At 46.0% G+C, this 144,179-nt stretch overlaps 3 protein-coding genes across 3 annotated transcripts; all 3 read right to left on the bottom strand.

The window, feature by feature from the left end:
- Positions 1–27,897: 27,897 nt before the first annotated feature.
- Positions 27,898–120,948, bottom strand: LOC122925464 (olfactory receptor 1468-like). The gene is made up of 4 exons (XM_044276821.1): positions 120,639–120,948; positions 57,595–57,783; positions 37,186–37,394; positions 27,898–28,833 (listed from the first exon to the last, which is right to left on the bottom strand). The coding sequence occupies exons 1-4, from the start codon at positions 120,946–120,948 to the stop codon at positions 27,898–27,900; spliced, it is 1,644 nt and encodes a 547-aa protein (XP_044132756.1).
- A 3,805-nt stretch (positions 120,949–124,753) lies between these two features.
- LOC122925463 lies at positions 124,754–127,036 on the bottom strand. The gene is made up of 3 exons (XM_044276819.1): positions 126,860–127,036; positions 125,131–126,103; positions 124,754–124,899 (listed from the first exon to the last, which is right to left on the bottom strand). The coding sequence occupies exons 1-3, from the start codon at positions 127,034–127,036 to the stop codon at positions 124,754–124,756; spliced, it is 1,296 nt and encodes a 431-aa protein (XP_044132754.1).
- A 5,172-nt stretch (positions 127,037–132,208) lies between these two features.
- On the bottom strand, positions 132,209–133,186 carry LOC122925462 (olfactory receptor 1468-like). Its single transcript, XM_044276818.1, has one exon. It carries the CDS (start codon positions 133,184–133,186, stop codon positions 132,209–132,211), a length of 978 nt encoding a protein of 325 aa, XP_044132753.1.
- Between the last annotated feature and the right edge of the window lie 10,993 nt (positions 133,187–144,179).

Genomic DNA, 144,179 nt, shown 5'->3' with positions numbered 1-144,179 from the left:
TTAACTCCTCCAAAGGACTTCACTTGATTAATCGATCGATCTGCAGCTGTGCATCATTGAGCTGCTGAAATTCAAATGCTCACTCACTGTTTTTAGGCTGCCCAGACCGTTTGTCAGTCACTTTTTTCTGGGGTGATCGGCGGCCATTTTGTGTCTTGTGCGGTGCTGCGACCAAGTGCATCCAAGCTGCGACCAAGTGCATTTAACCCTCAATGGTGTGGTTGTTTTTTGGCTAAAGCCTACATCAGGGTGAAGCTGTCACACCAAGTGCATTTAACCAGCAATAGTCTGTTCATTTTTTGGCCATATACTAAATCAGGGGCAAGCTGCGCCTGTCACCAAGTGCATTTAACCAGCAATAGTGTGGTTATTTTTTGGCCATATCCCAGTCTAATTCTGTCACTAAATCCATACCGGTCACCCAGCGCCTAAATACTAGGCCTCAAATTTATATCCCGCTAAATCTCTCGTTACCGCTGTCCTGTTGTGGCTGGGAAAGTTATTTAGTGTCCGTCAAAGCACATTTTTTGTTCTGGGTTGAAGTACAATTCCCAATTTAGCAATTTCATAATTTAGTGGTTTCTGCTATATCAGAGCTATTTGAAATCTATCCCTAAAAGGGTATATAATATTCAAGGTGCACATTGGGTCATTCAGAATAACTTCACACACACACGCTTCTGTGCATTTCCAAGTCTAATTCTGTCACTAAATCCATACCGGTCACCCAGCGCCTAAATACTAGGCCTCAAATTTATATCCCGCTGAATTTGAATACAATACATTGGGCCAAATAATATATTTGTTGTTGTGGTGAACCATAACAATGAGAAAAACATCTAGTAAGGGACGCGGACGTGGACATGGTCGTGGTGGTGTTAGTGGACCCTCTGGTGCTGGGAGAGGACGTGGCCGTTCTGCCACATCCACACGTCCTAGTGTACCAACTACCTCAGGTCCCAGTAGCCGCCAGAATTTACAGCGATATATGGTGGGGCCCAATGCCGTTCTAAGGATGGTAAGGCCTGAGCAGGTACAGGCATTAGTCAATTGGGTGGCCGACAGTGGATCCAGCACGTTCACATTATCTCCCACCCAGTCTTCTGCAGAAAGCGCACAGATGGCGCCTGAAAACCAACCCCATCAGTCTGTCACATCACCCCCATGCATACCAGGGAAACTGTCTCAGCCTCAAGTTATGCAGCAGTCTCTTATGCTGTTTGAAGACTCCGCTGGCAGGGTTTCCCAAGGGCATCCACCTAGCCCTTCCCCAGCGGTGAAAGACATAGAATGCACTGACGCACAACCACTTATGTTTCCTGATGATGAGGACATGGGAATACCACCTCAGCATGTCTCTGATGATGACGAAACACAGGTGCCAACTGCTGCGTCTTTCTGCAGTGTGCAGACTGAACAGGAGGTCAGGGATCAAGACTGGGTGGAAGACGATGCTGGGGATGATGAGGTCCTAGACCCCACATGGAATGAAGGTCGTGCCACTGACTTTCACAGTTCGGAGGAAGAGGCAGTGGTGAGACCGAGCCAACAGCGTAGCAAAAGAGGGAGCAGTGGGCAAAAGCAGAACACCCGCCGCCAAGAGACTCCGCCTGCTACTGACCGCCGCCATCTGGGACCGAGCACCCCAAAGGCAGCTTCAAGGAGTTCCCTGGCATGGCACTTCTTCAAACAATGTGCTGACGACAAGACCCGAGTGGTTTGCACGCTGTGCCATCAGAGCCTGAAGCGAGGCATTAACGTTCTGAACCTGAGCACAACCTGCATGACCAGGCACCTGCATGCAAAGCATGAACTGCAGTGGAGTAAACACCTTATAACCAAGGAAGTCACTCAGGCTCCCCCTGCTACCTCTTCTGCTGCTGCCGCCTCGGCCTATTCTGCTGCTGCCGCCTCGGCCTCTTCCTCCGCCTCTGGAGGAACGTTGGCACCTGCCGCCCAGCAAACAGGGGATGTACCACCAACACCACCACCACCACCTCCGTCACCAAGCGTCTCAACCATGTCACACGCCAGCGTTCAGCTCTCCATCTCACAAACATTTGATAGAAAGCGTAAATTCCCACCTAGCCACCCTCGATCCCTGGCCCTGAATGCCAGCATTTCTAAACTACTGGCCTATGAAATGCTGTCATTTAGGCTGGTGGACACAGACAGCTTCAAACAGCTCATGTCGCTTGCTGTCCCACAGTATGTTGTTCCCAGCCGGCACTACTTCTCCAAGAGAGCCGTGCCTTCCCTGCACAACCAAGTATCCGATAAAATCAAGTGTGCACTGCGCAACGCCATCTGTAGCAAGGTCCACCTAACCACAGATACGTGGACCAGTAAGCACGGCCAGGGACGCTATATCTCCCTAACTGCACACTGGGTAAATGTAGTGGCAGCTGGGCCCCAGGCGGAGAGCTGTTTGGCGCACGTCCTTCCGCCGCCAAGGATCGCAGGGCAACATTCTTTGCCTCCTGTTGCCACCTCCTCCTTCTCGGCTTCCTCCTCCTCTTCTTCCACCTGCTCATCCAGTCAGCCACACACCTTCACCACCAACTTCAGCACAGCCCGGGGTAAACGTCAGCAGGCCATTCTGAAACTCATATGTTTGGGGGACAGGCCCCACACCGCACAGGAGTTGTGGCGGGGTATTGAACAACAGACCGACGAGTGGTTGCTGCCGGTGAGCCTCAAGCCCGGCCTGGTGGTGTGTGATAATGGGCGAAATCTCGTTGCAGCTCTGGGACTAGCCAATTTGACGCACATCCCTTGCTTGGCGCATGTGCTGAATTTGGTGGTGCAGAAGTTCATTCACAACTACCCCGACATGTCAGAGCTGCTGCATAAAGTGCGGGCCGTCTGTTCGCGCTTCCGGCGTTCACATCCTGCTGCTGCTCGCCTGTCTGCGCTACAGCGTAACTTCGGCCTTCCCGCTCACCGCCTCATATGTGACGTGCCCACCAGGTGGAACTCCACCTTGCACATGCTGGACAGACTGTGCGAGCAGCAGCAGGCCATAGTGGAGTTTCAGCTGCAGCACGCACGGGTCAGTCGCACTACAGAACAGCACCACTTCACCACCAATGACTGGGCCTCCATGCGAGACCTGTGTGCCCTGTTGCGCTGTTTCGAGTACTCCACCAACATGGCCAGTGGCGATGACACCGTTATCAGCGTTACAATACCACTTCTATGTCTCCTTGAGAAAACACTTAGGGCGATGATGGAAGAGGAGGTGGCCCAGGAGGAGGAGGAGGAGGAGGAGGAAGAGGGGTCATTTTTAGCACTTTCAGGCCAGTCTCTTCGAAGTGACTCAGAGGGAGGTTTTTGGCAACAGCAGAGGCCAGGTACAAATGTGGCCAGCCAGGGCCCACTACTGGAGGACGAGGAGGACGAGGATGAGGAGGAGGTGGAGGAGGATGAGGATGAAGCATGGTCACAGCGGGGTGGCACCCAACGCAGCTCGGGTCCATCACTGGTGCGTGGCTGGGGGGAAAGGCAGGACGATGACGATACGCCTCCCACAGAGGACAGCTTGTCCTTACCCCTGGGCAGCCTGGCACACATGAGCGACTACATGCTGCAGTGCCTGCGCAACGACAGCAGAGTTGCCCACATTTTAACCTGTGCGGACTACTGGGTTGCCACCCTGCTGGATCCACGCTACAAAGACAATGTGCCCACCTTACTTCCTGCACTGGAGCGTGATAGGAAGATGCGCGAGTACAAGCGCACGTTGGTAGACGCGCTACTGAGAGCATTCCCAAATGTCACAGGGGAACAAGTGGAAGCCCAAGGCCAAGGCAGAGGAGGAGCAAGAGGTCGCCAAGGCAGCTGTGTCACGGCCAGCTCCTCTGAGGGCAGGGTTAGCATGGCAGAGATGTGGAAAACTTTTGTCAACACGCCACAGCTAACTGCACCACCACCTGATACGCAACGTGTTAGCAGGAGGCAACATTTCACTAACATGGTGGAACAGTACGTGTGCACACCCCTCCACGTACTGACTGATGGTTCGGCCCCATTCAACTTCTGGGTCTCTAAATTGTCCACGTGGCCAGAGCTAGCCTTTTATGCCTTGGAGGTGCTGGCCTGCCCGGCAGCCAGCGTTTTGTCTGAACGTGTATTCAGCACGGCAGGGGGCGTCATTACAGACAAACGCAGCCGCCTGTCTACAGCCAATGTGGACAAGCTGACGTTCATAAAAATGAACCAGGCATGGATCCCACAGGACCTGTCCGTCCCTTGTCCAGATTAGACATTAACTACCTCCCCATAACCATATATTATTGGACTCCAGGGCACTTCCTCATTCAATCCTATTTTTATTTTCATTTTACCATTATATTGCGAGGCTACCCAAAGTTGAATGAACCTCTCCTCTGCCTGTGTGCTAGGCCTAAATATATGCCAATGGACTGTTGCAGTGGTGGCTGACATGAAGCCTGATTCTCTGCTATGACATGCAGACTAATTCTCTGCTGACATGAAGCCAGATTGTCTGTTACGGGACCTCTCTCCTCTGCCTGGGTGCTGGGCCTAAATTTATGACAATGGACTGTTGAAGTGGTGGCTGACGTGAAGCCTGATTCTCTGCTATGACATGCAGACTGATTCTCTGCTGACATGAAGCCAGATTGTCTGTTACGGGACCTCTCTGCTCTGCCTGTGTGCTAGGCCTAAATATATGCCAATGGACTGTTGCAGTGGTGGGTGACGTGAAGCCTCATTCTCTGCTATGACATGCAGACTGATTCTCTGCTGACATGAAGCCAGATCGTCTGTTACGGGACCTCTCTGCTCTGCCTGTGTGCTAGGCCTAAATATATGCCAATGGACTGTTGCAGTGGTGGGTGACGTGAAGCCTCATTCTCTGCTATGACATGCAGACTGATTCTCTGCTGACATGAAGCCAGATTGTCTGTTACGGGACCTCTCTGCTCTGCCTGTGTGCTAGGCCTAAATATATGCCAATGGACTGTTGCAGTGGTGGGTGACGTGAAGCCTCATTCTCTGCTATGACATGCAGACTGATTCTCTGCTGTCATGAAGCCAGATTGTCTGTTACGGGACCTCTCTGCTCTGCCTGTGTGCTAGGCCTAAATATATGCCAATGGACTGTTGCAGTGGTGGGTGACGTGAAGCCTCATTCTCTGCTATGACATGCAGACTGATTCTCTGCTGTCATGAAGCCAGATTGTCTGTTACGGGACCTCTCTGCTCTGCCTGTGTGCTAGGCCTAAATATATGCCAATGGACTGTTGCAGTGGTGGGTGACGTGAAGCCTCATTCTCTGCTATGACATGCAGACTGATTCTCTGCTGACATGAAGCCAGATTGTCTGTTACGGGACCTCTCTCCTCTGCCTGTGTGCTAGGCCTAAATATATGCCAATGGACTGTTGCAGTGGTGGCTGACGTGAAGCCTCATTCTCTGCTATGACATGCAGACTAATTCTCTGCTGACATGAAGCCAGATTGTCTGTTACGGGACCTCTCTCCTCTGCCTGGGTGCTGGCCCTAAATTTATGACAATGGACTGTTGCAGTGGTGGCTGACGTGAAGCCTCATTCTCTGCTATGACATGCAGACTGATTCTCTGCTGACATGAAGCCAGATCCTCTGTTACGGGACCTCTCTCCTCTGCCTGGGTGCTGGGCCTAAATTTATGACAATGGACTGTTGCAGTGGTGGCTGACGTGAAGCCTGATTCTCTGCTATGACATGCAGACTGATTCTCTGCTGACATGAAGCCAGATCCTCTGTTACGGGACCTCTCTCCTCTGCCTGGGTGCTGGGCCTAAATTTATGAAAATGGACTCTTACAGTGGTGGGTGACGTGAAGCCTGATTCTCTGCTATGACATGAAGACTGATTCTCTGCTGACATGAAGCCAGATTGTCTGTTACGGGACCTCTCTCCTCTGCCTGGGTGCCGGGGCCTAAATATCTGAGAATGGACTGTTCCAGTGGTGGGTGACGGGAAGCCAGATTCTCTGCTATGGAACCTCTCTCCAATTGATTTTGGTTAATTTTTATTTATTCAATTCTTATTTTAATTAATTTCCCTATCCACATTTGTTTGCAGGGGATTTACCTACATGTTGCTGCCTTTTGCAGCCCTCTAGCCCTTTCCTGGGCTGTTTTACAGCCGTTTTAGTGCCGAAAAGTTCGGGTCCCCATTGACTTCAATGGGGTTCGGGTTCGGGACGAAGTTCGGATCGGGTTCGGATCCCGAACCCGAACATTTCCGGGATGTTCGGCCGAACTTCTCGAACCCGAACATCCAGGTGTTCGCTCAACTCTATTAATAAGCACTTCAGATTAAAGATTCTTTGCTATTCACTCCCTCACAGCAGCAGCATCCTCTCCCTACAATAGTAACAGCAGAGTGACGTGCAGCGCTAAGTGACTCCAGCTTATATAGAGGCTGGGTCACATGCTGCACTGGCCAATCACAGCCATGCCATTAGTAGGCATGGCTGTGATGGCTTCTAAGGGCACAAGAGTAAAACACTTGTTGATTGGCTGCTCTGCAGGCTTTCAAAAAGCGCCATTAAATAGGTGAACACCGAACTTGAACCCAAACTTTTACTGAATAGTTAGGGTTCGGTGTCCAAAAATTCTAAAGTTTGGTACGAACCAGAACTTTACAGTCCGGGTTCGCTCAACCCTAGTCAAAAGTCATAGCAGATACCCTTCTATAGGAAAAATATGTAAAAGTAAGGAAAAAAATATACTAGATATCACTTATATTTTTTCTTTCTCTGGCCCTGACACACAGAAGGTATTGCACAGATGACAGAAGTCACTGAAGACACCCTTATATAGGAAAAAGTCATAAAAGTATGGAAAAAGGAAAATATATTTCCTCTGCGTCTGGAGGAAAGAAGGTTTGTACACAAACATAGAAGAGGATTCTTTACCGGTAAGAGCAGTGAGACTATGGAGCTCTCTGCCTGAGGAGGTGGTGATGGTGAGTACAATAACGGAATTCAAGAGGGGCCTGGATGTATTTCTGGAGCGTAATAATATTACAGGCTATAGCTACTAGAGAGAGATTGTTGATCCAGGGAGGTATTCTGATTGCCTGATTGGAGTCGGGAAGGAATTTTTTATTCCCCTAAAGTGGGGAAAATTGGCTTCTACCTCACAGGTTTTTTTTTTTTTTTTTTTTTTACTTTCCTTCCTCTGGATCAACTTGCAGGATGACAGGCCGAACTGGATGGACAGATGTCTTTTTTCAGCCTTATGTACTATGTTACTTTTATATTTTCCATATCTGGCCCTGACACACAGAAGGTATTGCACAGATGTCACAAGTAGGGATGAGCGAACTCGAACTGTATAGTTCGGGTTCGTACCGAATTTTGGGGTGTCCGTGACACGGACCCGAACCCGGACATTTTCGTAAAAGTCCGGGTTCGGGTTCGGTGTTCGTCGCTTTCTTGGCGCTTTTGTGACGCTTTCTTGGCGCTTTTTGAAAGGCTGCAAAGCAGCCAATCAACAAGCGTCATACTACTTGCCCCAAGAGGCCATCACAGCCATGCCTACTATTGGCATGGCTGTGATTGGCCAGAGCACCATGTGACCCAGCCTCTATTTAAGCTGGAGTCACATAGCGCCGCCCGTCACTCTGCTCTGATTAGCGTAGGGAGAGGTTGCGGCTGCGACAGTAGGGCGAGATTAGGCAGATTAACTCCTCCAAAGGACTTGATTAACTGATCGATCTGCAGCTGTGGATCATTGAGCTGCTGATCCTCAATTGCTCACTGTTTTTAGGCTGCCCAGACCGTTTGTCAGTCACATTTTTCTGGGGTGATCGGCGGCCATTTTGTGTCTTGTGGTGCGCCAGCACAAGCTGCGACCAAGTGCATTTAACCCTCAATGGTGTGGTTGTTTTTTGGCTAAAGCCTACATCAGGGTGAAGCTGTCACACCAAGTGCATTTAACCAGCAATAGTCTGTTCATTTTTTGGCCATATACAAAATCAGGGGCAAGCTGCGCCTGTCACCAAGTGCATTTAACCCTCAATGGTGTGGTTGTTTTTTGGCTAAAGCCTACATCAGGGTGAAGCTGTCACACCAAGTGCATTTAACCAGCAATAGTCTGTTCATTTTTTGGCCATATACAAAATCAGGGGCAAGCTGCGCCTGTCACCAAGTGCATTTAACCCTCAATGGTGTGGTTGTTTTCTGGCAAAAGCCTACATCAGGGTGAAGCTGTCACACCAAGTGCATTTAACCAGCAATAGTCTGTTCATTTTTTGGCCATATACAAAATCAGGGGCAAGCTGCGCCTGTCACCAAGTGCATTTAACCCTCAATGGTGTGGTTGTTTTTTGGCTAAAGCCTACATCAGGGTGAAGCTGTCACACCAAGTGCATTTAACCAGCAATAGTCTGTTCATTTTTTGGCCATATACAAAATCAGGGGCAAGCTGCGCCTGTCACCAAGTGCATTTAACCCTCAATGGTGTGGTTGTTTTTTGGCTAAAGCCTACATCAGGGTGAAGCTGTCACACCAAGTGCATTTAACCAGCAATAGTCTGTTCATTTTTTGGCCATATACAAAATCAGGGGCAAGCTGCGCCTGTCACCAAGTGCATTTAACCCTCAATGGTGTGGTTGTTTTTTGGCTAAAGCCTACATCAGGGTGAAGCTGTCACACCAAGTGCATTTAACCAGCAATAGTCTGTTCATTTTTTGGCCATATACAAAATCAGGGGCAAGCTGCGCCTGTCACCAAGTGCATTTAACCCTCAATGGTGTGGTTGTTTTCTGGCTAAAGCCTACATCAGGGTGAAGCTGTCACACCAAGTGCATTTAACCAGCAATAGTCTGTTTATTTTTTGGCCATATACTACATCAGGGGCAAGCTGCGCCCGTCACCAAGTGCATTTAACCCTCAGTAGTGTGGTTGGTCAAGCTGTGACACCAAGTGCATTTAACCAGCAATAGTCTGTTCATTTTTTGGCCATATACTACATCAGGGGCAAGCTGCGCCCGTCACCAAGTGCATTTAACCAGCAATAGTGTGGTTATTTTTTGGCCATATCCCAGTCTAATTCTGTCACTAAATCCATACCGGTCACCCAGCGCCTAAATACTAGGCCTCAAATTTATATCCCGCTAAATCTCTCGTTACCGCTGTCCTGTTGTAGCTGGGAAAGTTATTTAGTGTCCGTCAAAGCACATTTTTTGTTCTGGGTTGAAGTACAATTCCCAATTTAGCAATTTCATAATTTAGTGGTTTCTGCTATATCAGAGCTATTTGAAATCTATCCCTAAAAGGGTATATAATATTCAAGGTGCACATTGGGTCATTCAGAATAACTTCACACACACCCGCTACTGTGTATTTTCAAGTCTAATTCTGTCACTAAACCCATACCTGTCACCCAGCGCCTAAATACTAGGCCTCAAATTTATATCCTGCTAAATCTCTCGTTACCGCTGTCCTGTTGTAGCTGGGAAAGTTATTTAGTGTCCGTCAAAGCACATTTTTTGTTCTGGGTTGAAGTACAATTCCCAATTTAGCAATTTCATAATTTAGTGGTTTCTGCTATATCAGAGCTATTTGAAATCTATCCCTAAAAGGGTATATAATATTCAAGGTGCACATTGGGTCATTCAGAATAACTTCACACACACCCGCTACTGTGTATTTTCAAGTCTAATTCTGTCACTAAACCCATACCTGTCACCCAGCGCCTAAATACTAGGCCTCAAATTTATATCCTGCTAAATCTCTCGTTACCGCTGTCCTGTTGTAGCTGGGAAAGTTATTTAGTGTCCGTCAAAGCACATTTTTTGTTCTGGGTTGAAATACAATTCCCAATTTAGCAATTTCATAATTTAGTGGTTTCTGCTATATCAGAGCTATTTGAAATCTATCCCTAAAAGGGTAGATCATATTGAAGGTGCACATAGGGTCATTCAGAATAACTTCACACACACCCGCTACTGTGTATTTCCAAGTCTAATTCTGTCACTAAACCCATACCTGTCACCCAGCGCCTAAATACTAGGCCTCAAATTTATATCCCGCTAAATCTCTCGTTACCGCTGTCCTGTTGTAGCTGGGAAAGTTATTTAGTGTCCGTCAAAGCACATTTTTTGTTCTGGGTTGAAGTACAATTCCCAATTTAGCAATTTCATAATTTAGTGGTTTCTGCTATATCAGAGCTATTTGAAATCTATCCCTAAAAGGGTATATAATATTCAAGGTGCACATTGGGTCATTCAGAATAACTTCACACACACCCGCTACTGTGTATTTCCAAGTCTAATTCTGTCACTAAACCCATACCTGTCATCCAGCGCCTAAATACTAGGCCTCAAATTTATATCCTGCTAAATCTCTCGTTACCGCTGTACTGTTGTTGCTTGGAAAGATATTTAGTGTCCGTCAAAGCACATTTTTTGTTCTGGGTTGAAGTACAATTCCCAATTTAGCAATTTCATAATTTAGTGGTTTCTGCTATATCAGAGCTATTTGAAATCTATCCCTAAAAGGGTATATAATATTCAAGGTGCACATTGGGTCATTCAGAATAACTTCACACACACCCGCTACTGTGTATTTTCAAGTCTAATTCTGTCACTAAACCCATACCTGTCACCCAGCGCCTAAATACTAGGCCTCAAATTTATATCCTGCTAAATCTCTCGTTACCGCTGTCCTGTTGTAGCTGGGAAAGTTATTTAGTGTCCGTCAAAGCACATTTTTTCTTCTGGGTTGAAATACAATTCCCAATTTAGCAATTTCATAATTTAGTGGTTTCTGCTATATCAGAGCTATTTGAAATCTATCCCTAAAAGGGTAGATCATATTGAAGGTGCACATAGGGTCATTCAGAATAACTTCACACACACCCGCTACTGTGTATTTCCAAGTCTAATTCTGTCACTAAACCCATACCTGTCACCCAGCGCCTAAATACTAGGCCTCAAATTTATATCCCGCTAAATCTCTCGTTACCGCTGTCCTGTTGTAGATGGGAAAGTTATTTAGTGTCCGTCAAAGCACATTTTTTGTTCTGGGTTGAAGTACAATTCCCAATTTAGCAATTTCATAATTTAGTGGTTTCTGCTATATCAGAGCTATTTGAAATCTATCCCTAAAAGGGTATATAATATTCAAGGTGCACATTGGGTCATTCAGAATAACTTCACACACACCCGCTACTGTGTATTTCCAAGTCTAATTCTGTCACTAAACCCATACCTGTCACCCAGCGCCTAAATACTAGGCCTCAAATTTATATCCTGCTAAATCTCTCGTTACCGCTGTACTGTTGTTGCTTGGAAAGATATTTAGTGTCCGTCAAAGCACATTTTTTGTTCTGGGTTGAAGTACAATTCCCAATTTAGCAATTTCATAATTTAGTGGTTTCTGCTATATCAGAGCTATTTGAAATCTATCCCTAAAAGGGTATATAATATTCAAGGTGCACATTGGGTCATTCAGAATAACTTCACACACACCCGCTACTGTGTATTTTCAAGTCTAATTCTGTCACTAAACCCATACCTGTCACCCAGCGCCTAAATACTAGGCCTCAAATTTATATCCTGCTAAATCTCTCGTTACCGCTGTACTGTTGTTGCTGGGCAAGATATTTAGTGTCCGTCAAAGCACATTTTTTGTTCTGGGTTGAAGTACAATTCCCAATTTAGCAATTTCATAATTTAGTGGTTTCTGCTATATCAGAGCTATTTGAAATCTATCCCTAAAAGGGTATATAATATTCCAAGTGCACATTGGGTCATTCAGAATAACTTCACACACACCCGCTACTGTGTATTTTCAAGTCTAATTCTGTCACTAAACCCATACCTGTCACCCAGCGCCTAAATACTAGGCCTCAAATTTATATCCTGCTAAATCTCTCGTTACCGCTGTCCTGTTGTAGCTGGGAAAGTTATTTAGTGTCCGTCAAAGCACATTTTTTGTTCTGGGTTGAAATACAATTCCCAATTTAGCAATTTCATAATTTAGTGGTTTCTGCTATATCAGAGCTATTTGAAATCTATCCCTAAAAGGGTAGATCATATTGAAGGTGCACATTGGGTCATTCAGAATAACTTCACACACACCCGCTACTGTGTATTTCCAAGTCTAATTCTGTCACTAAACCCATACCTGTCACCCAGCGCCTAAATACTAGGCCTCAAATTTATATCCCGCTAAATCTCTCGTTACCGCTGTCCTGTTGTAGCTGGGAAAGTTATTTAGTGTCCGTCAAAGCACATTTTTTGTTCTGGGTTGAAGTACAATTCCCAATTTAGCAATTTCATAATTTAGTGGTTTCTGCTATATCAGAGCTATTTGAAATCTATCCCTAAAAGGGTATATAATATTCAAGGTGCACATTGGGTCATTCAGAATAACTTCACACACACCCGCTACTGTGTATTTCCAAGTCTAATTCTGTCACTAAACCCATACCTGTCATCCAGCGCCTAAATACTAGGCCTCAAATTTATATCCTGCTAAATCTCTCGTTACCGCTGTACTGTTGTTGCTTGGAAAGATATTTAGTGTCCGTCAAAGCACATTTTTTGTTCTGGGTTGAAGTACAATTCCCAATTTAGCAATTTCATAATTTAGTGGTTTCTGCTATATCAGAGCTATTTGAAATCTATCCCTAAAAGGGTATATAATATTCAAGGTGCACATTGGGTCATTCAGAATAACTTCACACACACCCGCTACTGTGTATTTTCAAGTCTAATTCTGTCACTAAACCCATACCTGTCACCCAGCGCCTAAATACTAGGCCTCAAATTTATATCCTGCTAAATCTCTCGTTACCGCTGTACTGTTGTTGCTGGGCAAGATATTTAGTGTCCGTCAAAGCACATTTTTTCTTCTGGGTTGAAATACAATTCCCAATTTAGCAATTTCATAATTTAGTGGTTTCTGCTATATCAGAGCTATTTGAAATCTATCCCTAAAAGGGTAGATCATATTGAAGGTGCACATAGGGTCATTCAGAATAACTTCACACACACCCGCTACTGTGTATTTCCAAGTCTAATTCTGTCACTAAACCCATACCTGTCACCCAGCGCCTAAATACTAGGCCTCAAATTTATATCCCGCTAAATCTCTCGTTACCGCTGTCCTGTTGTAGCTGGGAAAGTTATTTAGTGTCCGTCAAAGCACATTTTTTGTTCTGGGTTGAAGTACAATTCCCAATTTAGCAATTTCATAATTTAGTGGTTTCTGCTATATCAGAGCTATTTGAAATCTATCCCTAAAAGGGTATATAATATTCAAGGTGCACATTGGGTCATTCAGAATAACTTCACACACACCCGCTACTGTGTATTTCCAAGTCTAATTCTGTCACTAAACCCATACCTGTCACCCAGCGCCTAAATACTAGGCCTCAAATTTATATCCTGCTAAATCTCTCGTTACCGCTGTACTGTTGTTGCTGGGCAAGATATTTAGTGTCCGTCAAAGCACATTTTTTGTTCTGGGTTGAAATACAATTCCCAATTTAGCAATTTCATAATTTAGTGGTTCCTGCTATATCAGAGCTATTTGAAATCTATCCCAAAAAGGGTATATAATATTCAAGGTGCACATAGGGTCATTCAGAATAACTTCACACACACGCTTCTGTGCATTTCCAAGTCTAATTCTGTCACTAAATCCATACCGGTCACCCAGCGCCTAAATACTAGGCCTCAAATTTATATCCCGCTGAATTTGAATACAATACATTGGGCCAAATAATATATTTGTTGTTGTGGTGAACCATAACAATGAGAAAAACATCTAGTAAGGGACGCGGACGTGGACATGGTCGTGGTGGTGTTAGTGGACCCTCTGGTGCTGGGAGAGGACGTGGCCGTTCTGCCACATCCACACGTCCTAGTGTACCAACTACCTCAGGTCCCAGTAGCCGCCAGAATTTACAGCGATATATGGTGGGGCCCAATGCCGTTCTAAGGATGGTAAGGCCTGAGCAGGTACAGGCATTAGTCAATTGGGTGGCCGACAGTGGATCCAGCACGTTCACATTATCTCCCACCCAGTCTTCTGCAGAAAGCGCACAGATGGCGCCTGAAAACCAACCCCATCAGTCTGTCACATCACCCCCATGCATACCAGGGAAACTGTCTCAGCCTCAAGTTATGCAGCAGTCTCTTATGCTGTTTGAAGACTCCGCTGGCAGGGTTTCCCAAGGGCATCCACCTAGCCCTTCCCCAGCGGTGAAAGACATAGAATGCACTGACGCACAACCACTTATGTTTCCTGATGATGAGGACATGGGAATACCACCTCAGCATGTCTCTGATGATGACGAAACACAGGTGCCAACTGCTGCGTCTTTCTGCAGTGTGCAGACTGAACAGGAGGTCAGGGATCAAGACTGGGTGGAAGACGATGCAGGGGACGATGAGGTCCTAGACCCCACATGGAATGAAGGTCGTGCCACTGACTTTCACAGTTCGGAGGAAGAGGCAGTGGTGAGACCGAGCCAACAGCGTAGCAAAAGAGGGAGCAGTGGGCAAAAGCAGAACACCCGCCGCCAAGAGACTCCGCCTGCTACTGACCGCCGCCATCTGGGACCGAGCACCCCAAAGGCAGCTTCAAGGAGTTCCCTGGCATGGCACTTCTTCAAACAATGTGCTGACGACAAGACCCGAGTGGTTTGCACGCTGTGCCATCAGAGCCTGAAGCGAGGCATTAACGTTCTGAACCTGAGCACAACCTGCATGACCAGGCACCTGCATGCAAAGCATGAACTGCAGTGGAGTAAACACCTTAAAACCAAGGAAGTCACTCAGGCTCCCCCTGCTACCTCTTCTGCTGCTGCCGCCTCGGCCTATTCTGCTGCTGCCGCCTCGGCCTCTTCCTCCGCCTCTGGAGGAACGTTGGCACCTGCCGCCCAGCAAACAGGGGATGTACCACCAACACCACCACCACCACCTCCGTCACCAAGCGTCTCAACCATGTCACACGCCAGCGTTCAGCTCTCCATCTCACAAACATTTGATAGAAAGCGTAAATTCCCACCTAGCCACCCTCGATCCCTGGCCCTGAATGCCAGCATTTCTAAACTACTGGCCTATGAAATGCTGTCATTTAGGCTGGTGGACACAGACAGCTTCAAACAGCTCATGTCGCTTGCTGTCCCACAGTATGTTGTTCCCAGCCGGCACTACTTCTCCAAGAGAGCCGTGCCTTCCCTGCACAACCAAGTATCCGATAAAATCAAGTGTGCACTGCGCAACGCCATCTGTAGCAAGGTCCACCTAACCACAGATACGTGGACCAGTAAGCACGGCCAGGGACGCTATATCTCCCTAACTGCACACTGGGTAAATGTAGTGGCAGCTGGGCCCCAGGCGGAGAGCTGTTTGGCGCACGTCCTTCCGCCGCCAAGGATCGCAGGGCAACATTCTTTGCCTCCTGTTGCCACCTCCTCCTTCTCGGCTTCCTCCTCCTCTTCTTCCACCTGCTCATCCAGTCAGCCACACACCTTCACCACCAACTTCAGCACAGCCCGGGGTAAACGTCAGCAGGCCATTCTGAAACTCATATGTTTGGGGGACAGGCCCCACACCGCACAGGAGTTGTGGCGGGGTATTGAACAACAGACCGACGAGTGGTTGCTGCCGGTGAGCCTCAAGCCCGGCCTGGTGGTGTGTGATAATGGGCGAAATCTCGTTGCAGCTCTGGGACTAGCCAATTTGACGCACATCCCTTGCTTGGCGCATGTGCTGAATTTGTTGGTGCAGAAGTTCATTCACAACTACCCCGACATGTCAGAGCTGCTGCATAAAGTGCGGGCCGTCTGTTCGCGCTTCCGGCGTTCACATCCTGCCGCTGCTCGCCTGTCTGCGCTACAGCGTAACTTCGGCCTTCCCGCTCACCGCCTCATATGCGACGTGCCCACCAGGTGGAACTCCACCTTGCACATGCTGGACAGACTGTGCGAGCAGCAGCAGGCCATAGTGGAGTTTCAGCTGCAGCACGCACGGGTCAGTCGCACTACAGAACAGCACCACTTCACCACCAATGACTGGGCCTCCATGCGAGACCTGTGTGCCCTGTTGCGCTGTTTCGAGTACTCCACCAACATGGCCAGTGGCGATGACACCGTTATCAGCGTTACAATACCACTTCTATGTCTCCTTGAGAAAACACTTAGGGCGATGATGGAAGAGGAGGTGGCCCAGGAGGAGGAGGAGGAGGAGGAGGAAGAGGGGTCATTTTTAGCACTTTCAGGCCAGTCTCTTCGAAGTGACTCAGAGGGAGGTTTTTGGAAACAGCAGAGGCCAGGTACAAATGTGGCCAGCCAGGGCCCACTACTGGAGGACGAGGAGGACGAGGATGAGGAGGAGGTGGAGGAGGATGAGGATGAAGCATGGTCACAGCGGGGTGGCACCCAACGCAGCTCGGGTCCATCACTGGTGCGTGGCTGGGGGGAAAGGCAGGACGATGACGATACGCCTCCCACAGAGGACAGCTTGTCCTTACCCCTGGGCAGCCTGGCACACATGAGCGACTACATGCTGCAGTGCCTGCGCAACGACAGCAGAGTTGCCCACATTTTAACCTGTGCGGACTACTGGGTTGCCACCCTGCTGGATCCACGCTACAAAGACAATGTGCCCACCTTACTTCCTGCACTGGAGCGTGATAGGAAGATGCGCGAGTACAAGCGCACGTTGGTAGACGCGCTACTGAGAGCATTCCCAAATGTCACAGGGGAACAAGTGGAAGCCCAAGGCCAAGGCAGAGGAGGAGCAAGAGGTCGCCAAGGCAGCTGTGTCACGGCCAGCTCCTCTGAGGGCAGGGTTAGCATGGCAGAGATGTGGAAAACTTTTGTCAACACGCCACAGCTAACTGCACCACCACCTGATACGCAACGTGTTAGCAGGAGGCAACATTTCACTAACATGGTGGAACAGTACGTGTGCACACCCCTCCACGTACTGACTGATGGTTCGGCCCCATTCAACTTCTGGGTCTCTAAATTGTCCACGTGGCCAGAGCTAGCCTTTTATGCCTTGGAGGTGCTGGCCTGCCCGGCAGCCAGCGTTTTGTCTGAACGTGTATTCAGCACGGCAGGGGGCGTCATTACAGACAAACGCAGCCGCCTGTCTACAGCCAATGTGGACAAGCTGACGTTCATAAAAATGAACCAGGCATGGATCCCACAGGACCTGTCCGTCCCTTGTCCAGATTAGACATTAACTACCTCCCCATAACCATATATTATTGGACTCCAGGGCACTTCCTCATTCAATCCTATTTTTATTTTCATTTTACCATTATATTGCGATGCTACCCAAAGTTGAATGAACCTCTCCTCTGCCTGTGTGCTAGGCCTAAATATATGCCAATGGACTGTTGCAGTGGTGGCTGACATGAAGCCTGATTCTCTGCTATGACATGCAGACTAATTCTCTGCTGACATGAAGCCAGATTGTCTGTTACGGGACCTCCCTCCTCTGCCTGGGTGCTGGGCCTAAATTTATGACAATGGACTGTTGCAGTGGTGGCTGACGTGAAGCCTGATTCTCTGCTATGACATGCAGACTGATTCTCTGCTGACATGAAGCCAGATCCTCTGTTACGGGACCTCTCTCCTCTGCCTGTGTGTGTGCTGGGCCTAAATATATGCCAATGGACTGTTGCAGTGGTGGCTGACGTGAAGCCTCATTCTCTGCTATGACATGCAGACTAATTCTCTGCTGACATGAAGACAGATTCTCTGTTACGGGACCTCCCTCCTCTGCCTGGGTGCTGGGCCTAAATATATGCCAATGGACTGTTGCAGTGGTGGGTGACGTGAAGCCTCATTCTCTGCTATGACATGCAGACTGATTCTCTGCTGTCATGAAGCCAGATTGTCTGTTACGGGACCTCTCTGCTCTGCCTGTGTGCTAGGCCTAAATATATGCCAATGGACTGTTGCAGTGGTGGGTGACGTGAAGCCTCATTCTCTGCTATGACATGCAGACTGATTCTCTGCTGTCATGAAGCCAGATTGTCTGTTACGGGACCTCTCTGCTCTGCCTGTGTGCTAGGCCTAAATATATGCCAATGGACTGTTGCAGTGGTGGGTGACGTGAAGCCTCATTCTCTGCTATGACATGCAGACTGATTCTCTGCTGACATGAAGCCAGATTGTCTGTTACGGGACCTCTCTCCTCTGCCTGTGTGCTAGGCCTAAATATATGCCAATGGACTGTTGCAGTGGTGGCTGACGTGAAGCCTCATTCTCTGCTATGACATGCAGACTAATTCTCTGCTGACATGAAGCCAGATTGTCTGTTACGGGACCTCTCTCCTCTGCCTGTGTGCTAGGCCTAAATATATGCCAATGGACTGTTGCAGTGGTGGCTGACGTGAAGCCTCATTCTCTGCTATGACATGCAGACTAATTCTCTGCTGACATGAAGCCAGATTGTCTGTTACGGGACCTCTCTCCTCTGCCTGGGTGCTGGGCCTAAATTTATGACAATGGACTGTTGCAGTGGTGGCTGACGTGAAGCCTCATTCTCTGCTATGACATGCAGACTGATTCTCTGCTGACATGAAGACAGATTCTCTGTTACGGGACCTCCCTCCTCTGCCTGGGTGCTGGGCCTAAATATATGCCAATGAACTGTTGCAGTGGTGGCTGACGTGAAGCCTCATTCTCTGCTATGACATGCAGACTAATTCTCTGCTGACATGAAGACAGATTCTCTGTTACGGGACCTCTCTCCTCTGCCTGGGTGCCGGGGCCTAAATATCTGAGAATGGACTGTTCCAGTGGTGGGTGACGGGAAGCCAGATTCTCTGCTATGGAACCTCTCTCCAATTGATTTTGGTTAATTTTTATTTATTTAATTTTTAATTTAATTCATTTCCCTATCCACATTTGTTTGCAGGGGATTTACCTACATGTTGCTGCCTTTTGCAGCCCTCTAGCTCTTTCCTGGGCTGTTTTACAGCCTTTTTAGTGCCGAAAAGTTCGGGTCCCCATTGACTTCAATGGGGTTCGGGTTCGGGACGAAGTTCGGATCGGGTTCGGATCCCGAACCCGAACATTTCCGGGATGTTCGGCCGAACTTCTCGAACCCGAACATCCAGGTGTTCGCTCAACTCTAGTCACAAGTCACTGCAGACACCCTGCTTAGAAAAAGTATGGAAAGTGTGGGGGAATTTTTTTTTATGGCTATATTATATTGCTGCCACCACACACAATAGTCCTTAAAAGGACTTTTGGGTCTTTAAAAAAAATTTCAACTAAAAAGATTGTAATCACACTCCCTACACTATATGTCCCTTCCTTAGTAGAGTTGATCGAACACCTGAATGTTCGGGTTCGAGAAGTTCGGCCGAACTTCCCGGAAATGTTCGGGTTCGGGATCCGAACCCGACCCGAACTTCGTCCCGAACCCGAACCCCATTGAAGTCAATGGGGACCCGAACTTTTCGGCACTAAAAAGGCTGTAAAACAGCCCAGGAAAGGGCTAGAGGGCTGCAAAAGGCAGAAAAATGTAGTTAAATCCCCTGCAAACAAATGTGGATAGGGAAATGAATAAAAATAAAAATAAAATAAATAAAAATTAACCAATATCAATTGGAGAGAGGTCCCATAGCAGAGAATCAGGCTTCATGTCACCCACCACTGGAACAGGCCACTGTCAGATATTTAGACCCCGGCTCCCAGACAGAGGTCCCATAACAGAGATTCAGGCTTCATGTCAGCAGAGAATCAGTCTTCATGTCATAGCAGAGAATCAGGCTTCACGTCAGCCAAAACTGGAACAGTCCATTGTCAAATATTTAGGCCCCGGACCCAGACAGAGGAGAGAGGTCCCATAGCAGAGATTCAGGCTTCATGTCATAGCAGAGAATCATGCTTCACGTCACCCAACACTGGAACAGGCCACTGTCAGATATTTTTAGGCCCGGCACCCAGACAGAGGAGAGGTTCATTCAACTTTGGGTTGCCCCGCAATATACATTGGCTGTAGACAGGCGGCTGCGTTTGTCCGTAATGACGCCCCCTGCAGTGCTGAATACACGTTCAGACAAAACGCTGGCCGCCGGGCAGGCCAGCACCTCCAAGACATAAAAGGCTAGCTCTGGCCACGTGGACAATTTGGAGACCCAGAAGTTGAATGGGGCCGAACCATCAGTCAGTACGTGGAGGGGTGTGCACACGTACTGTTCCACCACGTTAGTGAAATGTTGCCTCCTGCTAACACGTTCCGTATCAGGTGGTGGTGCAGTTAGCTGTGGCGTGTTGACAAAACTTTTCCACATCTCTGCCATGCTAACCCTGCCCTCAGAGGAGCTGGCCGTGACACAGCTGCGTTGGCGACCTCTTGCTCCTCCTCTGCCTTCGCCTTGGGCTTCCACTTGTTCCCCTGTGACATTTGGGAATGCTCTCAGTAGCGCGTCTACCAACGTGCGCTTGTACTCGCGCATCTTCCTATCACGCTCCACTGCAGGAAGTAAGGTGGGCACATTGTCTTTGTACCGTGGATCTAGCAGGGTGGCAACCCAGTAGTCCGCACAGGTTAAAATGTGGGCAACTCTGCTGTCGTTGCGCAGGCACTGCAGCATGTAGTCACTCATGTGTGCCAGGCTGCCCAGAGGTAAGGACAAGCTGTCCTCTGTGGGAGGCGTATCGTCATGCGTTTCTCCCCCCGCCACGCACCAGTGATGGGCCCGAGCTGCGTTGGGTGCCACCCCGTGGTGAACATGCTTCATCCTCATCCTCCCCCACCTCCTCCTCATCCTCCCCCACCTCGTCCTCCAGTAGTGGGCCCTGGCTGGCCACATTTGTGCCTGGCCTCTGCTGTTGCAAAAAAAACCCCTCTGAGTCACTTCGAAGAGACTGGCCTGAAAGTGCTAAAAATGACCCCTCTTCCTCCTCCTCCTCCTCCTCCTCCTCCTCCTGGGCCACCTCGAGTACTCGAAACAGCGCAACAGGGCACACAGGTCTCGCATGGAGGCCCAGTCATTGGTGGTGAAGTGGTGCTGTTCCGCAGTGCGACTGACCCGTGCGTGCTGCAGCTGAAACTCCACTATGGCCTGCTGCTGCTCGCACAGTCTGTCCAGCATGTGCAAGGTGGAGTTCCACCTGGTGGGCACGTCGCATATGAGGCGGTGATCGGGAAGTCCGAAGTTACGCTGTAGCGCAGACAGGCGAGCAGCGGCAGGATGTGAACGCCGGAAGCGCGAACAGACGGCCCGCACTTTATGCAGCAGCTCTGACATGTCTGGGTAGTTGTGAATGAACTTCTACACCACCAAATTCAGCACATGCGCCAGGCAAGGGATATGCGTCAAAACGGCTAGTCCCAGAGCTGCAACGAGATTTCGCCCATTATCGCACACCACCAGGCCGGGCTTGAGGCTCACCGGCAGCAACCACTCGTCGGTCTGTTGTTCTATACCCCGCCACAACTCCTGTGCGGTGTGGGGCCTGTCCCCCAAACATATGAGTTTCAGAATGGCCTGCTGACGTTTACCCCGGGCTGTGCTGAAGTTGGTGGTGAAGGTGTGTGGCTGACTGGATGAGCAGGTGGAAGAAGAGTAGGAGGAAGCCGAGTAGGAGGAGGAGGCAACAGGAGGCAAAGAATGTTGCCCTGCGATCCTTGGCGGCGGAAGGATGTGCGCCAAACAGCTCTCCGCCTGGGGCCCAGCCGCCACTACATCTACCCAGTGTGCAGTTAGGGAGATATAGCGTCCCTGGCCGTGCTTACTGGTCCACGTATCTGTGGTTAGGTGGACCTTGCTACAGATGGCGTTGCGCAGTGCACACTTGATTTTATCGGATACTTGGTTGTGCAGGGAAGGCACGGCTCTCTTGGAGAAGTAGTGCCTGCTGGGAACAACATACTGTGGGACAGCAAGTGACATGAGCTGTTTGAAGCTGTCTGTGTCCACCAGCCTGAATGACAGCATTTCATAGGCCAGTAGTTTAGAAATGCTGGCATTCAGGGCCAGGGATCGAGGGTGGCTAGGTGGGAATTTACGCTTTCTCTCAAATGTTTGTGAGATGGAGAGCTGAACGCTGCCGTGTGACATGGTTGAGATGCTTGGTGACGGAGGTGGTGGTGTTGGTGGTACATCCCCTGTTTGCTGGGCGGCAGGTGCCAACGTTCCTCCAGAGGCGGAGGAAGAGGCCGAGGCGGCAGCAGCAGAAGAGGCCGAGGCGGCAGCAGCAGAAGAGGTAGCAGGGGGAGCCTGAGTGAGTTCCTTGTTTTTAAGGTGTTTACTCCACTGCAGTTCATGCTTTGCATGCAGGTGCCTGGTCATGCAGGTTGTGCTAAGGTTCAGAACGTTAATGCCTCGCTTCAGGCTCTGATGGCACAGCGTGCAAACCACTCGGGTCTTGTCGTCAGCACATTGTTTGAAGAAGTCCCATGCCAGGGAACTCCTTGAAGCTGCCTTTGGGGTGCTCGGTCCCAGTTGGCGGCGGTCAGTAGCAGGCGGAGTCTCTTGGCGGCGGGTGTTCTGCTTTTGCCCACTGCTCCCTCTTTTGCTACGCTGTTGGCTTGGTCTCACCACTGCCTCTTCCTCCGAACTTTGAAAGTCAGTGGCACGATCTTCATTTCATGTGGGGTATAGGACCTCATCGTCCCCTGCATCGTCTTCCACCCAGTCTTCCTCCCTGACCTCCTGTTCAGTCTGCACACTGCAGAAAGACGCAGCAGTTGGCACCTGTCACGGCTGAGGATGGGGGAAAATCCTCAGCCGTGCGATGCCAGATGATGTTATGGCTGCTCGGCCAGGACAACAGGATTAGGGAGCAGGTCACCTCCTACAGCGTCCCTAACCTGACCCTAACTCCTACCTGCATGGGCCGACCTTAAAGGTAGGAGGACCCATGCGCAGGAACCTAGGAGCCCTCACTTACCCTCCGTCCGGTCCCTAGCTAGGAGTCAGGAGGAGTAGGTTGTCTTACCCTAGGCACGGAGGAGCAGGAGTCTCAATGGCCAAGCTGCTGGAAAATGGGGAACATAAACAGCTCTATGGATATGGCAGATGAACAAGGAGTTCCACCTACCTGCCACAGCCTTGCTGACTGGATCCCTGTGCTGGCAAGGAGAAGTTCAAAACGCATCCGCACACAGGGACCCAGATCCATAGCTGCACAAGATCACAAGGAAACATCAAGTAGACATCACACAACTGGACATAAACTTAAATGTGACATAATGGTTATGACCACAGCGGTGGCTCGCACTGGCAGGTAGAAAATACAGGAGGCTGCTCCAGCAAAGCATGGCTGAAGCAACCTCCAGACCTGGGAAAACAGTGAGGCTTTATAGGCCAAGAAGCCACACCCCACAGTCAGACACACCCAGTGACACCCACCCACTGGGAAGGGAGTTAACCCTTCCAGCACCAGAGAAGGGAAACACACATTAAAGGGAAAGTGTCCAACTCACTAGAACACACTGTGGCTGTTGCCGCTGGCAACGACATGGGTGGCAACCGTGTCCTGGGAGTCAGCCCAAAGGCCGGGACACTGCCACCACATGTATCACCAAACGTTGCCACGGGCAACCACAGTGCAGGAAAGGTGTCAGTGCACACCACACAATACACAGAGTGCACACAGACAAACAACAGGGCATACATACGCGCACACAAACTCCAAGGGAACCGCACACATACCTGTTGTCCGCGGCAACCGCACTTGAGGCAAACAACATCATGCCTCAAGCTGCGGTTGAAACAACAACCCAAACCGCGGGCAACTGTATGCGGCTCCCAAGGAGTCACGGCCATAACCGTGGCCTTGACACTCCCACCCCTCAAACCCCCCCCAAAAAAAAAAACAACAAGTGAGGGACTCACACAAGGGGATGGGAGAAGGGGACGTCCACTCTCAGACAAGGTTCCCAAAAAGTCGCTGTCAGCTGCATCCTCTCCCAGCACACAACTAAGCCAGTCCGACGAGGCCTACAGCCCGCACCAGCGACACAGGGGAGAGAACCACTGAGAGATGGACGAGAGGACTCTCCACTCACGTCCCCACTCCAGTCGCTGCCAGCAGACACTCCTAACCAGCACGCAGCCGGACCACCAACGGAGTGCTGCCAGCAGAAGACCAGAGATGGGAACATGGAGAGGGACGAGGGATCACCAACACGGAAGGTAAGGTGGCGGGGAATAAGCCACCAACCGTGCCGTTAACGGTGATCCCCCCGGAACGCTCTCCCTCCGGAGAACGCGCATGCAGGCCACAAGGGGATGGCACTGCATGCTGCACCCTCTTCCGAAGGTGTGCAAACCGCACACCAAACAAACACCACAAGTGCAAGATAAAATTCAGGGGACGCCAAGACAGAGCACGGTGAAGGGATGGCGGGGAAACGCCACTCACCGCACCGTCAGCGACGAAACCCCCACAACGCTCTCCCTCCGGAGAACGCGCATGTACCCCATCCGCAGATGGCGGTACATGCTTCACCCTCTTTCGAGGGAGGCCACGTGAGAAGCCTCTGTGGTCATACTGTCACGGCTGAGGATGGGGGAAAATCCTCAGCCGTGCGATGCCAGATGATGTGTCACGGCTGAGGATGGGGGAAAATCCTCAGCCGTGCGATGCCAGATGATGCTATGGCTGCTCGGCCAGGACAACAGGATTAGGGAGCAGGTCACCTCCTACAGCTCTCCTAACCTGACCCTAACTCCTACCTGCATGGGCCGACCTTAAAGGTAGGAGGACCCATGCGCAGGAACCTAGGAGCCCTCACTTACCCTCCGTCTGGTCCCTAGCTAGGAGTCAGGGTAAGACAACCTACTCCTCCTAGGCACGGAGGAGCAGGAGTCTCAATGGCCAAGCTGCTGGAAAAGGGGGAACATAAACAGCTCTATGGATATGGCAGGTGAACAAGGAGTTCCACCTACCTGCCACAGCCTTGCTGACTGGATCCCTGTGCTGGAAAGGAGAAGTTCAAAACGCATCCACATACAGGGACCCAGATCTATAGCTGCACAAGATCACAAGGAAACATCAAGTAGACATCACACAACTGGACATAAACTTAAATGTGACATAATGGTTATGACCACAGGGGTGGCTCGCACTGGCAGGTAGAAAATACAGGAGGCTGCTCCAGCAAAGCATGGCTGAAGCAACCTCCAGACCTGGGAAAACAGTGAGGCTTTATAGGCCAAGAAGCCACACCCCACAGTCAGACACACCCAGTGACACCCACCCACTGGGAAGGGAGTTAACCCTTCCAGCACCAGAGAAGGGAAACACACATTAAGGCCCCATGCACACTGCCGTGTTTCACAGCCGTGTGCGGGCCGTGGAACCGTGGCCTGGATCCCTCCTGAGAGCAGGAGCGCACGGCGTCACTGGTTGCTATGACGCCGTGCGCTCCCTGCTGCCGGCACAGTACAGTAATACACTGGTATAGATCTATACCAGTGTATTACTGTATTGCGGCGGCAGCAGGGAGCGCACGGCGTCATAGCAACCAGTGACGCCGTGCGCTCCTGCTCTCAGGAGGGATCCAGGCCGCGGTTCCACGGCCCGCACACGGCTGTGAAACACGGCAGTGTGCATGGGGCCTAAAGGGAAAGTGTCCAACTCACTAGAACACACTGTGGCTGTTGCCGCTGGCAACGACATGGGTGGCAACCGTGTCCTTGGAGTCAGCCCAAAGGCCGGGACACTGCCACCACATGTATCACCAAACGTTTCCATGGGCACCCACAGTGCAGGAAAGGTGTCAGTGCACACCACACAATACACAGAGTGCACACAGACAAACAACAGGGCATACATACACGCACACAAACTCCAAGGGAATCGCACACATACCTGTTGTCCGCGGCAACCGCACTTGAGGCAAACAACATCATGCCTCAAGCTGCGGTTGAAACAACCCAAACCGCGGGCAACTGTATGCGGCTCCCAAGGAGTCACGGCCATAACCGTGGCCGTGACAGCATCTGTGTTTCGTCATTATCAGAGACGTGCTGAGGTGGTATTCCCATGTCCTCATCATCAGGAAACATAAGTGGTTGTGCGTCAGTGCATTCTATGTCTTCCACCGCTGGGGAAGGGCTAGGTGGATGCCCTTGGGAAAGAGACTGCTGCATAACTTGAGGCTCAGACAGTTTCCCTGGTATGCATGGGGGTGATGTGACAGACTGATGGGCTTGGTTTTCAGGCGCCATCTGTGCGCTTTCTGCAGAAGACTGGGTGGGAGATAATGTGAACGTGCTGGATCCACTGTCGGCCACCCAATTGACTAATGCCTGTACCTGCTCAGGCCTTACCATCCTTAGAACGGCATTGGGCCCCACCAAATATCGCAGTAAATTCTGGCGGCTACTGGGACCTGAGGTAATTGGTTCACTAGGACGTGTGGCTGTGGCAGAACGGCCACGTCCTCTCCCAGCACCAGAGGGTCCACTAACACCACCACGACCATGTCCGCGTCCGCGTCCCTTACTAGATGTTTTCCTCATTGTTACTGTTCACCACAATAAGAAAAAAAATATTTGGCCCAATGTATTGAATTCAAATTCAGGCCTTTTTTTTACAGACACCTAACACTATCTGGCTATCTATTTAGATACCGTATTACACTAATACAGGCACAGCAGTAACGACAGATTTAGCTGAATATAAATTGTAGGCCTAGTATTTAGGCGCTGGGTGACAGGTATAGGTTTACGGACAGAATTCGACTTGGAAATGCACGGAAGCGTGTGTGTGAAGTTATTGAGAATGACCCTATCCGCACCTTCAATCTAATATACCCTTTTATGGATAGATTTAAAGTAGACCTGATACAGCAGAAACCACTAATTTAGGGAATTGCTAAGTTGGGAATTGTATTTCAACCCAGAACAAAAATATATCCTTTGCCAGACAGCAGACAGTATTACAATTGGCTAGCCACAGCTGAAACACCAGATTTAGGGTACTGCTATTTTGGCAATTGTATTTCACCCCTCAATAAAATAGCAAGCACAGCCAAGCCCCTGATGTAGGATATAGCAAAAAAATAACCACACTATTGATGGTTAAATTGACTTTGTGGCAGCTTGTGCTGGTGCACCACAAGACACAAAATGGCTGCCGATCACCCCAGAAAAAAGTGACATAAACGCTCTGGGCAGCCTAAAAACAGTGAGCAATTCAATAGCAGCAGTTCAATCATCCACAGCTGCAGATCGATCTCTGAATGAAGTCTTTGGGAGGAGTTAATCACTGCCTAATCTCGCCCTAACGTCGCAGCTGCAACCTCTCCCTACACTGATCAGAGCAGATTGACGTGCGGCGCTATGTGACTCCAGCTTAAATAGAGGCTGGGTCACATGGTGCTCTGGCCAATCACAGCCATGCCAATAGTAGGCATGGCTGTGATGGCCTCTTGGGGCAAGTAGTATGACGCTTGTTGATTGGCTGCTTTGCAGCCTTTCAAAAAGCGCCAAGAAAGCGACGAACACCGAACCCAAACTTTTACGAAAATGTTTGGGTTCGGGTCCGTGTCACGGACACCCCAAAATTCTCACTGACTAATAATGAGCCTAAAACACGCCTATTTAGCACCCGATCATGTGTTTCGGCCAGCCAATCAACGTAATGCCAGTAACCAACAAGGCTACGGCATTAAATTGATGGCATTACTTACCTGCACGTTTATTGGTTGTATAGCAGCCAAGACACCTGCGGGGAGGAGACTCGAGCATGGAGCTCGAGCACATGCAGTACTCAGACGAGTACCGCCATGTGCCGAGCATGCTCATTCAACACTAGTGTAAAATTTTCAGGCCAGTCAGAGCACTTTTGATTTGGGTAGAGTCAATTTGCACTCAAATCAAATTGGTTAAACAATTAAAATTTTTAGTGATTTGCTTGTCTCTAAATGTGTATTAATGTTTATTACGGGATATGAGTTTATGTAATGTTTGCTGTGCGGCTTTCTTAATGTCTTTATTCCTCAGACTGTATATAATGGGGTTAATAAATGGAGTAAATACAGTATACAGCAGAGAGAGGATCTTACTAGTGACCCAAGTTTGTTCTCTCTTAGGGAATACGTAAACACTTAATATAGTCCCGTAAAAAATGGAGACCACAATGAGGTGGGAGCTACAGGTGGAGAAGGCTTTCTGTCTACCAGTACTGGATGGGATCCTTAAGACTGATATAACAATGTAAATATAAGACACTACAATGATTGAGGTTGGAACCATTACAGTTGGAGCTCCTAAAACAAAAATCTCCAAGTGAACAGAGAAGGTGTCAGAACAGGACAGGTCTAGTAAGGGGACAAGGTCACAGAATATATGGTCGATGATATTTGACCCACAAAAGTTTAGTTTTGATGATGTTATGGTAGCAATGAATGAAATACCATTACCCATCAACCAACTAATAATGATTGCTGCAACAGAAAATCTATTTGTCATGATGGAGGTGTAACGGAGGGGATTACAGATGGCCACATATCTGTCATAAGACATCACAGCGAAAAGAAAACACTCTAATACTTCAGTGCAATCAAAAAAATAAAACTGAGTCATACAACCAATAAAACTGACGGTTCCTCCATTATTCAGTAGGATGTACAGCAGGTTGGGGACAATATTTGTGGATAATAAGATGTCACTGATGGACAGTTGTGAGATGAAGAAGTACATTGGGGTGTGGAGCTTCTTGGTGGTGGACACCAGGATGATGATCAGGAGGTTCTCACATATTGTGGCAACAAAAACAACAAGGAACAGAAGAAATAAAAGATTTCTCAAAAGTTGGCTGCCTTGAAATCCTAAGAGGAGAAACTCTGTGACCACAGTCAGATTTGTCTGCAAGTAGAATAAGAAATTAAAGGAAACATCTAATAACATTAATCCAGGCTGGGATTTTTTTTAAAAAATTTAAGACCAGATTATTAGACATAAGACTATGACATCCACTAGATATGGAATATGGTAGCCTAAATCTCTCAGCCTTAGGGCTCTTTCACACTTGCGTTCTTTTCTTCCGGCATAGAGTTCCGTCGTCGGGGCTCTATGCCGGAAGAATCCTGATCAGTTTTATCCTAATGCATTCTGAATGGAGTGAAATCTTTTCAGGATGCATCAGGATGTCTTCAGTTCCGGAACGGAACGTTTTTTGGCCGGAGAAAACACCGCAGCATGCTGCGCTTTTTGCTCCGGCCAAAAATCCTGAAGACTTGCAGCAAGGCCGGATCCGGAATTAATGCCCATTGAAAGGCATTGATCCGGATCCGGCCTTAAGCTAAACGTTGTTTCGGCGCATTGCCGGATCCGACGTTTAGCTTTTTCTCAATGGTTACCATGGCTGCCGGGACGCTAAAGTCCTGGCAGCCATGGTAAAGTGTAGCGGGGAGCAGCATACTTACCGTCCGTGCGGCTCCCGGGGCGCTCCAGAGTGACGTCAGGGCGCCCCACTCGCATGGATGACGTGATCGCATGGCACGTCATCCATGCGCATGGGGCGCTCTGACGTCACTCTGGAGCGCCCCGGGAGCCGCACGGATGGTAAGTATACTGCTCCCCCGCTCCCCACTACTACTATGGCAACCAGGACTTTAATAGCGTCCTGGGTGCCATAGTAACACTGAACGCATTTTGAAGACGGATCCGTCTTCAAATGCTTTCAGTACACTTGCGTTTTTCCGGATCCGGCGTGTAATTCCGGCAAGTGGAGTACACGCCGGATCCGGACAACGCAAGTGTGAAAGAGGCCTTACAAATGGAGATTTCTGAGATGATACCACATTAGGGCAAAGGCAGGAAGTGGTAATGCCGAGGCCAGTGATTGGCCACAGTGGTCACAACTGTCATTGTGGTTCTTTCTTTGCTATTTTATACCATTACCTGCCTTTGCCCACAGTTTGTTATGATCTTAGACAATATCTTTAAATTATTCTGAATCTGAACCTAACATTTGTATGATTGTTGTTTCTGTTCATTTTTCATGTGTGCGTGTCATGCAATATAACACTATGGCTTCTTTCACAAGAATTATATAGATTGTGTCTGGATCTGTTCAGGAAAAAAAAAAACTTTGGCTTTTAACAAAAGCGCAGTTTTGTCTGCGATTGCATTTAGTGTACTCTCAGTTTTGGTGTGTTTTTCACGCAAATTTCCACAGATGTTCGCGAACGGGCGAACCGCCATAGACTTCAATAGGCAGGCGAATTTTAAAACCCACAGGGACTCTTTCTGGCCACAATAGTGATGGAAAAGTTGTTTTAAGGGGACTAACACCTGGACTGTGGCATGCCGGAGGGGGATCCATGGCAAAACTCCCATGGAAAATTACATAGTTGACGCAGAGTGTGGTTAGTTGAATTTGCAAAGCGATTAATATAACCTGCATTTGTGTTCGGATCGGCTATCAGAAAGGTGTCCCTAACCTATCTAACCCTAACTTCAACAAGCAGTAGAATTGTGCCGTAACTGCTGCTGTAGGGCAGCCTAAAGGGGGCCACCCCTATATGAAGTGACTGTAAGATGGCGTGGGTGGGTGGGTGAAATCAGCTGAACCGTCGTCAGCCTAGGCCTACAGGAGCCTATAAATAGCCTAGTACCCAACCAGCCTGGCCTCACAGGTGCAAGTAAGTAGCCATGTAATCAGCCTCTCCTCTCACAAATACAGCAAAATACTAGTATTTTGCTTAACACTTGTGTTCGGATCGGCTATCAGAAAGGTGTCCCTAACCTATCTAACCCTAACTTCAACAAGCAGTAGAATTGTGCCGTAACTGCTGCTGTAGGGGAGCCTAAAGGGGCCAAAAAGCATAGACCTTATTTAGAGTAAATATATACATACCATTACGATACCCGCTTTGAACGCCGAAAACTCTACCCGATGAAGATGCGGAATGTACCGTACATATCAGCGACTTCTATCGTTGTTTTTGGAGGTAGCTAAAATTGATGTTTTGAAAGAGCGGTCGGTAGTCAGAAACGATTTACCCCTATGTTGACGAACATATGAACATATTACAAGAAGGTCTGAACCCGGGAGCTGCCGACTGAAATAACAATGGTGAATGTGATGGAAGACTTAATGAAGTCCAACCATTCGCTAAGGGCTCTGCTCGGACACCAACTATTGCTGGTAGCAAATACTACACCTATACTTATCCCCCCGGCCACTGCTTAAATTATTTCTTATTATTAATAAAGGACCCAAAAACTTAGAGGATGGCATATGCCGCTTAACTCTGATAATGGATCGGGACGTAATCGCCTGTAGTCGTGACAGGACTTATTAACCTGTAGTCGTGACAGGATTTCGTAATCGCCTGTAGTCGTGACAGGACTTATTAACTGCCAGGCGCGAGAGACCCTAATGGCGGGGCCAGGTGCCAGCGAGGGAAGAAACGTAAACCTGAAGGAAAGCAGCTATGTTCATTAGGAGAACGGTATCAGAGCGGTGCACTGACTGCCCCAGAGAAAATACTGAGTAACCATGATGTAGCAATGAAAAGGAAAATGCGGCCTTAAGTGGAAGCCGAAGTGATGTATGAACAGGTGGGTGAACGCAGCTTTGGATGTGAGTAGTGCCTAAAACATGGTATGGGCCCAGCTGTGAGCATGAAGAGCCCGGTATAACGCAGCTGTGAATGCAATCTGAAATGACAGGGTATCAATGTGATGCAACAGCAACACATGAACGCAGCTCTAGTGGTGAACAGAGTATAAATTGTAAATGCAGACACATGGACATAGCTTTGAAGGTAACGCCCCCACATAATGCTGCAGGTTTTTTTTTTATCTCAGGGATGGTCACCACAGCACCACCCAAAAAACACAAACGTGTATGAACATGAACCTTGGAGCAACGACAATAAGGCAACATATAATGAACCTATACCCCAGCCCAGAACCGCTGATACATGCGTGCCCATAACATACAGTTTATAGATAAACCACTCTTACCTACAGGAGCATCAGAACTCAAATGCGGGCGCCTCGATTGATCTGCATGGATCCCCACATAGAGACCCCTGGTATACATGCCCCAACTCCTTGAATGTTTGGCGTCGGCTACGGATGTGCCCCCACATGTTAAAAACACACATTTTTTATTTATTTTTTTCTAATAGAGGAAACCTGCGACCATACCTACACCAGGCGCCTGCTAGGCCAACAACTATATGCAATGACCCCCAACGAGCCCCTAGACAGCCGGGCATTCACTAGACCGTTAGCACCCCACTCTGCTTTGAACCAGAGTACTGCGCATCGCATGCCACCCTGTAGGCACCATGCCATCAAGTGCAATACCACAGCATTTATTTTTTATTTTATTTTTTTCCTCTTACCATTGATATAAAAACACAGCGTGCATGACTTGAACCAACTAACAACCCTCATTCAACCGTTTAGCGCCCGACTCTGCTACATCTCAGAGCGCTACATGTCGCGGACCGCAGCGTTGGTCCCGTGCAAACCACTCCGATCCTACCGTGAATACCAGCGCCCAGCCGTAAGGAGCCTCCACACCATGCTGCTGTATCCTAGAGCTGACTTACAGGTAGTGAAATCAGCTGAACCGTCGTCAGCCTAGGCCTACAGGAGCCTATAAATAGCCTAGTACCCAACCAGCCTGGCCTCACAGGTGCAAGTAAGTAGCCATGTAATCAGCCTCTCCTCTCACAAATACAGCAAAATACTAGTATTTTGCTTAACACTAATCGCATTGTGATTACAACTTAGATCTGAGTTCCTAATGGTTGTATTGCTAGAATTGACGAATATAACGGATATAGCACTATATTCTCAATCTTCGTTATATTCTAGCAATACAACCATTAGGAACCCAGCTCTAAGTTGAATTCGCATTGCGATTACAACTTAGGTCTGAGTTCATAATCGTTAATTTCTAACGATAATTTGTTTTCCCTTAGTCCTAACAGCAGCACAGATGGGGTTAACTGCCCCCCCGTGGACTGGTAGGACCGGCGGAATTTTTAATGAGCCCAAAGACCTAAACCAATAAAAGAACTCCAGCTCCCTTAAAGGGAGGGGTTCATCCCCCAGCCCACCGTGTATGTCACAAGAAAAAAAGTACTTTAGGTCGGGAAATTTGTGTGCTGCTGTTAGGACTAAGGGAAAACAAATTATCGTTAGAAATTAACGATTCCCTTACGTCCTACCAGCAGCACAGATGGGGAGATAGCAAGAAGAATCCCCTAGGGAGGGTCCTCATGCTCGGCAGAAGTAAGGACTGTCTGCCCAAAGGCCGAGAACTCAGATATCCTAGCATCGATCCTATAATGGGAGATGAAGGTAGACTCCGAGCTCCAGGAAGCTGCCTTGCAGATCAACTCTAGGGGGAAAAGATTTCTTTCCGTCACAGAGGTAGCTACGGCCCTTGTAGAATGGGTCCTCACAAACTCCGGAGGATCTAAGGCTTGGGAAATGAAGGCTTCCCTAATGGCTTCCTTAACCCAGCGACTAATGGTCGTCTTAGACGCTTTACGGCCTTTTGACTTACCGGCAAACAGGATAAAGAGATTTTCATCCATCCTGAACTCTTTGGATCTATCCACATAGATCTGAAGGCATCTAGCTATGTCCAGTGGATGTCGGACAGGAGCATCTGGGGAGGAGGCAGAGAGTAATACAGGAAGAGAGACTACCTGATTAATATTTTGAAAGGTAGAAACCTTAGGTCTAAAGTAAGGTAGAAATTTCAAAAGGACCCTATCTTGTAAAAACATGGTATAAGGGTATAACGCGGAGAAAGCTTGAAGCTCCGAAACTCTTTTGGCCGAAGTTATGGCCAGAAGAAAAACCATCTTAAGTGTTAAGAATTTAAAACTTGCCTCCTCCAAGGGTTCAAAGGGGGGAGATGCTAGCCCCCTAAGAACAACTGACAAATCCCATTGAGGAACGGGTCTCAGTATTGTAGGCTTCAATCTTTCCGCTCCTTTAAGGAAGCGCTTGATGAGCGGGTCCCGAGAATATGGTCTGTTAAGACAGGCCGAGATGGCAAATACTTGGACCTTCAGGGTAGAAGGGGAGAGACCTCTGTCTATCCCATCCTGAAGGAACTGTAGGATCGCTGCGAGGGGCGGATCTGCAAACGCCACCTGATTGGAGCTACACCAAGAGGTGAAGATCCTCATAATCCGGGAGTAGGCCTTTCTGGTAGACTCTGCTCTGGAATGCGATAATGTTCTCAGGACCGACTCAGAGAGCCCTTCTACTCTGGGAAAGGACTGGTCAACCTCCAGGCTGTCAGGTTGAATCTGTGCAGATCTGGGCAGAGATGAGTGTCCCACGACACCAGGGTCTGCTCCGGGGGGAGTCTCCAATATTGTCCCCGACTCATCTGAATGAGCTGGGTAAACCAGGATCTCCTGGGCCAAAACGGTATGATGGCTATTACCGAGGCCTGATCCTGACGGATTTTCATCAATACCCTCGGAATCATGGAAAAGGGAGGGAAGATGTACGCCAGCCTGAACCTCCACGGTATTGTCAGAGCATCTATCGCCAGGGGGTTGTCCTCCCTGTAAAGGGAACAGAACCTCTGTACCTTGGCGTTGAACTTGGTTGCCATGAGATCCACCTCTGGCATCCCCCACCTGAGGACTAATTGTTTGAAGATCTCCGGATGTAATGACCATTCCATGGTCGGTAGGCCGCGACTTAGGCGGTCCGCGATGACATTGAGGGAGCCTCTGATGTGAGTGGCGGATAGATGGGATAGGTTCAGCTCTGCCCACCGAAGAATTACCCCAATCTCTAAAAGAAGGGGTATGGATCTTGTGCCTCCCTGCTTGTTTATATAAAGCACGGCAGTCATATTGTCTGACTGGACTTTCACTGCTTTGCCCCGGATCCAAGGGGCGAAGTGAAGGAGGGCTAGCCGGATAGCACGCATCTCGCGGAGGTTTGAAGAAAGATGCCGCTCCTGAGGAGACCAGGATCCCCGAACTGGGGACCCGTCTAGATGAGCGCCCCAGCCTACAAGGGACGCGTCCGTGGTCAATATGAGCCAAGCTGGTTGGGTCATAGACTTCCCTTCTGGTAGATGGAACCACCATCTGAGGGAATTCCGGGTTTGGTTGGATAGGGAGCACAGGGAATCTAGCCCCTTGGGGCTGCCGTTCCATTTGCTTAAGACCTCCGATTGAAGAGGTCGGAGGTGCCATAAAGCCCAAGGGACTGCATCCGCAGCCGCTGACATGAGCCCCACCATCTTCATGAGGGTCCGTATGGAGACTCGTCGTGGTACATAAAGGAACCTTGCCAGGTCCTGAATCCGCATTCTTCTTTCCGGTGTCAACTGGAGGGACATCTGCAGAGAGTCGATTATGAATCCCAGATAATGGATAGAAGTCGAAGGGCTCACGTTCGACTTCGACCAGTTGACTATCCAGCCTAGGCGGAGCAGAAAAGAAATTGCGACATGAAGATGGTGGGAAAGTAGCGGGACTGAAGGGGCTAAAAGAAGCCAGTCGTCCAGGTAAGGGACAATGGTCAGACCTTGGAGTCTCAATGCTGCCACAACCGATACTACCACCTTGGTGAAGATCAGGGGGGCAGACGAGATTCCGAAAGGAAGGGCGGCAAACTGGAAATGTTTGCACACTCCTGATATCTGGACCGCGATCCTGAGAAACTTCCGGGAGGAAGGATGGATCGGGATGTGGAGGTAAGCATCTTTGAGGTCCAGAGTAGCCATCACATCCCCAGGATTGAGGAGGTGGCTGACTGACCTTATGGTTTCCATACGGAACCTGGTCCTCCTTATGAAACGATTGAGAAATCTCAAATCTATAATCATCCGAAGATCTCCTGTCTTTTTGGGTACCAGGAAAACTGGAGAATAAATCCCTAGACCCTTCTCCCCTGCCGGTACCTCCTCCAGGGCTCCCTTGGAAAGGTAGTCTTGGATATAGGCTTCCAAGACCCTTTGCCTGGTTGGCAAAAAACTGCGTGTGGCAATGAATCTTCCTGGGGGGGAAGAAATAAGGTCTATTAGATAGCCGACGGCTACTATATTTTGGACCCAGGGGTCCCGGATTTCCTGGGCCCATACGTGGCTGAAGTGGAGAAGACGCCCCCCCCACAGAAAGGTGGGGGAGGGGTACGGGAAAATCCAGAGGCGTAACGGCAGGGATAGCAGGGTTTATCCAAGAGCCTCTGAGAGGCCCATAGTCAGGAGGGCTTTGCCTCCCTGGTGGGTTTGCGGGAACGCCTAGAAAACTTTCTAGGCGGTCCCCCCCAATCCTTACGTCCCTGCTGTCCTGGTCGGCCTCCGCGGGCTTGTCTTCCCCTGCCTCGAAAGGGCTGTTGGGAAAGGCTCTTCCCCTTTTTGTCTGATAGACCCTCCATAATGGTGTCTAGCTCAGATCCGAATAGACGATTCGGTTCAAAGGGGAGCCCACAGAGGTTGTATTTGGACGCGTTATCCGCGTTCCACGGTTTGAGCCACAGAGGTCTCCTGGCGGCAGACACTAAAGCCATAGTCTTGGCCGCCAATTTTAATTGGAGTTGAGCTGTGTCACAGAGAAAATCCATGGCCAGGTTGACGGACTTAAAGGCAGCGAGGATATCATCCCGAGAGACACTCTGGTCAACATCCGTCTGGATCTGGTTCAGCTTGGTTCTGAGGAAGGAGGAGACCTCTGTGGCAGCAATAGAAGTCGAGGCCGAGGCTGCGGCCGCCGAGTAACCTCTTCTGAGGGTGCACTCTGCCCTCCTATCTAGGGGGTCCTGCAGGCTAGACCCATCATCTGCAGGGACCAGAGTGCGCCTGGACAACTTGGCAATCGCCATGTCCACCTTAGGAATGGAACCCCATGATTCCACTAAGGGTATAGCCATAGGAAACATTTGTTTGAACTTCCTGGTAAGGACTGGGCCTTTTTCTGGCTTTTTCCACTCCGTGCGCATCACAGAGAGAAGGGTCTCATCTGCCCTAAAGACCCGCTGGGTCCGGCAGGCGGGATCGGAAGACTCCCCTACGTCAACATCATGGTCCCCCGACCTGATGGACCTTAGAAGCTTCTGGGTCTTTTCCGGCGGAAAGAAGCCAGAAGTCGCTTCTTCCTCATCCGAGGAAGATGACCCCACAGAAAGGGGCATAGGCCTATCGGTGGGGGCGGGCACCTCCATAGGTATATGGGAGGGAACGGGTAGTCTCTCGTTAAGGAGACTTACGACCCCCTTGATGGAGTCGTCGACATAAGTCTTAGCCCACTGGTACATATCCTGCATTGAAGGCTCAGTAGCAGTGGCGGAACGACAGCTGTTACATCTGGAAAATGGGCAGCTGTCCTCAAGAGGCGTATTGCAATCATAGCAAGCCAGGTGTCTCCTCTTGGCGGCTAATTTCCGTGGCTGATCGGGCTCTGCAGGAGAGGCCATAGCTACAAGGAAACAAAAGGAGAGAAATTTTAACATCATAAAAAAATGGAAATAAAGAAAAAAAACCTCCAGATTAGCACGAACCAGAGGAGAGAGCAAAGATAGCTGTTAAAGCAAAAAAGACCGGTCTGAAGGCAATGTCTCACAAATGACAGGAGACTCTGGAGCTAGCTTGTTAAAGCAGCGCAGCCAGAGACCGACTGAGGGAATCAAGGAGCTTAAATAGGATAGCTCCGCCCAGGGGAGTGGTGAAGCTCAGGGCTTTAAAACCTCCCCCTGAAACAGCTATACAAAACAGCCTTCCCTTGTTAAAAAGGGGAAAAGAAGGCCTAAGCCTAAGTGAGAGTGTCCCCCCATCACCTATTCCCCCCTGCGCATAAGAAAAACAACAGCCGAACCCCGTTCGGCAGACGCCGGGGAAACCGGAAGTGACGTCGCGGCTAGGTCCGCGTCACTTCCGGTTATGGCGGCGCCCAGGCAAGCTTCGGAGCGCTGCCGGCTATCGCAGGGGAGAAGACGGAGGGACGAGCTGTGAGCAGGTGAAACCACACTGCAATGGGGCGCAAAAAAATAAGCGCATCCCCCATAGGGGACAAAGGAGACCTTCTCAGGTCACACTAACGTCCCAAAACACCCTGTCTAAAATAAATAAACCAGGGAGAAGACTCGCCAGTCCACCTGTCCAAAGGACAGAAAAAAACACGGTGGGCTGGGGGATGAACCCCTCCCTTTAAGGGAGCTGGAGTTCTTTTATTGGTTTAGGTCTTTGGGCTCATTAAAAATTCCGCCGGTCCTACCAGTCCACGGGGGGCAGTTAACCCCATCTGTGCTGCTGGTAGGACGTAAGGGAATAGTTGTATTGGTCGCACTGTCACGTGGTAAAGGGGGGCGGGGGTGTGACTCACTGCAGCCTGGTGAGCGGTGGGGCGCCGCAGCAGCTGCCCTGCAGGAGTCTCTGGTGCCGGGAGGAGGAGGTAGGTAGAGCGGCTCTGACTTTATAGACCAAATTATTTTAAAAATACCCCAATAATAATAAGTTAATAACCTAACCCCATTCATAAATTACTGTGGATTATTAAAGAGACGGACCCAGGCCAGGAGACATAAGGGGTTGGGTTGAACTGTGGGCTGGGGCCACCCGGCCACATTTACTAATCTTTGCTCAGGGGGGGCCTCATAAATATAGACCCACATGGTGTGGACTGGTCATTTTTACTAAGGAATATAGTTTAAACGTTTATGTGCAAAAGAGAAAATAAGAAGTCAGCTCCAATCAGATATCTGCACGTAGACCAAGACTCTGGGTCTATGCAGATATCTGATTGGAGCTGACTTAGTGACTTCTTTTTTTTTCTCTTTATTATGGCTTCGGGGGGGGGCAGGGGTGACACCATTTTCTACCGCACCGGGAGACACTAGCCATAGCAACGCCACTGTAACCATTAGTAACCCAGCAGCTCTAAGTTGAATTCGCAATGCGATTAATATAACCTGTATTAATTGCATTGCGATTACAACTTAGTCAAATTTGTGACACTGCAGCTTCAGAATGAATCTAAGATGGATGCTGTCCCTAAGATGGATGCTGTCCTTGCTATTTGATAGGAGGTGGGAGGGTCTGGGAGGGAGGGTATGCTGATTGGCTGGAATGTGTCTGCTGATTGTGAGGTACAGGGTCAAAGTTTTCTCAATGATGATGTATAGGGGGCGGACCGAACATCGCATATGTTCGCCCGCCGCGGCGAACGCGAACAAGCTATGTTCACCGGGAACTATTCGCCGGCGAATAGTTCGGGACATCTCTACCTGTCAGGTTTAATAAGTTGGATTTCTTGCCTTATAAATGGGGTTGGGACCATCAGTTGCGTTGTGGAGAAGTCAGGTGGATACACAGCTGATAGTCCTACTGAATAGACTGTTAGAATTTGTATTATGGCAAGAAAAAAGCAGCTAAGTAAAGAAAAACGAGTGGCCATCATTACTTTAAGAAACCAAGGTCAGTCAGTCCGAAAAATTGGGAAAACTTTGAAAGTGTCCCCAAGTGCAGTCACAAAAACCATCAAGCGCTACAAAGAAACTGGCTCACATACGGACCGCCCCAGGAAAAGAAGACCAAGAGTCACCTCTGCTGCGGAGGATAAGTTCATCTGAGTCGCCAGCCTCAGAAATCGCAGGTTAAAAGCAGCTCAGATTAGAGACCAGGTCAATGCCACACAGAGTTCTAGCAGCAGACACATCTCTAGAACAACTGTTAAGAGGAGACTGTGTGAATCAGGCCTTCATGGTAGAATATCTGCTAGGAAACCACTGCTAAGGACAGGCAACAAGCAGAAGAGACTTGTTTGGGCTAAAGAACACAAGGAATGGACATTAGACCAGTGGAAATCTGTGCTTTGGTCTGATGAGTCCAAATTTGAGATCTTTGGTTCCAACCACTGTGTCTTTGTGTGATGCAGAAAAGGTGAACGGATGGACTCTACATGCCTGGTTCCCACCGTGAAGCATGGAGGAGGAGGTGTGATGGTGTGGGGGTGCTTTGCAGGTGACACTGTTGGGGATTTATTCAAAATTGAAGGCATACTGAACCAGCAAGGCTACCACAGCATCTTGCAGCGGCATGCTATTCCATCCGGTTTGCGTTTAGTTGGACCATCATTTATTTTTCAACAGGACAATGACCCCAAACACACCTCCAGGCTGTGTAAGGGCTATTTGACTATGAAGGAGAGTGATGGGGTGCTGCGCCAGATGACCGGGCCTCCACAGTCACCGGACCTAAACCCAATCGAGATGGTTTGGAGTGAGCTGGACCGCAGAGTGAAGGCAAAAGGGCCAACAAATGCGAAGCATCTCTGGGAACTCCTTCAAGACTGTTGGAAGACCATTTCAGGTGACTACCTCTTGAAGCTCATCAAGAGAATGCCAAGAGTGTGCAAAGCAGTAATCAAAGCAAAAAGTGGCTACTTTGAAGAACCTAGAATATGACATATTTTCAGTTGTTTCATACTTCTTTGATAAGTATATAATTCCACATGTGTTAATTCATAGTTTAGATGCCTTCAGTGTGAATCTACAATTTTCATAGTCATGAAAATAAAGAAAACTCTTTGAATGAGAAGGTGTGTCCAAACTTACTACTGTTATTGGTCTGTACTGTATGTCCCTCTTTTAGAGAAAGTAGTCGTGATGCCAGTTGCATTAAAGCAACAAGGGCATGGAGTCCCCTTTATGTATGATAGTGTTGATACCCAGGGTTGGAATGCCACAGTGGTGTAAGTGGGCCTGTAATGTCTCTGTAGATGTTTTAAGCATGTGTCAGGGTGCTTCTACCTGGATACTCTTTAATCCCAGACGTGGTCATCCATTGCAGTGCAAAAGGGGTAGTTTACTTGGATGATGAAGAAATTATTGAGTCCAGACTTTGTATATAGTTCCAATACAGCTTTACCTAGGTAAACGGTAATCCAAACAATATACAGACTTGGTCTTGGTTTCCAGCAAGCTTTGGCATAAAGTTCTGGCAGGCAAACACTCTTAGCACTGCTATATTTGAACTCTTTCAGCTCTGCTATGTTGGCTGGCCTAAATAGGAACTTTTCCTTTAGCTTTCTGTTGTACGCTGCAACTTAGCTTTCTGCAGTCTGACTCTCACAGTAATCCTAGGAAAACTTATTCCTGGCTTCAAGCTTCCTTAGCTTGGCTTTTAGGCAATGCAACCCCAGGAGGGGACATGCATCTATGTAGAAACTTACAGGCAGGGCCTGTCCAAACAGGACGAGGCCTGCTTTCTTCCCCAGCAGGGGGCAAGCTAGAAACACAACCTTTCCCCTTGAGGGGTAGACTAGAACTCACTACTGTATATGGAGTGGTACAGGCACTCTATCACCTGAAGCTGCAGAGAGGTGTTTCTATAGGTCAATGTGGTGTTTGAATACAGTGTGCACTGAGACAATATATCATATAAAAATATATATTGATTTACAAACCGGATTCCAAAAGAGTTGGGACACTATACAAATCGTGAATAAAAACTGAATACAATGATGTGGAGGTGCCAACTTCTAATATTTTATTCAGAATAGAACATAAATCACGGAACAAAAGTTTAAACTGAGAAAATGTACAATTTTAAGGGAAAAATATGTTGAATCAGAATTTCATGGTGTCAACAAATCCCCAAAAAGTTGGGACAAGGCCATTTTCACCACTGTGTGGCATCTCCCCTTCTTCTTACAACACTCAACAGACATCTGGGGACCGAGGAGACCAGTTTCTCAAGTTTAGAAATAGGAATGCTCTCCCATTCTTGTCTAATACAGGCTTCTAACTGTTTAATCATCTTGGGCCTTCTTTGTTTCACCTTCCTCTTTATGATGCGCCAAATGTTCTCTATAGGTGAAAGATCTGGACTGCAGACTGGCCATTTCAGTACCCGGATCCTTCTCCTACGCAGCCATGATGTTGTGATTGATGCAGAATGTGGTCTGGCATTATCTTGTTGAAAAATGCAGGGTCTTCCCTGAAAGAAATGACGTCTGGATGGAAGCATATGTTGTTCTAGAACCTGAATATATTTTTGTGCATTGATGGTGCCTTTCCAGACATGCAAGCTGCCCATGCCACACGCACTCATGCAACCCCATACCATCAGAGATGCAGGCTTCTGAACTGAGCGTTGATAACAACTTGGGTTGTCCTTGTCCTCTTTGGTCCGGATGACATGGCGTCCCAGATTTCCAAAAAGAACTTCGAATCGTGACTCGTCTGACCACAGAACAGTCTTTCATTTTGTCACACTCCATTTTAAATGATCCCTGGCCCAGTGAAAACACCTGAGCTTGTGGATCTTGCTTGGAAATGGCTTCTTCTTTGCACTGTAGAGTTTCAGCTGGCAACGGCGGATGACACGGTGGATTGTGTTCACTGACAATGGTTTCTGGAAGTATTCCTGAGCCCATTCTGTGATTTCCTTTACAGTAGCATTCCTGTTTGTGGTGCAGTGTCGTTTAACGGCCCGGAGATCATGGGCATCCAGTATGGTTTTACCGCCTTGACCCTTACACACAGAGATTGTTCCAGATTCTCAGAATCTTCGGATGATGTTATGCACAGTTGATGATGATAGATGCAAAGTCTTTGCAATTTTTCGCTGGGTAACACCTTTCTGATATTGCTCCACTATCTTTATGCGCAACATTGTGGGAATTGGTGATCCTCTACCCATCTTGGCTTCTGAGAGACACTGCCACTCTGAGAAGCTCTTTTTATACCCAATCATGTTGCCAATTGACCTAATTAGTGCTCTTATTGCTACTTGTCCCAACTTTTTGGGGATTTGTTGACACCGTAAAATTTTGAATCAACGTATTTTTCCTTTAAAATGATACATTTACTCGGATTAAACGTTCGATCTGTCATCTACGTTCTATTACAAATAAGATATTGACATTTGCCATCTCCACATCATTGCATTCAGTTTTTATTCACGATTTGTAAGGTGTCCCAACTTTTTGGGAATCCGGTTTGTAGTTATTAGGACATCCAATTCACATGATTTCTGAAAATAGGTTAAAAAGTTAAAGAAAAAGAATATGATTAAAAGATTTGTTTAAAAAATAAAAAAATAGATAAAAATGAAAAAGTAAAAATGAAGAGTGGTCCAAAAATGGTAAAAGGTCTGATTAAATATAGTCTTGTGGGTATAGTTCATTCATATATACTATCCCGGTGGAGATCCCAAGTAAGAGTACCAGCTTTGAGAAGTTGGGTGGGTGCCGTTCTCTGGGTGTTTAACCTAGGTATGTCCCCTGTGATTCACTGTATTTCTCTGGATCTTTTTGTGGTTTGCGGGGAGCCTTTAAAGGGAACCTGTCACCAGTTTTATGGTGTCCTAACTAAAGGCAACATAAATTAGTGACTGATTCGCTTAGCAAAATGCTGGGTCACTTTCTATAATTGACCCAGTCAATCTGCCAACATCTTGTATTGAAAAGCTCCAGCTGATAATGATGAGTCATGAATATTCATGAGCTCCTGACTCTCCCCGCCCACCTGCTGCTGAGTGACAGTTTGTATCCATAGGAATCAGCAGCAGGTGGGCAGGGGAGTGGCTATAGCTCATCAGCATGCGGCAAGAGATTGGCTTGGAGTTTGCAACTGGCTCATCTGTGTGTTCTTTTGCTAACCATTGCTTGAGAAGAGGTAAGGAATTTGGTCAGGTGTTTGCTATTGTGCGTTTGCTAATGACCCTAGCTCATTGAGGTGTTACATTTGTTGCTGGGGGAGGAGCTTGTGAAGGAGTGTGTGTATATATAGAGACAGACTCATTAGCTGGCCTAATTCATTAGCTGCAAGTTCTACCTTCAAGTACTACATTAAGTACAGTGAAGAGATATTGCAGGAGATAGTCAGGAGGTAGGCTGGAAGGTGGAAACAATACAAAAAAAATGTAAGATTTGTTTGATTTAAATTGACAAATTTTTATTCTTTTTTTTTTCTTTCTCCTCTTTAAAATGGCAGACTTGGTTCAGTGCAGGAATTGTTGTGCATTTATTTCATGTTCCACTCTTTGGAGATTCGGATGCTGTCTGATCTGTAGACAGTTCTCCTTACTGCAGCAGGAAATATGCATTTTTGAAATCTGAGATATTTAAATTATCTGTTAAACAAACTCCAGCTAGGACTGCTGCAATGCCACTGCCACAGAGGACCCCCAGAAATGGCAGATGGGTTACTGTAGGTTCTGGAAGACTTAGAGTGGTGGATAGAAGACATGTCCCACAGTCGGTGATTCTCCATAATTCATTTTCAGCACTCTCAGAATGTAAGGACAACATGGATATGGACTCAAGCACAGAGGGTGAGAAACCATCGACTCCTATGCCTAATGTATGCAAGACTGCAGCCAAGGACAAAAAAGATAAAGTGAAGTCTCAAAGGAAGCAGCTGTTGCTGGGTGATTCAATCATAAGAAGTGTGGAGCTTAAAGAAAATGGTTTTGTGAGATGTCTCCCTGGGGCTACTGCTAGAAGAGATAGAAGACGTATTATTAATATTGTTAAGCAAGCAAAGCAGAAAGGGGACGTGGATGTTCTTGTCCATCTAGGGACAAATGACCTGGCTTGCAATGAAGTGTCAGAGGTGAAAAAATCTTTTATCACACTTGGTAATGACGTACAGGATTTTGCATCCACCATTTCATTTTCTGAAGTTCTGCCTGTGCATAATGTTCAGAATGATAGGCAGAGGGGCATAAAGGAGTTCAACATATGGCTTGGTAAATGGTGTCAAGAGCAAGGATTTGGCTTTGTTTCTCATAATAGCTCTACTTGGAATAGAAAGGAACTGTACAAAAAAGATGGTTTGCATCTTTCTCAAAGGAACAAATGTACTTAGTGAACAACTCCAAGAATTTGCGAAAGAGTATTTAAACTAGGAAGGGGGGGGGGCAAAAGAGTGAAAATAAAAGAGTCCAATTGCCCCCCGAAACAATGCCAGAACAGGTCAGAAGCACAGAGGGTAAGAAATGATAAGCTCCGAGTCCTCTCTACAAATGCTCGCAGTTTAGGTAAAAAAATCAATGAACTTGGGTCAATAATGGCATCTGAGAATGTAGATTTAGTGGCTGTTACGGAGACATGGTTTAATGAAAGAAATGACTGGGACATAACCATACCAGGGTACTCTTTATACAGAAGAGACAGAGAAGGCAAGAAAGGAGGAGGAGTGGCCCTGTATGTGAAAGATAGCATTAAATCTAACCTAATGCAAGTTGGTGAGGCCAACATAGAGTCAGTTTGGGTTACGTTGCAGTTTGCTAATCATGCAGTAACTCGTGTAGGTGTGATATATAGACCACCTGATCAAGTTCAAGAACTAGATGATCTACTAGTTGAAGAAATAGCTAAAATGACAATGAAAGAAGAAGTTATCATTATGGGAGATTTCAATCTTCCAGATATAAACTGGAAAACCAAAATAGCAAGTTCTACCAGGAGTACAGATATTCTAAATTCCCTACTGGGGTTATCCCTACAACAAATGGTTGAGGAGCCAACCCGGAGGGAGGCCATTTTGGATTTGATATTCACAAATGGGGATTCGGTATATGATGTCATTGCAGGCGAAACCTTGGGATCTAGTGATCACCAGTCAGTGTGGTTTAATATAAGAACTGTGAAAGAGTCCCACCACACAAAAACAAAAGTTTTAGATTTTAGAAAAACAGACTTTTCAAAAATGAAATTAGTCATAAATGAGTCCTTATCAGACTGGAACGGATTACATGGAGTCCAGGAGAAAGGGGACTACTTAAAAGGTGCATTATTGAAGGCAACAGAAAATTGCATTAGACTTGTCAGTAAAAGCAAAAAAAGGAAGAGACCACTGTGGTACTCAGCAGAAGTGGCCCAAATCATTAAAAATAAAAAGCTAGCATTTTGTAATTATAAAAAAACCCAGAGCAATGAAGATAAGGAAATCTACAAGATTAGGCAGAAAGAGGCCAAGCAAGTTATAAGAACTTCTAAAGCTCAGGCAGAAGAAAAACTAGCTCAGTCTATGAAAAAAGGGGATAAGACATTCTTCAGATATATAAATGAAAAAAGGAAATTAAAACAAGGAATAACTAAATTAAAAACAAAGGACGGAAGGTATGTAGAAGAGAATAAAGGGCTAGCCGACTGCCTTAATGAATACTTCTGTTCAGTTTTTACAAAAGAAAAAGAAGGAGAAGGACCTCCACTAGAAAGGATGACTATTAAATCGTTTGATGCATGTGTCTTTACAGAGGAAGATGTTCTAAGTTTGCTGTCTAAAGTGAAGACAAATAAGTCACAGGGGCCTGATGAGATACACCCAAAATTATTAAAAGAGCTTAGTGGTGAGCTGGCAAAACCGTTAACAGATTTATTTAACCAATCATTAGTAACAGGAGTCGTCCCGGAAGATTGGAAATTGGCAAATGTCGTGCCCATTCACAAGAAAGGTAGTAGGGAGGAATCGAGCAACTATAGACCAGTGAGTCTGACATCAATAGGAGGCAAATTAATGGAAACCCTATTAAAGGATAGGATTGTGGAACATCTAAAATCCCATGGATTTCAAGATGAAAAACAGCATGGGTTTACTTCAGGGAGATCATGTCAAACAAATCTTATAGATTTTTTTTACTGGGTGACTAAAATAATAGACGGTGGAGGTGCAGTAGACATCGCATATCTAGATTTTAGTAAGGCTTTTGACACTGTCCCACATAGAAGACTTATCAATAAACTGCAGTCATTGAGCATGGACTCCCATATTGTTGAGTGGATTAGGCAGTGGCTGAGTGACAGACAACAGAGGGTTGTAGTCAATGGAGAACATTCAAAACAAGGTCATGTTACCAGTGGGATTCCACAGGGATCTGTACTGGGACCAATTTTGTTTAATATCTTCATAAGTGATATTGCAAAAGGCCTCGATGGTAAGGTTTGTCTTTTTGCTGATGACACAAAGATATGTAACAGGGTTGATGTTCCTGGAGGGAAACGCCAAATGGAAAAGGATTTAGGAAAACTAGAAGAATGGTCAGAACTCTGGCAACTGAAATTTAATGTGGATAAGTGCAAGATAATGCACCTGGGGCGTAAAAACCCAAGGGCAGAATATAGAATATTTGACACAGTCCTGACCTCAGTATCTGAGGAAAGGGATTTAGGAGTAATTATTTCAGAAGACTTAAAGGTGGGAAGACAATGTAATAGAGCAGCACGAAATGCCAGCAGAATGCTTGGATGTATAGGGAGAGGTATAAGCAGTAGAAAGAGTGAAGTGCTTATGCCGCTGTACAGAACACTAGTGAGACCTCATCTGGAGTATTGTGCGCAGTACTGGAGGCCATATCTCCAGAAGGATATAGATATTCTAGAGAGAGTTCAGAGAAGAGCTACTAAACTAGTACATGGATTGCAGGATAAAACTTACCAGGAAAGGTTAAAAGACCTTAATATGTATAGCTTGGAAGAAAGAAGAGACCGAGGGAATATGATAGAAACTTTTAAATACATAAAGGGAATCAACTCGGTAAAGGAGGAGAGCATATTTAAAAGAAGAAAAACTACCACAAGAGGACACAGTTTTAAATTAGAGGGGCAAAGGTTTAAAAGTGATATAAGGAAGTATTACTTTACTGAGAGAGTAGTGGATGCATGGAATAGCCTTCCAAATGGTTCTTATCTGCCGACACATTCTATGTTTCTATGTTTCTATGGCATGCGGCATCTTTGTGTGTATATTATGAGGTAACCATCTGTCACACCAGTAAGTTAATACATCTAAGGCACTTTTTAGTAGTTAATGATTGTATAAATTTTGTTAGATTATAATCAAATATCCACATGACAGGTTCCCTTTAAGTATATAAAGGAAGTTTTTCACCTTATCTCGTAGTAACAGACGATTTACCGTATTCTCTGCTTCTCTTTCTCCCCCTGTGGGTTAGTGTGCTGTGGTGGCGTTGTTTGTCCCAGCCTGATGTGAGTATTGTGGCTTTCTTCCGGCGTCCCACCTGACCGGAGTGTGGCCGAACTTCTAAGCGCGCTGTTGGTGGATACCGCTTCTCCTCTAGTTAATGTGGTATGATGCGGTTTCTCGTAGGGATAATGCTGTAGGCCAGACGCGTTTCGAAGCTGGCTGCTTCTTCCTCAGTGGCTTAGCATTATCCCTGATATGGATATGTGTGTCTTTTTATATCCACCCTGGGGGTGTGGCCATGTTGATTGGGGTTGGCTAAAAAAGGTCGGCCGGATTCCCATATTGAATAGGTAGTGTTGGATAGGGATAGGGAGCATTAACATTTTTTATAGTGAAAAAAATAAATGCATGTGTGTTGTGTCAATTGTGTGTATTGTATCATTGATACAAATATCTTAGTGTAGAGTTCACCTTGGAGCTGGTACTCTTACTTGGGATCTCCACCGGGATAGTATACAGTTGCAAGAAAAAGTATGTGAACCCTTTTGGAATGATATGGATTTCTGCACAAATTTGTCATAAATGTGATCAGATCTTCATGTAAGTCACAACAATAGACAATCACAGTCTGCTTAAACTAATAACACACAAGATTTTAATGTTATCCTGTTTTTATTGAACACACCATGTAAACATTCAACGTGCAGGTGGAAAAAGTATGTGAACCCTTGGATTTAATAACTGGTTGAACCTCCTTTGGCAACAATAACTTCAACCAAACATTTCCAGTAGTTGCAGATCAGACATGCACAACAGTCAAGAGTAATTCTTGATCATTCCTCTTTACAGAACTGTTTCAGTTCAGCAATATTCTTGGGATGTCTGGTGTGAATCGCTTTCTTGAGGTCATGCCACAGCATCTCAATCAGGCTGAGGTCAGGACTCTGACTGAGCCACTCCAGAAGGCGTATTTTCTTCTGTTTTAGCCATTCTGTTGTTGATTTACTTCTATGCTTCAGCTGGTGGACAGATGGCCTTAAGTTCTCCTGCAAAATGTCTTGATAAACTTGGGAATTCATTTTTCCTTTGATGATACAAATGTAGCAGGGTTAGCGCTCCAGCTCTTAACTCAAATTTCTTAAATCATTGCGTTATCTTGAGACAAAAGTCATTAAAAAGCAATTGAAGGTGTTAGCTTAGATTAGATAACATAACTCAGAAAACAGGAGTGTTAACTCTACTCCATCCGTAACAATCCGTCCAGGCCCTGACACAGTAAAGCAACTCCAAACCATGATGCCCCCACCACCATACTTCAGAGTTGGGATGAGGTGCTGATGTTGGTGTGCTGTGCCTCTTTTTCACCACACATAGTGTTGTGTGTTTCTTCCAAACAACTCAACTTTGGTTTCATCTGTCCACAGAATATTTTGCCAGTACTTCTGTGGAACATCCAGGTGCTCTTGTGCAAACTGTAAATGTGCAGCAATGTTTTTTTGGGACAGCAGCAGTTTCCTCTGTGGTATCCTCCCATGAAATCCATTCTTGTTTAGTGTTTTACATATCGTAGATTCGCTAACAGGGATGTTGCATATGCCAGAGACTTTTGTAAGTCTTTAGCTGACACTCTAGGTGTTGGGATTCGAACCTGTGACCAGTAGAATGTTCGCGAACGGGGGAACCGGGTGAACCACCATTGACTTAAATAGGCAGGCGAATTTTAAAACCCACAGGGACTCTTTCTAGCCACAGTAGTGATGGAAAAGTTGTTTCAAGGGGACTAACACCTGGACTGTGGCATGCCGGAGGGGGATCCATGGCAAAACTCCCATGGAAAATTACATAGTTGACGCAGAGTTGGATTTTAATCCATAAAGGGCATAAATGAACTAACAATCCTAAAATATATTGAACAACGTGGTTTAAAACATCAAGTGTGTGTATACGGTATTAGCCTCTATCCTCCTCTCAAAGGCTTCGATCCTCCTCAGACCGCCTCCTCTGTAGGGTTAGACAATCGGAAAATAGTATAGTACCCTCTTAGTAGTTGGTATAAAAGGTTTTATTCTACTTACAAACGTTGGTAGACAATAGGCATATCACGAAAATAAAATCTGTAATGTTCCTGCCCGACCCGGGTTTCGCTCTCTGGCTTCCTCAGGGGCGACAACTGCGCATGTCCGCAGTGGGGCCCTTTAAATAGCCCAGCTTCCCAAGTTACGGGAGCCACCACTCGATCAGATACTTCAGTACAAATAATAATTTCCACATGGTTTTCAATCCATATAGTAAAATACTTCATTCCAAACAATAATATTCACATATATTAATAAAAAAATCCTCTCCTAATCAAAAACACCTTTTTTCCTATATTCCCCCTCTCGGGTTACCGCAGCTTCATGATATAAATAAACCTCCTTGGTCCTTTCTATTGAACTCTTTTATCTAGATCATGTCATATCCTCCGTTCTTTTCAGTTCCCTTTATATTCATACAGCCTTTATCCCAGATTTCTCAGGCAACCTCTCGAATCATAAACTTCTCACTTTTCCTATACCATACATGATGCAGTCACCTACTTACTTCACCGCCCACAATTGGTCCCGTCATCCAGGGAACTCTCAACCCCACCTCCCTCCCCTCATGGCGTCCACATCACATGGTTCAGCCGCCCAATGAGCAGCCACATCTCAACACATCTGTAAAGCGTCCTATCCTTGCCACCGTAGTCGTGGTAGGAGGAGGATTACAAACAAACAACCGGTCGCAGGACCGAAAATCCCTGTAGGGGTACTACTTTTTTTGAAATTTAAAAGGTATAACTTTATTAAATTATTTAAAACATGGTTACAAATAAACCATATCCCCACACACTTTAAAACTATCAAGTGATAGTGCTGAATATACTAGGTTGCTATTTGATACTTTGCCCCTCAACAATGTAACAAGGAGGGGAAAAGGAAGAAAATGGTGGAGGAGGGTGAGCGGTTGTAGCTCTACGTGTGCAGTTTCAATTCACAAAGCGGAGATGTATCCCTATTTTGGGAACAGTTTGACCTGGGCCCAGGTCATAAACTGTATATTCCTATCTCCAATTCACAAAACTCCTGTGTATCACTTTTCACTGCCACTATACTACGGCATTCACACACATCCAAGAGTGTTTACTCATGTTTATACCTCCATATACATTTATCCATGCACCTATTAGAGCACTAAACACCTTCCAAAAATAGAATGCGCCTAACACTAGTCCCCACCCGACATGTTTCGCCGTGATGCGGCTTTGTCAGGGGTTCCCGGTACTAGCTTCGGCGCGCTGATGAAACACTGACTTTATTAGCTAAGTCACAACCCCTGTTTGTCCGCGGTCAACATTCGCATTGGCCGCGGCTACAGAGGGGGGGCGTGACACCGGTGGAGAGTACATGGGCGCCTAGTGATGTCATCATAGCTGTGCATCCCCCGCCGTCTCCTCTTCCAAGCGCCTTCTAATTGCGTAACAGCGTGAGTCATGAGCCCGCCTCCTATATAACATAAACGTAGGAAGGGCCTCGCAGGGCTCACGTCAGCAAGTAAACAAAATAGAAAGCAAGTGATATCTTTTAGGCATGAATGAAGGGAGACAAACGGAGGAGAACTAGATTATATTCCTACTAGTTGTTAAGTCAAGTTTATTTATATATATATACAGTCATGTGAAAAAATTAGGACACCCTTTGAAAGCATGTGGTTTTTTGTAACATTTTTAATAAAAGGTTATTTCATCTCCGTTTCAACAATACAGAGAGATTAAAGTAATCCAACTAAACAAAGAAAACTGAAGAAAAGTCTTTTCAAGATCTTCTGTAAATGTCATTCTACAAAAATGCCTATTCTAACTGAGGAAAAAGATAGGACACCCTCACATGTATTCCCTCTTAAATTGGCTCAGATCTCACACAGGTATATCACACCAGGTGCACATAATTAGTAGATCGTTACTCTGCATGTTGAATGAGGCTTGCCCTATTTAAACCTCAGACATTTAGTTTGGTGTGCTCCTGACTGTTGAAGTGAGAGTGAGCACCATGGTGAGAGCAAAAGAGCTGTCAGAGGACTTCAGAAAAAAGATTGTAGCAGCCTATGAGTCTGGGAAGGGATTTAAAAAGATCTCAAAAGATTTTGAAATCAGCCATTCCACTGTCCGGAAGATAGTCTACAAGTGGAGGGCTTTCAAAACAACTGCCAACATGCCCAGGACTGGTCGCCCCAGCAAGTTCACCCCAAGAGCAGACCGCAAGATGCTAAAAGAGGTCTCCAAAAACCCTAAAGTGTCATCTCGAGAACTACAGCAGGCTCTGGCTACTGTTGATGTAGAAGTACATGCCTCTACAATCAGAAAGAGACTGTACAAGTTTAACTTGCATGGGAGGTGTGCAAGGAGGAAACCTTTGCTTTCCAAGAGAAACATCGAGGCCAGACTGACATTTGCCAGAGATAAAGTTGACAAAGACCAGGACTTCTGGAATAATGTTCTTTGGACAGATGAGTCCAAAATTGAATTATTTGGACACAACAGCAGAGGACATGTTTGGCGTAAACCAAACACAGCATTCCAAGAAAAGAACCTCATACCAACTGTGAAGCATGGAGGTGGAAGTGTCATGGTTTGGGGCTGCTTTGCTGCAGCAGGACCTGGTCAGCTCACCATCATAGAATCCACGATGAATTCTACTGTGTATCAGAAGGTGCTTGAAGAACATGTGAGACCATCAGTTAGAAAATTAAAGCTGAAGCGGAACTGGACCATGCAACATGACAATGACCCAAAACATACTAGTAAATCAACCAAAGATTGGCTGAAAAAGAAGAAATGGAGAGTCCTGGAATGGCCAAGTCAAAGTCCAGATTTGAATCCCATTGAGATGCTGTGGGGTGACTTGAAAAGGGCTGTACGTGCAAGAAACCCCTCAAACATCTCACAGCTGAAAAAGTTCTGCATTGAGGAGTGGGGTAAAATTTCCTCAGACCGATGTCGAAGACTGGTAGATGGCTACAAGAACCGTCTCACTGCAGTTATTTCAGCCAAAGGAGGTAACACTCGCTATTAGGGGCAAGGGTGTCCTATCTTTTTCCTCAGTTAGAATAGGCATTTTTGTAGAATGACATTTACAGAAGATCTTGAAAAGACTTTTCTTCAGTTTTCTTTGTTTAGTCGGATTACTTTAATCTCTCTGTATTGTTGAAACGGAGATGAAATAACCTTTTATTAAAAATGTTACAAAAAACCACATGCTTTCAAAGGGTGTCCTAATTTTTTCACATGACTGTATATATATAGGTAGCAAAAAAATGAGGCAGCACTCCGACATAAGGTGAAAGCAAACGTGGATCCTTTATTCCCCTCTGCAACGTTTCAACCGCTCATTGCGGTCTTTATCAAGCATGGTTTACAAGTGTCATACAGGGGTATACAGACGTGGACAAAATTGTTGGTACCCTTTGGTCAATGAAAGAAAAAGTCACAATGGTCACAGAAATAACTTTAATCTGACAAAAGTAATAATAAATTAAAATTCTATAAATGTTAACCAATGAAAGTCAGACATTGTTTTTCAACCATGCTTCAACAGAATTATGTAAAAAAATAAACTCATGAAACAGGCATGGACAAAAATGATGGTACCCCTAACTTAATATTTTGTTGCGCAACCTTTTGAGGCAATCACTGCAATCAAACGCTTCCTGTAACTGTCAATGAGACATCTGCACCTCTCAGCAGGTATTTTGGCCCACTCCTCATGAGCAAACTGCTCCAGTTGTGTCCGGTTTGAAGGGTGCCTTTTCCAGACTGCATGTTTCAGCTCCTTCCAAAGATGCTCAATAGGATTGAGGTCAGGGCTCATAGAAGGCCACTTTAGAATAGTCCAATTTTTTCCTCTTAGCCATTCTTGGGTGTTTTTAGCGGTGTGTTTTGGGTCATTGTCCTGTTGCAAGACCCATGACCTGCGACTGAGACCAAGCTTTCTGACACTGGCTAGTACATTTCTCTCTAGAATTCCTTGATAGTCTTGAGATTTCATTGTACCCTGCACAGATTCAAGACACCCTGTGCCAGACGCAGCAAAGCAGCCCCAGAACATAACAGAGCCTCCTCCATGTTTCACAGTAGGGACAGTGTTCTTTTCTTGATATGCTTCATTTTTTCGTCTGTGAACATACAGCTGATGTGCCTTGGCAAAAACTTCGATTTTTGTCTCATCTGTCCACAGGACATTCTCCCAGAAGCTTTGTGGCTTGTCAACATGTAGTTTGGCATATTCCAGTCTTGCTTTTTTATGATTCGTTTTCAACAATGGTGTCCTCCTTGGTCGTCTCCCATGTAGTCCACTTTGGCTCAAACAACGACGGATGGTGCGATCTGACACTGATGTTCCTTGAGCATGAAGTTCACCTTGAATCTCTTTAGAAGTCTTTCTAGGCTCTTTTGTTACCATTCGGATTATCCGTCTCTTAGATTTGTCATCAATTTTCCTCCTGCGGCCACGTCCAGGGAGGTTGGCTACAGTCCCATGGATCTTAAACTTATGAATAATATGTGCAACTGTACTCACAGGAACATCTAGTTGCTTGGAGATGGTCTTATAGCCTTTACCTTTAACATGCTTGTCTATAATTTTCTTTCTGATCTCTTGAGACAGCTCTTTCCTTTGCTTCCTCTGGTCCATGTCGAGTGTGGTACACACCATATCACCAAACAACACAGTGATTACCTGGAGCCATATATATAGGCCCAATGGCTGATTACAAGGTTGTAGACACCTGTGATGCTAATTAGTGGACACACCTTGAATTAACATGTCCCTTTGGTCACATTATGTTCTGTGTTTTCTAGGGGTACCATCATTTTTGTCCATGCCTGTTTCATGAGTTTATTTTTTTACATAATTCTGTTGAAGCATGGTTGAAAAACAATGTCTGACTTTCATTGGTTAACATTTATAGAATTTTAATTTATTATTACTTTTGTCAGATTAAAGTTATTTCTGTGACCATTGTGACTTTTTCTTTCATTGACCAAAGGGTACCAACAATTTTGTCCACGTCTGTATATACCCAAAATGCATTGTGGTAATATAAGTGGAAATTATTCAATTATATGAATATAAACATAGAAAAACAGCTCAATAAAACAAAAAATTATCACCGGAATAAAGCCAGCATCCCAGTAATACCATACAATTTGTACATATAGTGAAAAATATTAGTATACAAGATCCTATTGGTGCCATAGCATAAGTACTCTAAATAGAACTCATTATCTAAGTGGTACACCACATGTGTAATCGTGTCGATAATAATCATGGTTAAAAACATTAAGCAAACTCACACAACGGTAGATGACCACCGGCGCCAAAATCCGCGTCCTCATTAACCAACAGCGCATGTCCAATCACCTAGCAACGACCCCCAAACAGAACAAGTCAAACGGCGTCACGCAAGTCACGGGACAGATCACATGCTCAACCACATGACTATCGCAACACACGGATGACACGTCAGAGGGCGGCGTCAGACCACGTCACTGAGGAGGGGGAGCACCGAAAGTCAAGGTGAAAACGACGTCAGCTAACTGGCGTCGTTGCCACGGTGACCATCCGCACAAGCCCGCCCAGAAGACGCGTCAAAGCTAGGGAAGGAAATGCGCCAATGGAAAACACAGAGAGTAGGAGAAAACAAAGGGCACAATCCAATTAAATATTCCGATTAAGTAATCAGCAAAACAGAGATATATCCATATACAACTGTCCACATCAGAGCTGTGTCGACTATATATACTAGATTGCTGTGATGGCTAATCAAAAATAGAGTGGACGTGGTTCAGTGTATATCAGCACCATATAAGATCAATTTAAGATCGGTGCCATACAACTCAATATACTAGAGGAAAAGAGAAAAAGGAGGGAGGAGCCAACGGTTAACTCATTTCCATGATAATAACCAGAAGCTCATTCAGGGTAAGAGGTCAAGGACATATCAGTGCCCCGTACCCCAACACCCAATTACACCCCATAATCTCAAAGGGATAAACAAGAGAAAGACCACCACTACATGTATAGAGCCATCAACAGACAACCATTATAGTAATCATAGATATTTATTTTCATATATATCTCAGTTGTGTAATATCCAGTTATTGTGCCCCATGGATCCTCCCAATCATAAGATGACATAAACGGAGAACCGCAGGATTCCAGGACCGCAGTACATCAAAACCGCTGCCAAAGCATTGATAGAAGTAATCTAAAAGAGAAAACAAAGAGCGGTTTAAACAACTGTAAAACCAAAAATCATAGCAAATAGTGAGATAGATGACACTTATACATCTCACACATACACAGACACAATAAAAAAGAGAAAGAAACAGAGTCCATAGGCGAGCAACACATTATATCACACTCCACTTAAAATCAACGTTAAGACCAGTGGGTCTAAGAGTGTTGAGGCGATGGATCCATCTAAGCTCCCTCTGTTTGAGGGCCCTAATCCTATCACCACCCCTCCTGGACTGAGTGATCTGATCCAGAATCATAAATTTAAGGTCCTTCTCTTTATGATTAGCTTCAACAAAATGTTTGGGGACTGGCAGATCTTTTCTCTTACGTCTAATGGAGAAACGATGATTGTTGAGACGTGTCTTCATGTCACATGTGGTCTCCCCAACATATAGGAGACCACATGGACAGGAGAGCACATACACGACAAACGAACTGTCACATGTCAGATAATGACCAATAGTATAGGGGACACCTGTCTGAGGATGGGTAAACCTGTCACCCTTGGTCATGTAAGAACAATTTACACAACCAAGGCAAGGATAACTACCTTTTTTGCGTGATCCGATGTATGTTTGTGTCAACACTTTACTTGGAATATCAGCCCTGACCAGTTTATCACGAAAACTGGTGGGGCGTTTATATGAAAAAAGTGGGGGTACAGTAAACGCAGTGATATTAGGGAGATTGCTCTTGAGGATGGGCCAATGTTTGCGGACAATTTTAGCAATGCATCCACTCTGCTCAGAATAAGTGGATATAAATGGAATTCTCTCCACCTTACTTAGTTTCACCACTGGTGATTGATGTATACTTTTAATCTTATTGAGATGTTTATCAATGACCTGGGAGGGATAGCCTCGTGCCCTGAACTTCTGTGCCATTTGTGCATATCGTACAGGCAATTTATCAACATCCTGTACCACCCTCTTAACCCTAAGAAGTTGACTGTACGGCAATGAGTTGATAGTCGACCTGGGATGACAACTGCTATAGTGCAATAATGTATTGCAATCTGTAGGCTTAGTATAGATATCGGTCAATAGTTTATCTCCAACTACCGTAACAGTAGTGTCGAGAAATTGTACTTGGGTCTCAGAATAGACCAGGGTAAATTGAATGTCAGGATCCAATGCATTCAAGAAATTATGAAATGACTCCAGTGAAACTGGGTCACCATGCCAAATGAGGAAGACATCGTCTATGTATCGCCACCACCCCAGTACCTTACTGAAGTGGTGGGACACATAGACAAGGTCTTCCTCAAGGGCCGCCATGAAGACATTGGCGTAGGTGGGCGCCACATTAGACCCCATAGCGGTCCCTCTCAATTGCAGATAGAAACTATCCAGGAACAAAAAATAATTGTTCTTAAGGACCAGATCCAACAACTGGACAATGAAGACCTGACAATCACAAGAGTAGTTACCTCCAGATAATTGTCTCTGGACAGCAGATAAACCTCTTGCATGGTCGATGGAGGTATATAAACTGGTGACGTCAAAGGACGCCACCAGACATCCATCAGGTAGTTTGATATCGGAGATCTTGTCAAGAAAATCCCCAGTGTCCCTGATGTAGGATCTGGCACCGACTGCAAAGTGGCGAAGCAAACGATCTAAAAAAATAGAGATGTTAGAAAAAATGGATCCGGTTCCAGCAACAATGGGCCGGCCAGGTGGGTCTATCATAGATTTGTGTATCTTCGGTAACACATATATGACGGGTGTCCGTGGCTGCGGTATGATCAAAAAAGAATGAAGCTCATTGTCAATGATGCCCTGACACAATGCTGTATCAAGGACCCCCTTGATACAACGGGCAATATCAAATCTCGGATCACCCGTCAAGACCCTGTACACATTACCATCATTCAATTGTCTCCTAATCTCCTGTATATACTTAGGGGTGTCCATAACAACAACCGCACCCCCCTTGTCAGCAGGTTTCTTTTTTGTTATTTATATATATATATATATATATCCATGATTTTATATATATCCAGGTCAATTCTTTTTCTACCAGGCACTGAATCCTTTTGTAACTTATAAGGCACCACAAAGTTTTACCCTGCATTGATGTCACTATTAGACAAAATCCACCTATATTTGTTCTAGGGATGAGCGAACCCAAACTGTATAGTTCGGGTTCGTACCGAATTTTGGGGTGTCCGTGACACGGACCCGAACCCGGACATTTTCGTAAAAGTCCGGGTTCGGGTTCGGTGTTCGTCGCTTTCTTGGCGCTTTTTGAAAGGCTGCAAAGCAGCCAATCAACAAGCGTCATACTACTTGCCCCAAGAGGCCGTCACAGCCATGCCTACTATTGGCATGGCTGTGATTGGCCAGAGCACCATGTGACCCAGCCTCTATTTAAGCTGGAGTCACATAGCGCCGCCCGTCACTCTGCTCTGATTAGCGTAGGGAGAGGTTGCGGCTGCGACAGTAGGGCGAGATTAGGCTGATTAACTCCTCCAAAAGACTCCATCCAGTGATCGATCTGCAGCTGTGGATGATTGAGCTGCTGATACTCAATTGCTCACTGTTTTTAGGCTGCCCAGACCGTTTGTCAGTCACTTTTTTCTGGGGTGATCGGCGGCCATTTTGTGTCTTGTGGTGCGCCAGCACAAGCTGCGACCAAGTGCATTTAACCCTCAATGGTGTGGTTGTTTTTTGGCTAAAGCCTACATCAGGGTGAAGCTGTCACACCAAGTGCATTTAACCAGCAATAGTCTGTTTATTTTTTGGCCATATACTACATCAGGGGCAAGCTGCGCCTGTCACCAAGTGCATTTAACCCTCAATGGTGTGGTTGTTTTTTGGCTAAAGCCTACATCAGGGTGAAGCTGTCACACCAAGTGCATTTAACCAGCAATAGTCTGTTCATTTTTTGGCCATATGCTACATCAGGGGCAAGCTGCGCCTGTCACCAAGTGCATTTAACCCTCAGTAGTGTGGTTGGTCAAGCTGTCACACCAAGTGCATTTAACCAGCAATAGTGTGGTTATTTTTTGGCCATATCCCAGTCTAATTCTGTCAGTAAATCTATACCTGTCACCCAGCGCCTAAATACTAGGCCTCAAGTTTATATCCAGCTAAATCTGTCGTTACTGCTGTACTGTTGTGGCTGGGCAAGTTATTTAGTGTCCGTCAAAGCACATTTTTTGTTCTGGGTTGAAATCCAATTCCCAATTTAGCAATTTCCTAATTTAGTGGTTTCTGCTGTATCAGAGCTATTTGAAATCTATCCCTAAAAGGGTATATAATATTCAAGGTGCACATAGGGTCATTCAGAATAACTTCACACACACGCTACTGTGCATTTCCAAGTCTAATTCTGTCAGTAAACCTATACCTGTCACCCAGCGCCTAAATACTAGGCCTCAAATTTATATTCAGCTGAATTTGAATACAATACATTGGGCCAAATAATATTTTTGTTGTTGTGGTGAACGATAACAATGAGGAAAACATCTAGTAAGGGACGCGGACGTGGACATGGTCGTGGTGGTGTTAGTAGACCCTCTGGTGCTGGGAGAGGACGTGGCCGTTCTGCCACATCCACACGTCCTAGTGTACCAACTACCTCAGGTCCCAGTAGCCGCCAGAATTTACAGCGATATTTGGTGGGGCCCAATGCCGTTCTAAGGATGGTAAGGCCTGAGCAGGTACAGGCATTAGTCAATTGGGTGGCCGACAGTGGATCCAGCACGTTCACATTATCTCCCACCCAGTCTTCTGCAGAAAGCGCACAGATGGCGCCTGAAAACCAACCCCATCAGTCTGTCACAGCCTCAAGCCCGGCCTTTTGGTGTGCGATAATGGGCGAAATCTCGTTGCAGCTCTGGGACTAGCCGGTTTGACGCACATCCCTTGCTTGGCGCATGTGCTGAATTTGGTGGTGCAGAAGTTCATTCACAACTACCCCGATATGTCAGAGCTGCTGCATAAAGTGCGGGCCGTCTGTTCGCGCTTCCGGCGTTCACATCCTGCCGCTGCTCGCCTGTCTGCGCTACAGCGTAACTTCGGCCTTCCCGCTCACCGCCTCATATGCGACGTGCCCACCAGGTGGAACTCCACCTTGCACATGCTGGACAGACTGTGCGAGCAGCAGCAGGCCATAGTGGAGTTTCAGCTGCAGCACGCACGGGTCAGTCGCACTACGGAACAGCACCACTTCACCACCAATGACTGGGCCTCCATGCGAGACCTGTGTGCCCTGTTGCGCTGTTTCGAGTACTCCACCAACATGGCCAGTGGCGATGACGCCGTTATCAGCGTTACAATACCACTTCTATGTCTCCTTGAGAAAACACTTAGGGCGATGATGCAAGAGGAGGTGGCCCAGGAGAAGGAGGAGGAGGAAGAGGGGTCATTTTTAGCACTTTCAGGCCAGTCTCTTCGAAGTGACTCAGAGGGAGGTTTTTTGCAACAGCAGAGGCCAGGTACAAATGTGGCCAGCCAGGGCCCACTACTGGAGGACGAGGAGGACGAGGATGAGGAGGAGGTGGAAGAGGATAAGGATGAAGCATGGTCACAGCGGGGTGGCACCCAACGCAGCTCGGGCCCATCACTGATGCGTGGCTGGGGGGAAAGACAGGACGATGACGATACGCCTCCCACAGAGGACAGCTTGTCCTTACCCCTGGGCAGCCTGGCACACATGAGCGACTACATGCTGCAGTGCCTGCGCAACGACAGCAGAGTTGCCCACATTTTAACGTGTGCGGACTACTGGGTTGCCACCCTGCTGGATCCACGGTACAAAGACAATGTGCCCACCTTACTTCCTGCACTGGAGCGTGATAGGAAGATGCGCGAGTACAAGCGCACGTTGGTAGATGCGCTACTGAGAGCATTCCCAAATGTCACAGGGGAACAAGTGGAAGCCCAAGGCCAAGGCAGAGGAGGAGCAAGAGGTCGCCAAGGCAGCTGTGTCACGGCCAGCTCCTCTGAGGGCAGGGTTAGCATGGCAGAGATGTGGAAAAGTTTTGTCAACACGCCACAGCTAACTGCACCACCACCTGATACGCAACGTGTTAGCAGGAGGCAACATTTCACTAACATGGTGGAACAGTACGTGTGCACACCCCTCCACGTACTGACTGATGGTTCGGCCCCATTCAACTTCTGGGTCTCTAAATTGTCCACGTGGCCAGAGCTAGCCTTTTATGCCTTGGAGGTGCTGGCCTGCCCGGCGGCCAGCGTTTTGTCTAAACGTGTATTCAGCACGGCAGGGGGCGTCATTACAGACAAACGCAGCCGCCTGTCTACAGCCAATGTGGACAAGCTGACGTTCATAAAAATGAACCAGGCATGGATCCCACAGGACCTGTCCATCCCTTGTGCAGATTAGACATTAACTACCTCCCCTTAACCATATATTATTGTACTCCAGGGCACTTCCTCATTCAATCCTATTTTTATTTTCATTTTACCATTATATTGCGAGGCTACCCAAATTTGAATGAACCTCTCCTCTGCCTGGGTGCCGGGGCCTAAATATATGCCAATGGACTGTTCCAATGTTGGGTGACGTGAAGCCTGATTCTCTGCTATGACATGCAGACTAATTCTCTGCTGACATGAAGCCAGATCCTCTGTTATGGGACCTCTCTCCTCTGCCTGGGTGCTGGGCCTAAATATCTGACAATGGACTGTTGCAGTGGTGGCTGACGTGAAGCCTGATTCTCTGCTATGACATGCAGACTGATTCTCTGCTGACATGAAGCCAGATTGTCTGTTACGGGACCTCTCTCCTCTGCCTGGGTGCTGGGCCTAAATTTATGAAAATGGACTGTTGCAGTGGTGGGTGACGTGAAGCCTGATTCTCTGCTATGATATGAAGACTGATTCTCTGCTGACATGAAGCCAGATTGTCTGTTACGGGACCTCTCTCCTCTGCCTGGGTGCTGGGCCTAAATATCTGACAATGGACTGTTGCATTGGTGGCTGACGTGAAGCCTGATTCTCTGCTATGATATGAAGACTGATTCTCTGCTGACATGAAGCCAGATTGTCTGTTACGGGACCTCTCTCCTCTGCCTGGGTGCTGGGCCTAAATATCTGACAATGGACTGTTGCAGTGGTGGGTGACGTGAAGCCTGATTCTCTGCTATGATATGAAGACTGATTCTCTGCTGACATGAAGCCAGATTGTCTGTTATGGGACCTCCCTCCTCTGCCTGGGTGCTGGGCCTAAATATCTTACAATGGACTGTTGCATTGGTGGCTGACGTGAAGCCTGATTCTTTGCTATGATATGAAGCCTGATTCTCTGCTATGACATGCAGACTGATTCTCTGCTGATATGAAGACAGATTCTCTGTTACGGGACCTCTCTCCTCTGCTTGGGTGCCGGGGCCTAAATATCTGAGAATGGACTGTTCCAGTGATGGGTGACGTGAAGCCAGATTCTCTGCTATGGGAACTCTCTCCAATTGATTTTGGTTAATTTTTATTTATTTAATTTTTATTTTTATTCATTTCCATATCCACATTTGTTTGTAGGGGATTTACCTACATGTTGCTGCCTTTTGCAGCCCTCTAGCCCTTTCCTGGGCTGTTGTACAGCCTTTTTAGTGCCGAAAAGTTCGGGTCCCCATTGACTTCAATTGGGTTCGGGTTCGGGACGAAGTTCGGATCGGGTTCGGATCCCGAACCCGAACATTTTCGGTGAGTTCGGCCAAACTTCTCGAACCCGAATATCCAGGTGTCCGCTCAACTCTAATTTGTTCCTCATTTGTAGGGTATGAAATCATTATGAACCTATGACAAAAATGTACTTATTATTCACATGTATTCATCAAATTAATTTTGGCAGTGCTATGATTTTACAGGTTTGCTGTAATCTACAGCTAGCACAGGTGTCCAATATTTTTATAAGAAGGCAAAGTAGGAAAAACCTTCATTAAGTCCATATGGAGCCTTACTTAGTAATCTGTAGATCCATTTGGACTCTTCCTTTAAAAGCTTGAGGTCCAAATTGCCACGTCTGGGGCCCAATTTGACTTGGGATAGACCCCAAAACTTAAGAACGTCAATTCGACCATTATGGACATATGAAATATGTCTATATAGCGATGTGTCTTTTTTTGTGTTTATTGCACTAATGTGACCCGATATTTGTCTCCTTAATTCCTGAACTGTCTTGCCGACATATAACTTTGGGCATGTACATGAAGCTATATAGACTATTCCACTACTCTTACAGTTGAACCATTCTCTAATTTCGTATTCTCTTCCATCAACTGGGTTAGAGAATTTTTTTATTTTAGGTAAAAACCTACAAAAAGTGCAACCGCCACACGGGTAGGAACCTATCACCTTCGATTTTAAAGGGGTTGTCCGGGTTCAGAGCTGAACCTGGACATACCCTTATTTTCACCCCGGCAGCCCTCCTGAGCCTGGCATCGGAGCATCTCATGCTCCGATGCGCTCCCGTGCCCTGCGCTAGATCGCGCAGGGCACAGGCTCTTGTGTTTTCAATAACACACTGCCGGGCGGTAACTTCCGCCCAGCAGTGTGTTCGGTGACGTCACCGGCTCTGAGGGGCGGGCTTTAGCTCTGCCCTAGCCGTTTTACTGGCTAGGGCAGAGCCAAATCCCGCCCATCAGTGCCGGTGACGTCACCGGGCTGCCTGTCAGCCCCATAGAGAGCCCGGTATGTCACCGGAACTCAGAAAAATGCCTTTGCCCTGCGCGATTTAGCGCAGGGCAAAGGAGAGCATCGGAGCATGAACTGCTCCGATGCTCATGTCAGGGGGGCTGCCGGGGTGAAAATGGAGGGATGTCCAGGTTCAGCTCTGAACCTGGACAACCCCTTTAACTACATGTTATTTTCTTGTCCAATTTTAGGGAGAAAACTATGCACCAATTGGTCTTTTAAACTTGGTCCCCGTCTAAAAGTGACACTTGGATGAGGTGGTAGAACCCGGCGCAGGTCTGGATCACTGGTAAGTATTTTCCAGTATTTTCTCAAAATATTTGTCATCAGGTGATGGTGGCCGTCAAAGGTACCTATACAGCGGATGGTCTTGCTGTCCTGGGAGGTCACAGAGGGAGCATCCCCATCAAAGAGGAGGGTTTCCCTCCTCAGAGCCTTTGCTCGATTATAGGCCCTCTTAAGAGCCTTACGAGGGTAACCCCTATCACGGAACCGCCTATATAGGTCGTCTGCTTGAGTTTTAAACAGTTACTCCGTCGAACAGTTTCTTCTTCCAAACAGGGGGTGTTATTTAGCTAATAAAGTCTGTGTTTCCTCAGCGCGCCGACGTTAATACCCCGAACCCCTGACGAAGCCGCATCGCGGCGAAACATGTCGGGTGGGGACTAGTGTTAGGCGCATTCTATTTTAGGCAGCTGGTTAGTGCTCTAATAGGTGCATGGATAAATGTATATGGAGGTATAAACATGAGTAAACACTCTTGGATGTGTGTGAATGCCATAGTATAGTGGCAGTAAAAAGCGATACACAGGAGTTTTGTGAATTGGAGATAGGAATATACAGTTTATGACCTGGGCCCAGGTCAAACTGTTCCCAAAACAGGGATACATCTCTGTTCTGTGAATTGAAACTGCACACGTAGAGCTACAACCGCCCACCCTCCTCCACCCTTTTCTTCCTTTTCCCCTCCTTGTTACATTGTTGAGGGGCAAAGTATCAAATAGCAACCTAGTATATTCAGCACTATCACCTGATAGTTTTAAAGTGTGTGGGGATATGGTTTATTTGTAACCATGTTTTAAATAATTTAATAAAGTTATACCTTTTAAATTTCAAAAACGTAGTACCCCTACAGGGATTTTTGGTCCTGCGACCTGTTGTTTGTTTGTAATCCTCCTGCATCATTTCTGACTGTCGGTAATTTGGTAACATTTCCGCGACTTTCTGCTTTTACCGGGGGTCTAGTAGTGTGGCCACCCAGTACAGGTCGTTCTCCTTCATCCTTTTTATACGAGGGTCCCTCAACAGACATGACAGCATGAAAGACCCCATTTGCACAAGGTTGGATGCCGAGCTACTCATTTCCAGTTCCTCGTCCTCACTGATGTTATTGACGGTCTGTTCTTCCCCCCAGCCACGTACAAAACCAGGCACACACTGGCTTGCAACTGGGATTACCGTATTTTTCGCTTTATAAGACACACTTTTTTCCCCCCAAAAGTGGGGGGAAAATGGCCGTGCGTCTTATAAAGCGAATACTTCGCTGGCCGCTATGCTGCACAGCGCGGCCAGCGAAGTATCAGTGACAGTGTGGAGGGAGGAGGCGGGGCCCGGTGCAGTGACTCTACTCTAATACACCGGGCCCCGCAACTGTTAAACATTCAATCTGATCTATATCTAATAGTATATGCTCTGTACGGCTCTTACTGTAGTACCGTAAGTATAGCACAGACCGGCATCTCCCTCGGTCATGCGCCGCTTGCCGCACCTTCTTCCTCATGCGCCGTCTGCTCCAGCTCCCTCTGTCATGCGCCGCCTGCCCCAGCTCCCTCTGTCATGCGCCGCCTGCCTGTTCATTCATAAAGTGAGATAAGCAGGCAGGCGGCGCATGAGGAGGGAGCTGGGGCAGGCGGCACATGACAGAGGGAGCTGGAGCAGATGGCGCATGAGGAGGGAGCTGCGGCAGGTGGCGCATGACCGATGGAGATGCCGGTCTGCGCTATACTTACGGTACTACAGTAAGAGCTGTACAGAGCATATACTATTAGATATAGATCAGATTGAATGTTTAACAGTTGCGGGGCCCGGTGTATTAGAGTAGAGTCACTGCACCGGGCCCCGCCATGAGTGTCTCCGCCTCCTCCCTCCACACTGATGCATCTGATGGGGGATCTGTAGATGACACTTAGGGGGATCTGTGGATGACATAAGTGTCATCCACAGAGCCCCATAAGTGTTATCCACAGATCCCCCCTCAGTGGCATGCACAGATCCCCCCTCAGTGTCATGCACAGATCCCCCTCAGTGTCATGCACAGATCCCCCCTCAGTGTCATGCACAGATCCCCCCTCAGTGTAATGCACAGATCCCCCCTCAGTGTAATGCACAGATCCCCCCTCAGTGTAATCCACAGATCCCCCATAACAGTGCGTCATCCACAGATCCCCCATAACAGTGCGTCATCCACAGATCCCCCCATAACAGTGCGTCATCCACAGATCCCCCATAACAGTGCGTCATCCACAGATCCCCATAACAGTGTCATCCACAGATCCCCCCATAACAGTGCGTCATCCACAGATCCCCCCATAACAGTGTCATCCACAGATCCCCCATAACAGTGTCATCCACAGATCCCCCCATAACAGTGTGTCATCCCCAGATCCCCATAACAGTACATCATCCACAGACCACCTTTAGTTTAAAAGCTACCAAAAGAACACCTTTTGGTTCAAAATATTTTTTTCTTATTTTCCTCCTCAAAAACCTAGGTGCGTCTTATAAAGCGAAAAATACGGTATATCACAGAAAAATAATAAATTGAATTATTTTTTTATCTGCAAGGTATTTGTGAGTGACACCCTGTAACGGTATCAGTGGTGGCCTAGCCAGTGGCCACAGTACAGTCTGTGGGCCAGACACACACTGGCTTGCAACTGGGATTATATCACAGAAAAATAATACATTGAATTTTTTTTTTATCTGCAAGGTATTGTCTGTGACACCCTGTATGAATGGTGTGCACACAGTGCTGTCTGTGACTGAGCCTGCAGCCTCTCACACACGGGCAGCCAGTCAACTGCAATATAAATATATATATATATATATATAAAAAAAAAAAAAGCAGACTGATGTACCAGCCCTAAAAAGGGCTTTTTGGGGTGCTGTCAGGACGCTGTCCTTACAGCAGATGAGTCTGTGGACACAGAACACTGCCCTAGCTAACGCTTTCCCTATTAGATCAGCAGCTACACTCTCCCTCCTCTCACTAAGAAAGCAGCTACCGAATGAATCTAAAATGGATGCTGTACAGGAGGTGGGAGGGTCTGGGAGGGAGGGTCTGCTGCTGATTTGCTGGAATGTGTCTGCTGACTGTGAGGTATAGGGTCAAAGTTTGCTCAATGATGATGTATAGGGGGCGGACCGAACATCGCATATGTTCGCCCACCACGGCGAACGCGGCGAACAAGCCATGTTCGCCGTGAACTTTTCGCCGGCGAATAGTTCGGGACATCACTAGTGACCTGCCACATCCCAGGCGGTAGCCCTGCTTACTAGGCTACCATCCTCTCTGGACATTCCTCACTGAAGCCTATTATTTAACCTCAGTCTTGCCAAGCCTTGCTCATGACCCTTGATTCCCCACACCTGGTACTTCCCTATATAAGTCAAGCCCCTTGCACTCCAGCTTGCTTACGATATTGAGCTTCTGAGCCTTGATCAAGCTTCTTCTCATCTGCTGCTTTTGCTACTACCGTAAGTCCACTGCTGACCAGGAATTGACTACCAACTACTCTTCTGCTTGTCCCTACCTACTGAACTGCTACCACCGTTCCCGATCCGGATTGTCTGACCACGCTTACTGCCAACTGCCCTGACCCACCACCTGCCAACCGGCTACGCCTCTTCCAGACCTCCTGCACCTACTACCTGCCTGCGGTCCTTGCCACTGGGCTCCTACCTCCAGCCAGCTGTCCTCTGACTCAGGTGAGTCTGTAGGATTGTTACATAATAATCAGCCACACTATGGAGTCCGCAATGGCCATTCTGCGTAAGCAGGTCACTAAACTTCAAGAATTTTTTACTACATATCTGGAGAAATTTGCCCAACTCCAAGGTGTAGTCCAAAGCCAACAGAGGGAGATTATTGAACTTCAGAGGCAACTCCTGGACGTCCGCAGCGCGCCCGCAGACACCCGCATGCCACTCCCATCAAGATTCGGCAGCAACAGACGCGAGTATCGGGGGTTTCTAAACTAATGCCGCAATCAATTTTCAGATGTACCCGGCCCCCTTCACCACCGAGAAAAAGAAGGTGCTATTCATGGTCAATCTCCTGACAGATGAAGCATTAGCATAGGCATCACCATATGTGGAGACTAACAGTCAGCTCCTAGACGACTTAAACAACTTCATCACCGCCATAAGCCAAGTCTTCGATGACCCCAACCGCTGTGCGACAGCCGAGGCGCAACTACATAGTCTGCGGCAAGGGAGAAGCTCCGTCGCCGAATACACCGTCGAATTTCATCGTTGGGTCACAGACACTATCTGGAACCCGGCAGCACAGAGGAGCCAATTCCGGCGATGCCTGTCCGAATTAATAAAAGACGAACTGGCCAGAGTTGAGGCCCTGGACGATCTGGATGACTTCATTCAGTTATGCATCCGGATAGATCAAATACTCTCCGAGAGGAAGAAAGAAAGACTCTGGTCCTCGGACCACAGACCCACTTGCTCCTTCTCCTCAACCACCCAGCGCGACCCCCAGTCAGCAACTGAACCTATGAAGGTTGACGCACTACGTAGGTCACTATCCACAGCTGAGAAGGAGAGATGGCTGGCCGAAAACCTCTGCCTTTACTGTGGGGAGCCGGGTCATTTAGCCATCAAATGTCCTAATAAGATCTGAAAAACTATTGCCGTCACGGAACTAAAGGAGCAACCACAGACTCCAACCCCGCCAGCAGCCCCTGAAAATAACAACACGGCGGCTCATGGATCCCACTTTATTGTCCACATCCTCATCGACATTGAGGGGCGACAACTCCCCTGTTCAGCAATGTTAGACTCCGGGGCGGGAGGCAACTTCAAGGACCTAACCTTCGCCCGCGAAAAGAACATTCCACTGACAATCAAGGCAGCCCCCGTTGACCTGGAAACCGTTGACGGATCCCCACTCTCCTCGGGGCCGGCCACTCACGAGACCACCAAACTATAACTCCTCATAGAACCTGATCACCGCGAAAAGATCCACTTCTCGCTGATCGCCTCCCCGAAGTTCCCGGTGATCTTGGGCATCCCATGGTTGGCCACCCACAACCTCTTGGTAGACTGGGAAAACCGCTGCATACGGTTCCCGTCTGAGTTCTGCTCGCTAAATTGCTCCCACAAACCCGTCCTTCCACCCGAAGACACCACCATCTCAAAACTATCCGTCAAGGATCTGCTACCCCCTCAATACCGCGAGTTCCAGGATGTCTGCGACAAGAAAAACGCAGACAAGCTGCCACCACACCGACCCTACGACTGCCCTATAGAACTGTTGCCCGGGACCGAAATACCCTTTGGCAGCCTACCCCCTCTCAGAGCCTGAACTCAAGGCTCTGAAAGAGTACCTGGACGAGGACCTGAGGAACGGGTTCATCCGGCCCTCTACCACCCCCGCGGGAGCCCCCTTTTTCTTCGAGTACCTGGCCATGCCTTTCGGACTCTACAATGCTCCCGCCATCTTCCAGCACTTCATTAACGACGTCCTCAGGGACATGCTTGATCTGTTTGTAGTCATTTACCTGGACGACATCTTGATCTTCTCTGAAGACCTCGAGCAGCACCGCGGACACGTCCGCAGGGTACTGCAGAGACTCCAACAGAACTCTCTCTATATGAAACTAGAGAAATGCGAGTTTGAGCGAACCACCACTCAGTTCCTCGGATACATGGACCCGGGGAAGGTCCAAGCCGTGATGAACTGGCCCATTCTGAGAAACGAGAAGTAGATAAAATAGGAAAATTGACAGGCACTCTATATCTGATTTTAAAAGATATTTATTGTTGGATCTTATACAGAATTTTTATTTAATAATGATTTTAAAAAACTTTGAAGTGGTGTATTAAAAGAATTAGTATATGGAAGTGTGGGGGGCTTAATGTTTGTGTTATCACCCAATAGTGTGGTAAAGATGTGATGGAAAGTGATGTGGGTCTTGGGGGTATCGGGAGAAAAAATCCAGGGATGGTCGTGGAGGTGAAAGAAGTATGGTATATACATATAGAATAAAAAGGTCCAATAGTGTCCAAGGAGTAGGTGTCAACATGTCCTACGGTGTAGAACATGTCTAAGCCCGGGCACCACGTCAGTTTGAGGGTTTAGTGAGACTGCAGAGTGCACCTGTATTTGTTATTGTTTTGTTATATTGTTATATTGATTATGACATACGCACTTGTTACCTTGTGTGAGATGTCTATTGTGGTACTTGTGGTTCGCTGCGGGCATCCTCCACCGTATGCATTTTGCTGGGGATCGCCATTAGCAACGGGCCACAAGTGCAGGATTTGCTCCCCTGTATATATGCACGACTGCATGTGGGTTTGAGCACCTCCTGCTAATGCCACCCTGTCTTTTTAGTTTGTATATATAGATTCCTGGAGGTGTATAAACTCCAATTTAAATGTGCCTGTTTTCCATCTACAGGCCACATTTAGGTGCACCTGTGAGGCCTGGGCCATATCAGTCAGTCTTGAGTGGGACTCACAGACTCCTCCCTCCTCCCATTGCAAGCATGGTTACATGCTGGAGGTAACTGGTGAGCTGTTTGTGAGTCGGCCTCATGCTCCTGTAATTTGCCCACTGGCTCCTGGTATCGCCCATACGGCTCAGGTAGGAGAGTGTTAGGTCTCGGGCTACTTGAGAAACCTTGACGTGGTGCCCGGGCTTAGACATGTTCTACACCGTAGGACATGTTGACTAATCTCTCAATTTTAAAATCAGTTTGAGGGTTTAGTGAGACTGCAGAGTGCACCTGTATTTGTTATTGTTTTGTTATATTGTTATATTGATTATGACATACGCACTTGTTACCTTGTGTGAGATGTCTATTGTGGTACTTGTGGTTCGCTGCGGGCATCCTCCACCGTATGCATTTTGCTGGGGATCGCCATTAGCAACGGGCCACAAGTGCAGGATTTGCTCCCCTGTATATATGCACGACTGCATGTGGGTTTGAGCACCTCCTGCTAATGCCACCCTGTCTTTTTAGTTTGTATATATAGATTCCTGGAGGTGTATAAACTCCAATTTAAATGTGCCTGTTTTCCATCTACAGGCCACATTTAGGTGCACCTGTGAGGCCTGGGCCATATCAGTCAGTCTTGAGTGGGACTCACAGACTCCTCCCTCCTCCCATTGCAAGCATGGTTACATGCTGGAGGTAACTGGTGAGCTGTTTGTGAGTCGGCCTCATGCTCCTGTAATTTGCCCACTGGCTCCTGGTATCGCCCATACGGCTCAGGTAGGAGAGTGTTAGGTCTCGGGCTACTTGAGAAACCTTGACGTGGTGCCCGGGCTTAGACATGTTCTACACCGTAGGACATGTTGACTAATCTCTCAATTTTAAAATCAGTTTGAGGGTTTAGTGAGACTGCAGAGTGCACCTGTATTTGTTATTGTTTTGTTATATTGTTATATTGATTATGACATACGCACTTGTTACCTTGTGTGAGATGTCTATTGTGGTACTTGTGGTTCGCTGCGGGCATCCTCCACCGTATGCATTTTGCTGGGGATCGCCATTAGCAACGGGCCACAAGTGCAGGATTTGCTCCCCTGTATATATGCACGACTGCATGTGGGTTTGAGCACCTCCTGCTAATGCCACCCTGTCTTTTTAGTTTGTATATATAGATTCCTGGAGGTGTATAAACTCCAATTTAAATGTGCCTGTTTTCCATCTACAGGCCACATTTAGGTGCACCTGTGAGGCCTGGGCCATATCAGTCAGTCTTGAGTGGGACTCACAGACTCCTCCCTCCTCCCATTGCAAGCATGGTTACATGCTGGAGGTAACTGGTGAGCTGTTTGTGAGTCGGCCTCATGCTCCTGTAATTTGCCCACTGGCTCCTGGTATCGCCCATACGGCTCAGGTAGGAGAGTGTTAGGTCTCGGGCTACTTGAGAAACCTTGACGTGGTGCCCGGGCTTAGACATGTTCTACACCGTAGGACATGTTGACTAATCTCTCAATTTAAAAATCAGTTTGAGGGTTTAGTGAGACTGCAGAGTGCACCTGTATTTGTTATTGTTTTGTTATATTGTTATATTGATTATGACATACGCACTTGTTACCTTGTGTGAGATGTCTATTGAGGTACTTGTGGTTCGCTGCGGGCATCCTCCACCGTATGCATTTTGCTGGGGATCGCCATTAGCAACGGGCCACAAGTGCAGGATTTGCTCCCCTGTATATATGCACGACTGCATGTGGGTTTGAGCACCTCCTGCTAATGCCACCCTGTCTTCTTAGTTTGTATATATGGATTCCTGGAGGTGTATAAACTCCAATTTAAGTGTACCTGTTTTCCATCTACAGGCCACATTTAGGTGCACCTGTGAGGCCTGGGCCATATCAGTCAGTCTTGAGTGGGACTCACAGACTCCTCCCTCCTCCCATTGCAAGCATGGTTACATGCTGGAGGTAACTGGTGAGCTGTTTGTGAGTCGGCCTCATGCTCCTGTAATTTGCCCACTGGCTCCTGGTATCGCCCATACGGCTCAGGGAGAAGAGTGTTAGGTCTCGGGCTACTTGAGAAACCGTGACGTGGTGCCCGGGCTTAGACATGTTCTACACCGTAGGACATGTTGACTAATCTCTCAATTTTAAAATCAGTTTGAGGGTTTAGTGAGACTGCAGAGTGCACCTGTATTTGTTATTGTTTTGTTATATTGTTATATTGATTATGACATACGCACTTGTTACCTTGTGTGAGATGTCTATTGTGGTACTTGTGGTTCACTGCGGGCATCCTCCACCGTATGCATTTTGCTGGGGATCGCCATTAGCAACGGGCCACAAGTGCAGGATTTGCTCCCCTGTATATATGCACGACTGCATGTGGGTTTGAGCACCTCCTGCTAATGCCACCCTGTCTTTTTAGTTTGTATACAAGGAGTAGGTGTCCAGAAGAAAAAAGTTTAATTTTGTCTAGGAATGTCCAAAAAAAAATAATATATATATATATATATATATATATATATATATATCCAAAATTAGGAATGTCCAGTAATATATATAGGAATGTCCAAAGATATTATCCAAGGAATGTACAGCAAATATCCCAAAAATGTATATAAGGTGATTGTCCCGAAATATATAAGAATGGTAATGTGTATAAAATATTTAATTGAAAATTGGAGTAAAAATAAAAAAATATAAATATGGATAAGAAGATAAAAAACAAAGCTGATAAAGGATTTGTCCAGTATTGATAAAATCTTTGCAGGTATAAATGGCGAGCGTTAGTATAGGTGATACTTATTAGTGTTGATCACGAATATTCGAATTGCGAATTTTAATCGCGAATATCGGCACTTCGAGAATTCGCAAATATTTCGAATTTCGCTAAATATATTCGTAATTTCGAATAGTTGATTTTTTGCGAAAATACCAGTTCATGCGAATTTTTATGCGAAATTTGTATGCAAATTTTATGCGAATTTTCGCAATCAAGAAAATAATGCCTGGAGATCATGAATTCGCGAATTCTCGAATTTATGGCGAATATTCGCCAAAATATTTGCGAAATATTGCGAATTCGAATATTGCTTCTGCCGCTCATCACTAATACTTATCTGCCGTCAGGGGTTAAATTTTATTGCTGGTGGCGTCCCACACTGCAAATGATAGTACTCACCCTGCGGTCCGAGTTTGATACCTGTTTTGGTGGAACAGTAGTTGGTTTGATCTTCCCGATGGTTGGTTTTGTCCACACTGTATGTTGCGCGCTCTTTCCTGCTTGTTCGGCGTCTCACGTGATCAGACACGTGGTAGTAGGCCGTTCGGTTGCTGAGTTTTTGTTCGTATCTCAAACCTCGAAAATTCGTATACTTCGGAAATTCGTAAGCAGGTTTCTTATGTGGTTGCGATAATCCAGGGTCCTTTTAGCAAGGCATGGGTATTGGTGGGTAGTCGTAACATATAATGCCAAATTGCCATACGCGTTTCGAGGTTTTCCTACCTCTTCATCAGTGGCCATACTGGATTTATTTAGACTGCCCTCTTATATACCCACTTCTTTATTATCCCACCAAAAACCCGGCCTGTATTTTGCTAATTGGATTTAAGCAGGTTGCTTACTGATGTCTTTTTTTCATGCTTTGAAGAGAAGAAGTTGGTTCATATGTTTTATATATTTTCTTCTTCTTTTATGTTTTATTGTTGGTCTGTATTAATCTTATTTGAAGATGGTTTTCTGAAGGTATACAAAGATTCATTGGCTTTGCCAACATCTATCAGAAGTTTATCCGGAACTTCTCCAAGGTCATAGCACCAATCACCCAACTCACCAAGAAGGCAGTCCCCTTCTCCTGGACACCCGAGGCCCAGGAGGCCTTCACCAAGTTGAAACTCCTTTTCACTTCTGCTCCAATCCTAATCCACCCCAACCCCGAGCTGTCATTTGCAGTCGAAGTGGATGCATCAGACTCCGCTGTGGGGGCAGTTCTGTCACAACGGACAGGGGAGAAGATGCTACTACACCCGTGTGCATATTTCTCCTGCCAGATGTCCCCCTTCGAGAAGAACTATGAAATCGGGAACAAAGAACTACTGGCGATCAAGGATGCCTTCTCCGATTGGAGACACCTGCTGGAGGGAGCTACCAACCCCATAATCGTACTAACTGACCACCAGAATATCGAGTTCATCTGCAGCGCTAAGATACTCTCAGCCAGACAGGCTAGATGGAGCCTATTCTTTTCCTGCTTCAGCTTAACGCCCTCTCCAGAATATTTTCCGAGCCCTCACAGAGTAACAAGGGCCAAAACAACATCCTACCCGAGAGAAAGGTTGTAGGGGCCACCTACTCTAAAGAACTCCTGGGCACAATCAAAGAAGGATACAAAAATGACCCCTTCCTCGCCCACCCCACAAGGAATGTCAGCCTTACGTTTAAGAACGGTCATTGGTTTAATCAGGACCTACAACTATATGTACCAGAAATCGCACGGCTCGAAGCTGGCCGGCCATTTGGGCACTAAAAAGACCCAGGAGCTTTTCTCCCGCTCCTTCTGGTGGCCAACATACAAGGAGGACATCAAGAGGTACATCTCCTCGTGCATGGTCTGTGCCTGCAATAAGACTCCTCGTTCCTCTCCCGTGGGTCTGTTACAACCCCTCCCGATTCCCTCCAGCCCCTGGGGCTCGATCTCCATGGACTTTGTGGTAGACCTTCCTCCTTCAAAAGGGATGAACACCATCCTGGTCATGGTCGACCGGCTCACCAAGATGGCCCATTTCATCCCCAACAAAGGCCTACCCACCGCCAAACAGACGGCTGATCTTATTCTCAGAGAGGTCTTCAGGCTGCATGGGATCCCGGACGACGTGGTCTTCGACCAAGGCGTACAATTTGCCTCAAAGTTCTGGAATAACTTCTGCCTAGTGCTCGGGGTTAAAGTGAACCTGTCCTTCGCTTTTCACCCTCAGTCAAACGGGCAGACGGAGAGAACTAATCAGACACTAGAGCAGTGCCTATACTGTTTCAGCTCGCACCTGCAGGATGACTGGTTTGACCATCTCCCCACGGCCGAGTTCGCCTACAACAATGCTGAGCACAGCTCAACCAAGCACAGACCCTTCTTTGCTAACACAGGCTCGCGTTCGATGTTCATTCCCCACCTACCTGTCGTCTCCACCCTCCCAGCAGTGGCCGAATGCCTAACAACCCTACAGAAGGCACAAAAGAACATTATAGACAACCTCCAGCTCGCCCAGAGGCGCTTTAAACAGGGAACAGACAGACGCCGCAAACTCACCCCGAGCTTCCATGTGGGAGACAAGGTGTGGCTGTCCACCAGGAACCTCAGATTGAAGGTCCCCTCCAAAAAGTTGGCCCAAAGATACATGGGTCCGTTCCGGATCACCGCACTAATCAATGAGGTCATGTTCCGGCTCGACCTTCCGGACTCCATTAGGGTGCACCCTGTCTTCCATTGCTCCCTCCTCAAGCCATACGTGGAGAACACCTTCACAGGGCGCCACTCGCCCCCTCCACCACCCGTGAGGGTACAGGGTGAAGAAGAATACGCTGCCGCAAAGATCCTCGACTCCAGGATCCACCGGGGAAGACTACAATACCTAATTGGGTGGGAGGGCTACCCTCCTGAGGATAACTCCTGGGAGCCAGAAGAAAACATCCATACCCCAGACTGGTAAAAGAGTTCCAACAACGGCACCCCAGTAAGCCTGCCCATGCGGTGCTCGGAGGTCACCTTGGAACGGGGGGAGTACTGTCGGGATTCGAACCCGTGACCAGCCATATCCCAGGAGGTAGCCCTGCTAACTAGGCTACCGTCCGTCTCTGGATATTCCTCCCTGAAGCCTATTATTTAACCTCAGTCTTGCCAAGCCTTGCTCATCACCCTTGATTCCCCACACCTGGTACTTCCCTATATAAGTCCAGCCCCTTGCACTCAAGCTTGCTGATTATTGAGCTCCTGAGTAGGGATGAGCGAACTCGAACTGTATAGTTCGGGTTCGTACCGAATTTTGGGGTGTCCGTGACACGGACCCGAACCCGGACATTTTCGTAAAAGTCCGGGTTCGGGTTCGGTGTTCGTCGCTTTCTTCGCGCTTTTGTGACGCTTTCTTGGCGCTTTTTGAAAGGCTGCAAAGCAGCCAATCAACAAGCGTCATACTACTTGCCCCAAGAGGCCATCACAGCCATGCCTACTATTGGCATGGCTGTGATTGGCCAGAGCACCATGTGACCCAGCCTCTATTTAAGCTGGAGTCACATAGCGCCGCCCGTCACTCTGCTCTGATTAGCGTAGGGAGAGGTTGCGGCTGCGACAGTAGGGCGAGATTAGGCAGATTAACTCCTCCAAAGGACTTGATTAACTGATCGATCTGCAGCTGTGGATCATTGAGCTGCTGATCCTCAATTGCTCACTGTTTTTAGGCTGCACAGACCGTTTGTCAGTCACATTTTTCTGGGGTGATCGGCGGCCATTTTGTGTCTTGTGGTGCGCCAGCACAAGCTGCGACCAAGTGCATTTAACCCTCAATGGTGTGGTTGTTTTTTGGCTAAAGCCTACATCAGGGTGAAGCTGTCACACCAAGTGCATTTAACCAGCAATAGTCTGTTCATTTTTTGGCCATATACAAAATCAGGGGCAAGCTGCGCCTGTCACCAAGTGCATTTAACCCTCAATGGTGTGGTTGTTTTTTGGCTAAAGCCTACATCAGGGTGAAGCTGTCACACCAAGTGCATTTAACCAGCAATAGTCTGTTCATTTTTTGGCCATATACTAAATCAGGGGCAAGCTGCGCCTGTCACCAAGTGCATTTAACCCTCAATGGTGTGGTTGTTTTTTGGCTAAAGCCTACATCAGGGTGAAGCTGTCACACCAAGTGCATTTAACCAGCAATAGTCTGTTTATTTTTTGGCCATATCCCAGTCTAATTCTGTCACTAAATCCATACCGGTCACCCAGCGCCTAAATACTAGGCCTCAAATTTATATCCAGCTAAATCTGTCCCTAGTGCTGTAGCTGGGCGAGTTATTTAGTGTCCGTTCAAGCACATTTCTTGTTCTGGGTTGAAATACAATTCCCAATTTAGCAATTTCATAATTTAGTGGTTTCTGCTATATCAGAGCTATTTGAAATCTATCCCTAAAAGGGTATATAATATTCAAGGTGCACATAGGGTCATTCAGAATAACTTCACACACACGCTTCTGTGCATTTCCAAGTCTAATTCTGTCACTAAATCCATACCGGTCACCCAGCGCCTAAATACTAGGCCTCAAATTTATATCCAGCTAAATCTGTCCCTAGTGCTGTAGCTGGGCGAGTTATTTAGTGTCCGTTCAAGCACATTTCTTGTTCTGGGTTGAAATACAATTCCCAATTTAGCAATTTCATAATTTAGTGGTTTCTGCTATATCAGAGCTATTTGAAATCTATCCCTAAAAGGGTATATAATATTCAAGGTGCACATAGGGTCATTCAGAATAACTTCACACACCCGCTACTGTGCATTTCCAAATCTAATTCTGTCACTAAACCCATACCTGTCACCCAGCGCCTAAATACTAGGCCTCAAATTTATATCCTGCTAAATCTCTCGTTAACGCTGTCCTGTTGTGGCTGGGAAAGTTATTTAGTGTCCGTCAAAGCACATTTTTTGTTCTGGGTTGAAATACAATTCCCAATTTAGCAATTTCATAATTTAGTGGTTTCTGCTATATCAGAGCTATTTGAAATCTATCCCTAAAAGGGTATATAATATTCAAGGTGCACATTGGGTCATTCAGAATAACTTCACACACACACACGCTTCTGTGCATTTCCAAGTCTAATTCTGTCACTAAATCCATACCGGTCACCCAGCGCCTAAATACTAGGCCTCAAATTTATATCCCGCTGAATTTGAATACAATACATTGGGCCAAATAATATATTTGTTGTTGTGGTGAACCATAACAATGAGAAAAACATCTAGTAAGGGACGCGGACGTGGACATGGTCGTGGTGGTGTTAGTGGACCCTCTGGTGCTGGGAGAGGACGTGGCCGTTCTGCCACATCCACACGTCCTAGTGTACCAACTACCTCAGGTCCCAGTAGCCGCCAGAATTTACAGCGATATATGGTGGGGCCCAATGCCGTTCTAAGGATGGTAAGGCCTGAGCAGGTACAGGCATTAGTCAATTGGGTGGCCGACAGTGGATCCAGCACGTTCACATTATCTCCCACCCAGTCTTCTGCAGAAAGCGCACAGATGGCGCCTGAAAACCAACCCCATCAGTCTGTCACATCACCCCCATGCATACCAGGGAAACTGTCTCAGCCTCAAGTTATGCAGCAGTCTCTTATGCTGTTTGAAGACTCCGCTGGCAGGGTTTCCCAAGGGCATCCACCTAGCCCTTCCCCAGCGGTGAAAGACATAGAATGCACTGACGCACAACCACTTATGTTTCCTGATGATGAGGACATGGGAATACCACCTCAGCATGTCTCTGATGATGACGAAACACAGGTGCCAACTGCTGCGTCTTTCTGCAGTGTGCAGACTGAACAGGAGGTCAGGGATCAAGACTGGGTGGAAGACGATGCAGGGGACGATGAGGTCCTAGACCCCACATGGAATGAAGGTCGTGCCACTGACTTTCACAGTTCGGAGGAAGAGGCAGTGGTGAGACCGAGCCAACAGCGTAGCAAAAGAGGGAGCAGTGGGCAAAAGCAGAACACCCGCCGCCAAGAGACTCCGCCTGCTACTGACCGCCGCCATCTGGGACCGAGCACCCCAAAGGCAGCTTCAAGGAGTTCCCTGGCATGGCACTTCTTCAAACAATGTGCTGACGACAAGACCCGAGTGGTTTGCACGCTGTGCCATCAGAGCCTGAAGCGAGGCATTAACGTTCTGAACCTGAGCACAACCTGCATGACCAGGCACCTGCATGCAAAGCATGAACTGCAGTGGAGTAAACACCTTAAAACCAAGGAAGTCACTCAGGCTCCCCCTGCTACCTCTTCTGCTGCTGCCGCCTCGGCCTATTCTGCTGCTGCCGCCTCGGCCTCTTCCTCCGCCTCTGGAGGAACGTTGGCACCTGCCGCCCAGCAAACAGGGGATGTACCACCAACACCACCACCACCACCTCCGTCACCAAGCGTCTCAACCATGTCACACGCCAGCGTTCAGCTCTCCATCTCACAAACATTTGATAGAAAGCGTAAATTCCCACCTAGCCACCCTCGATCCCTGGCCCTGAATGCCAGCATTTCTAAACTACTGGCCTATGAAATGCTGTCATTTAGGCTGGTGGACACAGACAGCTTCAAACAGCTCATGTCGCTTGCTGTCCCACAGTATGTTGTTCCCAGCCGGCACTACTTCTCCAAGAGAGCCGTGCCTTCCCTGCACAACCAAGTATCCGATAAAATCAAGTGTGCACTGCGCAACGCCATCTGTGGCAAGGTCCACCTAACCACAGATACGTGGACCAGTAAGCACGGCCAGGGACGCTATATCTCCCTAACTGCACACTGGGTAAATGTAGTGGCAGCTGGGCCCCAGGCGGAGAGCTGTTTGGCGCACGTCCTTCCGCCGCCAAGGATCGCAGGGCAACATTCTTTGCCTCCTGTTGCCACCTCCTCCTTCTCGGCTTCCTCCTCCTCTTCTTCCACCTGCTCATCCAGTCAGCCACACACCTTCACCACCAACTTCAGCACAGCCCGGGGTAAACGTCAGCAGGCCATTCTGAAACTCATATGTTTGGGGGACAGGCCCCACACCGCACAGGAGTTGTGGCGGGGTATAGAACAACAGACCGACGAGTGGTTGCTGCCGGTGAGCCTCAAGCCCGGCCTGGTGGTGTGTGATAATGGGCGAAATCTCATTGCAGCTCTGGGACTAGCCAATTTGACGCACATCCCTTGCTTGGCGCATGTGCTGAATTTGGTGGTGCAGAAGTTCATTCACAACTACCCCGACATGTCAGAGCTGCTGCATAAAGTGCGGGCCGTCTGTTCGCGCTTCCGGCGTTCACATCCTGCTGCTGCTCGCCTGTCTGCGCTACAGCGTAACTTCGGCCTTCCCGCTCACCGCCTCATATGCGACGTGCCCACCAGGTGGAACTCCACCTTGCACATGCTGGACAGACTGTGCGAGCAGCAGCAGGCCATAGTGGAGTTTCAGCTGCAGCACGCACGGGTCAGTCGCACTACAGAACAGCACCACTTCACCACCAATGACTGGGCCTCCATGCGAGACCTGTGTGCCCTGTTGCGCTGTTTCGAGTACTCCACCAACATGGCCAGTGGCGATGACACCGTTATCAGCGTTACAATACCACTTCTATGTCTCCTTGAGAAAACACTTAGGGCGATGATGGAAGAGGAGGTGGCCCAGGAGGAGGAGGAGGAGGAGGAGGAAGAGGGGTCATTTTTAGCACTTTCAGGCCAGTCTCTTCGAAGTGACTCAGAGGGAGGTTTTTGGCAACAGCAGAGGCCAGGTACAAATGTGGCCAGCCAGGGCCCACTACTGGAGGACGAGGAGGACGAGGATGAGGAGGAGGTGGAGGAGGATGAGGATGAAGCATGGTCACAGCGGGGTGGCACCCAACGCAGCTCGGGTCCATCACTGGTGCGTGGCTGGGGGGAAAGGCAGGACGATGACGATACGCCTCCCACAGAGGACAGCTTGTCCTTATCCCTGGGCAGCCTGGCACACATGAGCGACTACATGCTGCAGTGCCTGCGCAACGACAGCAGAGTTGCCCACATTTTAACCTGTGCGGACTACTGGGTTGCCACCCTGCTGGATCCACGCTACAAAGACAATGTGCCCACCTTACTTCCTGCACTGGAGCGTGATAGGAAGATGCGCGAGTACAAGCGCACGTTGGTAGACGCGCTACTGAGAGCATTCCCAAATGTCACAGGGGAACAAGTGGAAGCCCAAGGCCAAGGCAGAGGAGGAGCAAGAGGTCGCCAAGGCAGCTGTGTCACGGCCAGCTCCTCTGAGGGCAGGGTTAGCATGGCAGAGATGTGGAAAAGTTTTGTCAACACGCCACAGCTAACTGCACCACCACCTGATACGCAACGTGTTAGCAGGAGGCAACATTTCACTAACATGGTGGAACAGTACGTGTGCACACCCCTCCACGTACTGACTGATGGTTCGGCCCCATTCAACTTCTGGGTCTCTAAATTGTCCACGTGGCCAGAGCTAGCCTTTTATGCCTTGGAGGTGCTGGCCTGCCCGGCAGCCAGCGTTTTGTCTGAACGTGTATTCAGCACGGCAGGGGGCGTCATTACAGACAAACGCAGCCGCCTGTCTACAGCCAATGTGGACAAGCTGACGTTCATAAAAATGAACCAGGCATGGATCCCACAGGACCTGTCCGTCCCTTGTCCAGATTAGACATTAACTACCTCCCCATAACCATATATTATTGGACTCCAGGGCACTTCCTCATTCAATCCTATTTTTATTTTCATTTTACCATTATATTGCGATGCTACCCAAAGTTGAATGAACCTCTCCTCTGCCTGTGTGCTAGGCCTAAATATATGCCAATGGACTGTTGCAGTGGTGGCTGACGTGAAGCCTCATTCTCTGCTATGACATGCAGACTAATTCTCTGCTGACATGAAGACAGATTCTCTGTTACGGGACCTCCCTCCTCTGCCTGGGTGCTGGGCCTAAATATATGCCAATGGACTGTTGCAGTGGTGGGTGACGTGAAGCCTCATTCTCTGCTATGACATGCAGACTAATTCTCTGCTGACATGAAGCCAGATTGTCTGTTACGGGACCTCTCTCCTCTGCCTGGGTGCTGGGCCTAAATATATGCCAATGGACTGTTGCAGTGGTGGCTGACGTGAAGCCTCATTCTCTGCTATGACATGCAGACTAATTCTCTGCTGACATGAAGACAGATTCTCTGTTACGGGACCTCTCTCCTCTGCCTGGGTGCAGGGCCTAAATATATGCCAATGGACTGTTGCAGTGGTGGGTGACGTGAAGCCTGATTCTCTGCTATGACATGCAGACTAATTCTCTGCTGACATGAAGACAGATTCTCTGTTACGGGACCTCTCTCCTCTGCCTGTGTGTGTGCTGGGCCTAAATATATGCCAATGGACTGTTGCAGTGGTGGCTGACGTGAAGCCTCATTCTCTGCTATGACATGCAGACTAATTCTCTGCTGACATGAAGACAGATTCTCTGTTACGGGACCTCCCTCCTCTGCCTGGGTGCTGGGCCTAAATATATGCCAATGGACTGTTGCAGTGGTGGCTGACGTGAAGCCTCATTCTCTGCTATGACATGCAGACTGATTCTCTGCTGACATGAAGCCAGATCGTCTGTTACGGGACCTCTCTGCTCTGCCTGTGTGCTAGGCCTAAATATATGCCAATGGACTGTTGCAGTGGTGGGTGACGTGAAGCCTCATTCTCTGCTATGACATGCAGACTGATTCTCTGCTGTCATGAAGCCAGATTGTCTGTTACGGGACCTCTCTGCTCTGCCTGTGTGCTAGGCCTAAATATATGCCAATGGACTGTTGCAGTGGTGGGTGACGTGAAGCCTCATTCTCTGCTATGACATGCAGACTAATTCTCTGCTGACATGAAGACAGATTCTCTGTTACGGGACCTCCCTCCTCTGCCTGGGTGCTGGGCCTAAATATATGCCAATGGACTGTTGCAGTGGTGGGTGACGTGAAGCCTCATTCTCTGCTATGACATGCAGACTGATTCTCTGCTGTCATGAAGCCAGATTGTCTGTTACGGGACCTCTCTGCTCTGCCTGTGTGCTAGGCCTAAATATATGCCAATGGACTGTTGCAGTGGTGGGTGACGTGAAGCCTCATTCTCTGCTATGACATGCAGACTAATTCTCTGCTGACATGAAGACAGATTCTCTGTTACGGGACCTCCCTCCTCTGCCTGGGTGCTGGGCCTAAATATATGCCAATGGACTGTTGCAGTGGTGGCTGACGTGAAGCCTCATTCTCTGCTATGACATGCAGACTAATTCTCTGCTGACATGAAGACAGATTCTCTGTTACGGGACCTCTCTCCTCTGCCTGGGTGCCGGGGCCTAAATATCTGAGAATGGACTGTTCCAGTGGTGGGTGACGGGAAGCCAGATTCTCTGCTATGGAACCTCTCTCCAATTGATTTTGGTTAATTTTTATTTATTTAATTTTTAATTTAATTCATTTCCCTATCCACATTTGTTTGCAGGGGATTTACCTACATGTTGCTGCCTTTTGCAGCCCTCTAGCTCTTTCCTGGGCTGTTTTACAGCCTTTTTAGTGCCGAAAAGTTCGGGTCCCCATTGACTTCAATGGGGTTCGGGTTCGGGACGAAGTTCGGATCGGGTTCGGATCCCGAACCCGAACATTTCCGGGATGTTCGGCCGAACTTCTCGAACCCGAACATCCAGGTGTTCGCTCAACTCTACTCCTGAGCCTTAATCAAGCTTCTCCTCATCTGCTGCTCTTGCTCCTACCATAAGTCCACTGCTGACCAGGAATTGACTACCGACTACTCTTCTGCTTGTCCCTACCTACTGAACTGCTACCACCGTTCCCGATCTGGATTGTCTGACCACGCTTACTGCCACCTGCCCTGACCCACCGCCTGCCAATCGACTACGCCTCTGCCAGACCTCCTGCACCTACTACCTGCCTGCGGTCCTTGCCACTAGGATCCTACCTCCAGCCAGCTGTCCTCTGACTCAGGTGAGCCTGTAGGATTGTTACACTAGGATTCTTTTTCACCTCACTGAGCAGTCTGCCCTGTGCCCTTGCAGTGATCTTTACTGGACGGCCACTCCTAGGGATAGTAGCAGCAGTGCTGAACTTTCTCCATTTATAGACAATTTGTCTTACCGTGGACTGATAAACAGTAAGGATTTTGGAGATAATTTTATAACTCTTTCCAGCTTTGTGCAAGTCAACAATTATTAAATGTAGGTCTTCTGAGAGCTATTTTGTGCGAGGCATCATTCACATCAGGCAATGCTTCTTGTGAAAACCAGTAATAACAGTCTGTTATTAGTTTAAGCAGACTGTGATTGTCTATTGTTGTGACTTAGATGAAGATCAGATCACATTTTATGACCAATTTGTGCAGAGATACATATCATTCCAAAGGGTTCACATACTTTTTCTTGCAACTGTATATGAATGAACTATACCCACAAGACTATATTTAATCAGACTTTTCAACATTTTTGGACCACTCTTCAGTTTTACTTTTTCACTTTTACTTTTTCATTTTTATCTATTTTTTCATTTTTAAACCAATCTTTTAATCATATTCTTTTTCTTTTACTTTTTAACCTATTTTAAGAAATCATGTGAATTGTATGTCCTAATAACTAAATAAAAATATATTTTATATGATCTATTGTCTCAGCGCACACTGTATTCAAACACCACATTGACCTATAAAAAAAACACCTCTCTGCAGCTTCAGGTAATAGTGCCTGTACCACTCCATATACTTACCTGATACATTATCTCAAAGGACTGTGGGGCAGTCCTGGCACAAGAGCACCTAGGTCCACTAGTTGTGTAGGGTGAGCCACCATCTACTATATTCACTAGAACTCACTACTCCAGCTAAAACTTCTCCCTCTCTAGAGAGGGGAAAATAATGGAAGAAGGGTTCCATTTTATATAATACAGTTCTGCCAGACATGCCGCTATCTTGTGGTAAACCAGGTAATTACATAAATATAAACAGTTTCACAGGAATAAATATGCACATTAGTCAGAGATGGAATAAAATACATTCTCATGACACAAGTTAGAACATTGGAGACAGTAGCAAGGTGCAAATAGTGGTAATGGCACTCTAGGTCATTACACAAGTCCCATACACTTCTAAGGGATTTGGGCTGCGTGAAATACGCAGAATATAGAACATGCTGAGATTTTCACATAACACAGAGATGATGCATGAAAAACATCGCTCATGTACACAGACCCATTAAAATGAAGGGGTGAGAATTCAATGGGGGTGCAATTCAATTCAAGCATTGCACCCATAAGGAAAACTTGTTCTTGTGAAAGGAGCCTATTTCTGTCTATTACATTACTTGTATCTGGCATTTTTAGTAGTTTTTCTATCTGCAATCTAAAAAAAAATTCAGAGCTGTTGGGTGGAGACTGTCTGCTCTTCATGGATGCCTCAGCACAGGACATGGATAAGCAGGTCACTCTGCAGCACACCTCAGAGGCCACATTAGTGATTAAGGGAAGTGCCCAGAGAAGTGAGCAGATTAGATGTTAAAGGGGTTCTCCCACAAAAAATATTTAACAGTTTTAAAACCAGCACCTGGATCTGAATACTTTTGTATTTGCATGTAATTAAAAATGTTGGGGCACATTTATTAAGAGCGGTGTTTTAGACGCCGGTCTTAATAAAGCCCTGCGGTGGATCTGCCTCAGTTATTCATACCATAGTCCTGGCGACTGACAAATAAAGTGGTCTCCTCAAAGGGCATGAGCAACCGGCAGGTGAAACTCATGAGCTGTCACTGGCTCACGTCGAAGTTACACAGAATAGTGCTCCTGTCCGCCTGCATAATCAAGAAATAAGTTTATGGCCTTTCTCTGCTCATATAGTAGGTCCAACATGTGTAGGGTGAAGTTCCAACGGGGAGAAACATTGCATATCAGGGGAACCAAGGATTAACAGATTAAATTATGTACACTCACCTAAAGAATTATTAGAAACACCTGTTCTATTTCTCATTAATGCGATTATCTAGTCAACCAATCACATGGCAGTTGCTTCAATGCATGTAGGGTTGTGGTCCTGGTCAAGACAATCTCCTGAACTCCAAACTGAATGTCAGAATGGGAAAGAAAGGTGATTTATTCAATTTTGAGCGTGGCATGGTTGTTGGTGCCAGATGGGCCGGTCAGAGTATTTCACAATCTGCTCAGTTACTGGGATTTTCACGCACAACCATTTCTAGGGTTTACAAAGAATGGTGTGAAAAGGGAAAAACATCCAGTATGCGGCAGTCCTGTGGGCGAAAATGCCTTGTTGATGCTAGAGGTCAGAGGAGAATAAGCCGACTGATTCAAGCTGATAGAAGAGCAACGTTGACTGAAATAACCACTCGTTACAACCGAGGTATGCAGCAAAGCATTTGTGAAGCCACAACACGCACAACCTTGAGGAGGATGGGCTACAACAGCAGAAGACCCCACCGGGTACCACTCATCTCCACTACAAAAAGGAAAAAGAGGCTACAAGTTGCACGAGCTCACCAAAATTGGACTGTTGAAGACTGGAAAAATGGTTTCTTGAACATGACAATGAGTTCAATGTACTAAAATGGCCCCCACAGTCACCAGATCTCAACCCAATAGAGCATCTTTGGGATGTGGTGGAACGGGAGCTTTGTGCCCTGGATGTGCATCCCTCAAATCTCCATCAACTGCAAGATGCTATCCTATCAACATTTCTAAAGAATGTTATCAGCACCTTGTTGAATCAATGCCACGTAGAATTAAGGCAGTTCTGAAGGCAAAAGGGGGTCCAACACCATATTAGTATGGTGTTCCTAATAATTCTATAGGTGAGTGTATAAAACACTGTTAACACCCTAAAAAAATAAATCTGTAGAATCTGACCACAGATTCACCCCAATAACACAAGAAAAGATTAATGAAATTACTGATGTATAAAAGAATGAAAACAACTTAAAATCTTTAGTAATAGATCACTTTTTAACCCCAATTAGTGCAGTATGGTGGTATAGAATTGCTCCTATTACCCCGGTTGTGCACTCTCCTATTGGTCCCTGATCTTTTCCAGCACTGTGAATAATGCCTCTCTATCCTTTCCCTACACTATGAATAATCTTTCCCTGAACTGCTCAATAGTAATGTTTGGTGAATAAAGTCTTTACTTATCACTGTCCCTAGTGCCTGTAACGTCTCTCCCTGCACTAAGTTCAATGTAAATTGTCGGTGACCGGGCATGAGGAGAATTTTTATAGGGCTGTGACATCACAAGGCAGTGTCGGACTGGGGTACCTAGGGCCCATCAGTAAAATTTATTTTGGGGGCCCACCGTACGGATACATTCAAATATAAAAAATTATCTAACAAGTTTTTTACATGAACATAAGCTAGTTGAGGTGCTGTACATTATATATATATATATATATATATATATATATGTATATATATATATATATATATATATATCTGTAGTGCAGTAAATCTAATGTAATATGTGCCACTTGTGCAGGGGGTGGGAGACTAGGGGCCCACCTTGCTCTGGGGCCCACCGGGGGATTCCCCTGTACCCCTGTGGGCCAGTCCGAGCCTGTCACAAGGGCTGGCTAGCTGCTCATTGGCTGTCTGCACTGCATTATGGGTGATCCCTCATTCCTGGACTTCTTTATTCCTCTATCTAAAACGTGCAACATACATTTTAGAAAAAAATATGATTTGTTACCACAAAGAGCGAGGGAATTCGATTTCCGGGCAATTATTCCTGAAATTCTGATCAAATTACACTTTGTCAACTTCGATTCACTCATCTCTAATAGTATACCCAGCTGTGTACTGATATGTGAGGTATGAGGTATAATAGATGCAGCGTGTACAGATATGCAGTATATACAGCAGTGTAATGAAACAAGGATAACTGGGCACTCTCAGGATATCTGGACCATTTGAAATTTATTGACATATAAAAGCACGAATAACTGTACGTGCTGACAGTGATAATATTAAAATATAAAATACCTATCTGCTAAACCATAAAACACAACATGCAGTAATACAATATGAAAAATGGAAAATGGTATACTAAAAATATAAAATACTAAAATTTGAGGAATAAAATTGAATATTCGATAATGTCTCGTATGAATATTTGTATCTGAAAGTCTCGTACTAAATGGTTGCGATAAACCAATGTCCTTTAACAATGTCCCTTTCGATATGTATCAGGGATATCCGAAAATAAGCCGCAATGCGCAATCAATGATAGCAATCATAGCTACTGAGGAAGGGGGTAATGTTAAACCCCGAAATGCGTCTAGCCTAGACAGGACCCCAAATCTTGGACCACTTGGGAAGCTGGAGATTTGACTGGAGAGTTGCAAAGAAAGAATCATCTGTCACACGAAGGGCATATTTGGAAAAGAACTTGCAAGGCCTAATTCCATGGTGAAGGCCTGACTGCATGTGCAAAACAATTGCCTGTGTGTGAGTTTATTACGAAATATTGGTCTGCAAACTCAGAGTACCATAACTTCATCTTTGTCGACTTATCAAGGGAGACGGTAAGACCGTTCGATTTCATCCAGCGATTATTATCCAGCTATTTAAAAACTGCACTAATATTCCAGTGGGACGCCGTGGTGGATGCTATTAGCGGGACGCCGCTTGAGTTTGTTCATTGATTGCGCATTCGGACTTTGCTTATTTTCGGATATCCCTGATACATATCGAAAGGGATGTTGTTAAAGGACATTGGTTTATCGCAACCATTTAGTACGAGACTTTCCCATACGAATATTCATACGAGACATTATCGAATATTCCATTTTATTCCTCGAATTTTAGTATTTTATATTTTTAGTATACCATTTTCCATTTGTCGTATTGTATTACTGCATGTTGTGTTTTATGGTTTAGCAGATAGGTATTTTATATTTTAATATTATCACTGTCAGCACGTACAGTTATTCATGCTATTATGTGTCAATAAATTTCAATTGGCCCAGATATCCTTGCTTCATTATATTTTTCTTTTTAGAGTGGACTGGGTGAGTCCACTCGACTGAGTGCACCTCTTGGGTCAATAGTCAGTCCAGTGCGTCACATTTACTCCTTTTTTCTATTTACAGCAGTGTACTGATACGTGAGGTATGAGTATAATATATGCAGTGTGTACAGACATACAGTATATAAAGCAGTGTACTGATATGGGAGGTATGAGGTATAATAGATGTAGTGTGTACAGATATCAGTATACCGCTGTATATACTATATATCTGTACACACTACATCTATTATACCTCGTACCTCACATATCAGTACACTGCTGTATAAACTACATATCTGTACACACTGCATGTATTATACCTCATACCTCCCATAACAGTACACTGCTGTATATACCATATATGTGGTGTGTACAGATATATTGTCTATACAGCAGTGTACTGATATGTGAGGTACGAGGTATAATAGATGCGGTGTGTACTGATATATAGTACAGCAGTGTACTGATATGTTAGGTAACAGGTAAAATAGATGCAATGTGTACAGATATGTGAATTCTGAGGTATAATACATGCAGAGTGTACGGATTAGAGATGAGCTAACCAGTCAAGATTAGTTTAGTGTCCGTTTCGCCGAATTTTAAAAGTTTGCTTTGGACCCAAATCAGTTGAGGCCAAACTAAAGTTGCTCCAATTGCCATGAAAGTTGGTATATAACCCCCTTTAGCCTCCTAGGACTTGGAGGTTTAGGAAAACTTGTTATTTTCCTCCCCCTCCCCAAGCTTTTGAATGTAATGACAGCAATAGTAAATAATTAGAGTTGAGCGAACACCTGGATGTTCGGGTTCCAGAAGTTCGGCCGAACTTTCCGGAAATGTTCGGGATCCGAACCCGACCCGAACTTCGTCCCGAACCCGAACCCCATTGAAGTCAATGGGGACCCGAATTTTTCGGCACTAAAAAGGCTGTAAAACAGCCCAGGAAAGAGCTAGAGGGCTGCAAAAGGCAGCAACATGTAGGTAAATCCCCTGCAAACAAATGTGGATAGGGAAATGAATAAAAATAAAATAAATAAAAATTAACCAATATCAATTGGAGAGAGGTCCCATAGCAGAGAATCTGGCTTCACGTCACCCACCACTGTAACAGTCCATTGTCAGATATTTAGGCCCAGGCACCCAGGCAGAGGAGAGAGGTCCCGTAACAGATAATCTGGCTTCATGTCAGCAGAGAATCAGTCTTCATGTCATAGCAGAGAATCAGGCTTCACGTCACCCAACACTGGAACAGTCCATTGTCAGATATTTAGGCCCAGGCACCCAGGCAGAGGAGAGAGGTCCCGTAACAGAGAATATGGCTTCATGTCAGCAGAAGATCAGTCTGCATGTCATAGCAGAGAATCAGGCTTCACGTCACCCACCACTGTAACAGTCCATTGTCATATATTTAGGCCCCGGCACCCAGGCAGAGGAGAGAGGTCCCATAACAGAGAATCTGGCTTCATGTCAGCAGAGAATCAGTTTGCATGTCATAGCAGAGAATCATGCTTTACGTCACCCAACACTGGAACAGTCCATTGTCAGATATTTAGGCCCAGGCACCCAGGCAGAGGAGAGAGGTCCCGTAACAGAGAATAAGTCTTCATGTCAGCAGAGAATCAGTCTTCATGTCATAGCAGAGAATCATGCTTCACGTCACCCAACATTGGAACAGTCCATTGTCATATATTTAGGCCCCGACACCCAGACAGAGGAGAGGTTCATTCAACTTTGGGTTGCCCCGCAATATAATGGTAAAATGAAAATAAAAATAGGATTGAATGAGGAAGTGCCCTGGAGTACAATAATATATGGTTAAGGGGAGGTAGTTAATGTCTAATCTGCACAAGGGATGGACAGGTCCTGTGGGATCCATGCCTGGTTCATTTTTATGAACGTCAGCTTGTCCACATTGGCTGTAGACAGGCGGCTGCGTATGTCTGTAATGACGCCCCCTGCCGTGCTGAATACACGTTCAGACAAAACGCTGGCCGCCGGGCAGGCCAGCACCTCCAAGGCATAAAAGGCTAGCTCTGGCCACGTGGACAATTTAGAGACCCAGAAGTTGAATGGGGCCGAACCATCAGTCAGTACGTGGAGGGGTGTGCACACGTACTGTTCCACTATGTTAGTGAAATGTTGCCTCCTGCTAACACGTTGCGTATCAGGTGGTGGTGCAGTTAGCTGTGGCGTGTTGACAAAACTTTTCCACATCTCTGCCATGCTAACCCTGCCCTCAGAGGAGCTGGCCGTGACACAGCTGCCTTGGTGACCTCTTGCTCCTCCTCTGCCTTGGCCTTGGGCTTCCACTTGTTCCCCTGTGACATTTGGGAATGCTCTCAGTAGCGCGTCTACCAACGTGCGCTTGTACTCGTGCATCTTCCTATCACGCTCCAGTGCAGGAAGTAAGGTGGGCACATTGTCTTTGTAGCGTGGATCCAGCAGGGTGGCAACCCAGTAGTCCGCACACGTTAAAATGTGGGCAACTCTGCTGTCGTTGTGCAGGCACTGCAGCATGTAGTCGCTCATGTGTGCCAGGCTGCCCAGAGGTAAGGACAAGCTGTCCTCTGTGGGAGGCGTATCGTCATCGTCCTGCGTTTCCCCCCAGCCACGCACCAGTGATGGGCCCGAGCTGCGTTGGGTTCCACCCCGCTGTGACCATGCTTCATCCTCATCCTCCTCCACCTCCTCCTCATCCTCGTCCTCCTCGTCCTCCAGTAGTGGGCCCTGGCTGGCCACATTTGTACCTGGCCTCTGCTGTTGCAAAAAACCTCCCTCTGAGTCACTTCGAAGAGACTGGCCTGAAAGTGCTAAAAATGACCCCTCTTCCTCCTCCTCCTCCTCCTCCTGGGCCACCTCCTCTTCCATCATCGCCCTAAGTGTTTTCTCAAGGAGACATAGAAGTGATATTGTAACGCTGATAACTGCGTCATCGCCACTGGCCATGTTGGTGGAGTACTCGAAACAGCGCAACAGGGCACACAGGTCTCGTATGGAGGCCCAGTCATTGGTGGTGAAGTGGTGCTGTTCTGTAGTGCGACTGACCCGTGCGTGCTGCAGCTGAAACTCCACTATGGCCTGCTGCTGCTCGCACAGTCTGTCCAGCATGTGCAAGGTGGAGTTCCACCTGGTGGGCACGTCGCATCTGAGGCGGTGAGCGGGAAGGCCGAAGTTACGCTGTAGCGCAGACAGGCGAGCAGCAGCAGGATGTGAACGCCGGAAGCGCGAACAGACGGCCCGCACTTTATGCAGCAGCTCTGACATGTCGGGGTAGTTGTGAATGAACTTCTGCACCACCAAATTCAGCACATGCGCCAGGCAAGGGATGTGCATTAAACCGGCTATTCCCAGAGCTGCAACGAGATTTCGCCCATTATCGCACACCACCAGGCCGGGCTTGAGGCTCACCGGCAGCAACCACTCGACGGTCTGTTGTTCTATACCCCGCCACAACTCCTGTGCGGTGTGGGGCCTGTACCCCAAACATATGAGTTTCAGAATGGCCTGCTGACGTTTACCCCGGGCTGTGCTGAAGTTGGAGGTGAAGGTGTGTGGCTGACTGGATGAGCAGGTGGAAGAAGAGGAGGAGGAAGCTGAGTAGGAGGAGGTGGCAACAGGAGGCAAAGAATGTTGCCCTGCGATCCTTGGCGGCGGAAGGACGTGCGCCAAACAGCTCTCCGCCTGGGGCCCAGCCGCCACTACATTTAACCCAGTGTGCAGTTAGGGAGATATAGCGTCCCTGGCCGTGCTTACTGGTCCACGTATCTGTAGTTAGGTGGACCTTGCCACAGATGGCGTTGCGCAGTGCACCCTTGATTTTATCGGATACTTGATTGTTCAGGGAAGGCACGGCTCTCTTGGAGAAGTAGTGCCGGCTGGGAACAACATACTGTGGGACAGCAAGCGACATGAGCTGTTTGAAGCTGCCTGTGTCCACCAGCCTAAATGACAGCATTTCATAGGCCAGTAGTTTAGAAATGCTGGCATTCAGGGCCAGGGATCGAGGGTGGCTAGGTGGGAATTTACGCTTTCTCTCAAATGTTTGTGAGATGGAGAGCTGAACGCTGCCATGTGACATGGTTGAGATGCTTGGTGACGCAGGTGCTGGTGTTGGTGGTACATCCCATGATTGCTGGGCGGCAGGTGCCAACGTTCCTCCAGAGGCGGAGGAAGAGGCCGAGGCGGCGGCAGCAGCAGAAGAGGCCGAGGCGGCAGCAGCAGAATAGGCCGAGGCGGCAGCAGCAGAAGAGGTAGCAGGGGGAGCCTGAGTGACTTCCTTGGTTTTAAGGTGTTTACTCCACTGCAGTTCATGCTTTGCATGCAGGTGCCTGGTCATGCAGGTTGTGCTAAGGTTCAGAACGTTAATGCCTCGCTTCAGGCTCTGATGGCACAGCATGCAAACCACTTGTGTCTTGTCGTCAGCACATTGTTTGAAGAAGTGCCATGCCAGGGAACTCCTTGAAGCTGCCTTTGGGGTGCTCGGTCCCAGATGGCGGCGGTCAGTAGCAGGCGGAGTCTCTTGGCGGCGGGTGTTCTGCTTTTGCCCACTGCTCCCTCTTTTGCTACGCTGTTGGCTCGGTCTCACCACTGCCTCTTCCTCCGAACTGTGAAAGTCAGTGGCACGACCTTCATTCCATGTGGGGTCTAGGACCTCATCGTCCCCTGCATCGTCTTCCACCCAGTCTTGATCCCTGACCTCCTGTTCAGTCTGCACACTGCAGAAAGACGCAGCAGTTGGCACCTGTGTTTCGTCATCATCAGAGACGTGCTGAGGTGGTATTCCCATGTCCTCATCATCAGGAAACATAAGTGGTTGTGCGTCAGTGCATTCTATGTCTTCCACCGCTGGGGAAGGGCTAGGTGGATGCCCTTGGGAAACCCTGCCAGCGGAGTCTTCAAACAGCATAAGAGACTGCTGCATAACTTGAGGCTCAGACAGTTTCCCTGGTATGCATGGGGGTGATGTGACAGACTGATGGGCTTGGTTTTCAGGCGCCATCTGTGCGCTTTCTGCAGAAGACTGGGTGGGAGATAATGTGAACATGCTGGATCCACTGTCGGCCACCCAATTGACTAATGCCTATACCTGCTCAGGCCTTACCATCCTTAGAACGGCATTGGGCCCCACCAAATATCGCTGTAAATTATGGTAGCTACTGGGACCTGAGGTAGTTGGTACACTAGGACATGTGGCTGTGGCAGAACGGCCACGTCCTCTCCCAGCACCAGAGGGTCCACTAACACCACCACGACCATGTCCGCGTCCCTTACTAGATGTTTTTCTCATTGTTACCGTTCATCACAATAAGAAAAATATGATTTGGCCCAATGTATTGAATTCAAATTCAGGCCTTTTTTTACAGACACCTAACACTATCTGGCTATCTATTTTAGGTACCGTATTACACTAATACAGGCACAGCAGTAACCACCGATTTAGCTGACTATAAATTTGAGGCCTATTATTTAGGCGCTGGATGACAGGTATACGTTTACAGACAGAATTAGACTTGGAATTGCACAGTAGCGTGTCTGTGAAGTTATTTAGAATGACTCTATCAAAACCTTGAATCTAATATACCCTTTTAATGAATAGATTTAAAGTAGCCCTGATACAGCAGAAAACACAAATTTAGGAAATTGCTAAGTTGGGAATTGTTTTTCAACCCTGAACAAAAATATATCCTTTGCCAGACAGCAGACAGTATTGCAATTGGCTGGCCACAGCTGAAACACCAGATTTAGTGTACTGCTATTTCGGCAATTGTATTTCACCCCTCAATAAAATAGCAAGCACAGCCAAGCCCCTGATGTAGGATATAGCCAAAAAATAACCACACTATTGATGGTTAAATGCACTTGGTGACAGCTTTCCCCTGATGTGGGATATAGCCAAAAAATAACCACACTATTGATGGTTAAATGCACTTGGTGACAGCTTGCCCCTGATGTAGGATATAGCCAAAAAAAAAAACACACTATTGATGGTTAAATGCACTTGGTGACAGCTTGACCCTGATGTAGGATATAGCCAAAAAATAACCACACTATTAATGGTTAAATGCACTTGGTGACAGCTTGCCCCATATGTAGGATATAGCCAAAAAATAACCACACTATTGATGGTTAAATGCACTTGGTGGCAGCTTGCCCCATATGTAGGATATAGCCAAAAAACAACCACACTATTGAGGATTAAATGCACTTGGTGACAGCTTGCCCCATATGTAGGATATAGCCAACAAATAACCACACTATTGATGGTTAAATGCACTTGGTGACAGCTTGACCCTGATGTAGGATATAGCCAAAAAACAACCACACTATTGAGGGTTAAATGCACTTGGTGACAGCTTGCCCCATATGTAGGATATAGCCAAAAAATAACCACACTATTGATGGTTAAATGTACTTGGTGGCAGCTTGTGCTGGCGCACCACAAGACACAAAATGGCCGCCGATCACCCCAGAAAAAAGTGAATAAAAAACGCTCTGGGCAGCCTAAAAACAGTGAGCAATTGAATAGCAGCAGTTCAATGATCCACAGCTGCAGATCGATCTCTGAATGAAGTCTTTTAAAGGAGTTAATCACTGCCTAATCTCGCCCTAACAGTCGCAGCTGCAACCTCTCCCTACACTGATCAGAGCAGAGTGACGTGCGGCGCTACGTGACTCCAGCTTAAATAGAGGCTGGGTCACATGCTGCACTGGCCAATCACAGCCATGCCAATAGTAGGCATGGCTGTGACGGCCTCTTGGGGCAAGTAGTATGACGCTTGTTGATTGGCTGCTTTGCAGCCTTTCAAAAAGCGCCAAGAAAGCGAGGAACCCCGAACCCGAACTTTTACTAAAATGTTCGGGTTCGGGTCCGTGTCACGGACACCCCAAAATTCGGTACGGACCCGAACTATACAGTTCAGGTTCGCTCATCCCTATAAATAATGTCTGAGTGACACTGACATACATAGCTGTGGGTACACGCACGGTTGGCGGCGTAAACATACAGGGGGATTTATAACAAATATTGGGGCACATTTATTAAGGAAAGAGTTTTTGGCGCCGGTCTCTACATGACTTTGGTGCATACACCAACGGTCTAAATGTAAGACATCTTCCAAAGTGTCTAAATGTAAGACAGCTTCCAAAGTGTCTGATGTAAGACAGCTTCCAAAGTGTCTGATGTAAGACAGCTTCCAAAGTGTGTAAATGTAAGACAGCTTCCAAAGTGTCTGATGTAAGACAGCTTCCAAAGTGTCTGATGTAAGACAGCTTCCAAAGTGTCTGATGTAAGACAGCTTCCAAAGTGTCTGATGTAAGACAGCTTCCAAAGTGTCTGATGTAAGACAGCTTCCAAAGTGTCTGATGTAAGACAGCTTCCAAAGTGTGTAAATGTAAGACAGCTTCCAAAGTGTGTAATGTAAGACAACTTCCAAAGCTGTAGAAAATGATAACTCAGACGGACCTGCTCCTTCCCCGTTCATGCTACGCCTCTTCTTATTTAGACCTGCCGTGATGGTGGAAATAACCTTTGTGTCTCAATCTGCAACAGATATTCATGCAGTTCTGGGGGTCCCCACCAGTCTGTATGAATTGTCCTGCAGTGATGACATGCCATGAGTGTGTGACTACTGCAGACAATTACTTTGTCTTCTGCTGAATATACAGGCATTAACGCTGAGGCCAGAGATCGGCTGCAGTCATCATATCTGTATGTATAGCACATCATTACTGACAATACTGGTGAGGACCACCAGAGCTGTGCCATGGAGGATTTACCAGGTAAGTGTCAGTTATTTTTCATGTTTTAGCATTTTCTCTACTTTTAGTACATTTTTCAAAGGCTGGCCAAACCCTTCACATTGCAATGTCCACAGTGAACCTTTCTCTCCATTTTCCTGGCTATAAGTCCTTGTCTTTGTGAAGTCTTCTTCTGCTGATGTGAAGAAGGAGTCTGTAGAACCTGAGGACACCTCATCAGTCACATTCTGCACATGATATTAGGAGTCTGCACTTCCATCCAGCAGTAATTCTTAGACCCCCTGCAGTTTATAATCTCTTCTCTACATTATACCCAGAAGAAGCTGCTGATCAGTGGAGATCTGCAGCCAGGAGCACACATAGAATACAGTTTATATATTGGGGGGACTTGGTTCTTCCTTTAAGCCATTTGTACACAATATGGAGCGCGGTTCATATTTTACAATAGACTTGATGAATAAACCAAGTGGATTTGGAAACAGGATGTCCTTATACAGTTAAGGAGAAGAAATGTATGGAAGCCTATGGTGAGATAGAAGATTTCATAGTATTTTATACAATGTTACTGAAGATGACAGCATCATATACACAAACCATGTTTATTAGTAATACTACTATTATTACTGCTACTAGCAATAGTACTCAAATGTACACTGATTCTGTACTTACAGCAGATGTTTCCTTGGAATTACTTTTCATCTTCACATTATTAATGCATTGATAAATAAAGAAATCCAGACCCTTCATAATGCAGAGATCTTGTGTGAGGAGATCAGGCACATGGTCATATATATACACACATACGGTAAAGGGAATGGAGCATGAAAAGTTTTCACCATGAGCTCATGTGTCTCCTGGGCTCCAGGAAACGTCTGATAATTAGTTGTCAAGAGATTAAACAGAGTTTCTTCAGTAAAAATGTTGAAGAAAGTAAAAGCTGCTGTAACTTTCTAATAGGTAAAATCTTGTAGACGGAAAAAGAAAGCAGGCCATACACATAATGACTAGTGATGAGCGGAACAAAGCATGTTCAGGTTCAACGGGTTCTCAACTTGACACTGAACCCCATTGAAGTCAATGGGAACCTGAACTTTGAGGCTGAAAAATGGCTGTAAAAAAAGTCATCGCCACAGGGCTGCAAAAGGATCGCAGAAATTTCCCAAAAGATTCAATTTGATCTGAATTTATTCAGTCGTTGTTGTGTTGATGTCATTGATTATTTTGCCCTTCCTCTGATCCGGTTGAGCATCCGCCTTCACTCTGTTAGTAATCCATCAGTATTGCTAAGGCCAAAAAAAAAAAAAAAAAGGAGTGGATGGAACCACTTCTGCTTTTGGCTTCCAAATCATGAGCATATCCTGATGCAAAATAGGGACTGTGTGATACAGGCCTTACAGCTGCTACATAGACAGGATCCGTTGTGTTTCTCATTTTTCCGTCCTTCTGACAGATCAGAAGAAGGACAAAATAAATAGTAATGTGATCAAGGCCAAACAGTGACACAGAGTGGGGAGGGTGGCAACAGCATGAGGAGTCAACACAGTGGCCCAGTTTGAGAATGGTGAGGATGGCAACTGCATGAGAAGTCAACATAGTGGTGCAGTTAAAGATTAGTGAGGGTGGCAAATGCAGGAGGAGTCTACATAGTGGTCAGTCACAGATTGATGAGGTGGCAAATGCATGAGGGGGTCAACATAGTTTCCCAGTGACAGAGTGGTGGGGGTGGCAAACACATGAGTAGTTAACACAGTGGCCCAGTCACAGGGTGGGGGGCAACAGCAGTGGAAGTAACAGCACAGTGGCCCAGTCACAGGGTGGCAGTAGAAGAACATGGCAGCAGAGGCCGCAGGTGTGTGGCATCAGGTGGGTGGTAGTATCAGCATACTGGCTGAAACAGGTGGCCAGAAGAAACAGGTCTCTTTTGATAAAGTTTAGATGTGGCACCCAGAATGATCTAGTCTGATGCATCAGGCACTGACGTGTGGAAATCCTGGCTGATGCACGCCTGATTCATCTTCACAAAGGTCAGTCTCCCCACAGTTTGGGTAAAAAGGGTTCTCCTTGGGGTAACTATGCCCCCAGCCACACTAAACACCCGCTCTGATGTCACACTACTGGGCAGGAAGGAAAGTTTGTCTAGGGCAAACTCGGCCAGTTACGGCCACAAATCAACTTAGGCTTAATAGTAATCCTTGGGATTTTAGAAGTCAGGTCGCAGGCTCCAGTCTAAGTATGCCATCACCTGCTGCTTGTGGGTGGTTTCTTCAGTAGGTGGGTGAAATAAACTGCCCATTAGAGACTCCAGACTTAAGTTGCTTCTGATGGAGCAGGTGCTGCTCCTGCCCCTGCCTTCGCACCCTCCTCCAGCAGCCATGACAGTGGAACGTGAGCACAGAGGATGGATAAAGGCACACATAGGCAGCAGCCAACTGAGTACATAGGATGTCTCGGTAGTAGCAATAGTCTAACATGGTGGAGAGCCAGTAGTCATCCCTCTGCCGAATGGTGATAATACTGCTGTCACTACGCAAGCAACTCAGTATGCATCTGGCCATTTGCGCAAGGGCCTCGGAGGGACTCCCTGCCTCCATCTCCACTCCATACTGCCATGGCCAGTCAGGGTCATTTGCCTGGTCTTCCTCTTCGCCCTCTAGCTCCTCCTGCTTCTCCTGCTCCTCTCTTGTCACTTGTGCAGAAAAAACACCAATTTCTGTATACATTGCTTGTGTGTGAATGTCCTCCTCCTCTTCCTGCAGTTCAGCCCCCAGAGGGCTCAGGTGGGCATGAGATGTAGGCACCTCATCCCCTGTCCCCTGTCCAGCCAGATTTATCAGCATATGCTCCAGAATGTTAAGGAGTGGAATTACGCCATTCATCCCATAGTCCTGGCAAATGACAAAGTGGCCTCCTCAAAGTGTCTGAGCAAACGGCAGATGTCATGCATGAGCTGCCACTGGTTAACGTCCAAGTTACATAGGGAAATGCTCCTGTCCAGCCACACCAGCAACTTGGCCAGCTGATGACACTGCCGCCTCTGCGTTCTTAAGCTCTGGGTCTTGCGGCAATGTCCTCCTCTGCTTCCTCATCCTCCACCTTGTCCTTAGCCTCCACTGCCGGCACAATTCGGAGTGCTAGTCCAGCATACTACCTGTGCAGAGCACAGCGGTGTCACGCTGTTCTGCACTTGATTTGCCTGGATGAACCGGGGAGGAACTTCTTTGCGTCCTTGAAGAGGAAATCAGATCCTGGCTGTCTCCTTGCCAACTTAATATCGGAACCATGGTTTCCGACAACGGGAAGAACATTGTGTTAGCAGTGCGCCCTGCATGGCACACGTCTTTAATCTGGTTGCAAAGCATTTCCTGAAGTCTTCCACCCAACTGCAAGACATCCTGAAAATGGCTAGGAAACTGTGCATGCACTTGAGCCACTGTTACACTGCAAAGCATGCCCTACTTAAGCTGCAAAGGCAGAATGGTGTTCCGCAACATCGCCTGTTTTGCAATGTTTCCACCCGTTGGAACGCCATCCCCCACATGTTGGACCAACAATTTGAGCAGAGGAAGGCCATTAATGATTTCTTGATGATGCAGGCAGACAGAAGCACTCCCCTATGTAACTTTGACATTAGCCAGTGGCAGCTCATGCGTTACACCTGCCGTTTGCTCAGGCGCTTTGAGGAGGCCACATTATTTGTCAGTCGCCAGGACTACGGGATGAACAAAGTAATTCCACTCCTTCACATCCTGGAGCAGATGCTGATTAGGGATGAGCGAACTCGAACTGTATAGTTCGGGTTCGTACCGAATTTTGGGGTGTCCGTGACACGGACCCGAACCCGGACATTTTCGTAAAAGTCCGGGTTCGGGTTCGGTGTTCGTCGCTTTCTTGGCGCTTTTGTGACGCTTTCTTGGCGCTTTTTGAAAGGCTGCAAAGCAGCCAATCAACAAGCGTCATACTACTTGCCCCAAGAGGCCATCACAGCCATGCCTACTATTGGCATGGCTGTGATTGGCCAGAGCACCATGTGACCCAGCCTCTATTTAAGCTGGAGTCACATAGCGCCGCCCGTCACTCTGCTCTGATTAGCGTAGGGAGAGGTTGCGGCTGCGACAGTAGGGCGAGATTAGGCAGATTAACTCCTCCAAAGGACTTGATTAACTGATCGATCTGCAGCTGTGGATCATTGAGCTGCTGATCCTCAATTGCTCACTGTTTTTAGGCTGCACAGACCGTTTGTCAGTCTCATTTTTCTGGGGTGATCGGCGGCCATTTTGTGTCTTGTGGTGCGCCAGCACAAGCTGCGACCAAGTGCATTTAACCCTCAATGGTGTGGTTGTTTTTTGGCTAAAGCCTACATCAGGGTGAAGCTGTCACACCAAGTGCATTTAACCAGCAATAGTCTGTTCATTTTTTGGCCATATACAAAATCAGGGGCAAGCTGCGCCTGTCACCAAGTGCATTTAACCCTCAATGGTGTGGTTGTTTTTTGGCTAAAGCCTACATCAGGGTGAAGCTGTGACACCAAGTGCATTTAACCAGCAATAGTCTGTTCATTTTTTGGCCATATACAAAATCAGGGGCAAGCTGCGCCTGTCACCAAGTGCATTTAACCCTCAATGGTGTGGTTGTTTTTTGGCTAAAGCCTACATCAGGGTGAAGCTGTCACACCAAGTGCATTTAACCAGCAATAGTCTGTTCATTTTTTGGCCATATACAAAATCAGGGGCAAGCTGCGCCTGTCACCAAGTGCATTTAACCCTCAATGGTGTGGTTGTTTTTTGGCTAAAGCCTACATCAGGGTGAAGCTGTCACACCAAGTGCATTTAACCAGCAATAGTCTGTTTATTTTTTGGCCATATCCCAGTCTAATTCTGTCACTAAATCCATACCGGTCACCCAGCGCCTAAATACTAGGCCTCAAATTTATATCCAGCTAAATCTGTCCCTAGTGCTGTAGCTGGGCGAGTTATTTAGTGTCCGTTCAAGCACATTTCTTGTTCTGGGTTGAAATACAATTCCCAATTTAGCAATTTCATAATTTAGTGGTTCCTGCTATATCAGAGCTATTTGAAATCTATCCCAAAAAGGGTATATAATATTGAAGGTGCACATTGGGTCATTCAGAATAACTTCACACACACCCGCTACTGTGTATTTCCAAGTCTAATTCTGTCACTAAACCCATACCTGTCACCCAGCGCCTAAATACTAGGCCTCAAATTTAAATCCCTCTAAATCTCTCGTTACCGCTGTACTGTTGTTGCTGGGCAAGATATTTAGTGTCCGTCAAAGCACATTTTTTGTTCTGGGTTGAAGTACAATTCCCAATTTAGCAATTTCATAATTTAGTGGTTCCTGCTATATCAGAGCTATTTGGAATCTATCCCTAAAAGGGTATATAATATTGAAGGTGCACATTGGGTCATTCAGAATAACTTCACACACACCCGCTACTGTGTATTTCCAAGTCTAATTCTGTCACTAAACCCATACCTGTCACCCAGCGCCTAAATACTAGGCCTCAAATTTAAATCCCTCTAAATCTCTCGTTACCGCTGTACTGTTGTTGCTGGGCAAGATATTTAGTGTCCGTCAAAGCACATTTTTTGTTCTGGGTTGAAGTACAATTCCCAATTTAGCAATTTCATAATTTAGTGGTTCCTGCTATATCAGAGCTATTTGGAATCTATCCCTAAAAGGGTATATAATATTGAAGGTGCACATTGGGTCATTCAGAATAACTTCACACACACCCGCTACTGTGTATTTCCAAGTCTAATTCTGTCACTAAACCCATACCTGTCACCCAGCGCCTAAATACTAGGCCTCAAATTTAAATCCCTCTAAATCTCTCGTTACCGCTGTACTGTTGTTGCTGGGCAAGATATTTAGTGTCCGTCAAAGCACATTTTTTGTTCTGGGTTGAAGTACAATTCCCAATTTAGCAATTTCATAATTTAGTGGTTTCTGCTATATCAGAGCTATTTGAAATCTATCCCTAAAAGGGTATATAATATTGAAGGTGCACATAGGGTCATTCAGAATAACTTCACACACACGCTTCTGTGCATTTCCAAGTCTAATTCTGTCACTAAATCCATACCGGTGACCCAGCGCCTAAATACTAGGCCTCAAATTTATATCCCGCTAAATCTCTCGTTACCGCTGTACTGTTGTTGCTGGGCAAGATATTTAGTGTCCGTCAAAGCACATTTTTTGTTCTGGGTTGAAGTACAATTCCCAATTTAGCAATTTCATAATTTAGTGGTTCCTGCTATATCAGAGCTATTTGGAATCTATCCCTAAAAGGGTATATAATATTGAAGGTGCACATTGGGTCATTCAGAATAACTTCACACACACCCGCTACTGTGTATTTCCAAGTCTAATTCTGTCACTAAACCCATACCTGTCACCCAGCGCCTAAATACTAGGCCTCAAATTTAAATCCCTCTAAATCTCTCGTTACCGCTGTACTGTTGTTGCTGGGCAAGATATTTAGTGTCCGTCAAAGCACATTTTTGTTCTGGGTTAAAGTACAATTCCCAATTTAGCAATTTCATAATTTAGTGGTTTCTGCTATATCAGAGCTATTTGAAATCTATCCCTAAAAGGGTATATAATATTGAAGGTGCACATAGGGTCATTCAGAATAACTTCACACACACGCTTCTGTGCATTTCCAAGTCTAATTCTGTCACTAAATCCATACCGGTGACCCAGCGCCTAAATACTAGGCCTCAAATTTATATCCCGCTAAATCTCTCGTTACCGCTGTACTGTTGTTGCTGGGCAAGATATTTAGTGTCCGTCAAAGCACATTTTTTGTTCTGGGTTGAAGTACAATTCCCAATTTAGCAATTTCATAATTTAGTGGTTCCTGCTATATCAGAGCTATTTGAAATCTATCCCAAAAAGGGTATATAATATTGAAGGTGCACATTGGGTCATTCAGAATAACTTCACACACACCCGCTACTGTGTATTTCCAAGTCTAATTCTGTCACTAAACCCATACCTGTCACCCAGCGCCTAAATACTAGGCCTCAAATTTAAATCCCTCTAAATCTCTCGTTACCGCTGTACTGTTGTTGCTGGGCAAGATATTTAGTGTCCGTCAAAGCACATTTTTTGTTCTGGGTTGAAGTACAATTCCCAATTTAGCAATTTCATAATTTAGTGGTTTCTGCTATATCAGAGCTATTTGAAATCTATCCCTAAAAGGGTATATAATATTGAAGGTGCACATTGGGTCATTCAGAATAACTTCACACACACGCTTCTGTGCATTTCCAAGTCTAATTCTGTCACTAAATCCATACCGGTGACCCAGCGCCTAAATACTAGGCCTCAAATTTAAATCCCTCTAAATCTCTCGTTACCCACCGCTGTACTGTTGTTGCTGGGCAAGATATTTAGTGTCCGTCAAAGCACATTTTTTGTTCTGGGTTGAAGTACAATTCCCAATTTAGCAATTTCATAATTTAGTGGTTTCTGCTATATCAGAGCTATTTGAAATCTATCCCTAAAAGGGTATATAATATTGAAGGTGCACATAGGGTCATTCAGAATAACTTCACACACACGCTTCTGTGCATTTCCAAGTCTAATTCTGTCACTGAATCCATACCGGTGACCCAGCGCCTAAATACTAGGCCTCAAATTTAAATCCCTCTAAATCTCTCGTTACCCACCGCTGTACTGTTGTTGCTGGGCAAGATATTTAGTGTCCGTCAAAGCACATTTTTTGTTCTGGGTTGAAGTACAATTCCCAATTTAGCAATTTCATAATTTAGTGGTTTCTGCTATATCAGAGCTATTTGAAATCTATCCCTAAAAGGGTATATAATATTGAAGGTGCACATAGGGTCATTCAGAATAACTTCACACACACGCTTCTGTGCATTTCCAAGTCTAATTCTGTCACTAAATCCATACCGGTGACCCAGCGCCTAAATACTAGGCCTCAAATTTAAATCCCTCTAAATCTCTCGTTACCCACCGCTGTACTGTTGTTGCTGGGCAAGATATTTAGTGTCCGTCAAAGCACATTTTTTGTTCTGGGTTGAAGTACAATTCCCAATTTAGCAATTTCATAATTTAGTGGTTTCTGCTATATCAGAGCTATTTGAAATCTATCCCTAAAAGGGTATATAATATTGAAGGTGCACATAGGGTCATTCAGAATAACTTCACACACACGCTTCTGTGCATTTCCAAGTCTAATTCTGTCACTAAATCCATACCGGTGACCCAGCGCCTAAATACTAGGCCTCAAATTTATATCCCGCTAAATCTCTCGTTACCGCTGTACTGTTGTTGCTGGGCAAGATATTTAGTGTCCGTCAAAGCACATTTTTTGTTCTGGGTTGAAGTACAATTCCCAATTTAGCAATTTCATAATTTAGTGGTTCCTGCTATATCAGAGCTATTTGAAATCTATCCCAAAAAGGGTATATAATATTGAAGGTGCACATTGGGTCATTCAGAATAACTTCACACACACCCGCTACTGTGTATTTCCAAGTCTAATTCTGTCACTAAACCCATACCTGTCACCCAGCGCCTAAATACTAGGCCTCAAATTTAAATCCCTCTAAATCTCTCGTTACCGCTGTCCTGTTGTAGCTGGGAAAGTTATTTAGTGCCCGTCAAAGCACATTTTTTGTTCTGGGTTGAAGTACAATTCCCAATTTAGCAATTTCATAATTTAGTGGTTCCTGCTATATCAGAGCTATTTGAAATCTATCCCAAAAAGGGTATATAATATTCAAGGTGCACATTGGGTCATTCAGAATAACTTCACACACACGCTTCTGTGCATTTCCAAGTCTAATTCTGTCACTAAATCCATACCGGTCACCCAGCGCCTAAATACTAGGCCTCAAATTTATATCCCGCTGAATTTGAATACAATACATTGGGCCAAATAATATATTTGTTGTTGTGGTGAACCATAACAATGAGAAAAACATCTAGTAAGGGACGCGGACGTGGACATGGTCGTGGTGGTGTTAGTGGACCCTCTGGTGCTGGGAGAGGACGTGGCCGTTCTGCCACATCCACACGTCCTAGTGTACCAACTACCTCAGGTCCCAGTAGCCGCCAGAATTTACAGCGATATATGGTGGGGCCCAATGCCGTTCTAAGGATGGTAAGGCCTGAGCAGGTACAGGCATTAGTCAATTGGGTGGCCGACAGTGGATCCAGCACGTTCACATTATCTCCCACCCAGTCTTCTGCAGAAAGCGCACAGATGGCGCCTGAAAACCAACCCCATCAGTCTGTCACATCACCCCCATGCATACCAGGGAAACTGTCTCAGCCTCAAGTTATGCAGCAGTCTCTTATGCTGTTTGAAGACTCCGCTGGCAGGGTTTCCCAAGGGCATCCACCTAGCCCTTCCCCAGCGGTGAAAGACATAGAATGCACTGACGCACAACCACTTATGTTTCCTGATGATGTGGACATGGGAATACCACCTCAGCATGTCTCTGATGATGACGAAACACAGGTGCCAACTGCTGCGTCTTTCTGCAGTGTGCAGACTGAACAGGAGGTCAGGGATCAAGACTGGGTGGAAGACGATGCAGGGGACGATGAGGTCCTAGACCCCACATGGAATGAAGGTCGTGCCACTGACTTTCACAGTTCGGAGGAAGAGGCAGTGGTGAGACCGAGCCAACAGCGTAGCAAAAGAGGGAGCAGTGGGCAAAAGCAGAACACCCGCCGCCAAGAGACTCCGCCTGCTACTGACCGCCGCCATCTGGGACCGAGCACCCCAAAGGCAGCTTCAAGGAGTTCCCTGGCATGGCACTTCTTCAAACAATGTGCTGACGACAAGACCCGAGTGGTTTGCACGCTGTGCCATCAGAGCCTGAAGCGAGGCATTAACGTTCTGAACCTGAGCACAACCTGCATGACCAGGCACCTGCATGCAAAGCATGAACTGCAGTGGAGTAAACACCTTAAAACCAAGGAAGTCACTCAGGCTCCCCCTGCTACCTCTTCTGCTGCTGCCGCCTCGGCCTATTCTGCTGCTGCCGCCTCGGCCTCTTCCTCCGCCTCTGGAGGAACGTTGGCACCTGCCGCCCAGCAAACAGGGGATGTACCACCAACACCACCACCACCACCTCCGTCACCAAGCGTCTCAACCATGTCACACGCCAGCGTTCAGCTCTCCATCTCACAAACATTTGATAGAAAGCGTAAATTCCCACCTAGCCACCCTCGATCCCTGGCCCTGAATGCCAGCATTTCTAAACTACTGGCCTATGAAATGCTGTCATTTAGGCTGGTGGACACAGACAGCTTCAAACAGCTCATGTCGCTTGCTGTCCCACAGTATGTTGTTCCCAGCCGGCACTACTTCTCCAAGAGAGCCGTGCCTTCCCTGCACAACCAAGTATCCGATAAAATCAAGTGTGCACTGCGCAACGCCATCTGTAGCAAGGTCCACCTAACCACAGATACGTGGACCAGTAAGCACGGCCAGGGACGCTATATCTCCCTAACTGCACACTGGGTAAATGTAGTGGCAGCTGGGCCCCAGGCGGAGAGCTGTTTGGCGCACGTCCTGCCGCCGCCAAGGATCGCAGGGCAACATTCTTTGCCTCCTGTTGCCACCTCCTCCTTCTCGGCTTCCTCCTCCTCTTCTTCCACCTGCTCATCCAGTCAGCCACACACCTTCACCACCAACTTCAGCACAGCCCGGGGTAAACGTCAGCAGGCCATTCTGAAACTCATATGTTTGGGGGACAGGCCCCACACCGCACAGGAGTTGTGGCGGGGTATTGAACAACAGACCGACGAGTGGTTGCTGCCGGTGAGCCTCAAGCCCGGCCTGGTGGTGTGTGATAATGGGCGAAATCTCGTTGCAGCTCTGGGACTAGCCAATTTGACGCACATCCCTTGCTTGGCGCATGTGCTGAATTTGGTGGTGCAGAAGTTCATTCACAACTACCCCGACATGTCAGAGCTGCTGCATAAAGTGCGGGCCGTCTGTTCGCGCTTCCGGCGTTCACATCCTGCCGCTGCTCGCCTGTCTGCGCTACAGCGTAACTTCGGCCTTCCCGCTCACCGCCTCATATGCGACGTGCCCACCAGGTGGAACTCCACCTTGCACATGCTGGACAGACTGTGCGAGCAGCAGCAGGCCATAGTGGAGTTTCAGCTGCAGCACGCACGGGTCAGTCGCACTACAGAACAGCACCACTTCACCACCAATGACTGGGCCTCCATGCGAGACCTGTGTGCCCTGTTGCGCTGTTTCGAGTACTCCACCAACATGGCCAGTGGCGATGACACCGTTATCAGCGTTACAATACCACTTCTATGTCTCCTTGAGAAAACACTTAGGGCGATGATGGAACAGGAGGTGGCCCAGGAGGAGGAGGAGGAGGATGAGGAAGAGGGGTCATTTTTAGCACTTTCAGGCCAGTCTCTTCGAAGTGACTCAGAGGGAGGTTTTTTGCAACAGCAGAGGCCAGGTACAAATGTGGCCAGCCAGGGCCCACTACTGGAGGACGAGGAGGACGAGGATGAGGAGGAGGTGGAGGAGGATGAGGATGAAGCATGGTCACAGCGGGGTGGCACCCAACGCAGCTCGGGTCCATCACTGGTGCGTGGCTGGGGGGAAAGGCAGGACGATGACGATACGCCTCCCACAGAGGACAGCTTGTCCTTACCCCTGGGCAGCCTGGCACACATGAGCGACTACATGCTGCAGTGCCTGCGCAACGACAGCAGAGTTGCCCACATTTTAACCTGTGCGGACTACTGGGTTGCCACCCTGCTGGATCCACGCTACAAAGACAATGTGCCCACCTTACTTCCTGCACTGGAGCGTGATAGGAAGATGCGCGAGTACAAGCACACGTTGGTAGACGCGCTACTGAGAGCATTCCCAAATGTCACAGGGGAACAAGTGGAAGCCCAAGGCCAAGGCAGAGGAGGAGCAAGAGGTCGCCAAGGCAGCTGTGTCACGGCCAGCTCCTCTGAGGGCAGGGTTAGCATGGCAGAGATGTGGAAAACTTTTGTCAACACGCCACAGCTAACTGCACCACCACCTGATACGCAACGTGTTAGCAGGAGGCAACATTTCACTAACATGGTGGAACAGTACGTGTGCACACCCCTCCACGTACTGACTGATGGTTCGGCCCCATTCAACTTCTGGGTCTCTAAATTGTCCACGTGGCCAGAGCTAGCCTTTTATGCCTTGGAGGTGCTGGCCTGCCCGGCAGCCAGCGTTTTGTCTGAACGTGTATTCAGCACGGCAGGGGGCGTCATTACAGACAAACGCAGCCGCCTGTCTACAGCCAATGTGGACAAGCTGACGTTCATAAAAATGAACCAGGCATGGATCCCACAGGACCTGTCCGTCCCTTGTCCAGATTAGACATTAACTACCTCCCCATAACCATATATTATTGGACTCCAGGGCACTTCCTCATTCAATCCTATTTTTATTTTCATTTTACCATTATATTGCGATGCTACCCAAAGTTGAATGAACCTCTCCTCTGCCTGTGTGCTAGGCCTAAATATATGCCAATGGACTGTTGCAGTGGTGGCTGACATGAAGCCTGATTCTCTGCTATGACATGCAGACTAATTCTCTGCTGACATGAAGCCAGATTGTCTGTTACGGGACCTCTCTCCTCTGCCTGGGTGCTGGGCCTAAATTTATGACAATGGACTGTTGCAGTGGTGGCTGACGTGAAGCCTGATTCTCTGCTATGACATGCAGACTGATTCTCTGCTGACATGAAGCCAGATCCTCTGTTACGGGACCTCTCTCCTCTGCCTGGGTGCTGGGCCTAAATTTATGACAATGGACTGTTGCAGTGGTGGCTGACGTGAAGCCTGATTCTCTGCTATGACATGCAGACTGATTCTCTGCTGACATGAAGCCAGATCCTCTTTTACGGGACCTCTCTCCTCTGCCTGGGTGCTGGGCCTAAATTTATGACAATGGACTGTTGCAGTGGTGGCTGACGTGAAGCCTGATTCTCTGCTATGACATGCAGACTGATTCTCTGCTGTCATGAAGCCAGATTGTCTGTTACGGGACCTTTCTCCTCTACCTGGGTTCTGGGCCTAAATTTATGAAAATTGACTCTTACAGTGGTGGGTGACGTGAAGCCTGATTCTCTGCTATGATATGAAGACTGATTCTCTGCTGACATGAAGCCAGATTGTCTGTTACGGGACCTTTCTCCTCTGCCTGGGTTCTGGGCCTAAATTTATGAAAATTGACTCTTACAGTGGTGGGTGACGTGAAGCCTGATTCTCTGCTATGATATGAAGACTGATTCTCTGCTGACATGAAGCCAGATTGTCTGTTACGGGACCTTTCTCCTCTGCCTGGGTTCTGGGCCTAAATTTATGAAAATTGACTCTTACAGTGGTGGGTGACGTGAAGCCTGATTCTCTGCTATGATATGAAGACTGATTCTCTGCTGACATGAAGCCAGATTGTCTGTTACGGGACCTTTCTCCTCTGCCTGGGTTCTGGGCCTAAATTTATGAAAATTGACTCTTACAGTGGTGGGTGACGTGAAGCCTGATTCTCTGCTATGATATGAAGACTGATTCTCTGCTGACATGAAGCCAGATTCTCTGTTACGGGACCTCTCTCCTCTGCCTGGGTGCTGGGCCTAAATTTATGACAATGGACTGTTGCAGTGGTGGCTGACGTGAAGCCTGATTCTCTGCTATGACATGCAGACTGATTCTCTGCTGACATGAAGCCAGATTCTCTGTTACGGGACCTCTCTCCTCTGCCTGTGTGTGTGCTGGGCCTAAATATATGCCAATGGACTGTTGCAGTGGTGGCTGACGTGAAGCCTCATTCTCTGCTATGACATGCAGACTAATTCTCTGCTGACATGAAGACAGATTCTCTGTTACGGGACCTCTCTCCTCTGCCTGGGTGCCGGGGCCTAAATATCTGAGAATGGACTGTTCCAGTGGTGGGTGACGGGAAGCCAGATTCTCTGCTATGGAACCTCTCTCCAATTGATTTTGGTTAATTTTTATTTATTTAATTTTTATTTTAATTCATTTCCCTATCCACATTTGTTTGCAGGGGATTTACCTACATGTTGCTGCCTTTTGCAGCCCTCTAGCTCTTTCCTGGGCTGTTTTACAGCCTTTTTAGTGCCGAAAAGTTCGGGTCCCCATTGACTTCAATGGGGTTCGGGTTCGGGACGAAGTTCGGATCGGGTTCGGATCCCGAACCCGAACATTTCCGGGATGTTCGGCCGAACTTCTCGAACCCGAACATCCAGGTGTTCGCTCAACTCTAATGCTGATAAATCTGGATGGACAGGGAACAGGAGAGGTGACGCCTACATCTCATGGCCACCTGAGCCCTGTGGGGACTGAACTGTAGGAGGAGGAGGACATTCACGCACAAGCAATGTATATAGAAATGTTGTTTTTTGCACAAGTGACAGGAGAGAAGCTATGTGCCATCGCCCATCCTCTTGAAGGTCTGAGCAGGCGACCCTCTGCACTCACGCTCAACTGCCATGGCTGCTGGAGGGAGGGGGGGGCAGGAGCAGCACCAGCTTCATCAGCAGCAACTTAAGACTGGAGTCTCTAATAAGCAGTTTTCTACACCCGCCTACTGAAGAAACCAGTCACCAGCAGCAGCAAGACATGGATCAGAACCTGAACCTGCAGTTGGTGGCAAACTAAGACTGCACCCTGCTACCCGACATCCAAGATCTCCAACTACTAGGCATCTAAACTTGATTTGTGGCCGCAACTGTTATCCCTGGACAACCGATCCTGCCAGTCCAGTGGTGTGGCATCAGAATGGTTGTTTAGAGAAGCGGTGGGCAAAGATACCCCAAGTACATCTCAACTTTCCACCCAAAATGTGGAGAGATTGACCTTTGTGAAAATAAATCAGGTGTGGATCAGCCAGGATTTCCACACGCAAGTGCCTGATCCATCAGACTAGATCTTTCTGGGTGCCACACCCAAACTTTGTAAAAAGAGACCCGTTTCTTCTGGCCACCTGCTTCATCCACTATTCTGATGCTGACACTCGCCTGATGCCACACACCTGCTGCCTCTGCTGCCATGTTCTTCTACTGCCACCCCCATCTTGTACTGTTACTGCCACTGCTGTTTTCCCCCACCTCTGGGAACCGCACCTACATTGAGAATGGAGCCGGGAGAGCTGTAGCTGGAGGACCCTGGATTTCCCGGTGTTCATCCACCAATAAACGCTACTCCCCGCTGCTTCCATAGAAGTGAATGGGAGCACACAACGCACGCACAGCCCCTGCTCCCATTCATTTCTATGGGGCAGATGGAAAAAGCCAAGCCAGCTCTCGGCTATTTTCGGCGGCCCCATAGAAATGAATGGAGGTCGGCTGCGCATGCGCAGTGCACCCTCCGTTCATTTCCCTGCTCCGTTCTTTTTGTAAGTGCGGGTCCCAGAGGTGGGACCCGCACCTATCAGACAAAGGGGGCATATCCTAGCTATATGCCCCCATTGTCTGAGATGGCAAAACCCCTTTAACTCCTAATACATTTGACACTTCCACCACTTTGTGACTGGGCTACTGTGTTGACTGCTCATGTGTTTGCCAATTCACCACTCTGTGACTGGACCACTATGTTAACTTCTCATGCGGATGCCACCCTCAACACTCTGTAACTGGGCCACTATGTTGACTTCTCATGCAGTTGCCACCCTTCCCATATTGTAAGTGGGCCACTGTGTTGACTCCCCATCCTGTTACCACCCTCCCCACTCTGTGTGACTGTTTGCCCTTGTTCACATCACTATTTATTTTGCCCTTCATCTGATCTGTCAGAAGGAAGGAAAAATTAGAAACACAACAGATCCTGTCTCTGGAGCAGCCGTAAGGCCTGTATAACACAGTCCTTATTTTACATCAGGATTTGCTCATGATTTGGAAGCCAAAAGCAGGAGTGGGTACAAAACACAGAAGAGATGAAAATATTCCAATCACGTGTCATCTCTATTTTGGATCCACTCCTGTTTTTTTTTTGGCCTTAGCAATACTGATGGATCACTGAGCAAATGCTGATTGTGTGAAGGTGGAGGTTTAAAAGACAAGATAATTTTTTTTTTGTGTTGTTCTTGTGACGGATGAGAAGGGCAAAATAAACAGTGACGTCAACACAAACTTACTGCAGACAACATGTCCACTCGGTCATGGGGACACTACTTGTTTCAGTGTGTAACAGAACAGGTTCTATAGAAATCTATGTGGAATCAGCTGAAAATGGTGTAAAAGGAGTGCCCTCTTTCACTCTGTAGTACAATCTTAGGCCACTGCTTGGCTCTTCATACCTGGCACTAACATTGACCTGTAAAGCTGAGTTCACACTTGAGTTATTTGGTCCCATAACTCACTAAATAAGTGAAGTATGAAGCGATTCTAAGAGTGACGACTGTCAACTGCCCATCATACAGACTCAAAGTAACTGTTTCACTACCACAGCAGACTACCTAAGCATGTTTCTGCAATGCACAGTGTTCTACACTGATATACAGGCTCTCTGTAGTCGGGAAATAGCTGCTTTTTAACGTGATTTGTCAAAAATAAATTTGGATTGAATTTAAACTGTTTGGAAAATTTTGCAAATCGTCCGAATCGAATTTTTGAAAAGTTTGCTCTTCTATAATCAGGAGATTTCCACATATTGTGACTAGGGATGAGCGAACCTGGACTGCCAAGTTTGGGACTGTACCGGACATTTAGGTGTCAAAGTACCAAACCCAGATTTTGGCGCCAAAGTCTGTGTCCGGGTTACTTGTTCGTACTTTAAATAAAGCTTGGCTGCAGCTCAGCCAATCAACAAGCGGTTAAGCTGTGGGCACTCGGAAGCCATCACAGTCATTCCTAGTATTGGCATGGCTGTGATTGGCAAGTGCACCATGTGACCATGCATACATAAATGCTGGATCACATGGTGCGCCGCCATTCTGCTCTCACTAGTGTAGGACAGGACGAGGAGAGTGTTAGGCTTTTATTAGTTTTAAAAAGTGTGCTGGTGACCTGTAGGCATTATTGATGGGTACAATACGGCTCCTCTGCACCAGCGAGACAGAAATACCAGACTTAATCCTGCTGTTCAGTCTGAGGGTGACGTGTTGGCATTTTGGTTCGGTGCAATCCCACTCCTTTGCACCAGTTATAGGGAAATATAATAGTTAATCAGTCTGTTAATTGTGTGGGTGAGACATACCTATTTTTTTGGTAGAAAAACCTTTACCTTTCCTTGTCACAGGGATAAATAATAGTAAATCAGCCTGTTAATTGGGTCGGTTTGATCGGCCTTCTTTTTTTTGATGTTTAAAACACTGTACTTGCCACCATCACAGGGATATATAATAGTTATTCAGCCGGGTAATTGAGTCAGTGAGTTCTACCTTTTTTTGGGGGTGAAAAAACCTTTACTTGTCACCGTCACAGGGATACATCAGACTGATAATTGGGTCCGTGTGATCTACCTATTATTTTGGTTTAAAAAACACTGTACTTGCCACTATCAGGGATATATCATAGTTATTCAGCCAGGTAAATGGGTCGGTGTGACCCACTTATTTTTTTTGTTTAAAATACACTGTAAATGCCGAGAGGAGTAGTGGCTGCCCAGGGTAAAGGACTATGTAACAGTGATGGGAAGTTGGGAGAGGTCTGCAAATGATCATCCTTCCCCAGATACCACTCACACAGTAGCCCCAATTGTCGGGACTCAACAATGCCCAGTGAAACAAAAGACAGCCAACAGCAATGTACTTAGTATAGGGGTATTCAAACTCCCTGTCTAGGGAGGCCTATATCTGTAGCTTGATGTAGGCTATATGGCCCATGCTACTATAGATACCAAATTCTCTGAGACTTATTCAAACCAACGCTTCCTTTCTATATCCAACTCAACGCGTTTCTGACTGTTGTCAATCTCATCAGGAGCTAATAAGGAGCTAAAGTTCAGTGGTATGTAAAGTGCTTACCCCGCCACACTGTTCATGGCAGAGCCTACCGGCGCTGATATGGCCGTACGCGGCCGCCGGCACAGCTGAATTTTAATGAGCAAGCCTCTCCCCCCAAGTGTGGAGCAAATCAGGCCAGGCTTCCAGTCAGGAGGTGGGTGGGCGGGCTGATGCCACTAAGCACACCCCCTCCTCCCCGTGGGCCAAGCACCCGTCACTGATCGCTTACATTAGAAACATCGTAATGGGACATAATCGCGGTAAGAATTAGAACCAATGGTACAGGAGCAGGCAGCCAGTTAGTGCTCCTTCAGCAATAATGGATATCAATAGCGTCTGTTTGTGCTGTCTGTATGTAAGCATGAAGTAGCATACAGTTAGCCATCGGGACTTTGAATTAATGCAGGATAATGGCCAGGTTGACCATAACATTACATCCCCGATCAATACCAAATATTCCATGCACAACATACTTAGAGATCAAAAATTCAAAAACAAAAGGTCTATATACAAAAGATACTGACACACCACAAGGCAACTCAAATGCATCCCCGATGAGACCAGCCTGACCTCAAGCGGGCAGCGTTTTATGTGTCATGAATCATGATGCATCAGTCAAACCCACCATAGCCATTTGGTGGCCGAAGTAAAGACCTGCAAGGCGGGGAAGGCGGGATCACCAATAATGCCATGCATGGAGCCAATCAGCAGCCAGCCAACCTTGTGATGTCACAGCCCTTTAAATCGCCTCAGCCAACTTGGATTCTGCCATTTTCCAGTGTAATTAGTGCAGGGAGAGACGTCAGCAGGCGCTAGGGACAGTGCTAGAAAAAACTTCATTGTGCTAAAAAAATTATTTACCAGTGCAGGGAAAGATTATTCAATCTGTGGGGAAAGGATAGGGAGGAATCATCCCACAGCATTTATGTTAAACAGGGTTCACTAGGGGAGTTGACAGCCTGGGTAATAGGAACAATCCTATTACACCTTGCTGCACTGACTGGGGATCCAAATTTCCATTATACAGCTCTGTAATTCCAGCAAACCGTTCTTGTTATTTGAGTGCAATATTTCTCCGTCTTATTTGCCCTTGTGCAGTGCAGTTATATGTTCTAAAGCCCTTTTTGCTGTGTATTAGTGGAAAAAGTAAAATGTATTTGCCGTTCAGCGGTGCAGTTATATGTTTTAAAGCCATCTGTGGCGTGTATAAGTGGAAAAAAATAAGAGCGTTTTTGCCGTTCAGCTGTGCTGTTATATGTTCTAAAGCCCTTTTTGCCATGTATTAATGGCAAAAGTAAAATATATTTGCCGTTCAGCGGTGCAGTTATATGTTCTAAAGCTCTTTTTGCCATGTACAGATGTACCATGGTTAGCACTCCGTTTTTCAGAGATTTCTGAGTTTGGTTATCTAATCTAAGCAAACACCTTCAATTGCTTTCCAATGGCTTTTGTCTCAAGATAATAAAATGAGTTAAGAAATTTGAGTTAACGCGGGAGTGCTAACCATGGTACATCTGTATTAGTGGCAAAAGTAAAATATATTTGCTGTTCAGCGGTGCAGTTATATGTTCTAAAGCCTTCTGTGGCATGTATAAGTGGAAAAGAATAAGGGCCTATTTGTCGATTCAGCGGTGCAGTTATATGTTCGAAAGCTCTTTTTGTCGTGTAATAGTAGCAAAATAAAAATATATTTGCCGTTCAGCGATGCAGTTATATGTTCTAAAGCCTTCTGTGGCGTGTATAAGTGCCAAAAAATAAGGGCCTATTTGCCAATTTAGCTGTGCAGTTAAATGTTCTAAAGCCGTTTTTGTGTGTATTAGTGGGGGAAAAAGGGCTTATTAGCCGTTGTGTGGTGAAGTGAAAAATAGACTTTTTGGGTGGTTTTTAATTTCCTTTTTAGTTATTTATTTATTTGATCTAATAGTATGTCAGACAGAGTAGTGCCAGGCCCAGAGGAGAGGCAGAGGCCTTAATGTTTCAGGCACAGGTCGCAGCAGAGCAAGGGGGTGTGGCAGTAGGAGTCACAGCTAGAGGACTGAGCTCTCGGTGTCATCTAGTGGTCGTGTCTTGACGAGCAACCCAGCGTTTCTTGAATGGTTGACTCGGTCATCCACTTCATCCCAAGAGTCAGTGGGTTCATCAGACACAACCCTTAGTTGGCATGGCCCGGGAGCAGGCCCTGTGCCCTCATCTGTCCTCAACCTGCCTCTGTCCTTTTCTTTTCCTTCAGCCAGAGAAGTATTGTGTGCTGTGGGCTTAGCTCCACTATACAGTGAGGATGAGCTACTGTACTAGAGGACAGGAAGCAGCTACTGGCAAGATGTGGAGGAGACTTCCGCCGCTTCCTTCACTAGGCAGGCAAGTAGTGATGAGGAGAGTGGTGTGCGAGCTGGTGTTGCGAGCGGTCAGGCTTCTGACCCAGAGACGGTTGTGGAGGACATCAGTGACGTGCAGACAGTACTCGATGATGATGATGTAGCTGATCGCACTTGAGAGCCGGATGACAAAGGGGCTTCATCATAGGGAGAAGAGTGTGGCAGCTTGCCCGTGAGGCAACGGCGGAGCCAGCAAGTCATTAGTGTGGCCGGGAGTCAGGAGGGTGGCAGCAGTGGGAGGTCGGTAGCCAAACGTGCCCCGGGTAGAGCATCCGCTTCGCAGGAGCCTACCTGCCCGGGAAGTAGCAGTGCACGGGCTCACGGAGGCAACGGCAGTAGCAGTCAGTCAGTGCGTAGTGTTCGGGGTAAAATCACCTACTCGGCAATGTGGCAGTTTTTTGTTAAGCCGCCGGAGTTGGTGAACATGGCAATATGTAGAATCTGTGGGCAGAAGGTGAAGCATGGCTAAGGTGCCTCAGTCGAAGGGAGCTGTATGTCCTTCCCATCATCTGCTGGTCCTGATGCTCATGCTCCTTCCACTCCTACTCCTCATCACTCATTCCGTCAGCAATCGATCGCTGAAGCGATTGCCAAGAGACAACAGTATGCGTGCACTCATCCAACCGCGCAGAAGCTGAATGTGCTCCTGTCCAAGTTGCTGGTGCTGCAGTCCCTCTCTTTCCACGTGGTGAACTGCACCTTTCAGAGAACTGATGGCTTGTGCCGAACCGAGGTAGAGAGTCCCAAGCCATCATTTCTTTGCGAAAAAAGGCAGTACCAGCCCTGCACACACATGTAGATCAGAAGGTGGGCCAGTCCTTGAGCCTGTTGGTGTCTGCCAAAGTGCACGGCAGTGCCGACGTGTGGAGGTGTAACCACAATCAAGGACAATACATTTCCTTTACTGCCCACTGCGTGAATGTGGTTCCTGCACAGCCACAACTGCAACTTGGCCAGGTGAGGCTGTTTCCGCCTCCACGTTGTCACGCCGTTGGTCCTGCGACAATGTCAGCCTCTGCCTCCTCATCCTCCACCTTGTCCTCAGTTCTACACCTCATTTGCCTGGGCGAATGGAGTCACACAGGGGAGGAACTTCTCCATGTCCTTCATCAAGAAATCAAATCCTGGCTTTCTCCTTGTTGTCGGCGCTGCATCAAGGAAGGTTGAGTCATGCACCCTGCATGGCACATGTGTTCAATCTGATTGTCAAGTGGTTCCTGAAGTCTTCCACCCATCTGCAAGACATCCTAAAAATGGCTAGGAAACTTTGCATGCACTTCAGCCACTCGTACACCACAAAGCACACCCTCCTTGAGCTGCAGCAGCAGAACGGCATACCCCAACATAGGCTGATATGCGAATATTCCACAGTTGGAATTCCACCCTCCATATGTTGGACCAACTGTACGAACATAGAAAGGCCATAAATAGAGTTGAGCGGACACCTGGATGTTTCGGGTTCGACGGGTTCGGCCGAACTTCACAAAAAAGTTTGAGTTCGGGACCCGAACTTGACCCCGAACTTGACCCCGAACCCCATTGAAGTCAATGGGGACTCGAACTTTGGAGCACTAAAATGGCTCTAAAAATAGTCATGGGAAGAGCTAGAGGGCTGCAAATGCCAGCAAAATGTGGTTAAGAGCATGGCAAGTGCTCTGCAAACAAATCTGGATAGGGAAATGACTTAAAATAACATAAAATACGTGGAAATAAAAAATAATAATCTTGATTTAGGAGGACAAGGTCCATAGGTAGTAGGAGGTTGAGGAGGCAGTGGATGTGGCGGTGTAGGTGGAACCTACACTGGTTTTTTGTTTTAATTTTATTTATTTATTTTTTAAATTAGGTTACACCACAAAACATTGGGAAATATAACCTGTGATAACCCCCTCCAGCCATGCTAAACAAATGTTCAGACAATACACTGGCTGCAGGGCAGGCCAGCACCTCCAAGGTGTAAAGGGCAAGCTCAGGCTATGTGCCCAATTTGGAGATCCAGAAGTTGAAGGGGGCAGACCCATCAGTCAGTACTTGTAGTCGTGTGCACACATACTGCTCCTCCATGTCGCACGTCCCCGTGATGTTCACAATCCAATTGGATATCTTCTCTATAAACTTCCAATGTTCTTTTCTGCGCCTACCATGTTGATCATGGTTAGCGTTGAATCAGGGTTCCACGCCGGAGAGGGAGCGTGACAAAGGGATACCACATCCAAGGGAGGTCAATGGCTGCATTGTGATTAGAGTTGAACTGACACCTGGATGTTCTGGTTTCGACGGGTTCGGCTGAACTTCACAATAAAGTTCGAGTTCGGGACCCGAACTTGACCCAAACTTGACCCTGAACCCTAACCCCATTGAAGTCAATGGGGACCCGAACTTTTGTGCACTAAAATGGCTGTAAAAATGTCATGGAAAGGGCTAGAGGGCTGCAAATGCCAGCAAAATGTGGTTAAGAGTATGGCAAGTGCTCTGCAAACAAATATGGATAGGGAAATGACTTCAAATAACATAAAATACATAAAAATTAAAAGTAATAATCTTGATCTAGGAGGACGAGGAGTAGGAGATTGGGGAGACAGTGGATGTGTCGGTGTAGGATTTCCCACATCTTTGTCATGACCTCACTGGTGAAGTGACTTCCACGATCGGATTCAATGCGCTGGGGAAGACCAAATCTAGAAAATACGTGGTTAATGAGCAGAGATGCACATACGCTTGAACTGCATGTTTTGCACGGCAAACATTCCACCCATTTGGTGAACAGACAAGTTATGGTTAACATATACTTGTTTCCTTTTGATGAGGTTGTTACTGGTCCAATGAAGTCAATTTGGATGTCTGACCATGGCATGGACATCCCCCTTTTCATCAGCGGTGCCCGATGAGTGGGTCCTTGTGGCTGGAATTGAGGGCAGATTAGACATCCCTGACAATATGTTCGCACATCTTGTAACATATGTGGCCAGTAAGCGTAGTCCCGTAGTAACTCGTACGTTATTTTCTCACCTCGATGACCAGCGGTTGGGGCATCATGTGCATGTTGCAACATCAGACCTCGGTATGCTGCAGGTACTACCCATTGCGTGATACCGTTCTTCAAGGTCCTTATCAGTAATCCATCCTGTAATGAGAATTGGGACTTACCTTTCATCAAAATTCGTATCTCCTCCTTACCCATACAGTCTTCCGTGGTTATGGGACAGTTGTGTGGATCCTCAATGTACTTATAAAAGAGACCAATAATCGGATCCCCCTTTTGGCTCGCAATGAGATCTTCACTAGGGGAATCTTGGCTCCACAGTGCCACATTGGCTTCAGCTCTTTTTTGGGCCTGACTCCTTGTCATAGCATCCACTTGGACAGTTCCCATGAGGTCGTCAACGTCAAAGACTTCTCCGTCAATGGCTGCTTGCTTGGCAAGGGAATCCGCTAGGTCATTCCCCTCTTTATCCATGCCTGGATACTTTGAATGACCTCTTACCTTCTTCCAATAAATGATAAGACTGTGGACGGTAACCATCTCATCAATTTTACAAAACATCTTACCATGCTTTAGTGGCTTGTTATTGCTTCTCATCATGTCGGATCTTTTCCATCCGGGAAAGTACTCCACAAAGCTGTTACGAACATAATCAGAATCTGTGATGATTACAAACTCCTTAATATCATATTCGATAGCCATTTGTACGGCTTTGTACACAGCAGTAAGTTCTGCAACCTGGCTGCTTTTGGAACCAATTTTGTATCCAACGGATACTTCTAGGAATGTATTATTCCACACGACTCCAATACCTGCAACCAATGTACGTTCAGATCCTTCCTCGGCATGGAAGGAACAGCCATCTATGTACACACATGGTAACGATTTGCAGTACTTCTCTTCATAAGATTTATATGGTGATGATGATTGTTCCTCCAGGAAATCATTTTCCGTTGTCTCACCTTTACGTTCCGTATTGGTACAGTCATGGAGTTCTGCTAATCCCTGAGCAACTGGGTTCTTATTATTTTGTTTGTACCTGATCTCCAATGGCCATCCCATTAAGGACATTGTCCAGGTGGTTATCCTGCTGTTTGACAAGTTTCCATCTCTTATACGATCACTCTGCAAGTATTGCAGCGGCTGGTGTGCGGTCTCCACAATGATCCTTTCGCCTTGGATAAAACTCCTAAAATATTTCAAAGCCCATACAGTTGACAATAATGCTTTTTCACAGCTATTGAATTTTACCTCTACCGGTGACAATGACTTGCTGGCATAGGCGATGATCTTGTTTCGGTTTTCCTGTTTTTGGAAAAGAACTGCACTTATGCTTTAATCAGTGAAACCTGTTTCCACGAAGAAAGGTTTTCCCCCTTCTGGATAAGCAAGGCATGGAGCCTGGATAAGTTTGGCCTTGAGCTCAGTTACAGCTTGCTCATGACGCTCACTCCATTCCCATTTTACTCCTTTCTTTAGCAACTGCAAAAGAGGTTTTGTAATTTCGGCATAATTATCTATGAACTTACGTGAGTAGTTCATCATGCCCAAGAAAGATCTCAACTCCTTGAGATTTGTAGGAGATTTTGTCTTGGTCACTGCTTCCACCTTCTTTTTCTGTGGGTTAATTCCATCCGCAGTGACTTCATGACCTAGGAAATTAACCTTGGTCCGGCACCATTGAGCCTTCTGCAAAGAAAGTTTTACACCTGCTTTCCTCAGCTGGGTCAGTACATGCCTCAACTCCTGAATATGTTCCTCAAAAGTTGTACTTTTGATCAGGATGTCATCCACATAGGATAAGGTACCTCGTTCAGCGGCATCAGGCATTGCCTTATGCATGAACACTGCAAACTCATGGCCCGCATTTATGTACCCGAAGGGCAATTGGGTCCACGCATACTGTCGTTTGCCAAATGTAAAGGCCAGTTTGTACTGATCCCTTTCATCTATCTTAATCGTCCAATATCCTTGTGCACAGTCAAGGGCAGTGAAGATTTTGGATCCTTGTATTTGTGCCAAACTTTGGTCAATATATGGCACGGGCCATCCGGACATATAAACACGTTTGTTCAACTGTCTTAGGTCCGAGCAGAGACGAAATTGACCGTTAGGTTTGAGGACTCCAAGTATCGGATGATTGAATGAACTGTGTACTGGACAGATGATACCCCTTTCCTCCAAGTTCTTGACGATTTCCGATAGTGACTCGTAAGCCGCCAGCGGAAGTCGGTATTGTTTGACAAAAACAGGGGGTGCATCGGGATCTGTTTGGATTCTTGTAACGTGTAGGTTTGTTTCCCCACAGTCATAAGAATCCTTGGCAAACATCTCCTGGAACTCTGCGAAGAGCTCCTTTAGCCGTTGACGCTTCGACTCGTCGGAGCATGCGTCAGCCATGGAGATTTGTTCTTCCACCCGCTCCTGAAATTCTGGGAAAATCTCAGGCTGACTTAACTCGTAAGCTTCTTCAAGCTCACTAGTTAAATCATTCTGGGTGTAGCGTACCTTATCCTTTCCTTGCTGGTATGATTCATACTCTTTTTCATCGATCTCATGGTTGAAAACTAATGATGACTCTTCGATGTGGCATGTACCTTCTTCAGAGCTGAAAGGATAAACAGAGTGTATGTTAAATAACCCCTCAGGGGTTGAGGAAAAATGTTGTTCCACAGTTTGTTCCTCTGTCAGGTATTCATCAGGAATTATTCCAATAACATCATTTTGGAATCCAAATGTGTAGTATTCCGAATCCATAGCTAAACCAATTACGGTGTCCTTTTGTAGGGATATGCTATGGGGAACCATGTTATGAATTACCATGTATAACTGATCCTGATGGATGTTTATCAGTGGAGTAGGTTTTACCTTTAGGCCGAGTTGCTGCATTCTGTTGGATAAACAGATCAACGCGTCTGCGTTCTTCAGCTTCTGTCCCTTCTTTACTTTAATGGGGAGAAGAAATGGTTTGCATCCTTCAGGAATTTCAACTTTCTCAGCAACCATGATACTTACGGCATAGGGCATCTGTTGTCCCCATCGTAAGGCTTGTTCTTCATCCTGGAACCCCTCTGGGTTTCCCGGCAATCTGGACCATAAGGTGTTATTTACCATGTCAATCTGTATGGCAAATCGGTGCAGAAGGTCATTACCTATATACATTTGATACCGTGATTCATTTATCACGATGAAAACGTGCTCCGTAGTTTTACTTCCTATGGAGATAGATAAAACACATCTTGCAACAACATTATGACTCTGGAAATCTCCATCCAGATCATGAACCCATTGGTCCTGTGGAGAGGAACTTTTAATCATTTTAGGGTTGGTGATCTGTTTTAAAAGTCCTAGGCTTATGTAACTCGCTTCGGATTTCAGATCCAACTTGGCATATTTCACCCGGGCTATATTGTTTACCTGTACGGGAATCAATAAATTGTCATTGACCTTTTCAATCCGTACCATCGATTGAATGTGCCTGGTCAGGTCCAAGACTTCTTGATTCCCCCTTTCAAGAGAAATGGTTAATATATCATCATCCAGAGTTACCTTTTTGATTTTGTCCCTCTGGATGGTAATGGTGTGAGCAGCACCATTGATATCTTCCTCGGGCTTACCATTCTTCAGGATTGTGACCTCCGGTATTTGATTGTTCCTGAAATGCACTTCAATAGAGTTAGGTTTCTCTTCAATCACATGACAACTGCGTTGTGCTTGTGTGTTGCAAGAGTATTCATAGGCAATGGGTGCCTTCACCTGAGTCCATACTGCTTCATTAATGAAATCAACTATGGGACTCAATCTTTTTAATAAATCGATTCCTATGATCATCCGATCATATGGAAGATCCACAATCAATGTGGGATGTCTAATTGTCTTCTTGCCAATCTTAAATGTCAACCAGGATGTTCCTTTTACCTGTAAGGCATTTCCACCTACACTTATCAAAGAGCCATCAAATGACCTTAATCGTGGCTTCTTTGATGTTAAATCTGAAACTTTTTTGAAATAGGTGTAAGATAAAATGGTGGCTTGTGATCCAGTATCTATTAATCCTTTGATTGGTCCGATAAGTTCATTTTGTAGATATATGTCCACAAAGTATCGGCCATCCACCTGCAACAAATCACAGAGAAAGTTAGGATGTTTACCCATCTGCTGTCTGAGAGGTTGACCTCTCTGCAGCTCCGTGACCTCTGCATTCCTGAGTCTCCCAGGACAAGCTGGAGGAGCAGCGTTAGCCCCCCCCCCTTTGGGACAAGCTGTGTGACATCACAAATCACAGCTGGCTCATGGCTAGATGCTGGAACGATGTGATTATACACTGGAACAGACATCTGGTCAACTGAATTGACATCACTAGACTGCAAGACAAATGACATATTAGACATTTCCCCCCTGGCCCTAATTTCAGGGTCAGGGGTACTGCAAGGAAATAAATAATTAGGAATCACATCAGATTCTACCACAATCAATTTAATATCCTTACAGTGGCCTGGGTTCTGACCAGGCTCAATCTGCTTTATGATGTTAAATTGCTGGTACCGGCAGTTGCCCCTAAAAAAGGATTAGGCTGTTTTTCTGGGGATAACTGGGACAACTTACTTACCATATTGCTCAGCTGGGCCACTTGCTCTACCAGCTGATCAAACCTGTTTGGTTTGGGCACATTTTGGCTTTGTTGGGCACCCTGGTTATTGGTAGGTGACCTACTCCTGGGTGAATTCAAGGATTCCTGCCTATCTTCCCTCTGTTGTCTGGGCCTATTATCCCAACGTCTATAACCCTGATAAACTCGATTGTTATAGGGCCTATATCCCTGGGGAACGTTATTGTAATAGGGACGGTAGTTAGACTTCCCATTACCTGAATTATTCCCCTCTGATCCATTATTATTTTGGGGTTTGGTCTGTTTGGGCGGTCCTACCTGTTGTTGCTGGGCTTGTTGAGAAGGTCCTGTAGACTGAGGGAACCTTCGTGGCTGGCTTTCAAATCCCAAGTTAGGGTTTACCTTAGCTTCAGCTACCTTTTGCTCTGGGGAATTTTTAAACCTTCTCTCACCTGTTGTATGGCACTCACTGATATTATACAGCATGGTGGCAGCCGTCACCAACCTATCCAAGGGAGCATCAATATCCAGATCTCTGGCTAAGTTAAGTTTGATCTGGGTTGGCATAGCATCATAGAATAACTGCTTGAATTCTTCAGATTCCCAGTTTGGGGATCTATATGCCAACCCATAGGCATTTTTGAGGACAGAGAGGAATTCACGGGGACTTTGATTGGGTCTACACGTAAGGCTATATATGTCCCGTTTTGCAGCAGTAGTGGTTCGGTATGGACCGAATTCCAATTTAACCTCATGCAAAACACTTGGCCAATCTTGTACTCCTCTCTCCTTAAAGGATGTAAAGTAATGACGATATCTATCATCAAATGCCCATGGAAGGAACCTAATCCGGTCAGCATCAGAGTATAATTTTAAAGAATCCATAGTGGATTCATACAGTTCTAAGTGATTGGCTATCTGAGAAGAACCTTTCTTGGAAAATTTGGATACTGTACTATTTAAAAACTTAATTATGCTGGAGGAGCTCTGATCCTTTTCTGAATATTGGGAATTTTTCTTCCTAGAAACCACCTCAGCATATGTTGGTCGCCTGTGATTCTGTGGCAAGGAATAAGTCACACGCTTCCCCACATCACCGTCAGACTCACATGCACTTTCACAACTTTCATGAGACTTATATCGCACAGGTGATTTAACCCTAACCCTAACATGTCTATCCAGGGGAGTATGAGGAGAGACACTTCTAGGGGCTTCCATGATATCAACACCTAGTAAGGTGGTTACAGTTTGGAATGCCCGACTTAATTGGGTTAATGCCTCCTGTTTAATCATGCCAACACTTTCAGGTTGCTGAGTGTTTTGGATGGGGTCTGCTTTAAAAGCATGTGATGACATGTCTGGATATTGGGGAGTAAGAAATGGAGGGTCAGGAGATCTCACAGTGTTAGATGGATCCCTTTCAGCATTGACTATATTATGGGCTGATTCATCTGTCTGTTTAATTTTGGAATACTGGAGATATAAATCCTCTAAATCACTTTTTGCCTTTTGGTATGCATCAAGGCTGAGACTAAGGTTGTACTCTAAGTCTTTGATCTTCGCTTCTGCGGATTTTAGTTCTGATTCCATTTTGGATACATATATTTTTGTACCCATTATAGACTCATACCTAGCTTTAGAAAGAGTACTGACTGCCAACAATGCATACAAAACAGGTGGCAATGCACATAAGAGGTGTTGGTCCCTCTTGGTATTATCATTTGCCAAATCCATATAGGTCAGGTATCTATCAACCATGCCACCTAACTTCCATACATCACAACGTTCTTCAAAGGCTCTTGCTTGCAGCTCATTAGTCCATTCATCTATATTTTTATCTAACTTCAAACGGGAATAAACATAATTGATAACCTTAGAGATTATCTTTCCTGGGTCAGATGGATTATCTGCTAAAACCTGGCCATTACCTGGGTCGCTGCCTGTTACACTCATGATTCTGATCAATATTCAATAACAACAACAATTTGACTTGCCAATAAGGATTAAAGAATATTTTCACTAATTGCACAAATTGGTTATAGAAATATCTCAATCAATCTCAGCAGTGCCTCCAAATATGTCGGGTATTTATTTCATATAAGATATGAAATCATAAAAATTATGATTTCATATTTTTATGAAATATAAAAAAAATGAAAATTTAATTGGCGGACATATAAACGCCAGTTCTTTTATTGATGAGATCTAAAGTTAATTTGTGCAGCTAATGAAACAGGGTGCAATTAATTATACAAAATATAATTTATTATAAATACAAGCAGTAAAAATGGCATACAAATGAATACAAAGATAATATCAAAATTGACCATAAGATGGTGCTCCACCGTTTACAGGCTGACTTAAGTACAATACAATACTACTTTTTCCTTTTATCAAATTATTACCGATTAATATACTGGTAATCAAAATATTATAATGCAACAACAACAAAAAAAACAATAGAAATGAATCTGTGGAAAATCCCTTATGCTCAATCAGAGAATATGGCAGTAAGAGACACCTTATAAATACGCCCGTTGACCTAACTACGGATAATAAAATCCGATCAGAGATTCCACTCTGATAGCAATATTACAGGAATTCTAATGATGTGCACGTTCATTAAAATTTCCCATAAAATTATTGTTTAACACTATTGACCCACTAATAATGGGGTCTCAACTATATGCCAATAAGAGCGATTTATAATTACTGCAAGTAAAATAGATCATACATTACCCCTTGCTTTGGGATAAAGAGCTTTTAGAAGGGACCCAGCTTTCCAAGATTCAGATCTATCCCGTCCTGTGGTACGTTCCTGACGTGTGAAGTGATGCTGATGAATGAATTCCCAAGTGTTCTCCCTGAAGAAGTTCCAAGTGATGTTTGGCCCAAGTCCTCTTTGTCTCAAGTGATCCCTCTTTTCCCCACAACTGGATCAGATATCCTAATCCTTATCTATGCCCATCCCCTCTTGGATTAGGGATTTCCAATTAGATAAGGTGGGTGTGACGTATGGTAATCATGGGGATGATGTCATTTTATTGGCATTCCTGAAAAACTTCTGCCCATCTACCGCTTGATGGCACTGTTGTATCATATAGCAATTTTAAGAATAACATATATATCTGGCTTTATTATACCTCTTAACCTTTGGTCTCTCCCAACTTAAATCAGTTAGGAGGGATTCTTTCTGACACTTTAGAATCACTTTCCCAGACATCATGGATCCATTTTGACAGTTAACAGACCATCTTATTTATGGTCAGATAAGAGAACCATAATCTTTTAACTTTTGTCCTGGTCTGTATACACCTAATTGTCACAGCTATGGAGTAATGATGTTTGAAATAACATCATCTCCTCTGAATAGACCCTTTTTAAGAAAAAAAAAAACAACTTACTATATTCCCCTCAGTGAGATACAATACAAACAGATACATTAATAATGTTTGGTTATAATACATCAATATTGCATAGTATATATGAATCATTAACAAGTTCAAACGCTAAATAAATGCACACAGGAATATATATATATATATATATATATATATATATATATATGAATAGATATATATTCCACACCAGATGTGTTTTATGGATGTCTCTTATCAGATCATGGTTTAGCCATGAAACATCCATTGTTCCTCAGACAGACATGTTTAGAGAAACCAGTGTTTTAAGCAATAACCTCTCTTGACCCCTGTAGTTGAGACAGTTTATGTGAGACCCATTACATTCTCTTAAGATATCACATCTGTTGGCAATAACTTTAAAAACAACATACATTGTAGGCCAATGACCATCATGATCTTCTCTGGCTTATTCCAACAGAGAGTTTGGCCTCTTAAAGGTAATGTGAATCTCCATTTTGGTTCTAATATTGTCAGACCTTAATGTGCAGATATAAATATGCCCGACATCCATGACATTGTCTGCCTACCTTTTAAGTCTTCTGAAATAATGACCCCTAAATCCCTTTCCTCAGATAATGAGGTTAGGACTGTATCACTGATTTTATATTCTACTCTTGGGTTTTTACTCCCCAGGTGCATTATCTTGCACTTATCAACATTAAATTTTAGTTGCCAGATTTTTGACCATTCCTCTAGTTTTCCTAAATCCTTTTCCATTTGGTGTATCCCTCCAGGAACATCAACCCTGTTACAAATCATTGTGTCATCAGCAAAAAGACACACCTTACCATCGAGACCTTCTGCAATTTCGCGGATAAAGATATTAAACAATATGGGTCCCAGAACAGATCCCTGAGGTACCCCACTGGTAACAAGACCATGGTTTGAATATACTCCATTGACTACAACCCTCTGTTGTCTGTCCCTCAGCCACTGCCTAATCCATTCAACAATATGGGAGTCCAAGCCCAAAGACTCTAATTTATTGATAAGCCTTCTATGTGGGACAGTATCAAAAGCCTTACTAAAGTCTAGATAAGCGATGTCTACTGCACCTCCGCCATCTATTATTTTAGTCACCCAATCAAAAAAATCTATAAGATTAGTTTGACATGATCTCCATGAAGTAAACCCATGCTGTTTTTCATCTTTCAATCCATGGGATTTTAGATGTTCCACAATCCTCTCCTTAAGTATGGTTTCCATTAATTTCCCCACTATTGATGTCAGGCTTACTGGCCTATAGTCACCCGATTCCTCCTTACTACCTTTCTTGTGAATGGGCACAACATTTGCTAATTTCCAATCTTCTGGGACGACTCCTGTTGCCAGTGATTGGTTAAATAAATATGTTAGTGGTTATTTATAGGGGGCTATTTACAATACTTGGGGCACTATAGGGGGATTTTTAACCTAAAGCAGACTAGTTACACTACTGGGTGCACTATAGGGGACTATTTAAACTATGGTGGCATTAAAATTACTATAGGTACTATATGGTAGCATTATAACTACTAGGGCACTATAGAGGGGCCTTATTACTTCTGTGTGCACTATGGTGGTTTTATTACTACTAGGAGAACTATTGGGGTGTTTATCAATACTGGGAGCATGTTGAGGAAATTTTTACTGCTGGCTTACTATGGGGGGCTTTATTACAATTGGATCCACTATGAGAAAAATTATTTCTATGATGGGGCACTATTAATACTACCAGGGGTACTATTGAGGGGTTTTATCATTACAATGTGGAGGGCACTACTGCTAAAAGGGGTACTTTTGGGGAGCATTATCCCTAATGAGGGCACTCCAGGTAAGAATTATTAGTGTTAGTGGGACTTTAGGGAGCACTGTTACTACAGAGGGACTGTCTGTATGGCACTATTATTTCTACAGTATAGTATTTGGGTGCATTGGGGTACACAATTGGCACTGTTTTTAGGGTAGCAGCCGGATAACTATGTTGGGGCACCAGGATGAGGTTGATAGAAAAGTGAGGAACTTCAGATGTCTGTGTGCAAACTCTAGAGAGAAGATGTGTCTGAAAGAACTCGTGATGAAGGTCTGAGCCGAATCAAGAAGATGAGGAAAGAGAAAATCTACATCAGAGAAGAGACTGAGAAGTTGCTGTATTACCCTGTTTGTTTTGTAGAGCTGTATGTAATGTCCACCCAAAAATGTCTTTAAAGGGGTTGTGTAGCCTCTTTATATTTATGACCTACACTCAGGATAGGTCATCAATAGCAGATAGGTGGGGGTCTGACACTCAGCAACCCCATTGATCAGCTGTTTGAAGATGGGGTGGTGCTCCATGCAACACTGCTTCCTGTTCATTACACTGCCCGTCGTCTCCTCTGTAGTGGTGGTGTAGTGTAATTACAAGTACTCGATTCATTCACTTGAATGGAGCGAGTACTTGTCATTACACTGCACTTCTGAGACGACGGACAGTGTAATGAACAGAAAGTGGTGCTCCCATCATGGGGCTGCTTGTTTACAAACTGCAGCGGGAACTTACTGGTATATGGCATGTTACCGCTTGCGGCCATTGTCAATGAACACCTTGTTTTGGCAGAGAGAGCCAGTAGAATATTTGCTCCTTAATGCACTTTAGAAAGTGATCGGCTGTGCGGCTCCTGTCTCTTAGGCCAAACAGCTCTAACACCAAGAACATGAGTTGTGACTAACCTGATTTGTTTTTATGAGAAGGAGAGTAGAAGCCTGGACTAAGGGGCAGCTGTGGATGTAGTGTTATTAGATTCTGTAAAGGCTTCTGATACTGTCCCTCATAGATGTTTAATGGCTAAAGTAAGGTCTATAGTCTTGGAAAGTATCATTTGTAATTGGATTGAAAACTGGCTGAAGGACTGTGTCCAGAGAGTTATGATCAATGATTCCAATTTAGAATGGTCCAGGGTCATAAGTAGTATACCTCAAGGTTTATGTCACTTCTAGATTTCGAGAATGTGAAATGTCAGAAGAATATTAGAGACAATGGTTTATTTCAGCTTGTAATTCTTTCACCACACTCCCAGTAGCTCAAAAGTTTTCATGCACCAAGTTTACTGTACCTTAAAAAAACTTGGAAAATTCCATTAAATGATGTTCTGGTTTACTATAGCTTCTGAAAGGATAATAATTGATGTCACTTGAGTTAATTTGAGGTGCACCTGTGGCAATACTTAAAGGTGTATTTTAAATGCTTACATAAGTCAAGATCAAGACTTTGATCTGTCATAATAGAATGTAAAGTCCAGTCGACAGGACGCACAGGATTTCGTGCAATATCTTCAAGCAAAATGGTGGCCGTCGAAATTATTTATTTATGTTTTACACTATTTCAGGTTACATCAATTCGCTACCACGAAGCAGGAGGAAATTTGGTTTTGGGGCGAATCAAATTAATCCTGAAATCCAGATCCGCTGATCACTAGTGAGTGACTCAGCATCAATTAGAGATGAGCAAATCAATTCTAATTGAATCAAATTCCAACCATATTTTGTAAGATCTCAAGTTGCATCTGAGTCTGAGAGAGAGAGAAACAAAACAAAAAAAAGAGAGAATATGGGTCCTATGAGACTAGTGTTATACAAACATTTTCAGGCCAGTCAGAGCCCTTTTGATTTGGGTAGAGTCAATTTGCACTCAAATCAAATTGGTTGAATAATTAACATTTTGAGTGATTTGCTTGTCTCTAAATGTGTATTAATGTTTATTACGGGATATGTGTTTATGGAATGTTCTTTGTACGGCTTTCTTAATGTCTTTATTCCTCAGACTGTATATAATGGGGTTAATAAATGGAGTAAATACAGTATACAGCAGAGAGAGGATTTTACTAGTGACCCAAGTTTGTTCTCTCTTAGGGACAAAGTAAACACTAAATATAGTCCCATAAAAAATGGAGACCACAATGAGGTGGGAGCTACAGGTGGAGAAGGCTTTCTGTCTACCAGTACTGGATGGGATCCTTAAGACTGATATAACAATGTAAGTATAAGACACTACAATGATTGACGTTGGGACTATTAAAGTTGGAGCTCCCAAAACAAAAATCACCAAGTGAACAGAGAAGGTGTCAGAACAGGATAGGTCTAGTAAGGGGACAAGGTCACAGAATAAATGGTCGATGATATTTGACCCACAAAAGTTTAGTTTTGATGATGTTATGGTACCAATGAATGAAATAACATTACCTATCAACCAACTAATAATGATTGATGCATTACAAAATCTATTTGTCATGATGGATGTGTAACGGAGGGGATTACAGATGGCCACATATCTGTCATAAGACATCACGGCGAGAAGAAAACACTCAAATACTTCAGTGCAATCAAAAAAATAAAATTGAGTCAAACAACCAATAAAACTGACGGTTCCTCCATTATTCAGTAGTATGTGGAGCAGGTTGGGGACAATAGTTGTGGGTAATAGGATGTCACTGATGGACAGTTGTGAGATGAATAAATACATTGGGGTGTGAAGATTCTTGCTGGTGGACACGAGGATGATGATCAGGAGGTTCCCACATATTGTGGCAACAAAAACAACAAGGAACAGAAGAAATAGAAGATTTCTCAAAAGTTGGCTGCCTTGAAATCCTAAAAGGAAAAACTCCATGACCACAGTCAGATTTGTCTGCAAGTACAGTAAGAAATTAAAGGAAACATCTAATAACATTAAGCCAGGCTGTGATTTTTTTGTTTTATGTTTTTTAAGACCAGAATAGTAGACATAAGACTATGGCATCCACTAGATATGGGGCATGAACCATATGTTGGTAGCCTAAATCTCTCATCCTTACAAATGGAGATTTCTGAGATGATACCACATTAGGGCAAAGGCATAAAATGGTAATGCTGAGGCCAGTGATTGGCCACAGTGGTCACAAGTTGTTATTGTATAATTGTTGTTTCAGTTAATTTTTCATGTGTGTACATGCAATATAACACTATGGCCTCATTCACAAGAATGATACAGATTGTGTCTGGATCTGTCAAGGAAAGAAACTTTGGTTTTTAATACAAGCGCAGTTTTGTCTGCGACTGCATTCAGCGTTTAATTATTTTTTTTTTTCATGCGAATGTTATCAGTTTTGGTGTGTTTTGCATGCGCATGAAAAAAAAAAAAAAGTTGAATAATGAACTACATCCCCTAGCAACTATCAATTAAAAACGCTTTCCATTTGGATGCAATGCATATTTAACGGAAGTGTAATGTACGGTTTCCACGTCTAGGGTATCCATTGCCCCTTAGGAGGTTTTTACGATATATGTCCCTCTTATAAAGTAAGAAGTCATGACACCAGTTGCACTGAAGCAACGAGGACATGGAGTCCCCTTTATGTATGATGGTGTTAATACCCAGGGTAGGAATGCTACAGTGGTGTAGGTGGGCCTGCAATGTCCCTGTAGATCAGGCATTCTCAAACTGTAACTCTCCAGCTGTTGCAAAACTACAACTCCCAGCATGCCCGAAAAGCCTACAGGTATCAGCCTACAGCAGGGCATTGTAGGAGTTGCAGCTGGAGGGCCGCAGTTTGAGGATGCCTGCTGTAGATGTTTTAAGCATGTGTCACGGTGCTCCTACATGAATACTCTTGTATCCCAGACATGGTCGTCCGATGCAGTGCAAAAGGGGTAGCTAACTTAGATGATGAAGGAATGATTGAGTCCAGACTTTGTATGTAGTTGCAATTCAGCTTTACTTGGGTAAACGGTAATCCAAACAATATACAAACTTGGTCTTGGTTTCCAGCAAGCTTTGGCATGAAGTTCTAAAAGGCAAACACTCTTAGCTCTGCTATATCTGAACTCTTTCAGCTCTGCTATGTTGGCTGGCTTAAATAGAAACTTTTACTTTAGCTTTCTGTTGTAGGCTGCAACTTAGCTTTCTGTAGTCTGACTCCCACTGTAATCCTAGGAAAACTTTTTCCTGGCTTCAAGCTTCCTTAGCTTGGATTTTAGGAAATACAAGCCCAGGAGGGGACATGCAACCATGTAGAAACTCACAGGCAGGGCCTGTCCAAACAGGAAAAGGCCTGCTTTCTTCCCAGCAGGGGACAAGCCGGACACACAACCTCTCCCACTGAGGGGTAGGCTGGAACTCACTATTCTAGCTAAAACTCCCCCCTCTCAAGAGAGAGGAATAGAATGGAAGAAGGGTTCCATTCTATATAATACAGCTCTGCCAAATATGCGGTGGTAAACCAGGTAATTAAATGAACATAAACAGTTTTACGGGAATATATATGCACATTAGTCAGATATGGAATAAAATACATTCTGATGACACAAGTTAGCACATTGAAAACAGTAGCAAGGTGCAAAGAGTGGTAATGGCACTATGTGTGTCATTACAGAAGCCCCATACACTGGGATTTGGGCTGCGTGAAAAATGCAGAATATAGAACATGCTGAGATTTTCGCATAACACAGAGATGATGCGTGAAAAACAACGCTCATATACACAGACCCATAGAAATTAATGGGTCAGGATTCAATGGGGGTGCAATTCAATTCAAGCATTTCACCCATATGGAAAACTTGTTTATGTGAAAGGAGCCTATTTCTGTCTATTACATAACTTGTATCTGGCATTTTTAGTAGTTTTTCTATCTGCAATACAGATTTTTTTTTTCAGAGCTGTTGGGTGGAGACTGTCAGCTCTTCATGGATGCCTCAGCACAGGACATGGATAAGCAGGTCACTCTGCAGCACACCTCAGAGGCAACATTAGTGATTAAAGGCAGTGCCCCGAGAAGTGAGCAGATTAGATGTTAATCCAGAAGTTAAAGGGGTTCTCCCACAAAAAAATATTTTACAGTTTTCAAACCAGCACCTAGATCTGAATACTTTTGTAATTGCATGTAATTAAAAATGTTGGGGCACATTTAATAAGACCGGCATTTTAAACGCTGGAATTAATAAAGCCCTGCTGTGGATCTGCCTCAGTTATTCATACTGTAGTCCTGGCGATGTAAAAATAAAGTTGTCTTCTCAAAGGACCTGAGAAAACGGCAGTTGTAACTCATGAGCTGCCACCGGCTCACGTCAAAGTTACACAGAATAGTGCTCCTGTCCGCCTGCATAATCAAGAATTAGTTTATGGCCTTTCTCTGCTTATATAGTAGGTCCAACATGTGGAGGGTGGAGTTCCAATGGGGAGAAGCATTGCATACCAGGGGAACCAAGGATTAACAGATTGAATTATGTATTAAACACTGTTAACCCTCTTAAAAATAAATACTGTAGAATCTGACCACAGATTCACCCCAATAGCAGAAGAAAAGATTAATGGAATTACTGATGTATAAAAGAATGCAAACAACCTAAAATCTGAAGTAATAGATCACTTTTTAACCCCAATTAGTGCAGCAAGGTGTAATAGCTCCTATTACCCAGGCTTTACACTCTCCTATTGGTCCCTGATCTTTTCCGGCACTGTGGACAATGCCTCCCTATCCTTTCCCTACACTATGAATAAAGATTATTTCCCTGAACTGCTCAATAGTAATTTCCAATGAATAAAGTCTTTCCTAATCACTGTCCCTAGTGCCTGTAACGTCTATCCCTGCACTGCACTAAGTGCAATGTAAAATTTCGGGGACCGGGCATGAGGAGAATTTTTATAGGGCTGTGACATCACAAGGGCTGGCTAGCTGCTCAATGGCTCTCTGCACGGCATTATGTGACTTCTTTCCTATTCTATCTAAAATGTGCAGCATCCATTTTAGAAAAAATATGATTTGTTACGACAAAGCACGAGAAAATTCGACTTCCGGGCAAATCAAATTTTTCCTGAAATTCAGATCGAATTACACTTTGTCAACTTTGATTCACTCATCTCTAATAGTATACCCAGCTGTGTACTGATATGTGAGGTACGAGGTATAATAGAGGCAGTGTGTACAGATATACAGTATATACAGCAGTGTACTGATATGTGAGGTACGAGGTATAATAGATACAGAGTGTACGGATTAGAGATGAGCCAACCAGTCAAGATAAATTTAGTGTCCGGTTTGCCAAATTTTAAATGTTTGGTTTGGACCCAAATCAGTTTAAGCCAAACTAAAGTTGCTCCAATTGCCCTGAAAGTTGGAATATAACCCCCTCTAGCCTCCTAGCACTCGGAGGATTCGGAAAATTTGTTATCTGTTTTCATTTCCTATAAATTTATTTCCCTCCTCAAGCTTTTGAATGTAATGACAGCAATAGTAAATAATGTCTGAGTGACACTGACATCCATAGCTGTGGGTACACGCACGGTTGGCGGCGTAAACATACAGGGGGATTTATAAAAATATAGGGGCACATTTAGTAAGGAAAGAGTTTTTGGAGCCGGTCTCTACATGACTTTGGTGCATACACCGACGGTCTAAATGTAAGACATCTTCCAAAGGGTGTAAATGTAAGACAGCTTCCAAAGTGTGTAAATGTAAGACAGCTTCCAAAGTGTCTAATGTAAGACAGCTTCCAAAGTGTCTAATGTAAGACAGCTTCCAAAGTGTCTAATGTAAGACAGCTTCCAAAGTGTCTAATGTAAGACAGCTTCCAAAGTGTGTAAATGTAAGACAGCTTCCACAGTGTCTAATGTAAGACAGCTTCCAAAGTGTCTAATGTAAGACAGCTTCCAAAGTGTGTAAATGTAAGACAGCTTCCAAAGTGTGTAAATGTAAGACAACTTCCAAAGTGTCTAATGTAAGACAGCTTCCAAAGTGTGTAAATGTAAGACAGCTTCCAAAGTGTCTAATGTAAGACAGCTTCCAAAGTGTGTAATGTAAGACAGCTTCCACAGTGTCTAATGTAAGACAGCTTCCAAAGTGTCTAATGTAAGACAGCTTCCAAAGTGTGTAAATGTAAGACAGCTTCCAAAGTGTCTAAATGTAAGACAGCTTCCACAGTGTCTAATGTAAGACAGCTTCCAAAGTGTGTAAATGTAAGACAGCTTCCAAAGTGTGTAATGTAAGACAGCTTCCAAAGTGTCTAATATAAGACAGCTTCCAAAGTGTGTAAATGTAAGACAGCTTCCAAAGTGTGTAATGTAAGACAGCTTCCAAAGTGTCTAAATGTAAGACAGCTTCCAAAGTGTGTAATGTAAGACAGCTTCCAAAGGGTCTAAATGTAAGACAGCTTCCAAAGTGTGTAATGTAAGACAGCTTCCAAAGTGTCTAATGTAAGACAGCTTCCAAAGTGTGTAATGTAAGACAGCTTCTAAAGTGTCTAAATATAAGACAGCTTCCAAAGTGTGTAATGTAAGACAGCTTCCAAAGTGTCTAAATGTAAGACAGCTTCCAAAGTGTGTAATGTAAGACAGCTTCCAAAGTGTCTAATGTAAGACAGCTTCCAAAGTGTGTAATGTAAGACAGCTTCCAAAGTGTGTAATGTAAGACAGCTTCCAAAGTGTCTAAATGTAAGACAGCTTCCAAAGTGTCTAATGTAAGACAGCTTCCAAAGTGTCTAATGTAAGACAGCTTCCAAAGTGTCTAATGTAAGACAGCTTCCAAAGGGGTAATGTAAGACAGCTTCCAAAGTGTCGTAATGTAAGACAGCTTCCAAAGTGTCTAATGTAAGACAGCTTCCAAAGTGTCTAATGTAAGACAGCTTCCAAAGTGTTAATGTAAGACAGCTTCCAAAGTGTGTAATGTAAGACAGCTTCCAAAGTGTCTAAATGTAAGACAGCTTCCAAAGTGTGTAATGTAAGACAGCTGCCAAAGTGTCTAATGTAAGACAGCTTCCAAAGTGTCTAAATGTAAGACAGCTTCCACAGTGTCTAATGTAAGACAGCTTCCAAAGTGTCTAATGTAAGACAGCTTCCAAAGTGTCTAATGTAAGACAGCTTCCAAAGTGTCTAAATGTAAGACAGCTTCCAAAGTGTCTAATGTAAGACAGCTTCCAAAGTGTCTAATGTAAGACAGCTTCCAAAGTGTGTAAATGTAAGACAGCTTCCAAAGTGTCTAATGTAAGACAGCTTCCAAAGTGTCTAATGTAAGACAGCTTCCAAAGTGTCTAAATGTAAGACAGGTTCCAAAGTGTCTAATGTAAGACAGCTTCCAAAGTGTCTAATGTAAGACAGCTTCCAAAGTGTGTAAATGTAAGACAGCTTCCAAAGTGTCTAATGTAAGACAGCTTCCAAAGTGTGTAAATGTAAGACAGCTTCCAAAGTGTCTAATGTAAGACAGCTTCCAAAGTGTCTAATGTAAGACAGCTTCCAAAGTGTCTAATGTAAGACAGCTTCCAAAGTGTCTAATGTAAGACAGCTTCCAAAGTGTCTAAATGTAAGACAGCTTCCAAAGTGTCTAATGTAAGACAGCTTCCAAAGTGTCTAATGTAAGACAGCTTCCACAGTGTCTAATGTAAGACAGCTTCCAAAGTGTCTAATGTAAGACAGCTTCCAAAGTGTGTAAATGTAAGACAGCTTCCAAAGTGTCTAATGTAAGACAGCTTCCAAAGTGTGTAATGTAAGACAGCTTCCAAAGTGTCTAAATGTAAGACAGCTTCCAAAGTGTGTAATGTAAGACAGCTTCCAAAGTGTGTAATGTAAGACAGCTTCCAAAGTGTCTAATGTAAGACAGCTTCCAAAGTGTCTAATGTAAGACAGCTTCCAAAGTGTCTAATGTAAGACAGCTTCCAAAGTGTCTAATGTAAGACAGCTTCCAAAGTGTCTAATGTAAGACAGCTTCCAAAGTGTCTAAATGTAAGACAGCTTCCAAAGTGTCTTACATTTACACAATTTTCTACACTTAAAACACGCATAAAATGATAACTCAGACGGACCTGCTCCTTCCCCGCTCATGCTACGCCTCTTTTTTTAGACCTGCCGTGATGGTGGAAATATCGTTTGTGTCTCAATCTGCAACAGATATTCACCAGAAAATTGTTGTATATCTAATAGTAAATGCCCCCCCCCCCCATAGAGTTTATAAAAAATGTTGTTAAAGCAAAGAAAATCTCTCCAGAAATGCAGTTCTGGGGGTCCCCACCAGTCTGTATGAATTGTCCTGCAGTGATGACATGCCATGAGTGTGTGACTACTGCAGACAGTCACTTTGTCTTCTGCTGAATATACAGGCATTAACGCTGAGGCCAGAGATCGGCTGCAGCGGTCATATCAGTATGTATAGCACATCATCACTGACAATACTGGTGAGGACCACCAGAGCTGTGCCATGGAGGATTCACCAGGTAAGTGTCAGTTATTTTTTATGTTTTAGCATTTTCTCTACTTTTAGTACATTTTTCAAAGGCTGGCCAAACCCTTCACATTGCAATGTCCACAGTGAACCTTTCTCTCCAATTTCCTGGCTATAAGTCCCTGTCTTTGTGAAGTCTTCTTCTGCTGATGTGAAGAAGGAGTCTGTAGAATCTGAGGACACCTCATCAGTCACATTCTGCACATGTTATTAGGAGTCTGCACTTCCATCCAGCAGTAATTCTTAGACCCCCTGCAGTTTATAATCTCTTCTCTACATTATACCCAGAAGAAGCTGCTGATCAGTGGAGATCTGCAGCCAGGAGCACACATAGAATGCAGTTTATATATTGGGGAGGACTTGGTTCTTCCTTTAAGCCATTTGTACACAATATGGAGAGCGGTTCATATTTTTCAATAGACTTGATGAAGAAACCAAGTGGACTTGGAAACAGGATGTCCTTATACAGTTAAGGACAAGAAATGTATGGAAGCCTATGGTGAGATGTGCAGGTGTCCTACTGGAGGAGCAGCAGATATTATACAGGGTTTATTATGCACTGGAAGCTCGGCCGAGAGTTGGGTTTTACTTCTCGTCACTGTCTACATACATCTATGTTTAATTATTATATCTATAGTATATCTATAGAAGATTTTATAGTATTTTATACAATGTTACTGAAGATGACAGCATCATATACACAAACCATGTTTATTAGTAATACTACTACTATTACTACTACCAGCAATAATACACAAATGTACACTGATTCTGTACTTACAGCAGATGTTTCCTTGGAATTACTTTTCATCTTCACATTATTAATAAATCGATAAATAAAGAAATCCAGACCCTTCATAATGCAGAGATCTTGTGTGAGGAGATCAGGCACATGGTCATATATATACACACACATACAGTAAAGGGAATGGAGCGTGGAAAGATTTCACCATGAGCTCATGTGTCTCTTGGGCTCCAGGAAACGTCTGATAATTAGTTGTCAAGAGATTAAACAAAGTTTCTTCAGGTAAAAAGTTGAACTTTGTCAAATAATTGAGTAAAAAAGTTAAAGAAAGTAAAAGCTGCTGTAATTGTCTAATAGGTAGAATCTGGTAGACGGAAATAGAAAGCCGGCCATACACATAATGACTAGTGATGAGCGGAACAATGCATGTTCAGGTTCGATGGGTTCTCAACTTGACCCTGAACACTGAACCTCATTGAAGTCAATGGGGACCTGAACTTTGAGGCTGAAAAATGGCTCTAAAAAAGTCATAAAAGCGCCACAGGGCTGCAAAAGGATAACAGAATTTCCCCAAAAGATTTAATTTCATCTGAATTTATTCAGTTAAATCGCCTTAAAAATCTGCTATTCTGGCTGCAGAGAGCCTTTATAGTGGTGTAGAACACTGTGCCTTGCAGAAACACTCATAGGTAGTCGCCACCGTCACCACATAGATTTCTACAGAACCTGTTCTATTAAACGCTTATACAAGTAGAGCCCCCCAACAGAGTGGAGAGGGGTTCAGCAATAAGTTTGTGTTGATGTAATTGATTATTTTGCCCTTCCTCTGATCCTGTCTATTGAGCATCCGCCTTCACTCTGTTAGTAATCCATCATTATCGCTAAGGCCAAAAAAAAAAAAAAAGGAGTGGATGGTACCACTTCTGCTTTTGGCTTCCAAATAATGAGCATATCCTGATGCAAAATAGGGACCGTGTGATACAGGCCTTACAGCTGCTACATAGACAGAATCCGTTGTGTTTCTCATTTTTCCGTCCTTCTGACAGATCAGAAGAAGGACAAAATAAATAGTAATGTGAACAAGGCCAAACAGTGACACAGAGTGGGGAGGGTGGCAACAGCATGAGGAGTCAACATAGTGGCCCAGTTTGAGAATGGTAAGGGTGGCAACTGCATGAGAAGTCAACATAGTGGTGCAGTTAAAGATTAGTGAGGGTGGAAAATGCAGGAGGAGTCTACATAGTGGTCAGTCACAGATTGATGAGGTGGCAAATGCATGAGGGGTCAACATAGTTTCCCAGTGACAGAGTGGTGGGGGTGGCAAATACATGAGTAGTTAACACAGTGTCCCAGTCACAGGGTGGGGGGCAACAGCAGTGGAAGTAACAGCACAGTGGCCCAGTCACAGGGTGGCAGTAGAAGAACATGACAGCAGAGGCCGCAGGTGTGTGGCATCAGGTGGGTGGTAGTATCAGCATACAAGCTGAAACAGGTGGCCAGAAGAAACAGGTCTCTTTTGATAAAGTTTAGATGTGGCACCCAGAATGATCTAGTCTGATGCATTAGGCACTGGCGTGTGGAAATCCTGGCTGATGCACGCCTGATTGATCTTCACAAAGGTCAGTCTCCTCACAGTTTGGGTAAAAAGGTGAGTTCTCCTTGGGGTAACTATGCCCTCAGCCACACTAAACACCCGCTCTGATGTCACACTACTGGGCAGGCAGTAAAGTTTGTCCAGGGCAAACTCGGCCAGTTACGGCCACAAATCAAGTTTGGCTTAATAGTAATCCTTGGGATTTTAGAAGTCAGGTAGCAGGCTGCAGTCTAAGTATGCCATCACCTGCTGCTTCAGGTGTCTTGCTGCTGCTGCTTGTGGGTGGTTTCTTCAGTAGGTGGGTGAAGAAAACTGCCCATTAGAGACTCCAGACTTAAGTTGCTTCTGATGGAGCTGGTGCTGCTCCAGCCTCCTCCAGCAGCCATGACAGTGGAACGTGAGCACAGAGGATACCCCCGCTCAGACCTTCGTAAGGATGGATAAAGACACATATAGGCAGCAGCCAACTGAGTACATAGGATAGTCTCGGTAGTAGCAATAGTCTAACATGGTGGAGAGCCAGTAGTCATCCCTCTGCCGAATAGTGATAATACTGCTGTCACTACGCAAGCAACTCAGTATGCATCTGGCCATTTGCGCAAGGGCCTCGTGGGACTCCCTGCCTCCATCTCCACCCCATACTGCCATGGTCAGTCAGGGTCATCTGCCTGGTCTTCCTCTTCGCCCTCTAGCTCTCATGCTTCTCCTGCTCTTCTTTTGTCACTTGTGCAGAAAAAACACCCATTTCTGTATACATTGCTTGTGTGTGAATGTTCTCCTCCTCCTCCTGCAGTTCAGCCCCCAGAGGGCTCAGGTGGGCATGAGATGTAGGCACCTCATCTCCTGTCCCCTGTCCAGTCAGATTTATCGGCATATGCTCCAGAATGTTAAGGAGTGGAATTACTCCATTCATCCCATAGTCCTGGCAAATGACAAATAAAGTGGCCTCCTCAAAGTGTCTGAGCAATTGCAGATGTCATGCATGAGCTGCCACTGGTTAACGTCCAAGTTACATAGGGGAATGCTCCTGTCCAGCCACACCAGCAACTTGGCCAGCTGATGACTCTGCCGCCTCCGCGTTCTTAAGCTCTGGGTCTTGCGGCAATGTCCTCCTCTGCTTCCTCATCCTCCACCTTGTCCTTAGCCTCCACTGCCGGCACAATTCGGAGTGCTAGTCCAGCATACTACCTGTGCAGAGCACAGCGGTGTCACGCTGTTCTGCACTTGATTTGCCTGGATGAACCGAGGAGTAACTGCTTTGCGTCCTTGAAGAGGAAATCAGATCCTGGCTGTCTCCTTGCCAACTTAATATCGGAACCATGGTTTCCGATAACGGGAAGAACATTGTGTCAGCAGTGCGTCCTGCATGGCACACGTCTTTAATCTGGTTGCAAAGCATTTCCTGAAGTCTTCCACCACACTGCAAGACATCCTGAAAATGGCTAGGAAACTGTGCATGCACTTGAGCCACTGTTACACTGCAAAGCATGCCCTACTTAAGCTGCAATGGCAGAATGGTGTTCCGCAACATCGCCTGATTTGCAATGTTTCCACCCGTTGGAACGCCATCCTCCACATGTTGGACCAACAATTTGAGCAGAGGAAGGCCATTAATGATTTCTTGATGATGCAGGCAGACAGAAGCACTCCCCTATGTAACTTTGACATTAGCCAGTGGCAGCTCATATGTTAAAATGCCGTTTGCTCAGGCGCTTTGAGGAGGCCACATTATTTGTCAGTCGCCAGGACTACGGGATGAGCAAAGTAATTCCACTCCTTCACATCCTGGAGCAGATGCTGATAAATCTGGATGGACAGGGAACAGGAGAGGTGACGCCTACATCTCATGGCCACCTGAGCCCTGTGGGGACTGAACTGTAGGAGGAGGAGGAGGACATTCACACACAAGCAATGTATATAAAAATGTTGTTGTTTTTTGGACAAGTGACAGGAGAGAAGCTATGTGCCATCGCCCATCCTCTTGAAGGTCTGAGCAGGCGACCCTCTGAACTCACGCTCAACTGCTATGGCTGCTGGAGAGAGGGGGGGGCAGGAGCAGTACCAGCATCATTAGCAGCAACTTAAGACTGGAGTCTCTAATAAGCAGTTTTCTACACCCGCCTACTGAAGAAACCAGTCG

The sequence above is a fragment of the Bufo gargarizans genome, chromosome 2 (genome assembly GCF_014858855.1).
Source record: "Bufo gargarizans isolate SCDJY-AF-19 chromosome 2, ASM1485885v1, whole genome shotgun sequence".
NCBI lineage: Eukaryota > Metazoa > Chordata > Amphibia > Anura > Bufonidae > Bufo > Bufo gargarizans.
The sequence above is the reverse complement of the archived record's forward strand: the minus strand, read 5'-3'. Positions and strand labels throughout refer to the sequence as shown.

What these genes read in the sequence shown, in the direction of transcription:
- LOC122925462 (XM_044276818.1), bottom strand. Translation starts at nt 133,186, where the DNA reads ATGTTATTAGATGTTTCCTTTAATTTCTTACTGTACTTGCAGACAAAT.
- LOC122925463 (XM_044276819.1), bottom strand. Translation starts at nt 127,036, where the DNA reads ATGAGTGTAACAGGCAGCGACCCAGGTAATGGCCAGGTTTTAGCAGAT. An exon ending in CCTTTGAAGAACGTTGTGAT is followed by an intron (nt 126,104 to 126,859) that starts GTATGGAAGTTA and finishes GTGGTTTCTAGG; the next exon opens with AAGAAAAATTCCCAATATTC. An exon ending in CCAAAATGTGCCCAAACCAA is followed by an intron (nt 124,900 to 125,130) that starts ACAGGTTTGATC and finishes ATTTCCTTGCAG; the next exon opens with TACCCCTGACCCTGAAATTA.
- LOC122925464 (XM_044276821.1), bottom strand. Translation starts at nt 120,948, where the DNA reads ATGGATAAAGAGGGGAATGACCTAGCGGATTCCCTTGCCAAGCAAGCA. An exon ending in CCAGAGACAATTATCTGGAG is followed by an intron (nt 37,395 to 57,594) that starts GTAACTACTCTT and finishes GTTTCCTTGTAG; the next exon opens with CTATGGCCTCTCCTGCAGAG. An exon ending in ACGACTCCATCAAGGGGGTC is followed by an intron (nt 28,834 to 37,185) that starts GTAAGTCTCCTT and finishes TTCTACTTGCAG; the next exon opens with ACAAATCTGACTGTGGTCAC.